The sequence below is a fragment of the Brachionichthys hirsutus genome, chromosome 18 (assembly GCF_040956055.1).
Source record: "Brachionichthys hirsutus isolate HB-005 chromosome 18, CSIRO-AGI_Bhir_v1, whole genome shotgun sequence".
In the NCBI taxonomy this organism is placed as follows: Eukaryota; Metazoa; Chordata; class Actinopteri; order Lophiiformes; family Brachionichthyidae; genus Brachionichthys; species Brachionichthys hirsutus.
The window spans coordinates 9,642,252-9,784,453 of NC_090914.1; the positions used below are offsets into that span (position 1 = coordinate 9,642,252).

The 142,202-nt window shown below is 46.5% G+C and overlaps 6 protein-coding genes across 6 annotated transcripts in view; 1 reads left to right on the forward strand and 5 right to left on the reverse strand.

Moving 5' to 3' along the window:
• Window positions 1-2,717: 2,717 nt before the first annotated feature.
• Window positions 2,718-50,383, reverse strand: atrn (attractin). Its single transcript, XM_068751559.1, has 29 exons — window positions 50,151-50,383; window positions 46,989-47,072; window positions 45,310-45,423; window positions 45,086-45,214; window positions 43,913-44,109; window positions 42,036-42,204; window positions 41,487-41,577; window positions 40,968-41,217; window positions 40,693-40,876; window positions 40,449-40,603; window positions 39,620-39,704; window positions 38,257-38,459; window positions 38,030-38,151; window positions 37,777-37,915; window positions 37,496-37,677; window positions 36,698-36,917; window positions 35,694-35,879; window positions 34,779-35,024; window positions 34,513-34,650; window positions 34,183-34,276; window positions 33,772-33,824; window positions 32,897-32,991; window positions 31,932-32,010; window positions 31,277-31,434; window positions 26,660-26,721; window positions 17,055-17,133; window positions 9,124-9,231; window positions 3,940-4,054; window positions 2,718-2,842 (listed from the first exon to the last, which is right to left on the reverse strand). The coding sequence occupies exons 1-29, from the start codon at window positions 50,381-50,383 to the stop codon at window positions 2,718-2,720; spliced, it is 4,095 nt and encodes a 1,364-aa protein (XP_068607660.1).
• A 2,485-nt stretch (window positions 50,384-52,868) lies between these two features.
• Window positions 52,869-68,681, reverse strand: eif2ak3 (eukaryotic translation initiation factor 2-alpha kinase 3). Its single transcript, XM_068751933.1, has 17 exons — window positions 68,374-68,681; window positions 62,211-62,340; window positions 58,606-58,800; window positions 58,388-58,518; window positions 57,854-58,115; window positions 57,549-57,714; window positions 57,314-57,439; window positions 57,083-57,205; window positions 56,755-56,984; window positions 56,556-56,668; window positions 55,853-55,975; window positions 55,605-55,754; window positions 54,715-55,438; window positions 54,457-54,630; window positions 54,277-54,378; window positions 53,710-53,772; window positions 52,869-53,057 (listed from the first exon to the last, which is right to left on the reverse strand). The coding sequence occupies exons 1-17, from the start codon at window positions 68,679-68,681 to the stop codon at window positions 52,869-52,871; spliced, it is 3,309 nt and encodes a 1,102-aa protein (XP_068608034.1).
• Window positions 68,682-70,474: 1,793 nt separating this feature from the next.
• rpia (ribose 5-phosphate isomerase A (ribose 5-phosphate epimerase)) lies at window positions 70,475-72,639 on the reverse strand. The gene is made up of 9 exons (XM_068752273.1): window positions 72,430-72,639; window positions 72,083-72,143; window positions 71,896-71,951; window positions 71,744-71,803; window positions 71,587-71,651; window positions 71,437-71,505; window positions 71,205-71,346; window positions 71,016-71,115; window positions 70,475-70,911 (listed from the first exon to the last, which is right to left on the reverse strand). Exons 1-9 carry the CDS (start codon window positions 72,610-72,612, stop codon window positions 70,814-70,816), a joined length of 834 nt encoding a protein of 277 aa, XP_068608374.1. The 5' UTR covers window positions 72,613-72,639; the 3' UTR covers window positions 70,475-70,813.
• Window positions 72,640-74,792: 2,153 nt separating this feature from the next.
• slc4a11 (solute carrier family 4 member 11) lies at window positions 74,793-119,359 on the reverse strand. Its single transcript, XM_068751611.1, has 21 exons — window positions 119,283-119,359; window positions 107,193-107,243; window positions 104,820-104,936; window positions 99,781-99,824; window positions 98,446-98,674; window positions 95,307-95,339; window positions 92,941-93,022; window positions 91,889-92,012; window positions 88,533-88,742; window positions 86,217-86,301; window positions 85,407-85,532; window positions 84,766-84,879; window positions 83,486-83,618; window positions 83,265-83,338; window positions 81,399-81,627; window positions 80,930-81,036; window positions 79,826-79,991; window positions 78,270-78,443; window positions 77,110-77,305; window positions 76,130-76,299; window positions 74,793-75,672 (listed from the first exon to the last, which is right to left on the reverse strand). The coding sequence occupies exons 1-21, from the start codon at window positions 119,317-119,319 to the stop codon at window positions 75,606-75,608; spliced, it is 2,568 nt and encodes an 855-aa protein (XP_068607712.1). The 5' UTR covers window positions 119,320-119,359; the 3' UTR covers window positions 74,793-75,605.
• Window positions 119,360-127,900: 8,541 nt separating this feature from the next.
• ky (kyphoscoliosis peptidase) lies at window positions 127,901-132,745 on the forward strand. The gene is made up of 7 exons (XM_068751976.1): window positions 127,901-127,964; window positions 128,756-129,339; window positions 129,617-129,731; window positions 129,800-129,917; window positions 130,482-130,673; window positions 130,842-131,032; window positions 131,176-132,745. The coding sequence occupies exons 2-7, from the start codon at window positions 128,776-128,778 to the stop codon at window positions 132,507-132,509; spliced, it is 2,514 nt and encodes an 837-aa protein (XP_068608077.1). The 5' UTR covers window positions 127,901-127,964; window positions 128,756-128,775; the 3' UTR covers window positions 132,510-132,745.
• A 4,636-nt stretch (window positions 132,746-137,381) lies between these two features.
• dnaaf9 (dynein axonemal assembly factor 9) overlaps window positions 137,382-142,202 on the reverse strand; it is a 10,498-nt gene continuing 5,677 nt past the window's right edge. The window contains exons 25-37 of the mRNA XM_068751993.1: window positions 141,876-141,993; window positions 141,705-141,793; window positions 141,502-141,636; window positions 141,297-141,422; window positions 140,147-140,184; window positions 139,603-139,738; window positions 139,392-139,478; window positions 138,618-138,724; window positions 138,341-138,415; window positions 138,059-138,240; window positions 137,890-137,955; window positions 137,597-137,690; window positions 137,382-137,488 (exon numbers count right to left, since the gene is read on the reverse strand). Of these exons, the coding sequence (XP_068608094.1) occupies window positions 137,382-137,488; window positions 137,597-137,690; window positions 137,890-137,955; window positions 138,059-138,240; window positions 138,341-138,415; window positions 138,618-138,724; window positions 139,392-139,478; window positions 139,603-139,738; window positions 140,147-140,184; window positions 141,297-141,422; window positions 141,502-141,636; window positions 141,705-141,793; window positions 141,876-141,993 (1,360 nt within the window). The remainder of the gene's footprint in view (window positions 137,489-137,596; window positions 137,691-137,889; window positions 137,956-138,058; window positions 138,241-138,340; window positions 138,416-138,617; window positions 138,725-139,391; window positions 139,479-139,602; window positions 139,739-140,146; window positions 140,185-141,296; window positions 141,423-141,501; window positions 141,637-141,704; window positions 141,794-141,875; window positions 141,994-142,202) is intronic.

Sequence of the window (142,202 nt, forward strand, 5' to 3'; positions counted from 1 at the left end):
CGCTGGTCATCATTGTGGATGGCTGCTGCAAGGAGGACAACAGACAAACTGGGCCAGAACTGGGCCCATTGAGGAAAAAAAAAAAAAGATCAAACCTAATAACATATCCTATTATTGAAAAAACAGATTTTGAATGTTTGTAAATCTCATAAAATAAAAATAAAAACAATTAGTAAATGATCAAGACTGAAATGTTCACATTCTAAGTTATCGTCAAAATCAGGGAGGATCGGACACGAGGAAGAGTTATCTCAAGCCTGATCGGACCTCTGCTAAATATTCCCGATCAATGTTTGATGCTTTGAGATGCCGAAGCCCGAAACAGGAAGTGTGAGTCTGCCGTCAACAGTTCGGAGTCACAAAGCCTTTACACAGAAGAGAGTTTGTTTGTTATTGCAATTTGAAAAGAGACTAGACACTAAATTTTAACCGTTTGTGAAAGAAACGTCAAATTAATCAGGATAGAAGTTCAACCAAAACTTGTGGACGCAAATTATTTTCATTTTACAATCACTTAATAAAGACAAACATTCTTTGTGAAACTATTACTACAGTACAATTGAATCATTGGTAGAGCAGATTCACGCATGAAGGGATCCTCAGCCTCAAAATAAAGTCCGCAGCACAAATCAAACCAACACGGTGGCGAAGTGATCAAATATACAAGCAGTCTGATCCCAGAGGTGCTGTTAACTGATGTTTTGGTTTCAGGGTTTAAAGATCACATGGAAATGCGAAGTCGTGTGAATTTTCTCAACTTCTCCGGAGCTCTAAAAAGGAAATTGTGTTTCAGAGGAAGATGGGGATGGAGAAGACGGCGTTTGTCACGTACAGCGGGCCGCTGCTCCACGTGCTACCGCAGAAGCAAAGGAACAAACATCAGAAGGCCGGGCGGCGAGTGAAAGGATTCTAGAAAGGCTAAATTAAAACCAGACTTCCTCTGCAACTACATGAAGCCGTGTGTAATTACAGAATGTCAGCTTTGTTCCTTTCCTGCTCTGACCTTTAGCCACTTCTGAAGGGAGCGGCCATCAACCAGACACCTTTGGCGCCTTTAATATGCCAAACACATGTAAGAGCCCAAAGACTAACGCGGCACATTCTGCAGGACTAAATGGGAGTCATTAAATTTGTTCCATCAGAGACGGAGGAAGTTCAGACCTCAGAGAGGCGCAGGGTGCTTTTTGTTTTTTCACATTTGTTTATGCCTCCGTCTGTAGTGGAGGAGCTGCAGGTGATTCGTTTCTCTTCTAAAAAGGTCGGACTAATTGAAGCACGCTCGGTTATTCGGAGGAGAAAAGTCAAAAAGGTAACGCAGACGTGACACGTCGAGGCCCGCAAATCCTCAGGAACAGAAATCGTTGAGACGTTTCAAATTAATAGCCTTTTTCTTTCCTTTTTTGTGTCTGTGGTTGAACATTTTACTCCAGCTGACAAATGCAAGTAGTGATTCTAAAAACAACAACAACAACAAAAAACAATAGAGCCGTGATTTCAGATAAGGACTGGAGGCAGAGCAGATATTACAGGAAAGACAAAGCTCGAGTACAACGGCACACATGGAGAAAGTCCGGGAGGATACGGGAGCGAAATAAAGTCCGGAGGTAATTGCAAGAAAAAGCATCTACTGGGTTTTTCTTGTCTCTTTGTAGAATCAACAACAAATGTCTTCCATGAAATGCAGTTGATTCATTAACAAATAGGTGCAAATTGCTGGTGTGTGTGTGTGTTGGGGGGGGGGGGGGGGTCTCGGGATTGATGGGAGAGCAACAATTAGCGGCTATGGATTTCTTAGCACTGATCACAGAGGATGCTGGACCGTTGCCCCGGCAGGTCGGTCTAATCGCTCTGGTCAATCAGGCGATCCACAGGAAGTCTGTTTGACGTGAGCTGGAAGCGCGCCGCTGACGAAAGGGACAGCCGGAGGGGTTCCTCGCCGGCGGCTGTTCTGCTGTGCGTGACAGCTAAGATTCAATCAGCCCTGGCTGACGATCCGGACCGCCAGGCGGCGTTTTGTTCTCGGACACAAAAGCCAGAGAGGCTGGAAAGTTGTTTTGGCCTGGCGGCCGTCTGGCTGGGAGAGACGGACGAGGACAAAGACTGACCACCGAGAGGAAAGCGGCTCGAGACAGAGCCGGTTAAAATTGGGCTTCAGTTGATCGGATAGACTCCCGCAGCGGATCCTTGTTACAGGAAGACCGAACGCCGTCAGCTTGTTCTGAAGCTGGACTCAGGTGAAGCAAGGCCTCAGTGCCGAGACGCGAACATGGCAGCAGGAGACGGAGGACTTTAAACGAAGTGTGTGTGTCTGACCGCGTCCGGTTTGTTCCCGTCTTTAAAATCAAACAATACAAATAACAATAAATTAAGCAAAATGAGATTATAGAGGGTTGAAAAGTCTTTTTCAAAAACTAGGAGGCGAGGATCTCTTCTAGCAGCAAGCCGAGGCCGACTCGAAAGAGGCCGTGTCGACAAATGGAAATGTTTTCATTTGGAGGGTCGGCACCCGCTTCGCCACCTCCCCCCCTGCCCCCCCCCCCCCGACTCCAGTCAGTGTCACTCAGGTGGAGGAGGAGAGTAAGGGGAGGTCATAGACAGACAGACGCACCAAAATGTTCCAGCTCAGCATCCCAGCATGCACCTCTCCCTGCCAGAGCGGAGGTGTTGGAGGGGGATGGTGTGACAGCATCAGGGGAGGGGTGGCGGAGGGGGCGTGGTCAGATACAAGTGGATGGCTGTGCGGTGGGCTGCTGTTTGCGATTCCTCAGGCCTCCAGACTTCTCCTTGTAGCCCAAAGACATCTGCTGAGAAACGTCCACCAACGCGCTGGCTACCGCTAGCCCTGCACAAACACACACATCCCATCATCATTGATTTAAACAAACATGTCTACATTTATTTGATCTCTATTTTTAGATTCCTGAACCATGAAAACAAACATTTAGTAATTTAATGTCTGTACACTTTGTTCTCTCTTCCTTTGTAAACAGCATCGATCTTGGTATTATTGTGTTTTTTAATGCATTCATTCATGAACCACCTCCAATTTCTTCTTCTTTTGCAGGGCATCGTAGGTCGCTGATGTCCGCCAACGCGTTAAGTTTTCATCTATAAACTCCAGCACAAAGAACTGGTGTGAAGTTTTAAACTGGGACGCAGCCAACGTCTCCCTTGCAGCCGGATGCTCAGGTGGTGAGTCACAGGCTGGCAGCGTGGGGGGATCATTAGCTTATAACACACTTCATTAACATTTATTAACACTCCCCGAGCCATGAAATTCCAATGAACTCCATTCGTGCAGATAAAACACACAGCCAGGAGCAAATCCGTGGCGAGGATGGCCTCATAGCTCCGATTCTGATCTTGTTTCTTCGTCTTTCTCAACAGTCCAAAGCGATTAACTGATGCTTGATACGAATCGCTGCGTCCCCATAACAACGGCGCAAACCGCCAAGAGTCCGTGTGGACTTTTCATTGGTTCGCGGGGAGTGATAGGCTCTCCAAGGCGTCCCTGAACACATCATGGGTGCATTTGTGTCCATGCTTAACATCCAGGCGCGATCCGATCTGCTGCTTTCACACGGCAACAGAAGAGGGAAATGAAGCCTCGCCATATGCAGCAACTAATGAATGGCGACCTGATTCTACAAGCCACAATCAAGACTCTTTGATTCTCATTAACAGATGTTTGTCAGACAGCAGAGACAGACGTGCATCTGGAAAGTAGAACCTGGTAGAATATCTCAGATCATGAGGGGTGGAAGGTGGTTTTAGTTTCCTCCACATCCCGCTGGCGTGGTGGAAAATACCGAACCAAGATTAACTCCAACAACAAAAGAGCAAGCGTGGGTTGGGAGGTTACGGAAGACGGAGGAAGTGGACAATCTTCAAATGAAGATAGATGTGGAAAGAAAACGGCAGGAGGATTCAACGTCTTACCAGACTGTCCCGGCGGAGGGATGCCGCCGGTGCCTCTGGGTAACCTCACGAAAATGGAGAGAACAGCGGCTTTGTTGCCAAAGCATGGCTCGAGGGCAATGGGCTTCGGGACGGACTGGGGGACAAAAAGATGAAAGGAAAAAGACATGATTAAAAAGCATCATTATTACACCTCTGAAGCCGACACGCCCTGCTGAACGCACCGCGTCCTGGAGGCAAGGATAACGGCGGCTTCGCAGCTTATGTTCCTGTTTGTGTCAGCAGCAGCAGCAGCGCAGCACCCCCCCCCCCCCCCCCCCCATCGGGATGCATGTTTTGATTCGCACCCTGTACAGGTTGTAACAACAACGGCGCCTGTGTGCAGAGGACCGGACACGGCTGGATCTCAAGTGGCGGCTGGCGGGAGGTTTGTGTCGACGGTACGGGCGGCGCACTCCAAGTCGCCGTTGATTCCCTAATGCCATCATCTCCTGCAGCTCATCCAACCGTTGGGATGAGTTCTCGGTCTCGTCACCGGGTTTACCTCGACCGGGGGAAACAGGGGACGCCACCGCCTCGCCGGCGGACGGATAAAGCCCCACCTCTCTCTCTCGCCATCTTTCCTGCTCTGTATTCTGAATTCTTAAGCTGAAACTGGGTGATGTTTGGTATACACCTGATTTGCTCGCTCGCACACACACGCACACACACACACACACGTATTTGTACCCTGGAGAGTTGAGCTTAATGCCCCAAGAGGAAAAGCTGCTGGAGCGCAACACACACACAGAAACAAATTCCACACAGAGAGAGGAGGTTGTGTACTCGCACACTTCTGCTGCTTTTTCACACACATTTACACACCTCCTCACACACACACACTCACTAAGCATACACATGGGGAGTAATGATATTCAGGCTCTGACCCATTTTACACAATTATTCTCTGCTCCATCTCTCGGAGGCTTACCTTTCATACCAGCAGGAAGCACAGGCTGTCGCACAGGTAGCCGGGGAGGCGGCAGAAAGACGCGCGTGTGTGTGTGTGTTCTCTATTTGTTTAAGCCCCTGTGGATGTGCATTTGCCTGTTTTCACCACTTCTTTTCCCTTGCTAGTGCAGATCTGGCTCAGATACACGTGTTTCTGGGACCGTCCCAGCTGAGGCCGCCTTAAAAAATGAATGAATTCATCACAGACCTTCATATTTGATATTTAGTGTTATTGCATTTCTGCGTTTGCGGTACTGTGTCGACAACGCATTAAACATAATCACATTGTGCTTTTTCAGACGTGTAGAGGAATCCCCTGAAGGATGGGATGAATCGGAGCTGGCTTCATCCAATTAAATGAGTGCAGGTGCATCATCTCCCGCGAGGCAAGGCATTATTTTGCACTTTTTATTTCTGCTTTTGCCAAAATATTGTTCAGTTTAACCTCCTTTGCAGTAGAATATTTTTAGACAAAAACCCCGTTCATATGTGGGAGAATATGAAAAACATTGTTGTGCTTTGTTCCAGCTCCAATCGGAAAACCTAAAAAAAAAATGGTTTGGGGGTTTAAATTCTTCAATCTTCAGGCCAATTATTATCCCTTGGTGCAAAAAAACACCGTTAATGAGGCAAATGTGAGTTTACGTTGCTCTTCCTCCCAAGTTGGAGCCACCTTTAAAGTGTTTCTTCTTCCTTTTCCTCTGGCATAGAGGAAAATAAATTAAATAAACCAAATTTTAAAAAGGAAAACAGCTTTAAATATGCAGTAAATATAATTTCAACCCATCAGCAGCAGCAAAAACATGGGAGGAAATCAAGAAATGAGGCTGGATCCTGTCAGGCTGCATTCAACAGGAAGCAGCGCTTTAGTTTTTTACATCTTAGTGTTTCACAATTGATGCGAATATTTAAGGCACACTTGAGGCTATCATTATAATAAAAACATTTAATAGATCCTATCACAGGAAACCAAAACAATTGAGGTTGTGGTCAGATAACATGAATTTATACTAATAAAATAGTCCATTACAAATATTTGCGGTAAGAGCAAATGTAAAATATTGGGGTTTTGTTTACTGCTAGAACTTGTGAGGTGTCTGAGCGAGCACAAATTAAACTAGAAAATCACTCAGAGTTCCTCCTAGTTTCATTTTCAACATGGAGAAGGTGGAATGGGAGAAGATATTTATATGCAGCTTACGAGAACAGCAATACTGAACACTAATGCAGTACGACATTAGGTGGTGCAATATCACACTTGGCTAATTTCGCTCTCGATCCCTCGGAACAAAAAAGAAAAGAAAAGAGATGAAACAATTATTTTGGGCCTTGCCAGGAGCCATCAGAGCAGACGCGGTCCGCTCCAATCCACAGGTCTGTTTTTGCCTCGGGCGAAAATGCATTTCTCATCCGCCGTATTTACAATTGGAAAAATGAGTGTTGCTCGCCTGAACACATCTGTAAAATAAATAAATAAAAGAGGAAGACTGGCAGCTTTTAATTTCAGAGCTTAAGGTTGTCAAAAGACTCGTCTGCCAAGTCCAATTTCCACCACAGCAGCTGCAGGCACCTCTTAAGTTCCCTCTTGTTTACGTGTTCATTTCTCACTTCTCAACTCCGGCGTCTCATATTCAAACTGGAACACATACATCGCTGTCAGACCGACATTGGATGCGACAGCGGGATCATTTTGGTTCCAACATTCCTCCCTTTCTTAATCGACGGGGCTCATCGGCGTAAAGAATCGGCGTGCAACCTCAATTTTAAGCGTTTGAACCGGCGTTCCAAAAAAAGCTAGAAATTTATCTTCTTTAAACACACACGTCCGCTTTATTTGGTTCCGAGGAGAAAATATGCAGGAAAAACAAACAAAAACTAATTGGAAAATTCAATTATCCTTTCTTTTAAACTCATGCATGTGAAGATGCTTCCCAGAGGTAGAGTATTTTTCCCGCGGCATTCTTCAGAGGATGAGTGTTAATAACTTCACCCCACACTAGATGCTTTTGTCTTACCGGGTTGAAGCCCACTCCCGCCTACCCAACCTGCAGAGTTATCGAAACCGGCCAGGCAGAGAAAGATTTGTTCAATTACCTCCAGTAATTAGCCCACACACACAAAGACACAGCGCACCGCCAATGTGGGCGTGCACAACAGCTTCTCGCCACGCCGTTTTCATCCGCTCAATTCATATCGACTTTAGCCACGTCCACTGAGCCCACTTTGGAGGGTTTTTATTCATTCCTGCTTCCGTTGAACTTTAGCGTTAGCCTCCACACAGGACACTAAATTGAACTCTATACTGTGAAGTTTCACACATTAAAGAAGATGCCAGCTGTCAGACGGAGCGCTGCTCATTAGCAGAGCTGATGCCGCTAACGCTTCATGGAACAAAAGGGGAGCTTACTTTGGTATGTGTTGAAATAATGTGTAATATTTAGACATGCAATGAGAGAAAAGTGAGACGCCTCACTCACAACTGCAGAAACAGAAAAATATCTCCTGGCACAGTCTCACCTCTTCTGTTTGTACTGTCGGTTCAAGTGAAAATCATCTGTGAAATACAGACACCGGTGGCTAGAGGCAGCTTTTTAAGCTCTCGTGCACACAATGCGAACATTTCCGAAAAGGCTCCATCATTAGAACAGCAAAAAAAACTTCTGTCATCATCACTTCTGCTCTGAAAGTGCGATAAACGTAAAAAAAAAAAACTTCACAGGCAACTTGCTCCTTAGATATAAAGAGAATTTCAGACATTTCATCAATTAAAATTTGAATAAGGGAGTTCTTCTAATCATAATATCCTCTTCTACATACGTGTCTTAATGAGACATGGATTTATCCGTGAGTAATGAAAAGAAACCAGCTTTCCTTTGGCGTCTTGACCTTTTTTTCCCCCTTTAAAACTGGAAATTGTGCAATTTAAAGTTTTACATTGGGATTACGGAGGAACGTTAGATAAACCGGAATGGTTTCTTTGCATGTCCCGATTTTTTTCCCCCCCGGATCCCACAATGTCTATAAATAAGAGCGGCGCAGGAGGCGTCACGAAGGTAATCATCTTCCCCTGGTGTCGGGGCCACAAGCGCCATTTGGCAGCGGTAGAGGGAATATATCTCATCTGTGGAGCAAGTTTGGGCTTCACACTGAGGCGATAAACAACTTCAATGATCTTCAGCGTACTGTGCTGCGTCCGACCCCCCATATACTCTGATCAGGGTCTTAATACACTACTGTAGCATCCGGATAAAACAGCACGGAAACAAGGGGAAGGAGCCACTACGAGATGCTCAATCTGAGTCGGGAGGAGATAGGATAGTGTGCGCTCGTTGTCTGAGCGGCCGAAAGCGGAGAAAGCTGAGGAAGAAGATCTAAATTGAATCTCTGCTCCTCGGCTGCTCCTCCACTGATGGAGAAGGGGGAGCTGAGGCCGGGAGGAATGGAAGAAAAGAGGAGGAGGAAGAGGGTCCAATTTCCACACCGAGCTGGATCGGATATTTCTAGACGGAAACACACATATCCCAAAAAACATGCACCGCACAAAAACACACACAAACAGGACAGGCAGAGAAGCCTGGGAGAAAAATCCCAGGTAGCCAGGAGGATCAGGGATACGCCGGGAAGTGTGAGGACGCCAGGCAGGGAAAGAGGGAGAAAGATGGCAAAAAGAAAAGAACATTCGATTGGAATCAAACAGTTTAACATTCAACACTGACAACACGACAGTGAACACTGTTGAGGACGCCGGGCGGCCATTCTCATCAATCATCTCCTATTAGAACGAATGTCTTTTCCAAATGAAGGGAAGAAATGTTGGGAGAGAAACGTTCTATTTTTTAGGGGTAGTGGAAATCCGCAATTCCTTCCTCTTATCGGCATGTATTTAACTCCAGGGTTAACTGAACTCCTCCTCATTAGTAGAGCCCACCCACCAAACCCGGTAGAGAGCCTGGTTACTAATCAGCAGTCCACATCCTCATCATCGTCTGGCCTTCGCTCTGTCTCTCATTAGGTGGACCCGCATTTGACTTCTTCCATTCTTCCACTTCTTCCAAGGTGAGCTAAAATGAGCCACCCCAGCTCATTTAAACTACAGAAATCACTCCCCCAAAAAATAAAAAGGTGTGAGGAATCCCTACAACTATGACATCATAATATACGGCCAGCGGTGGATCGCTGGGTTCTGGCAGCTCAAAGAGAAAAGGTGGGGCTCACCTTGACGTTTCCTCCTATCAGGTCGGGTGGCTCTTCATCCGTTTCCAAGGCAACGTTGATGGTGGCGAAAGGCCGGCTGGCCATCTGCTGCATCTCTCTCAGCAGTTGCTAGGGGAGAAGGAGGAAGAAGATGAGGAGCGCAAAAGTCAGCGACCGCTGGTAACAGACCTCTTTCCTGTTCTGGTGGCTGAACAGAAGCATCAAAGCACTTCAGTCGGCTTGGAAGGACCGGTTTGCATACAACCTGAAATGAAAGGGGGGGTTAGGGTGAACGTGTGGCGAGCTTTTACTCGAGTGGATAAACGTAGCGCTGCAATCCAGACGAGTCACGTGGCGAGATGCTTGTTGGACCAGTCTGGATTTGTTTTTGTGGAGCCTGATTGAAGTGCATTTTATGACCGGCTGCTCGGAAAAGCGTTTCAGTCAATACAACATCTGTTTGGGATGCGGCGGAGGTGTGGCCGAGGCCTTTAAGTCCAACTCCTTTTCATCACTGCGAGGCATACTTTCACTTTGCTCTGATTTATAACATGGACCTTGGCCGGAGGTGGGAGCTGATTACGAGGAGATAAACGGCGAGGGGGAAGGGAGGCGAAGGGAAAAAGAAGTGGTTGATGCCCGTATGTGAAAGATGTGTGGAAGGAGGAAAGAGCAAAAGGAGGCAAGATGGAGATAATAGAAAAGAGAAGAATTTGCCGTCTATTGTTAATAAAGCTTATTTTTAAAAAAAAACTATACCAAGAGAGAGAAAAAAAAAATTCAATGTTTCTTTGAGATTCATCTCCAGATGAAGCTGCTATGTTATTATTTTTTTGTCCTCCTTGGAGGCTGTCAGTGACAGTTATTGATACGTTAGCATTCAAATGCCACACCTCATTATCAGATCTTGGTGGGGTGTTCAAAAATAGTTCCAGCGACCGTCTCTGCCTGTCGACAGCTAAACATGAAAAGTTACCGAAGGAAAAAAAAAATCGACATTTAATGTCCCAGATTCTCTTTTTATGGCGCAAGTCAAGTAATTATTTTCCTGCATGTGCATCAAATCCGTCTCAGATGTCCTGCGTGGGAAGAACCGGGCTTCAGCATTTATGGGAATATAACGTGAACATTTTATCGGATGTGAGAATTATGTTTACCGCATTTTGGAATATTAGGGCATTTCATCTTACACCCATGGCAAATGTAATTCATATTACAGACACGGCACCTTTGGGTCAAATTGAAGCTTTCGCACTCTGGAAGTTTTCTATTTATGAGCGAGGCAGTAATATTCATCACAAAATATTAAGAATTAATCTTTTTTAATGAGAATTGAAACATAAAAACATTCCATTTGGAAGAGTTGTGGGCCACATTTTGAAATTGAATGGCATCAAGCCCCAGAATTGGATTTTCTCACTTCCACCTTTGTTGAAGATATTTTCCTGCTACATGTCTCGTTTGACAATTTCAACTGCAGTACCTGAATATTAGCATGTTTAAATAAAAAATTCCGCAAAAATGGGGGACCAGAGTGTCTGTTCTCAGCTTATAATTGCCATCTTCCCAGCTTCTGAGAAACGCCAGCGACGGAGAATCTGAAACCATTTAAACACTTGTGTTTTAAATAAAATTAAATCTAGGTGGGCAGTCTGGCTGGTTCGGGGGTAGGAAAGAGCATCCTCCAGCGAGGGGCGGTGTGTCAGAGAGATTGAGTGCATCATCAGAGCGAGGAGAAAAGAAAAAACTAAACGAGGTGGATGGAGAGAAACGGGGGAGAATGGAAATTAGACTAAAGAGAAATCTGGAAAGATTTTGGAGAGGGATTAATGGCAAGGAAAAAAAAAGCTTCGGAGAGCAGAGGGAAAGAAACGGGAGCAGAAATAAAGACAAAGGCATTCAAAGGGTTCACCTCCGGGAGAGGGGATGCAGAGCCAGACTGCCTGGGCGTGGAGAATACAAACACACACACGCCTGAGGATGGATGGACACACACACACAGACACACACAGTACATTCTCTACATCAAGACGCTTATTTATTGATGCGTCTGTTAGGAAATGCTGTCGTTGGGAGAGCTTTCAATCATCTTTCAGCATCACTGAAGGAAAACTCTGGAGTGAGTAGGGGAGGGGGAGGGGGGGGGTGTCTGTCTGTGAAGCAATGTTAGCTGCTTGCTGCTTCTAAATCGCTTCATCTTTCCATCTCGGAGGTGGATGTTGAGGACACACTGTGAATACTGACAACGGAGAAGGCTTTGATCCTCTTTCTCCCTCTCACTCTTTTCTTTCTCCATCACTCCTCGACTCCCCCCTCCCCTCCCTCTTCGCCAGTCTCCTCTGTCCGTGCATCTCTCCGCTCCCCCCGTCGATCTGAACACATTCATCTTCATCCTGCACATACTGTATGCTCTTAAAAACTGAGCCTCTTCTTCTATAATCAATACCCCATCAAAAAGGAGGTCGGGGGGGTGAAAGGAGGAATGAGAAATCAAACTATCACACGTCAAGAAACTTCACAGGAGTCTGTGATGTGATCAAGTAGAAACACAAAGTGAAGGTTAAAAAGGGTGGAAGCCCTTCAATTACCGGTAGGCAGCTGCTTTTAGCCAATCGACACAGCAAAGTGATCCTATTGGTTAAACAGTCTTGGAGGCATGATCTTGAAATGGATCCATGCTACTCGTTGCCCATGAGTCAGAGATCTTAGACTGAGAATATCAGCGTTTTTAGAGCAACAGAAGAAGTCGAAGTAGTTTAGATGTTACAGCAAAAGGTGGGGGGGAGATAAAACGGCCGTGAAAAAGTGAATAACATATATATATATATTTAAACACACAAAAAAGAAGACAGCCGGAGTCGAGATGAAACAGAATCGACAAGTACAGGAGCTCGCATTTGACAGCGGTTCTGAGCTCATGATAAGCCCTGAGGCGGCATCGTGTTGGATGGGGGGTGGTGCGAGGGGTTGGAGGCCTCCAAGCCAGGTGGGGGTCAGCGTAATTCATCCTGCACATTGCGAGCATTAAGACACTAGCGCTGACTCGGAGTCTAATTATTCCATCAACTCTGTGGAACTGGGATTAACCGGGTTCAGAAGCGTCTCGGGAACTCTGTGTTCGCACACAGAAAAAGCAAATGAACGAGCAACGCGGCAGGAACCCCCACCGATCCGTCCGCGTTCCCAGACCCCGTTCGTTCACGTGCATCCAAAAGCTGCGCTTGTTTGCAAACAGAGCGAACGGCCACAAAACAGTCTGCGCAAACACATCCCACAGGCATCAGCCTTCCTCCACACATACATACTAATATGGGATGGGCCGCATGGAGGAAACCATTAACAAAGGTCTCTCCCAACACGATGCACGTCCGAGATCCTTAGCTTCATGTCTGAGTGACCTTCAGGGCTTCCTGCTGCTCCTCTTCCCTCCCTCTCACTTCGGGATTGATCACCTCAGAACACCATTTGTTCTGAGCGGTGGTGCAGCAACCTCGGGGGGGGGAACAGAGATGGAGGCCAGCTCATAGAATCTTTAAGAATCGCTCCAGAGCGCTTTAAATAATACAGCTTGTGTCCCGGGCCTGAAACATATTTTCACATCCCTCGTAACCCGTAGAAACGGCCGTGTCACTAACTCACAACAACGAATTGCTCCGAACTAATTTTGTTTTGCATCACTGAAAAGCTGACTCAGACGTTTTCATTAAAACCGTTGTCCAAAGTGTAGAATTTACAGCTCACACTGTCAAGACTTCATTAGCACCGTTTCAAGGAGGTGTTTTACTGTTCAGCATTTCAGGCAATCAGTGTAGCTTTTAAAGTTATGAGCAAACGAAGCTCAGGATTTAATAAAAACAAAATCCCATTCTAAAAGGGCGGAAATGTAATAAAGCCAAACCCTGAGATAATACACTTTCTTATAAAGCATTACAGGGACGATGCCTTTAAATAGGATGAGACTGTCTGGGGGTGTTGCTGCATTCGTTTTCAAGTCAACGTATTAGTGCGGTTTATGGCTGGAGTTTTGACCCAGTTCAGCTGGGGGGGGCTCTGGCAGCGTAAGACCCGACAGAACGAAAACCAGCCATGTCATTGAAGGTGGGCGGGGCCGAGCAGAAACCACCGGCCGGGGTGACCTTGACCGATCCATCTCCCGCCTCGGCGGGGAGGGAGGCCGTTTGCTCCCGTTTAACAGAAGTTCTGCAGCGGCTGAGATAAAGCGAGCGCTCTCACCTCTCTGAATGGGCGGCGGCGTCCCGGCGTTCCCGACAGCTGAAACAAACGACAAACCCATCTAAGAGAGTCCGGCGGACTGATGGATTTTATCTCAACTAAGCGGAGATAGTTTGTTTTACTTTTTGCCAGAACAGGAACGGAGGGATACAGCCTTTGATTCCAGGCTTGGAGAGAGAAGCTAAAAGAACCGTAGAATAAGCTTTTAAATGAAAGTCACTTCATCACCTGCATATTTATCAATGCTTTAAGAGGGGGGGGGGGGTAAATCGTTCCTGGCGAGCTGTGTGTTCACCCCGTAGAGCAAGAAAACATGAATGAGCCAATAAGTGGCGGTTCTGAAGCTGTTGCTGAGGCGATGAGGGTGTCTGGAGCGCTTCTTTATTCCGTCTGATGATGCAGCTGCCTTCAAGGTCACAATTCCCCTCGCCGGATCCGGCCACGGCTGAATCCACTTTCAATGCCGTGGGAACAGAGCTTTCAAAATAACAGGGCGAGGTTTCTTTTGGGAATTTCATGTTTACTGAATAGACAGAGATCTTTTAGAGTTCTGTCACGAACCTTGAGACAAGCCAAAGGGGCTGACGCTCGCCTGCGCTGGGACATGCACCTTTTAACTTCCGAGGCCAGACAGATTCTGACGCCACTTATAAACAGAAGCATCTTAAGCTGAATTATTGAGCGGACCAATGAGATTAAAGTGGCAGCAGATATGTCTGCCTGCGCACATCTGGTATTTGTTCCTCTCTGCTGAAGACAGAAATCCCTTCAGCGATGCCACAGGAATACGTGAACGCATTTCTCAGAAGTCTTGGTTTTAAAGCTCCGGTCCTCTTTTCTCCCTCTCTCTCTGGGCTGACGATGAAAACAGAGCTTTGTTAAAAACCTCCGGATGTCCCCCAGGCTGTAAACGGAGCCGCAGATAGATAAAGCTTCAGCCGGATCAAGCTCCACCCTGTTCGGGGATGACGCCAACGTTATTTAACGTTACCTAAATTGCATAGATGTAGATATGGACCGTTTTCTCAAAGCTTTATCAAAAACAAATTGACTGGAGAGCATTCCCGACATTCCCAATCTTACAGAGCATCGCAGCAAAGTGCTACGTAAGCAGGCGGCGGCTCGCAAAGTAAAGCAGGGTAAAGCACAGCTTTTTAATCCAGTCTTTCCTGCTTATGTGTGAACCGCATTCACATCCAGCCATCTGCTTCTGGGACGGGAGCATCCAGGGTGGGAAGAGGCACGCCAGAGGACGCATTATGGATGATCTCGGATACTAATTTGATGCGGGGCTCTACGTGCTCGGTGATATCTTCATTGTATTCCAGGATGCTGCTTATTCATGGAATACCAATCTCTCCCACTCTACTGCGCTTTTACACGGAGCCATCTGCTGTGGAATTCGTTGCATGGGAGCCTGTGTAAACACGGCGAGGGATGGGGGGGGGGGCTCTGTCAGCAGGAGTGTAAGCAAAGTCGGCGAATATTTAATTGGGAGCGTGTGGTTGTGTTTATGAGAATAATTTGCGTGTGCTCTGAGAATGACTGATTAAGGAGGTCTTATTTATGGACATGCGTCTCCTCGATGCCGGCACAATTCCGGCATCGTGTTCCCAGTGATGGGCAGAATTCCAAAAAGTTGTTAAATCTTACATCTCATTTTCTATTCATTCAGAGTTCTCTTCATCAGCTGAGACTATACTCCGGCTTCAGCGATCGCTGCATAAGAACACGACTTTAAGCGTAACCGTGGAAGGCTCAAACATTACTGCTGTGTGTTAAATATATAAAAACACAGAGAAGGCGGCTGAACTTCCGGGTAAATAATGTTGCGTCCAGGAATGGCTTCCCAGCAGCTCTACGGGCTGACTGTACTCCGACAGGGTCATCAAAGGGAGACGGTTCATTCCCGGCAGTGAAATACTGTGTGTTCAGAGAGAGAGCCCTTTTTGGGCGAGCTGCAGCTCTGCTCATCACGTCATTAAAATCCCACAATCCGGATCGGCATAAAATTCGATGGGGAAGAAAAGAAGTTTACACATCGCGGGCCGTTGAGCAGCTTTCCACTCATTTTATGACATGATAGCAGGGATTTCTAACGGGGGCCCGGGCTGACATGAATATTTATGGCCGAGGGATGGTGAGCGAGGGCAAGGAGGGGGCAGCTTAATGGGATAATAAATATGTGAGGGGGTATCTGGTGTCATTTATGCCACTTCCTCTGTCTCCCTCCTCTTGGCGGCAACGCCTCTGGCGCGGTGTGAAGAATCTACAGCACAGTCAATCATGTCGGGACGCCATGGGAGCGTTTTTGTAATTCTGTCAATACCTCAGGGTGCCGTATGCGTCTAATATACGCCAAGTTACGGGAAATTTATGTTCCGTGCAGCGACGATGGATGTTGGATAAATACGTTGTCGTCACGGGGATATTTTTGGGTAGGTGCAACAAGGAATCAAGGGGAAGTGACGGGACAAAGAAAAGAGGATTCATATCGAAATTATTCATGAGTATCAAGTTATTAGAACAATATTGTGAATCACAGAGCCATTAAAAGACTTATGAGCCTCTTTATGAATCAATTCTTGCGTGTCTAGGTGGTAAAAATGAAAGCAATCTGGTTTCAAAATCTTAGTCGGTGCTGGAAGAGAGTAAAATGAGACAAAAAAAAGTGTGGAAAAGCAGTGGCGTTATTACAGTATTTTGCATCATGATATATCCCCCCCCCCCCCAAAGGCTTCAGTTGGATCTCTGTTCTAATTAACTAGCTGCCTCATCGCGATTAAAAAAACTTTTATCATCTGTGTCCGTTATCGGCCTCCTAGAGCTGCGCCCGGAACCCGTCTGCGTCGCTTTAATTGTTGGGTCCTGATGAAAGAGTGTTCCACTCCTCCTCCGGTGAGCTGGGCTCTCTTGAAAGATTAACTTCGCTTTAAGTGAAAACAGACGCCGCGCTACAACGACTTATTTCGGACCGCGTGATCTCCTGCACGCAAACGTTCCAGCAGGAATAATTAACCGCCGTCGACGGCGGTTCGCTCGAGTTGCGGCGGGACTCGTTCTGACAATAAGGCCGGAGCCTTCTGTGGCGGCGAGTCTGCGGTGGTTGGTTCTGTCTGTCGCCATCTGCCAGCTCCGGTCCCTTCAAAGAGAAGCCGCGGATCAAAGGCACGAGGGAAGAACACACACTGGAAGACTTGGAACAGCCCAACAGGTGGGATGTTCCGAGAACCCTCACCGGTGTCAGCAGGTGCAACGGAGAGAAGAACCTGTAACCAATAAAACTTATTCCTGATCGGTGATGGAATTTATTAACGCCAATATGACTATAATGAACCAGGTGACTATCAAGGCACCAACTAACACAAAGGAATCGTGGATGAACGTCTGAACGGCGCCCGGAGGGACAGGGCTGAAAAGAACAGCACGGTCCCGGTGTCAGAGAATCAGACGGCGAGCCGACCGCGTGGAGAACATGATTGGCTTTCTGTTTGCCCGAAATTACGTGTCACGTTGTGTTAGCGCAGCACAAAGGCAGGCCTGCTGTGTGGAACCGTGTGCATGTTTCTGCAGGAGTAGGACAAGGTAATTATTGCTAAAAACGAAAGGAGAAATGAAGTTCCTCCACGGATCTAACCTGGGCCATTTGGTGATTTGTAATATTGTTTGGGGTGAGGGCAAACGTGTCATCAAGAGGCATCATCATCATCATGACTTACTTCTCGTCGCCGCGACGCCCAGCAGCTTTGTTTGATCTTCCAGACGACGGCGGCCACCAGGAGGAGGGACAGGAAGCAGCTACGGACAAAGAAAGGCACGAGTCAAGAAAGCAAAAAGAATGAGAGAAATGACAAAGAACGAGTCCGTGACACGCATCAGTTCCCAGCCATGCATAAATTAATCAATTAGCGGCGCTCATGTATATTCAGAGTGTTCTGGTCGGACTCTTGCCAGATTTGGATTCACTTTAATGAGAGACAGGGACGAAGCTTCCAAACTTCACATTTCAGCCTCCCGAGTTGCTGTGAGCAAACTTCAAAGATTTGAGCCATCGCTGGAGTTCATGTCATCTTTATTATATAAGCTCCTCCTACAAGTTATCCCATGAGAATCATCCAATCACGGAGAACTCCTTAAAGACGCACAAAAGATTCCTGGTTCAAGATTAGCGATTTCCATTTAGCGGATATGAATCCATCAAATCCAGCCCCTCCAACTAGACAAAGACGTACCATGTGACCTTCGTCTAACTCAACCAAACAGCGGGGAGTCGAGCCACCGTCACACTTTTAAAACGAAACAAGTGAGGTAAATCGATGCCGTCCGAAACGGGAGATGCAAGTGGGAAAACTGTGTGAGACAGCAGAAATAGCTGCCAAGAGATTTCCAAGAGGTTTGGGAGAGTGGGAACACACGCCTCGTTTCTGGCTCACACATATTCTGTGCTAGCGCACGCCTCCGCTCGCTAACACGCTTTAACTGATTTTAAGGCATCTCATGACTCCTTTTTCTTCCGGGTTGATTCTCCTCCGAGTTCTATCACTGAGGAATCATCTTTGTCATCCTGATTTCTTTTTTCCTCCTCCTGTTCCTTCGACTGGAGACATTTTTTTTTTTTTGGCACTGCAGGGTTTTGGTTTTGTTTTTCTCCAGACGCTGGTTTATGATGTTTGTGCATGCATGGTCCGTCTCCACACACTTCCTCTGGATGCTTTCACACTTGCAATGATGAAGGCGAGGAAAACAACAAATAATAAAGGTTTTTTTGTTTTTGTTGTGTGTGTTTGTGCAACGCATCAGAGACAATCTGAGCTTCATCCCCAGACTGTCGGGTCTTTGCTGATTCTCTGTCACCGCTCCTGTGGCCCAGACAGTCTTTATTTCAGCTCACGTCATCTTTGGAATCTGTCTGCAGAGCATCAGGAGCATGACATCCAGATGCCGAAAACCTCTGTGATTCCAAAATCAACAAAGATTTTCCCCAAAAATCTCCATCTCATCTGGGAAACTCAAAAGGATTGCCAAAAAAATCCAATACCAGTTACAGAATTGTAAAAAGCCCGTATTAATAAAAAAGGCCTGAAATTAATTGTGATAAATAAATGTATTCCACTGTTAATTTTTCCATCTCATGCCATGCAGTAAAGTTATATGCAAGATGTCCTGCTCCCTAAAGACGGGCAGAAAACGGTTGATCGACAAAGCCAACAATGGATTCACGATGCTATGCCAACGTAGCATGATGGCATTCTGGAAACTGAATCCAACTTTTGATGTGACGCCTGTTCCTACGCCAGGAGTCGGCTCAGAGCTGGAGTTATAACCCAATCGGATCGGATCTCAAGTGGCCTAAACTCTGTCCGCCTGCGACGGCACCCGAGGCTAAATGAGGACACGCGGCAGTCTGATTGGTTCGCTGCAAACAAGAAGCCGCCACAGCAACAAGCATAATGGATTACTCGCCGTCTAATTTCCTTTTTGCGTTATGCAAATTGCATTTCTCACCTGCCGTGGTGAGAATACAACGTTTTTGATTATACCGTCAACAGAGTTTGCCGTTACGCTAGTCAACGCAATAAACCGGGCCCCTTAACACTCGCATCGTGTTGCAAGCCGTTAGTCGGGAGGAAACTCATCTCTGCCGAACATCGACGGCAAATTGAAAATTATTTGTGCCTTCTTGTGTAGCGAGCATAAAATACAATACAGTGCCAGTTTGATGCTCAGTCACCATACTGGTCTTTCTATAATAGAACAGCATGAGCTGCCTGCAAAAGTTGCTCATGTTTAAGCACAAATTTTCCAGAAGTTCTACCACCTTTATAATCAAAATGTCTTTGCCTATTTTAATACCGGTTGCGCTGCATCAGATCTTCCCACCCTTCGTGACTCTTTCAATTGTAACCCATTAAAAAAAAAAAAGAAATCTTTAAATCCCCTCCAAAGCTGAAGGGGACTCTTAAGCGATCCGTCTGCTTGAGCATCTTATCGATCCGGCTTCCTGCCTGCAGCTTAAAGAGCGGCATGGCGCTGACGAACAACCAGCGCCAATGGGTATCAGGGCCGAATCAAAGGCCTCGCCGCTCAGCGGGGTGGGAGGGACAAGAGAGATAGAAGGTGGGAGGGAAAGCAGGAGGAAAGACAAAAGGGACAGACGGAAAAGGTAATGGCGATAGAAGGAGAGATTAAATTTGGAATTATTTCATTTCATTTCATCTTCCCAGAGGGAATTTGGCCTCCCACCACCCACCACTCTCACAGTGAATAGAAATGAATGAACATCCCCAGGTAGACCCGCCTGCAGCAATCGCACCTCCACGTTCCAAGTGAAGATCTACAGTTGTCTTGTGAGATCTAATGCGAGTGTCAATAAACCCGTTTCACCAACAACAGGCTAACTATGGACGCCGTGTCCACTTCGGCGGCAGAGTATTCCCGAGGACAGACAGGTGAGCTTTGGCGTGTCTTTGGCTAACCTGACAGCAAGAGAGCAGCCCCGGGGCAAACACCAGCAGACCTTAAGCCACCTGAATACTAATCCTGCAGCCCGACTGCCGCTGTTGGCTTTTACTCCGAGGTGGGAAATTCCACCTGCTCCATTTCATTTTCGCTACGGCTGATAAGTCTGTCTACCAAACCACAGAAGAGTAAGCAGCCGGGCAAAGGTCCTTTCCTGCACTCGTCGTGACCAAAACAAAGAACACTGCAGGAGTCTGGGTGGCGCGAACAAAAAGCCGAAGCCGGCTGACATAGACGCAGGGTTCAGCATGTCGCGGAATACAAATTCCCATATAAGCTTTGCATTGTTTGCTTGCTCACTCCTGACACAAAAGGGCCCGTGAAGAGAGACTAAACTCTGCTTTGTGTTTGGCAAAGGAGGAGAAAAGGCTCAGTGAAATTTGGCTTGTTCTTTGCGGCAACGTTTGCAGCCATGAAAGAAGGCCAGCGTGGACAGGCTGCCGGGCCGGACTTTACAGGGAGCTCTATTCATTGCTCCCGATGCCAATTTGTGGATGTTAATTAGAAACAGATAATTAAATTTGCCCTTGGCGGCATCGCTTCACCTCTTAAAACATGAGACCCATTAGAACTAATTAGCAGCACTTGTTGAGAAAATGTTTTTCAAAATAGGAAGTCCAATTGAAGAGACCAAGAAGGTCCTGGGTTCTCTCCAGGACAGTTCTTTATAGAGTGTCCATGTTCTCCTGGGTTCTCTCCGTTTCCACCCACGACCAGAATCATGCATTATGCACAACCCAACCTGCAGGAAGATACTAAAAAGCATCTGACTTTTGTGTAAGTCGTCGTGTGTCTGAGGCTCCTAAGATGACGCCTCCTTTTTTTTGCAAGCGTTTAAATTCACTCGTGAACAAGCTAAGGCTCAATTCCACAGAAAAGTGCACCACCGCCCTTAAGAGACACGGTGAAAGCGAGGGAGTGGACACGAGACTGACTCCCTCTCGGGACTGCCTTGCAGCACTTTATGGCTCAGCTCACATTCCCTTTGCTCTCCCTGACTGATCATTACAGGTGAGGAAGAGGGGGAGCAGCAAAAAAAGTAAAGGCTCTGAAACAAATCACCTGATCGGAATCATTTATTAATCTGACGCAGGGCGGATTTCGGCTCCACGCGGACCTTCCAGTGGGAAACCGCTACCTGCAGTCTCTCTATCTGCTCTGTCTTTTTTCTTCCATCTCACTTTGCCGATGACCTGACAATGAGGTCAGATACACAAAAGAGATGGTTGAAGTATATAAGGGACAGGAGAGAAAGATAAAAGAAGAGGGGAGGGGGGAGTGAAGAGAGAAGAAAAGCATGAAGGAGGAGGCAGATAGGGAAGGGAGATGAAGAGGCGGCGACGAAGTGTGGAAAGAATAAGAAAGACAGGATGAAAATGGAGTAAAATTGGTAGAGGCAAAAAAGAAAAAGTAGGGAAGGGAGGTAAACCGACGGGAGGTGATGCGGCTGTTAGAGTTCAGATAAAGATGGAGAGAGAAAGAGACAGAGGAGCAGAAAGCCGGTGGTGAGGGGCTTCTTAAACACGACTGGTAGCAGCCCCTGCTGCATGCCCAGGGAGGCCCCTTAGGACAGACACGCCTCAGGTGTCTCGGGGGAGAAAGAAAGTGCTCGCTGTCAGTCATCGCAGCGAGGCGCGAGCGAAGGGCAAACACTAATCCGAGCGTTAGCGTGTGGCTGAAAGAAAGCGTGCACAAACAAGAAAGATGGCGGATTTCCATGCAAACATTGAGAAAGTTGGTAAAGGAAGGAAGTTGGAAGGGGCTGCGGCAAGCTGTGCTTTGCATCCTTCAAACCCAACGGAGCTCCGTGACAAGCAATTTCTCCTTCGCAGGAGCGCGGCAAAGCAAACACCTCCATCTACACCGACGTATGTTCCTGATGAATTCATGAATTACTTTGATTTGAGCGTCCGGCTCCTGATTTATATTGTGTGTATTTATTGCGTTGACTCCGATATGCAGTTTAACTGTCTCTCATAAAGGTAAAGTGTCGATGTCCGCTTTGTCCTGCTCCAAAATATATCCCCTCAACCTCTGACGATCAATCAACCTCTATCGATGACGTCACTCCGCTAGCCGCTAGCTACGGTGTCAATGTCAGTTATAAACTTATAACTACAGAAAACACAGCCTGACAGGTTTAATAAATTAAGTTCTTCTTTGGGGATCGGGTGAAAACAGCTAAAATCATAGCTATGGTTTCTGTTGTGCTGCACAGAGCTCCGCCCTCTGTCCCGCTGTCAATCACCCATCACCTCTGCTGTCACCGCCGCCACTGATGCCGGCAGACGTTTGTGTACAAACACGCCGGCTGGTAGCGCGGTTAGAGTCGGAGCCACTTTACTCCTCAACAGTCACGATGATGGATCTCTGCTGGCGATCTGGGAGACAGAAAAGGTCTCCACTCGATAATGAAGCCGCCGAGAACAAATACCACGGCAGAATAATTGGGAATGATCGGATGCTAATAAACACTTTTTTTTAAAGGACACTTTGAATCGACTGAATTAGGTTGGAGGACGACGTGTGCCTTCCTGCTTTAGAGATACAGAAGAGAAAATTGTACTTGCAGAGGCAAAAATATGCATGAGGGGCAACGACGTCACCTTCAAGAGCCCGGGTGCCGACAAACGGCGCACCAGATTGCAAACCCATCAAACTATTACTTCTACTCGTGTCTTCGTGGAAATAAAAAAAACATCAGCGAGTCGGGAAGGCCAAAGTAAAAGTCAGCGACCGTGCTCCTGAATCAAACATTCAGTTTGAGGCTAATTAGCCAGCTAGCTGGGGACAGTCGTGACAAAAAAACAAATATTTAAGTTTTTGACCGACCATGTAAATTTGCTAAATTGTTCTGCATGCATAATTTAAGACGTTTTGCTGTTTGATTGTGCGATGCTTTATTTAAAAAGCTGATTGATGCAGGCCCAGTTCGGCCCAGAAGAGGCTCAAACCCAGACCTGCTGGTTCAGGGTTTCACTGTATCGTCCTCAGAACATGGGCTCAAAGCCCCGACAGGGGGGGGGGGCTCGTGGTGACAACCCCATCACCTCTCTACTATAAGGAGATAAAGGCTTTAGAAGGAGGTCGCTGCATGCTGATGGGGGTCGGGGAACCGGTACCAGTGATGCAGACCGGTGAAACATAAATCAGTGGAGAAAGCCTCTCCTGATCAATCCCAACAGTTCCGGCGGGAGGAAACAGAACCTTCAGATTCAAACTCTGAACTACATCGGAGACTCATTTCTCAGAGGGGAGGGTTTTAATCTCCTCCAGGGTGAATCATTCATGTCATTAAATCCCAGCCACCCACACACACAACCCAGACTTGGCCCGGGAAAGCTTGCCTGCTGGTAGCCATTCTTTTAATGCCTCCACTCCAACCAAATTACATCTCCCCTCTGTTCAAACAGCCGGCAAAACAGTGTGAATCTCTAATTATTTTAAACGCACGGCGATGATAACGTGGCGAAAAGTAAGGAGAGTTATGGTATTTGAATGAGTTTTTAATTCTAACAAGTCATCTCAAAGAGGACGGCAGATTTTCAAGGGCGTCTGTTCACCAGAACTTAGAAGGCTAAGCAGGGCATGCCGGACATCCCTCACCCCGGCAACATGTTCCAGCTTCTCTTGTGCAATCCTGAGGCATCCCAGGCTATAAATGATCTGTTTGCACATCCTGGATCCAGCCCAGGATCTCCTTCCAGTAGCGTCATACCCGGGAGGAGTCCGAACCAGATGCTGACCCGCCTCAACAGGCTCCTTTCGACGTGAAAATTTAGGATTAAGACGCAACTCGAAACCTTTTCCTTTAACAGTCTGAATCAGATGAGAGTTTCTGACTCATGACACTTTCGGATGGAAAAAAAAGCTTCGCCAGCGCCGGGGCATCACGTCCCGCTGGGAACAGCCATGTATAAAGAAAAAGTTAATGACTCGCAGTGAATGAAGGAGCCCACCAGAACACATGATTTATTTTAATATTAGCTGTGGAGCAGCGCAGATGTTCAGTGAGGTGCGTTCTCAGGGGGGGGGGGCAGATTTTTCTGGGACATCACGCCGACTATTAGTGGCTTAAGTCAAGTTTTTTAGGAAGCAAACCTGAAGCGGGATAATTCAGGGTTATTGTTCTAGAACGGTTGAGCAAAAACATCTCCCTTCAGATTCCTTCCGTGGGACTCGTTTCCATTTTCCAGATACATCGAGTCAGAGCGATCCAGCCGGAGGTCAAAGGTCGCGAACGCCTCGACCTCGTTCTGCTGGATCATGACATCGCTCGTTTTTCGCCCGCGCCGCTGTAAACCGCCTTATTTTGCAGAGGAAGAAGATATACGGTGAATAAAACACAGAATAGTAATTTTGCATCATTAACTTAACGGTGAAGCACAAAGATGTGATTCTCTGCAGGATCAACTCGCTCTTAACGCAATCAATGAGCGAGCTTCTCACAAACAAACCAAGTTTACTTTTTTCCTTTTGAAGGAAGTTGTGAGGAGTTTGATGAGAGAAATGTAGGCTACACGATGCAGAGTGTCTGGCTTTAAATAGAGACGACTGTAATGCTCAATGTTAAAAAAATAAAATCCTGCCTTTTATCATAGCTCTTTTAGCGCCCGCCCATCCAGAAGTTTGGACTCATGCAGCCAAGAAATGCATCATTCAGGTCACTATTACTTCAAAAGCTACTTGCTTTAGCTGCGGCCAACTTTTAATTTAAAAACAAGCTTAATAATACATTTTCATTGCATTCCTTAAAATATTATTGGAAAAAATAATTGGCATTCTCCACAGGGATTTCCATCTCTGGGGCGGGGGGGGGGAAGAGCCTACAGATATTTGATTGATAAAAAATGCATTAAAAAAAAAGGTTTTCCAAAACTGTCAGGCAAAATAAATTTGGAAAGCCGCGACTCGATCCAGATCCAAGGTGAGAGGATGTTGCACGCGAGACATTTGAATGCATCTTCCTGGTGTTAGCTTTAATGTTTAATGCGGGCGTGTTTAGCGGCTGTAGGATGCCAGCGGGGGGGGGGGGGGTATCCAAACGTGGCTGATAACAAGATGAAGCCACCTTTATCTGTCCCCAAAGGGAACACGGCAGAGAGAGAGAAACCAAGAGCGAGAAAGAGAGAGCGATTAAGACTCAGAGAAAGTCAGAGAGGAGGAAAGCAAACATTAATTAGCATCCTTCTCGTCCCCCGTTACTCAAACAATGCGGCGCCCGCAAAGCGGGACGAGGCTGCGAGCTCGCTAACTTCAGGTCTCATCTGTGCTGAATCCACATCAAAAAAACAAACGGAGCTGTGGGATTAGGATCAAGTCGGAGGAAGAAAACAGGGAGGGGACGATGATAGGAGGAGAGAGAGGAAGGCAGAACAGGAGGGGATGGAGGGTTGGATGGAGGGGAGGATGGATGGTTGGGGATGAGAGCATGAAGGGTTTTCAGATGGAGGGTTTAGCGGAGGTGAATGTGAGGGAGAGCAAAGAAAGTAGGATTAAGAAACGGGAGAGGGAGAGGATGAAAGGAAAGATGGCAGCGATGGCTGCTACCTGCACGCTTGGAACGCTGACATAACATTGAAATGATGACGCATGTATAAACAGAGCATCACTGGGGGGGGCAGCTGCAGTCTCGACATCTGTATGCAGGGGGGGGCGTTGCTGACGTTCTAACACCGTCCGATATGTACCTGCAGGGGGCGACGTAGCCGACGCTGAAGCCTAAGGTCATTGAATGTCACCGTATCGGTTAGCGGTCGGCGGTCCCATCAAATATCTGCTTGTACGTGACTGATGGATCAATAAAAGCAGCACACGTGCATCGGAGCATGCAGGGAACACGCCGTTCTTCCCAATAGTCGGTGCAGTTTGCTAGAAATCGATAACGCATTACAGCCGCAGAAGTCAGGTGTGGGGATTCGTCACAGCTCAGCACATGCATGTTTGGTCAGAAGCGCTGTCTCCTCCGCTGCAAGGCGGCGTCCAGATCTCCCCCCCGAGGAGGAGCTTAGACGAGTTTCAGATTCTCATCCAAGGGTTTACAAAAGACACCAGGCGGTGTATAGCACAGCAACGCGCAAGAAAACTGTGTGTTCCGGTCTGCTCGGCAACCGGATCCTTGTCAGAAGCGACATTTCCAAATTAGACGGCAGTCGGCGTTCCGATTTTGCAACACGGTTAAATCCAGTAGGAGGAATGCTGATGGACTTTGGACAGGAAACTGCTTTGTAAAGCTGATACTTGCTTAGAGCCCAAATTGATAACTTGCACGCTGTTTCTGCATCTTCCGATTCTTGTGTATCCCTTTTGTAATCGTGTTCTGTAAAAGCATAAAGATTCCAATGCAGCAATACGGAATTATCGGACAGCACAGGTCCGTGCTGCAAACCTGGCGCTTTGCCCTCCATGGGAAAATAGGGCATTGTTAGGAAGATAATATAAAACTTTAATCTCATGGATCGCAGACTCAAATAAATCTTGCATGGCTGCCAGTTTTGCAGCGAGAAATGGAGGCAAGTTGCGTTCATCATTTCTGATGCTCTGTTTGCAACTTGGCACGGACGGCGCAGTTTGTCGACTCGGCTCGTGGCGTCGCTTCATCCGCGCGGAATCTTGACAGCAGCCGACCAAAGTTTCTGACGTGTCAGAAATTCCTCTTGCTGGTCAGCCGCCGGTCAGGACCATTAGATTGAGCCGTAGCCGCCGCCCCCGCTTCGATCAATGGCAACAGCTCATGCCACATCACAATAGCCGATGACGACAACGCGCATGTACATTGAAGAAGGGGAAGAGGAGAGCTGCTCACCTGAAGAACGTGACAAAGAACTGCACCAGATCCATGAAGTTACTGTGCTGGGAGAAGGCGATCTACAGGAAGGGGCAGGGGGGGGGACATCAGTCAGATATCTGCTTTAACAAAGGAGATGGTCAGCATTATGCAAGCATGAACACACAACTGGAGACTGAATAAAATGCACACGAAGACGACAGACCGTGCATGCGTGGTGTGTTGCGTGTGTATTAACGACGTTATTAAAGCCCGTCTTGTCACATCTCTACTGGTTTAAAATCCCAGCTTCCAGGTCTTCAGCTCTACTGCAGGATTCCCAGTCTCTCTATTTATCTGTGCTGCAGCCCGTCAGAGTGACAAAGCCCCAGCGCCCGGACCGCTCCGGGGGCCGGTCCCTGCCGGGCCGAGAATCAGTCCTGCACACGCGGGCAGACACGTTCGCTGTTTAATCATGACAAGAGCGACGGCGCTAACGGCATCTCTTCTCAATCAAGGTTGCCAGGGGGAACGTTGGCATGTATCGTACCAGCTCCCCTACGCCAACCCTCCTCCTCCATATAGTTACGCCTGCACCTTCTCTCATCCCCACCCGACCCTTGAAAATGCCTCACAATGATCCGATTCCTGCAACGACAACACTGCCTCTGTCTGGAGACATCAGGGTACTGCAGAAGAATTCACATCCGAGGTTTTCCGCTGCCGATTTTGCCTCAGCAAAGCGTGGATTGGCACAGAATTCCGGAGGACAAAAGGAGAAAAAGGAGGGAAGAGAATAAGGCGAAAGATGTCAGGCTAGACTTTTGATGCTTAATTCAAGAACTCACAGCCCATGCTGGAAACCCAGGAACGAAGACATTGACCTTTGTGTTGAGATGACAGGGGGGCGTGCGTTTGTTCAATCTAATTCACTTGTGTAGTCGGCACCATCTGGCGGGCTAATGCGCTGCTGTTGATTACTTTTGAACGCCCAATTCTCAGAGCGACGATTTTCCTCCAGACTGTCGAAGAGAAGTTCAGGCTGCAGACAGCGCGAGTAAACTTCTGAAAAGAGCGAGATCTCTGTGGGAAACCGAAACTGGAGTTGTGCGGCGTTTCATTTGTTTGGACGTCATAGCTGACGGAGCTTTTAAGTTCCTCTGGAGTTATTTAAGGTGCCGCTCCGACTGTGTTCAGGGCAAAATCTTAAGTATTAGAAATGTTATTCAAGGTTTTAGGATGACATTTCTGTTTTTCTGACTGTTTATTTTATTCATCTTGTCATTTATAACTCTTGGAAAAAAAGGTTTTAAACCTCAGTGGGTTGTTTGGTTAAATAAGCACACCAATTTTTAAGTGAAGGTCACTCTAACAAGTTCCATGAGTTTTTATGTCCAACTGAGAGTTCAGTCCTCAAAAATGTACAAATATTCTTAAGTGCCCACGGCGGAACTTGCCTGAGAATTTGGTTGCAAATTTACTGAAATGACTGATTGTAAAAGTTGCAAATGTTTTCATTGCTTTAGCATTTTTGTTTCTGTTGTGGCAGAGATTAGAGAAAGATTGAAATCTGTGTGATTTTATGCTTCATCTTTTAAAGAGCCATCAAGCATCAAAAGAAAATCAATTGGGGAGACATTTCTTTCAGTAAATGTACGACAAGGGAGGCCCCGAATGAAGGGATTAAAGAAGCAGAGTGTCAAAGCTTAGAATGATCAAAGAAGCCCTCATCAGGCGAGTGTACTGAAACTGGACGCTTTGTGACAACAAAGCAATTCCCTTCTGAAGGTGATCAGAGACACGCAATAGTCTCGTCTAATAACCTCCTCAAGAACAACGTTAACTTTAACTTGGGTTCCGTCTTTCCTGGCTTCTGAACAATATCAGAGATTTGAATGACTGGTAGAGCATGAGGGAAGACCGGACAGGCTCCACCAGAACGGACCGAGTCAAAGGAATAGCTAAAAGCGCATGAGAGGGATTTCTGTGTGGATGAAAATCTTCCCAGTTCGTCATGCCTGTTGAATTTGGCTGACAAGAAGGAATTTCAACTATCAGCCGCCACCACCACCCCCAGCAGCACCATCACGGGGAGGACTCATCTTGCTGCTGGTCAAGAGAGATCGCTCCGTGCAATCAGCATCAAGACAAACACATCAGGCAGCCCGTGCATATCCCAGATCAACACAAGTGCACACAGACGCACAAAGCAGCCCAGCCAGCTGATAGCTCCAGCTGCTCAACGGCGAGGCATTAAAGCGGAGGCTGTTCTAATCTCTACCACATCATAACATGTTCGCTACGGCACGGAACAGGCGATCACAGCTCCTTAACGCAATTAGTCTGGGATTTGTGTTTCATTACAGACATCATTAAATTCAGATCTGTTCTTGATCAGGAAAAGGGGGGGTAAAGAAAAAGAGTGGGAGAACTCCTCGCCGTCTAATCTCAGAGCGATTGATTTTGCTTTGATGATACGGGCCGCTCAACGATGACAAAGCCTTTCATGGCCGAAAGTGTTTTCCTGCACTGCGACATCTGTGTTCTTTGGTAATGCTGGATGTGCCGTCCAGTTCCAGGTCGTATAATACAGCCAAAGAGTCGCCGTTGCTCGGCTCTGAAGGTAAAACAATGTGCGCAGATTGGGCGATGAATGCAGCAAATGGATGAAAAGGAACTCGTCGAGCCGCGTGAAAGTGAATCGAGGATCCCTGGAGGTGATGTGTGGACCGATGAGCAGCGTTACAACGCTGCACTGAGGCCAAGCGAGACGGGGCTTAGCCTGAAAGCCTGCTCTGAATGCAGGGTGTGTTTAAACGTAACATTCTCCGTCGCCCTCGCTCCTTTCTCAGCTGTTGCATGTGAAGCATTTACCGCCACATCAAGCTCTGCCTGTGATTACGCAGTACCTTTTATACTTTTCAAAAACCACGCTGAGGTAGACCAGTGGAGGCGAGGAGGAAAAGGCAGCGGAAGAAAAACACTGAGGAAATAGATACAAGCGGAAGATTTTACCTCACCGATGAAGGCAAAGCTCCATGGTGTGCAAAGAGGGAAAAATGATGCCGGCATGCTTCGGCTTTCAAGGAAAGCGGAGATTTTCGAAATGATCCCGCCCACCAAGACAGAAGGTGGGGTGGGCCAGAGGAGGCTGAGGAGGTGAGCGGCTTTCAGTCTGGCTCAGCTCTTGGTTAGGTAGAGGAGCTGCAAACGGAGACCTCCTGAGGCTGGCTAGCAGCAGCTGCTCTGATGCCCAGAGAACTGAAAGCCTTCACAAGGCAGCATGTGAACAGCAAAGGCGGATTTTTTTCTCCCCTTCGAAATGGGGGGGGGGGGGGGTGCTCTTACCCAGGCAACCAGTCAAATGACTTCCAAAAGCTGCTCCGGGAGGGAGGCAGGCCATACGGAGCGTGCAGAAACCATGGCCCAGAGCTCGTAGCGCTCTGAAAGCACCACCAGCCAATCCTGACGGTGCATTCATTTGGTGCATCAAACTTACAATGGAGATTATTCAGTCCTTTTAACGTGCTGAAAAGACACCCGCATGCTAACTACGCTCACAAAACTGTGAAAACCTGGTAGGAAGTGAGCGGCTTGAACAGATGGACGCGTCTAAGAATTTACATAAAAAGCTCTACTTTGGGTTTTATATATTCTAATCCACCACGAAAACACCGACAAAGTATTTAGGTTTGGAAATGAAATGTGATCAGAGCGAAACCTGAATAAACGTTAAGAAATCTCATCTCTAATGTCATGTTTTTCCTGACCCATTAGGAAACCAAAGCTACTAAAGTAGCAGCAAATCCCCGTCTGAATCCGCTTCCGTCTACATGGGGACCGTAAAGAGAACGTCACCAGTCCACAGGAAACAGGAGTCAGTATTTAAAACTGCATCAAAAATTGTTTCATGGTGCACAAAAAAAAAAGCCAGCAGACCACTAGCGACCCCGGAGCTAGCACATTAAAACGCTTTCTTATCGGCCAACTGTCCCGGCATCCTGTTTGAAAAGCAATCATTTCACATTAAGGAATAATTACAACATTTAAAGCTTGTTTACTGTCCATTTAAAACCACTATAGTAAAGTTGCACCCCCCAAGGTAGGTGATGTCAGTTTACCAGGAAGAACAGCAGGAGAATAAATCCCGCCTGGCGCCTAATAAACGCCGACCGACTGATAATTACCGATGGAAAGCCTCCCATGTTGAATTTTGGGGATGTTGAATTTAGCAGATGAAATATTTTCAGTGGACACTGTTGCCATGGCAATGCAGGGAATTTCAAAGCAGTGGCTATAAAGAGGAAGTTGTTAAACCATCCTGTTCACGGTCTAATCCGCTCCAAGCTCGACACGCCGGATCAGAATCCTTCCCTGCAGACACCGGTACCGAGTCAGCGATAGCGCCATCTACCGGCAGCCTTAAACATCCCCATGTGCTCGCCATCAGAGCGCAGGACGCGGTTTTATAGCGTGCAATGAGCGCTGCTTCTTAGCTTCTTCGTGAAAATGTAAGCGTGTGCAATTATGTTGAGCGAAGCACAGCAAAACGTGCAGCATTCGCATCGTGCGCAGCTTCATAAAACTAACACCAAACCACACTTGCAGTCAAAGCTGCTGCGATCCCAACTGCGCATCGGTTCAGGTGAGGCTCACCTGAATCTTAATGGGCCAGGTGAAGTTGCTGACATAGACAAAGAACGTTATGTTTGGGTTGTTGCGGAAATCAAAGTTCTCATTGGAGAAGCTGTCTTTAAATTCCTTGATGCTGCTCCGCGAGACGATCGGGATCTCCTCTCCGGTCTGGGTGCCTGCTGGAGGACAGAGAGAGAGCAGGAAGGGAACATGTTGGGAAACGGGGAGAGAAAAGCCAGTAAGATCAAAGTAATCAAACGTGGCGGTACTTCTAACTTGACATTTTAAGACACGCATTGTAGAACAATTAAGATGAAGGAGATTCTGGATATAAACGATCCAATCAGCTCGTAATTAGAGAAGAATCCGATGTGGGAAGATAAACTGTCATCAATTTCAATTTGAGCAAACTGCTGTTCCAGATTTGTGCTGCAAGATGACCTTTATCCATCGTTTGAAGATGGAGAAACCGTTTTATTGTACGCCCCATCTATTGTGTTGTAAATAGTGAAGAATGGATGACAGGGAGCTCCAAGGAACGGCGTCTGATTAACGACAACGGCCGAGACTCAAAATCGTAAGATCTCCAAATAAGAGTGAGGTGAGAAGCTGGATCCGCGGCGTCTGACTGCTTTTGTGCGACGGGGGGGGGGGGGGGGGTTTCGCTGAGACGTACCCGAGAAGCTGGTGGCCCAGGTTATGTTCAGGTTGAAGTTCTTCGAGGCGTTTATGAACATGTCGAGATCCCGGTTCGGCTGAGGAGGAAGAGAGACATCATTACGACATCGTTCTAATGCTGAAGGAGGGACGCAGAAAACCGGTTTGCTGCATGAAGAGCTTGCGTGTCGTAGATCAGAGAAAAATGTGTACAGCGGAAGCAAAATCAGCAAAAAAAGAAAACAACATTTGAAGAAGATGAAGGAAGAGAGGAAGAAACCGTTCAGGCAGACAGTAAACAGCGCAGTAACAACACTATGCATCATTTATGGCCCGTTGTTCTCAGCCTATCCGGGCTGACGTCGCCAACGATCACCCATATTCTATTCCGTCGATCCTTGATCATTGTCACACTTTTAATTAAGCCATTAATGCAACCCCCTCTCCCCAGAAAACACAATCCCTGCCTCGGTGGAATTGTCTTAACTTAATAACCGTGATATGGTGATATAATAAAGCCCAACACTTCGCCGTTGCGCCGTCGCTCTCCCGGTAACTGGGCTGTAATGAAGCCAACGGGAGACGCTCGCCCAGCATCATGATTAGAGCTCGTTTCTCCTCCTGACATCAGGACCGCTTCTCATTACACTTGAGGATTATGAAACAATCGCTCAGCGTTTGGCGTTCCGCTGTCAATTGTTTTCCTTAATCTGGATCTAATGATTATTGTGCAGTAAACGTCTGTGCGTTTGTCTATTCTCGGGTCTGTCCGATGACATTATGATTCTTGGACTTTTCCAGAGGGTGAAGGGTTCCTTTAGAGATGAATAGAACCCATTTGCATGAGATTGGATCGCGTTGGATCGGGTCGATCCGTCCGTCTCAGGTTTTATCGTCACCGTCATAATCTGATCATTCAGTCTTTAATCTTAATAAAAGGTTACGGCCTCTGCGGTTGTGCGACGTTCACGGCGGGAGACGTACCTCCTCGGGCGTGGCCACGAAGTTGATGGCAGTGTAGTAGCGGTCGTCCTCCTGCGACAGGCTGAAGGTGAACTGGTAGTCGATGAGGAGTGTGTCTGCGTGATGCGATGAGCGGTTGTGGATGGGGGGGGGGGGGATTATAAAAGGAGAAGAAGGGCTCGATTAGTCTAGTTTGAAAGTCACACAGGAGTGTTCAGCCGCATCGCCCGCGGCGAGAAATTACACTGATTCCTATTCTTTTTCCATTTATCAACTCTATCGACTTTCCTGGATGGAGCCGGAGAGTTTCAGTGTGTGATGAAGGTCGTGATGAAGGTCGGGTTACACTATCAGAACTCCAAAATGATATCGTTCATAAGAAGTGTGCATTTGATTCCCTTTCTCCTTTCCAATCTGAACACGTCGGCTTCTCCTGCTGCAGGATTTTTGTTCATGCTCGCCGTGCGGGGAAAACAACGACCTGCCACTCGGAGACATTCGGCCCTTTCCTGCTGAAAATGTTCAGCCGGTGTCGGAGCTGCGGCTGGAGGTCCGAGTCCGACTTCATGTCTCATGACTGCAAAAGTGAAGTTTTCCACAAAAGGCCACTGAGGCATATGCAAATCATTTCAGGACCAGTTCACACCGGCAGCGGCATTGTTATCTGGAGCAGAGCCGCACCAACGTGTTATCGACACGCCGTAGTGCTAAGCTAGTCGGCTCCTGCTAACCACGGTGCTAGCCGTCTCAACAGCTGGCTCAGTCAAAGCTCCTGCGGTTCACCTCCATCAGCTTCCGCTTCTCACCTGTGACGATCTTTAAAATATGAAACGGTTTGCCCCCTCCCCTCCACACCAATACATTCACTGAAATCAGCTAATTGGAATCCCACTTACAGTAGCACGTTCCTTTGAGAGGGTTGCCTTGGTAACGATTCTCCACTTCACACCTGAAAGAGATACATGAAGGGATGTGAGGCGAAACGTACCACAAGGTGAAGACAAGAAGGCAGAGGGGAGGAACTCGGGGCAGTTTCATTTCCACTTAAGTACAAAGAATGCCACGACCGCCGGTCCCCCGGCAGCAACAAGGATGCTAACGACAGAAAAACGTGTGGCGATACCGACAACCACTAACAAACTGATGACGAATCACTTCTGAAATTGTGTCTCCGCTTTTAACGGGTTAAAGATAATGAACAGTTGAAAGAAAGAAGAAAAGATGCGGAGTCTTTTCTTCTTGCAGATCCGAGCGGGTCAACGAAGACAAAGACAGATCTGTAACAGGATGAGGATGAAGACACTCACAGGTGGCAGCGATCCCCTTTGATGCCCTTGGTGGTGCAGAAACATTTGCCGCTGTTGGGGTTGCACATGCTGGCGTGGCCGTTACACTTGCAGGCTGAAGGAGACACAACGGTACGAGGGGGGTTAGGGTTGAATCGAGGGCAAGAAAAAGGATCCAGACGCTCAGCCCGATTCCAGCCGATTCAATCTCCTTTAATATCCCACGGGGCCTCTTGACCATGCAACGGGCAATCGGGGAAAATGGCCGACATCAAAGTCGACTGTCAAACACTGACGAGCCAAATAAAGCCGTCGATTCGGCGCTGAACCGAGCGACCTGCGGATACTCACGCTGGCAGCTGCCGCCGTTGGTGGGGTCGCCGTAGAAACCGGAGATGCAGCTCTCGCAGTGCCGACCGGTCGTCAGGTTTTCGCACTTCTCGCACACGCTGTCGTTGACACACTGGCTGTGACCATTGCACTGACAGGCTGCCGAAGACGAAACAAAGCACCCTTTAGACCCTTTATAAATCAACCTTTACGTCTGATTTACATCTCGTCAGTACCCAACTGAAAACAGAGAAGCCGTTCGTAGATCCTGATGAATCCTTCCCTACCTGGGCAGTGGATGAAGGACCAGTTGTATTTGGCTTCGGAGGGACACATGCTGGCATTCAGGGACGGCAGGGGGTCGGCGAGCGGGCCAGGAAGTGTGGACGGTGCCGGGACGGAGGTCTGGAAGGGGCCCCGATAGGAGCCCTCGATGCACTGGCCTTTGCCTGTGTTACTCGGGTCGGTGCACCAACCGCATCCCGGCTGGTCCAGACACTGGCCACAGGTTCTGTACCCGGAGCAGTTCTCCGCTGCAGCAGAACAGAACACAGGACATGTAGGGAAAAACCGGGCACTCCTGCAGGGACGACATCTTCTTGCCCAACTAAAGTTAATGGTGAAATTTAACAGGTGGCAGTAAATGGGTTTGTGGATGCGAGCGGGTCGACTCCAGCCTTAGCACGTTTTAATTAACAAGACCCGCAGCTCCTCTACTGAACCTGCCCCTCTGGAGGCATCCGCAGTTATTTTTATTCCTAACCCGCTCCACCTCCAGGGATTTTCCAGGCCTCCGGATGTAAGCAACAACTCCTACTTAATTGGAATGCCAGGTTAAATAAATGAAGATTGTTTTCTGGCGCGGCGCAGGAAAACAAAGCACCAGCCATAGAGACCGAGCGATCAAAACCGCCAACTCGGATTAATAATCCTCATTTCAGATCCTGGAGGGTGCGCCGTTTAAAAAAACCAATCCGTTCTCTGCTCCAGAGAGACACAGCTACTTCAAATGTTGGCTTTCAGAGCCTTGAATGTTATCAACATGACAGGAAGTGCTTTTCTGCAGCAATTCATGCAGATCAGAGATTAGGTTTTAAGGATCATCGGTGGGAGGAGAGGCTACGTTAATAAAACCTCAATATTGCATCGGGTCATTAATAGATTATGGATCCAAACAAGCATCTAAACAGCAAGTCTCTTACGTGGACAAGTGTTCATGGTGAACCACTCCATGCACTGCCCGAAGGGGAAGGAGGCCACGTAGGCGTTGGAGTCCACGCACTGCCTCATGTTGCTGCACCACATGCACTCCGAGCTGCTGCTGGTGCACTCGCTGCAGGTGGGCCTCAGGGCGCACGGCGTCCGGCACTGCTTGGCGCTGTGGTTGGCTGGAGGGAACATTTTCAACAACGCCGTCAGAATGAAAATTAGCGTCAAGTTTCATGATATTTAACTGTCATCTGAAGAAGAGTTATGGAATGAGTCTCAAAGTCTGTTCAATGACTTCGCAGAGACGCATCGTCCGATACCGTCCCTGTCGGGCATACGACCCCCACGTCTTTGAAATGGGACCACAATGCAACAGAGCCTTTATAATGAACATCTCTGCAGAAAGGACAGGCTGATAAGATGACGCTTTCATTACGTGCCCCTCAGCACCGTCGAAAAGTACCACAAGTTTTCTTATTATGCCTAATGAAGGCGCACATTTTGAAAAGCACTGCATTTTATTTCTGCACCTGCCAGCGAGACATCACAGCGGGCAAAAGATAACAAGCGAATCCCACGACTGGAGGGATGGGATGTTCTCTGCAATTAGGCGGGAGAGGAACACGTGCACATACGAGTTGGAAATATTGTTCCTTGGGAAGTCGTCGTGATTGGTTTACTTTTTCCAAACCAGAACTAGACATCAAAAACCATCCTCCAGCGCTAACGGTCGAGTCAGACAGAGCTTAGGTGTCACATGCGCTTTGATCTGACAGCATGTCAGCCGTGCTCTGGTCTTGCTCGGTCTGGGCTTGTGTTCAAAGAGCAGCCTGACATTTCTCCTAATGAGTCATTACATGAGTGCATGATGAGCCAATCTGAGAGTGACCATCTTAAAATGTGTTCAGTTCCTGGGTTTAAATATTTGGAATAGAAATGCTTTCACGGGGAACGGCACAGGGAGTCAGGCGTGCTAATAGAGTTCCTGCAAACCCACCCGGCCTTTCACACAGGCTGCCGTTCACCGGGCTGATGCAGGTCTGTGCCTTCAGTCCGCTGGGCGCCGGCTCAGCCAGGTAGCCGCAGAACCCCGCGTCGCTCGGCTCACCCGGCAGCCACTGCAGGGAGGTGTTGGTGAAGGGCGACATGTCCTCCCAGCACCAGTACGACACATTGATTTTCCTAAGTCCCACCCAGGGCGTCACGGTGGCCTTGTACTGCAAACACACACAGCGGCACGCCAAAGTCAAAACAAGGATTTCACACACTCGTTTTAAAATTCATCACGCCTCCGATCTTGAATCTTACTGCTTTAGAGGGAAGGGACAAGAAAAAAACATAATGTTTCCGGTGATTGCCCTTCTAATGCGGATGTAAATGATTTCACTACTGTTATTGTACTTGGGAGTAGAAGGGGAAAAGGCTTCGCCTGGATAATCTCTCCGAATTACTTTTATTTTTGTCCAGTGAAGCATGAAAATGTGAAAACGGAATTTTACAGCTGTAAAAAAAATAAAGTGGCACAAGGGATAGAAGGGAACAAGCGAGTCAGACCATCAGCGGTGGCGGCGGCTGATGAAACCGTGCTCCAGCCTCAACGGAGAACTAAATCATCGGCCCCGGGGTTTTTACAGAATCATAAGTTCCTTATGTTTTCCTTATGTTGGATTGTTGGGGGCCAAGCACGTCTTCAAAATTCGGCACAATTTCCATCATGATCACAACTCCAAGGGGAGGTTCCAGGAACAGGATTATTGATTGCCTTGCGCTACGCTCCCGCTCGTGTCGTCCTTACCACCACGCTCATAATCTGCAGCTCCTTCAACACGAAGTCCACCTTCTTCTGTGTGGTCAGCGACGCCAGGACGGCGTTGTGGCTCCTGCAGGCCAGCTTGGCGTTGTCGTACGAGTCCTTCGCCGTGACGAACTTCAGACAGGAGTTCCCGACCAAGTGCCAACTTTCACCGCACACGTTATCTAAAATCAAAAAGGGGGGGGGGGGGGGGGGTCATCGTCACATCTACGACCTTCACGCGCAGCTGACTTCTTTCTGCGGCTCGTCGCTAGAACAGCTACCCGGCAGCGAGATGCACTCCTGGTTGCGAGGTTCCCACTGACAGTTCTGGTCCACAGCGCAGCTCTTGCAGCTGGTTTTCTTGTTGCAGACGTATAAGGGGTTGTCCTTGGGGCAAACGTCGTACTCCCCTATGGCCCCCTGGGGGACGAACGCAGACAATAATACAGGAAGAACCAAATGGCAACGTTGGATGATGTCATCATGCCAAAGAATACATGTTTGCTTATTGTCTCCGCGGGGAGGTTTTCCTACCGTGGAGGAGGTGCAGTTGCTTCCCAGAGACACGCACTGGCCGGAGCACCACTGGCAGCCGTTGGTGTTGGCGGTGCAGCTGTAGCAGTCGGTGTACTGGTCGCACCGCTCGTTGTCCGCATCTGCAAATTATGGGAGAAAGCGGCTTTAAAAAAAAAAAACAGTCGAATGGCGGAGGAAAATTTCCTGTGATTTCCCGTCGGGAGTTTGAAGGTGGCGCCACCTACATGAACGTGGGCTACAGGAGGCCGGGAGCTGGTTGCCCTCCCAGGGCAGGCAGGCGTCTTGGGCAACGTCCCAGACGCACTGGATCGCCGGCCAGGCTTGGCTGCAGGACGCCGGGTTGGAGAAGGCGGAGCAGCTGGGCGAGGTGTACATGAGGACGTCGCTGAGGAGCAGGCTGTTGAAGCCGCCGAACACGAACATCACACTGCAAAAAAATAACAAAAGAGACGGCGGAGGATTGAAGGCGCAGCCAGTTTCATCTCCAAGAGCTCGGTCCTGGCTTCAACAAGCGCGCTCAACCCTCCTCCTGTGCCGATGGACCCGGCGGAGCCCTCCCGCCGGGCGCGTTTGGACGCACAGCGCGTTGCCTCTGTTCTGGGATCAGCTTTCCTCTGTGTTTGTGCTGGCAGCAGCTTCTGTGAGGGTAGAGAGGTAAGCCTGACCGGTCAGACATGCAAGTCACCTCGGCTCACGGAGGGCCCGCTTCAAACCGATCCGCTCCGGACGCCGACTGAGGACACGGATCAGGAGGAGAATGTGAGACGTGGCCGAGAATGGAAGTCATTGTGGAGGCATTAAAAATAAAAAATAAAGAGACATTTTAGTGAAGCTATAATAGAAACCAATCAGGATTTTAAAAGGCATTCATGTTATTTCTTCAGTATTGAATCTAAAACTCAACGAAGGCTGTTTTTCCCCCCAGACTAATTTTGAAATAACTCCCTTCCTATTTCCATTAAGCATTAATTTAATCTCTGAATTAATTAACAATAATCTCGCTCGGCGAGAGCAGGAACCGTGAGGACGGAGTCAAATGTGGGAGCCGGTGAGTTGCGTCTGTTTGATGCCTTCCCAGACAGGATGAATAATTGAATATGGAACACCGCGTCTTGCTCTGCTGGCGGTGCCGATAATATTTACCGATGAGTCACCCCTACCGTTCACAGCGTCGTCCCCGTCAATCCATTCCATCGCTGACGAGCAGAGAGACGTCCCGGGTGAGCGCACAAACATTATTTTAAAGGTTACCACGTTTAGTTCGTTGTTTTTTTGTGCGTGGTTGCAGTCATTCGTGTTTAGCACAATGAAAGTTCCATGTAATTTTCCGGCAGCTCCACATGAGTGTCCAAGAGGAACAAGGATGTGATTAAAAGAACCGGGACAGGAAGTGAGGTCACTGATTTCCCCCCTGGAAAAGCCCCCAGAACATAAAACGCATGTTGAACATGTCCGTTTGTATAAAGGCCCCTCATCTGAACACATTTAAAATCCACCAACGCATAATTAAACAGGTGCGGGGGCCCCGGCAGAAACACAGCCTGTCGCCGGCGTTTGACATCAAATCGTGCTTGGTTAAACCCTTACCCGTCCGCGAAGACCGCCGAGTGTCCAAAGCGATTGACGTCACGGTGGAGATCCGGCCGAGGCAGCACCGTCCACTCGTCACACGCTGGAATGGAAGGAAGACGCGGAGGTCAATCAGTTGAGCCGCTTCCGCACGCTAAAAAACACACGTCTGCGCAGGCGGGAGATTCCGCCGACGCGCTACGGCTGGATGGCGAGACCTTTAACAACTCGTAACCTCACGTCAATCAAACGGACGGGCGGCGGCGTGTCCTTGACGGAGACGGACGCCCTAACAGCTGCAGAGGCATGGGGGGGGGGTCTACAAACAGCTTAAAGCAACAAGGAGGAGCAGGTACAAAAGTCGAAGCTACTGGAACACAGAACAGTGACTGCAGTGCAAGTCATCATCATCATCCTCCCCCAGAGGAGACTGAGGCTCAGAGAGCAGCACATTCACAGCTTGACGCTGCCATCTGGTGGCAGAGCGCAATACTGCAGCGAGGGAGGGGCTTTATTATGACCCCATCCACCAATGTCAGGACAGCGGACAGTCCCTCCACGCTCTAATTGTCTCCTGCTTGTTGAGACGGGGGCGATTAGTCCTCGAAGCACAGCCCATCATGACTGTAATTACAAGACAATTACAGAGATGCTGCCACCGACACGGACGCCGGCTTGATTTACAATTATAAAAATCATTCAGAGGTAGAGAGAGGTCGAAGAACTACAACACTCCAAGTTTTAACTTCTAAAGGTCAGACAAAATGCAAGCTCTCCGGGGGGGGGGGGGGTAAAAGATTAAAATTGTGTGTGTGTGTGTGTGTGTGTGTGTGTGTGTGTGACTGACCCAGGCTGTAGGCCAGGAAGTCGGAGGAGAAGCACTTGGCGCCGTGGCTCATGGACGTGTCGTTGTGCGTGTTCCCTCCGAACACCAGCATCGTCCCGCTCACGATGGCCGCGGCGTGGAGGTAACGGAAGAAGCCGCTGTCCTTCAGGATGGTCCTGATCAAACACACGGACACCAATCTTAAACGCAAACGACCGGCAGGCGCTCATCAAGCGGGACGCCGAACCTCAATGTCCCCCCTCACCATTTCCTCTTGTCCACGTCCAACTTGTACAGGTCCCCCGCCAGGCCGTACTTGTTGGCGCTGAAGGCCTTGTAGCCCCCGTGGATGTATATGGATCGGGTCCCGGGGTCAAAAACGCTGCTGTGGCCGTAGCCACCTTGTACCAGCGCACCTTCAATGGACGCCATGCGCCACGCGTTCTGAGCTGGAGGGACACAAAGAGAAACGCAGCTTGACATGAGACACAGAGATTATGCACCGGTCCAAAAGCACCAGAATCTTCACCTACGACTTACCGATGTTGTACTCCTGCACCTTGTTGATGTAACCGTAGAGAGGACAGTGTCCAAACAGAACCAGCATGATCGGACTGTCCCCCTCCTTAAGGGGAGGAACAACGTGGGCTGAGTGTCCCACCACGGCGTACTGATCCTTGGCCCGAGGGCTCAGGAGGACCCAGGTCTGGTTCTGAATGTGGAAAATCCACAGCTCGCTGGATACGTTCCCCGTGGAGTCAATTTTACCGCCATACATGTAGATCTTCCCCTAGAAAACAGGGAGACAAACGGTGGACGGTGATGCCACAAGGAGTGGCTCCATCTTTAGCGCTTTTACAAAGCGTTGTGCGCTCCAGGGCCTGAAGCGGCACGTTAGCCGTTTGGTGAGCCACGCACCCGTTCTTCCCGTTATCCTCCGAGCGCTCATTTATCATTCCGGCGCCGGCTCACGCCAGCATTTCCGACTAGGAAGCTACGGCTTCGCCGTTTTACTGCAGTACATCAAAATGGTAGATCTTTCCACCACCTTCCACGTACCTCATGCAGCGCCAGCGAGTGGCCATACCGAGGTGTGACAGTGTTGACGGAGGGTTCGAGGGTCAGCCAGCTCTTGCTACTGAGGTTATACCTGCAGATAAAAAAGCAGAGAGAGATCGCCGTGAGATGGAGAGTTCCGTTCCGTCTCCCTCTGTGCATGTCTAATTCTTTTTGGAAACTCTGCATTGCTTGAATGTGACAAGATGAGGAAAAAAACAAGTCGACTTCTGTCTTTTATGATGTTGGTAAGATACTGTAGCAGCTCCTATTGTCCAATCCAACCATGCTGAGGTGGCAAACACAAGAAGGCCGGAGGCTAATAAGTGAGACCTTCATGGGTGGAGTTCAGGATGAGGAGCATCAGCAAATCCTGTAATTCCATGTTAGTAATGTCTTCCTCATGTCTGAGCAGAGCTGGGCCGACGTCAGACGCCCCGAGGCTTTCTCCTCACCGCGCAAGAATCAGTAGCCGCCATTAGAGGTAAAAACATCTGAATTTTTCATTAAACATAATGTTTCACAAGAACATTCACGGGAGAGAGCACTTACGCTTTGACAGTGTGATAGTCGGAGGCGTTGAACACGTAGCCTCCGACAACCCACATGATGCCGTGGTCCACCACGGCCTTGTGGGAAGCCCTGGCCAGGCCCACCTGGGCGGACTCCTCCCTGCCCCAGAAGGAGGAGTTGGCAGGAACTGGAACGGAGCAGTCTGGACCTGAAGAGTGAAGGAAACCGGCTGAGTCAGGACTCTCGAGGAAGCTGATGACATAGGCATTGAAGAAGAGAAGAAGAAAAAACATGGACTTCTGCAGACGTCCTATTTAAGGTTTGAAAATCCATAACAACTAAAACTTCAGAGAGGGAAGCGGAACACCCCCCGCTCCACATAGGGGTGAGGCTGCTCCGGGTCAAGAACAATAATGGCAGCGCTGGCCGGAATCACTTCTGAATGATGGGAAAAGTTCTGGAGTTCTAACGGCAGCCAAGCCACAAATAGAAGCAACGTCTGGTCGTATCACCGCAAGCGTTTCATCCACGCTCAGTCCATCCCACCCGATGAAAGACAGTTCTGGAACACGGCCCCTCCTCATCCGACCAGCGTAATCCACATCAGAGGCAGGATGTTAACGTGCACTGATCCTTCTCTAACAAATCCAGGAAAGGCCGTGCGGCAGGAAAGGAAGCGTTGAATTTCATTGTTACAATCAAGGTCATTTTAACCTGTGGTTGCAAAAACAATGAAACTAAAAAATCCCAGCTGGCTTATAAACTTAAATCTGACTACAGTAAGGGCTAAAATAACAAATTACCTTTTCACCTTGCTGGCATTTCCAGAAATAAAACAAACAACTGCTTTATCCTCCATTAAAGAAGTAATTTGCCGAAGACTACGCATCTGTGAAACGGAGATTAAATGCGAGGCTGAAGCCAGCCTTGACTAAACGGGCATCTGTCTCTGCTCCTGCACTGGCTGCTGCACAAAATGAGTTCATTGTGGAAGCTGGCAGCACCGAGCGCTCTAAGTGAGCCATTCCTCGGCTAACGCGCCATGACAAGGTAATAAAGGCGAAAGAAAACGCCAGTCTGTTTCTCCACTCCCTCACTTTGGGTAATTAGATTGCGAACTCACCGAGCCGCTGCTATAACTGCAGAGAAATTAAGCCATTGTCTCCGCCTGTGCAGACCGGCGCGGCGGGGGCCGTTTAAGACCTGACACAGCGGTTAAAGACTCGCCCCCACGGTCCGACTCGAAAAAAGGATGGCCCGAGTGACGGGTCAGAAAATATGAGGAAGCTGCTCCGACGCTGTGAAATGTTCATTCAGCCGGACGTAAAATACAAGCTGACCTGAACGCCATAAAGCGTGCTTCCTGGGAGTCGCCTCAGCACCGGATGGAACTCATTCCTTCCTACCTAATGGGGGGGGGGGTTGGGTCGTTACGCTGCAGGACGCCGGGTCATCAGGCCTTTTTACAACCGCCTCATTATTCGAGCCGTATCCAACAGCAACATCAGATGTTTCTAAGCAGGCGGCGCGGCGGGAACGTGGCTCCCTCGTTTCTTTATTAACCTCACAGGAATACTGAATCTTACTAAACACACACACACACACACACACACCATCCGAAGTCAAGGACGGGGGCCGCCGAGGTTTCCAACGCTCCTTTCATCAGACGCGGGACGAAAGCGTCAGCGAGCAGGCGTGCAGATCCTGCGTTAATAATTCTGCGGCTCTCTGCAGCTGGATGATGATTTATCCGACTCCTGGGCCGAAGCCAGTGTTCCATTCATCCCTGTGATGGATGGGGGTTATTCAAGTCACGGGGGGCGCCTGGTGGGGAGCAAATGACGCCAACCTGATGACTTCATAGCCGTTCAAACCGTCGCAGCCCACGAGACACCGATGGCGGTAGCCATGCCAACCTTGCCATCCGGTCCTGCAGACGCAGGTCTTGCCCTGGCAGCGGCCTCTGTCGGGGTCGCCGCACTCGTCCGGGCAGGCGGGAACGTCACACGCTTGTCCCTTCCAGTTGTCGTCGCACTCGCAGTACACCGTGCCGCTGGCGTTCCCTGAACGGCACTCGCCCTGGCCGGAGCAGTTGTTGGGACACGTGTTCACCCTGCGGGGGGGGGGGAAAGGTTTGAGATCACGCCCGATAGACAGACGCTGAATAAAACATCAGGAACTCCTTTTGAGACGGCGCTCCATCTGCTTTTGTGTCTCAGGAGTCTCCGGCCTTCAGGATAAAATATGCAACATTTCCCCTTTCAGGTAGCGAGCGGCGTCGTTAGCGGCGGCGTCCTCCCTCATCAAGCAGTCGCGGGCACGCCCTCAGCACTTGTCATTCCTCTCGGGGGGGCCATCTGTTGAGGCTGAGGTAACCGGCAGACGTAGAGCCAGAACAGATGGAAAACACGCACGATCCGAAGCCGAGGCCGGGACCGCCGAGGCCCCGAACGCTCCTTCCTCCTGTGCTTTTAGCTTTTCTGTTAGCTCACACCTGCTTTTAAATGACGCTCACGGCTCCATGGGATTAGAACTAAAACGTCTCCAAGACGCGAACGTGTCCCTCGTGTTGTTTTATAACAAGAATAAACAAGTCGAGACGATTTTCTCTCCTGAAGTTCGGGACATTTCGGAGCGAGACAGTCGAGACAAAGTGCTGCCGCCGTCCTCCGACAGCCTGACGGTTTGATGTCTCGGCTCTAAGCCCGTCGCTATGGTGACAGAAAAACACAGAAATCCTTGTGTCCTTGGCTGATATTTCGGGAATGACAGACTCCCCGATGCTTTTTTGGAATACTTTTCCTTTTATGAGTCACAGAAAACAAACGGTGTCTGAGCTGAATCTATTTGTGGCTGCGGCGTCTCGCACTGAAAGGTGGATTCAATTCTGATATTATGGGAGACGCCGTCGCCCGTCGCCATGTCAACCTCTCTATTTACGGGTCTGCGGTCATTTTCCTTATTGATTCGTGAAAAAGCAGAGTGAAAATAAATAGCTACAAAGCGGCAACTACATTTGTCACCGGGTTAAAACGCCGGTGGACGCCGGTTTAATGACGCAACCAGAACCGCCATCGGGCTTCTCTCACCTGTAGGAAATGTTGAAGCCGGTCAGGTTGTAGGCGGCGTCGCTGAAGAAGTGCAGCAGCGCGTAGCTGGACTGAGACGCCACCTCGGGAACCGTCTCGTTTCCGTAGCGCTCGGGAACAATCAGACCACTGCAGGAAGAACACGGGTGAAGCTTAAGAGACGTTTACACCCGGAGGGAGGCAACACGTTGGATGAATCCAGTGATTTCCCCAGGCGGTCGGACCTGAACGCAGCGAGGAGGGGGGCGTAGATGGAGTCTCCGTCGTACACGTAAAGGTGGTCCCAGCTGCATTCGGTGGCAAAGTGGTTGAAGCGCAGTCGGAGCACGGAGTTGGGCCTGGAGAACACGAAGAAGACAAACAGAATCTTTGATGGGTCGTTCATTTTTTTGCAAAACCAAAGCGCAGCAGAATTAAAAGTTAGCCCTCGTGGACGCAGCGTGTCCCGCCAGTCTCACTGATTAGGGGGCAGATTGCATATTTTGACCTCGACTCGGGTCAGAGTCACTCGACCAGTCTCCTCTAATTTTGGCGTGTGTGTGAGAAACAGGATAAGACCCGCCCTGTTGAGGAAGGCTGATGCCAAAACGAAACACTCATTCACAAGAAGTGCAGAATAAATGGGATTCTAAGAAAATAAATTAACAAAGCGACGAGGCAGAAACCTTCTAACCAGATTAATCAATGAAAATATGTGATATTCAACCTGGTGTTCTCAGACTAAACTAAAAGGCAATAAAGTTGTTTTTGAATCATCTTAAAAATGTGTGGGCAAAATTTTAAACACCTGAATCAATAAATGAGTATTTCTAAAGCATCAAATGAATTTTTTTTATCCGCTTCCCTAAATCAGGATGTCGTCATGAAATAAGGTCATTAAAGAAAGAAGGGAGGAACACAAACGAGGGAACAAGATGTCCAGGAAGTATAGAACACTCACATTTAGCTCCAGATTTCATGACCCACGAGAGACTTTCCCTCCCTCCCTTAATAAATAAACTGAGGAATGGCGGCCGCCCCCCAGGTCCGATTAAAAAAGAAGACATGACCGGCAAATTAAAGATCACAACGGCTGAAAGTCCCTTCAGATGCTTGAGCACACTTTGACCTTTGACCTGGGGCGTACGGAGGCTCTTTAAAGTCATGTTGATGCAGGTTTCAGAGCACTAAGGAACCGGCCCGGGTCTCCAGGCGGATTATCAACGCACTATTACAATTTAATAAGAAACAACCTGGACGGCACGCCAGCCCTCTGATTGGACGAACCCATCCAGAGATCAAAAGGCCAGAAGTTAGAAATGTAAATGCTCATAGAGTTAAATTGTTCAAATGAACCGACGGCAAAAGAAGTGACGACTCATCACTCAGAATCGATCCTGCTCAGCACCGTTATGCCGACTATGACAATATGGAGGGAGTATTTAATTCCACTCCTCATCCTCATTCGTCTTCATCCATCACCTGCTGGATGCTGGAATACTGTAAATTCTGGCGGCTGGATGAACCTCAGGCTTTGTAGATATTTCAACACATGAAATATTGAGTTCAACTCGTAACCATGGAAACAAAAGTAATGCAAATGAAAAAAGTTCCCGAAATAGCAAAAGGCATCACATCAGTAGTCGGTTTTTGTGCAGAAAGTGTCATGAGGAAATACTGAACAGTCCTGCTCTGGAAAGAAAAAGCGAGATGGAATAAGGTAAATATAATTACAAATGAAACCGTAAATGTATTTACAAAATGTCGGAAAGCCCGTATCAGCCAATGACATAGTTCCATTCATTTGCATGGATTTATTTACTTATTTCTGAATGAATCAAGGCTCGTGTCGGTTAAGACAGGATAATTAAAGCGTCATCGTTGCAAAGGCAATTCCCCACCCTCAGGCGCTAGATGCACTTACTGCCCCTCGATCAGCCAGGTACACTTTGTCTTGTACTTGTAGTTTCCAGGACCGTCGGTCAGGAAGCCGGAGGAACCCGTCAACCTGAAAGAGAGGAAGAAGAGAGAAAAGACTTCCAAGGTGAGAAGAGAAGAGGTTTTATCCTGAACACAAGCAAAGTACAGATGACACGCCTGAATCTACCGCAACCCCAGCGAAGCTCAGTCTTTTGGCGAGTCTGTACCGGTCTGTGTCTCCAGCCTAGACGTCAAAAACAAAGCGGACTTCTAAAGTCAAATATAAGAAATGAAAGTCTGGAGCAAGAGAACTAGCATGATGAGAAACCGACAAGAGAGACCTCGGAAGGTCCTACCAAAACACAATCCTGGGACAACTGTTGATCGGCTTGCCTCTGAAAGAACTAATTTCATCACCGGACAAATTTAAAATCCACTTTTTCTCAGCTTAAGATTTAACAGCTGCAAGAAAATGCATTCAACGATTGGACAACAGCTTGAAGAGAAAAACAAAGCTGTTTCCAGTTTAGTGCACCATCATAGTGACACCTATAATTAACTAAAGCTGCAAAATAAGTCATCATTTCTAGTGTACTGCAGCAACGCCGGAGAAAAACACCACGTGCCGCTACGCAACAGCCAATCAGCAGCACAGAGACGGCAGGTAAACACTCGAGTTCATCCACAAACGCTCTAACGGTGCAGTAGGACGCCCGGCCTCGGCCGCTGTCCAATCAACTCCAGCTTGATGGCACAACGTATAAATCAAAAGAAGCACCAACTATTCTTCCACTGTCGCCTGTGAGAAAGTGATGTCACAGGATTACACCCAGAAGTCCCGCGGAGCTCCCTGCTGTGCATCCTGCACCCAGGCAACGGGTGTGCTTTGGCTTGTTGTTCCGCACGCCTGCAGCCATCGCTGTGGGCTGGGCGGCTCAAAGTCCAAGGCCACGGCTGTTTGAGATTGCACGACACCATTACAGTGCAACATTACGAGTCCATATGGGAGCAAAGTCAGATTTGCATTTGGGAAGTGAACTTTTGGGCGAGGACTTTTGCTGAACATGACTCACTGTTTCCACAGCAAGTGTCTCTCAGTGTCGATACAGCAAACGTCCACGGGGACGTCAGGTCTCCCAGCTTTCAGAATAACAGAGCGTCCTCAGAGGACGAGAGGCTCCAGCACGCCGTCTGTACGTGATGCTCCAAGCCGAGCCGTGCAGCGATTCAAAAGGCAGGCCTGCTCAGCGTCCCGGAGCGTGCCCAGACAGGAGCAGGAGAAGGAGGTGCAGAGGAGCGAGGGGGTTTTCCAAAAAGACCATCTGATCAGAGTTTTTCATTCAAAACAAAGAGGGGAATTACACTTTTACAGTAATGCTATAACTCATTATAGAGTGGTGGACTTTAATTTGATGAATTTTTGTGCATGTTAGCAGAAATTCTATTACCTAAAGGTTGTTAATTTTTATTTTTTAAAAGACTCATCCAGAGGGATGGGTTGAGGCTGGGAAAACGTGATGGCGTAACAAAACAATTCAAATGTGCTCCTCCCTTGTGAAAGACGTCGTAAGATAATATAAAGTTATTATCCATGTCCAAAACATGCTAATAAGCCTACGATGTAGTTCTGCTGCCCGCTAAAGTCATTTCCTCAAACATCCTGCATCGTAGACGAGCTACACGCTTTTTACGTCACAGTTTCTGTGGAGTATCAATGTAAATCCATTCACTTCCTGCACTCAGGACATTTCTGTACGTCGGCATCGGTGCAGCCGGCTGGCTGCTCGTCTGTAGTCAAGCAAGGTCAGCTTTCAGACAGGAAGAACTCGTGCGAATATAAAAACTGCACAAGAGACTGGAACAAAGGCACCGCTAAGCAGCCGGCGGCCAAACCGAGAACACCAAAAACCAAAGTCCCTCCCAGGACAGGACGCATCCGGAGACAGACAAGATGCGGTTTCATCCTAACCCGGTCCTGGATTTAACATTTTGAGCGTTTCAAAAATGGCTTTGCATAGAGACGAAGACGCAGAAGACAAGTATCCTCAAATGAGAAAAACTAAATCTAAAAACTACAATGAAATCAGACTCCTGTTTGTTTGTCCCTCCCCCCCTTCTTCCTGTTGATTTTGGCCTTCATCGCTTGATCAGAGTCCATCTTGGCACGAGTCTCCCTCAGAACGCCGCCGTTACCCGTGCTGAACCAGCGTTGTATGGCGGCATTGTCTGTATGCTAAACACAGCCTCAGAACACAAAACGAAAAATCTGTCGTCCCTTTGAAGGAACAAAACAAAACAACATCCCAGATTCAGGAATCTGGGATGACGGAGCAGAAGGCTCTACTGCCAGGACGGAACTCTGAAGTCTGGGCTGAACATTAAAGTGGCGAGTGAAGTCAGTGACCTGCCGTACGAGGGAACGCTTGGGGTCAAACTACCGGTCTTCTGCCGAGGAGGAAGAGGAAGAGGAGGAGGCCGGGCTCCGATGCTCGACAGCACAGAAAGAGAAAGAGAAAACCTCTCGCCGAGGTGAGGCAGCGAGACGGGGGAACATCACATTTTAAATAAAGATCTCCTGAGAAAGGCCTTTTAGCTGCCGTCTGACAAAGAGGGACGAACCTGGGGGGGGGGGGGGGGGTTCCGGCTCGCAACAACTCCGGAACCTTCGCCAAGTGTTCCAGGACGATTTCACTCATGAACACAAACTCACGTCGCTTTTCCTAGAAGGCTCAGGAGGAAACTTTCAGCAGGATTGTGTGCAAATATCTGATATTGTTGAGCTAAAAATCAGACATCAAAAAACCAGTCAGCCCTCCAGGTCAGCCTGTCATTGCCCGTGAAAACAACAGTCCGATGGGTTCCTTATAAAAACCTTCCAGAATGACCTCGGAATCGTCATCAGTGTCAAACGGAAATGTCATGTCTTCGGTTCTCTTCAGGCCTCAGCTCAGAAGCGTTTTACCAAATCCAGTTCAGGACTTCTGGAGGAAACGGAAGCTCCTCGGGGCGCCTGCAAACGCTCGTTTTGGACTGAACCTGCACCTGCGCTACCCTCCGTTCTTCTTCAAAAAAAAGACGGGCACACCGCCACCTCTCGAACAACAATCTACGCTGTCAATGACCGAACATTAACCGACACGGTCCTTAAGGCTTCTCTCCTCCGTACCTGAATCTCCCGCCGCAGTGCTGGCATTGGTCCCCGACCCAGCCGGGGAAGCACACGCAGCTTCCCGTGGCCGCGATGCACTGCCCGTTCACGCACGGTTTGTCGCACTCCTTCGCCTCGGTGAGGCCGGGCATCCCCGACAGGACGCCGACGACCGACAGCAGGAAGGCGGTCGTGAGCAGCAGCAGGCTCCGGCCGGAGCCCGAGCAGGCCCGCCGAGCCGTCCCGTACATTCTCTCACAAAAGATGGCTGCTGGGTGGCAAGAAGACCCGCCGCTCCTGGGGTAGCGAATAGACGAGCGGCCCGTCGGTGCGGCTCCGTTTACCGGACCGGACGTAGCGCGTCCCCCGGGGAGGCTTGCTCGGTGTGTTCGTTCGGGCTGCTGTTCGCTGGCTTACATCTTTCCCGTGGTTCCGTTTCCCAGCGCCGCACCAAGCCGCATATTGACATCCGGAAGTGACGTTGTGGCAGCGGATATGCGCAAACGGGGGGGAGGAGCCCTCCGCATGGGCTTTAAACTTTACCGCGAAAACCAACCCCGCCCCTTCAGGAACTAGTTTAGTAGCGTATAAGCTTAATATTTTATTATCTTAGTAGCTCATTTTAATCTCTAATTTAGCTTCTGTTTTTTCTGATTGTTTTTCATGTCTTTATGGCCCTATATTTCTTTATCATTATTATTAAGTTCAATGTTTTCCCTAACTGTGATCCACTGGTGAACGTGAGAAAGACACGACCTCGCAACAAGGACACAAAACTCAAAACTGTACCAACAGTATAGAACAGTTTATTAAATTTAGACTTGGAAGAAGTCATCATATTCCCACGCGCTCCATGGCATGAAGCACATTCGTAATAACAACCCAAAAAAGGATTGATCGCATCATCAAACCATAAATAAAAAGAAAGACATATTTACATTTCAACATGGAGACGTGAATTTTGTGCACGAGGACACGTTTTCATTTGAGGGACGAGGAAAAAAACCACGCAGCCTCCAACAGATTTTTTGCCGGTGATGCTTTTACCACTGTGAACAGTTTCAACCTGGGGGAGATATTTACAACAGGTTTGTTCTTCCCACCATCGAGTCTCCACTGCACAGATCACCCACTAATGATTTACATGAAATTTAAGATAGAAGGCGTGACTTTTCATTTTGTCCTAATGTAAAGGACACATGATGACGGAACAACACTCCCCACCTCCATTGTGGTGGGAATGATGCATGGGCGGACGGACATCAGTTTGACTTCCCGCGTTGGACACACAGAGACTTTACACAGGAATCAAAAGCCCTGCAGAATCAGCAGAAAACTGCAGGAGATCCTTAGAAAAAAGTACAATCATTGAAAGCACATTACAATTAGCAGTTTGTGTGTGAGTCGCTATAAACAGGTCATGTGACTGGCCACTGCGTTTTTTATTTTACATAAAACAATGCTTATGTAGATCACATGACCACAAAACAGGTCCGACTTCCCATGAAAAACAGAGGGCATCACTTCTTTTTTGCATCATAGGAAAGCTGCAGACCTCAGAATTCCTGCTTTTGCTGCTTCACGGGAAACACCAGCTGGACTGGCGTCGACAACTGAGACTCGGCCTATCGGTTCAAGAAAAAAGTACACTTAACTGACTCGCAAATGGCACTCTGGTCTTGCGGGTTCCTTTCTGATGCTCAAAGCAGAGCATAAGCCACGTTCCACACGGTACCCGAATTAAAACAAACACTGGAAATAATTTCAAACAGCAAGACGAGCTGACCACCATCATCCATCTCTGGAGGTCACGCCATGTAACATTCAGCCATCCGTTAATGGCAGACATCCTTCTCTTCATCGTCCCCTCCCCTAAAAGTATGTCACAATATCTTACAGTGGGAGAAAAAAAAAAGTCATTTACAAGAAATGTGGCCTTACAGTATGTACAGGTGAGATCGAACGCATCTGGAGTAAAGAAAACGGTTGATATGGACTTCACCTTCACCGTCTGTACAAAGAGGAGAAGCTGGAAGCAATCGAGCACCTCGGAGTCATGAGGGACGTTTACATTCACAAGTACTGGCTTTGAGATAACAAACCGATGCTCACTCTTTCATGCAAAAAGAATTATAAAAGACAGGAACCGGAAGCCCGGCATTCATTCAGAGGCGGCCTTCAGGCCCCTTTGTAAAGGCAAATCATCTTAACTGGAGTCGTAAACGTTCCTCAATGCCACGCATCACCGGACTAAAAAAAAAACCAACTGTTTTTTGGTCTCCCAAATCAGGCATACACCGGTTAGTGCTCATACCAGTGATCAATACTGGTCACCAGTAGGTAGGAGGCTATCAAAGGCCCCTTCGGAGTGTCCTCTTGGTTCTGATACCTGAGGTGTAATATGGATGAGGGAACACTGGCTCCATGTATGGAGCAAGCAGCGTGTTGTGATCAGATGGGGGATCAAAGCAGACCAAAACAATAGCTCCTAGAGGTCGAGCATTAGCTCAGAGCACCAGGTCAGAGGTTGTTGTTTAGGGCGATCACAGTCCAAAATCAGTTTGGTCTCTTCATCTACTCCCTAAATCCCTCTCATCTGGTCCTCGGAGCAGAGTCATCTGCAGGCGGCGATTGATCCCAGTGTGGTCGAGAACATCATGGAACAGCTGTAGCTTCGAGGCGTGAATAAAACTGGGGGGGCGCGTGGGGTCGGGTTGATATTGCGTCAAAGGGACTTCAGGTAGACGTCGACTGGCGCGAGGGGCGGCCCATGGAGGAGGCGCTGTAGGTGCGGGAGCGCTGCCTCATGGCCTGTCGGAAAGGCATCTCCAGCTGCAGCTCCTGGAGGAGCGGCGTTCCGATGATCTCGGCCACTTCGGGACGCTCGCCGGGGCTCCAGGACAGCATGCTGTGCACCATGCTGAGCTACGCGCAGAGAAAACACATCAGAGTGTCAGGCGGCTGCAGGGATTCTCACGCCAGCAGCAGTAAAAACACGCCAATACAGAGCGAGAGAGAGTTTAAAATAGAACACCAAACAGCTAGTAAAGCGGGATACTGGGATGACAGGGCAAGGGGGGAAATCGGAGATTATGCTATGGAATTATGTTAATCTCATTACAAACTAAACTGGTAAATAAGGTAGCGTAACCAGCCCATGCAGGCACTAAAACTACATATTTAGCCGTTTGTCTGAAAACATGGATCTTTATTGATTTACATTTCCTTACAAGTCATGATGAGTCAGCGGATACACGGATGAGATTTATAAAAATGTTTTCTTATACATATGTATATATATATATAATAAATCAGCCTACACCTCCTAACTGGATGAGTTCAGATGGTTTGACTGGTGACGATTAATAGTCTCGTATTAATAAAGCGCCTTTTGTACAATCCAAACGAGGATGTTTGCGCAGCTGAAACAATAAAGGGTGGATCTGACATATAAAGACAAATATTTATATGAAAACAAATTGTAATGACCTCCAGTAAAATGTTAAATAGATATAAACGCATTCTAAGGGTGTAGCTTGGCTTAACGGCCTCTAGGTGGGAGCAGCGGGCCACTCACCTCCTGAACGTTATTTTTGGAGAAGACTTCCGGGAAGCGAAGCGCTCTCACCTCCGTCAGGGTCTGGAAGGGAGGAGGTAAACACCTGTGAACGGAGCCCTGCTATTGGCTGAGACCCTTTGTTAATTAAAGAGACTGAACTAACAGTAAAACTGCCTAAACAAAGGCAAAGACTAAGTTTCAAAAGGTAGCGATGCTGATCGATCAATAATCACAAAGTTTTTAAATAGAAACAGTAGAATAATCCGCCGAACAAAAGACTGGATTGACAGATATACTGCCTCTATTAAAATTGTTCAATAAAAAATTTATAAAATTGAATTGCATTCCTTAATAATGCAGGTTGTGTAAATATTCATTAAAACAAATTGAGTCTGAAAACACACTCGCACATTTCTGCTCTTGTCTGAGGAATATTTATTCGCTCCCAGCCTCCCTTTTACGGTTTTTGCTTTGTTCGCGACGCCTCTCGTCTTTGACTTTAACGACAGCGAGCGCGGCGGCTTGAAAAGCTAAACTGTGGAGCAATTTATTTCTGTATCGCCATCTTTGCGCTTGTCGACTCACCCTCACTCTCTCCATCTGGGTCCTGAAGGGATACAGCAGCTCAAACAGGATCAGACCCAAGGAGTAGATGTCCACTTTGTGGGAGTAGGAGTTTCCGGACAGCTGTCGGGACAGACGGGGAGGTGTAAATGACTTACTGTCGACGTTTAGGAGTCTAATAGTTGCCCTGCGTCTCCTCACCTGTTCGGGGCTCATGTACAGCTTCGTGCCGACCTGGCCGGTGTGCCGGGTGAGGAGCGGGGCGGGCGTCAGGGCGCTCGGTGCCTCCTCATCCTCCTCCTGGTCCATGGCCGTGACCAGACCGAAGTCGCCCACCTTCACCACGTCGTCCATTGTGAAGAAGATGTTGGAGGGCTGAGGGACCAATGGGGACAGGGCACATTAAACTATGTAGCAGAGCTACTATTAGTGTGTGTGTGTGTGTGTGTGTGTGCTCACCTTGAGGTCCCTGTGCATCAGACCCTTGCTGTGCAGGAAGTCGACGGCCTCTGCGATCTGGAGGAAGATGTCCAGACACTGGTTGTGCTCCCTCTGCTCCGGGTGGCAGCGCTGAGCCATCCAGTCCTTCAGGTTCTCTTTCCGACAAAGCTGCATCTGGATGTAGAGGTAGACCTTGGGCGACGGCAGGACTCGCTGGGTTGGGGGAATTGCGGGTAGTGCCAGGCTCAGAGAGGTTGGCCGAGGGGGAGAGGAAGAGGAGGTAGAGACGGGCTCCTGCCGTCTGCTGTGAGAGGAAGAGGAGTTGTCCTTCTCTCTTCTCGAGCCCACGCTGACCACGCCAGAAGCAGAGTCCGTGTCTGCTTCGGCATCCCGGTCGCAGCCCGAGTCTTCGAAGACGATGTCGAAGGAGGAGGAGGTGCAGTCGCCGGGGCCACGAGGAGAGCAGAGCTCGAAGGAGTGGGGTGTGTCCGAGGCGTCGGGGTCGGCCTGGCTGTCCCGCTCGGACATCAGGCTGTCGTGGCCCAGCAGCGGATGAAAGGACAGGTCGACATCAAAGCCTACCGGACCGCCGGTGCTGCTGGAGAGGAGCGATCGGGCATTGACGGAGGACTCCAAAGGTCCCCCCCCGGGCTCAGAGGGACGGGACACGGAGCAGGACACTGGAACTTTGACTGACAGCACCTCCATGTGGTCGTGGAAGCTCAAAGGCCAGTCAGTGGTACTGGAAGAGAGAAAGGCGGGGAGGAGAACCGGTGACATCTGGAGGCTATAAACTATTCATGCGTCTTCATTTCTCCCGTGAGGCAACACGGTTGCCAACGTGAGTAACGTATCAACCGAAGCACGCCAATCCGCACACGACGGTGGTTTTAAAAGCGGCGGCTCACCTGGCGTCTTTCAGCCACCTCTGGTCCATCTCCTCCTGCCAGCCCTCGGGGGGGCTCTCCTGCCAGGCGTTGAAATAACGGATTATCCCCTGGTGCTCCAGTTTAGCCAGGGCTTTCACCTCCCGCATCACCTTCTCCCGGGCCAGCTCTCTGCAAAGACAGCGGCGTCACGGTTTGCATGCAGATCTCGAGGGAGGTACGACTTGCTAGAGCCAAAAGCGTGAGGCGTGACCAACGGGAGGCGCTACCTGTTTGGCAATCGAATCCTCTTGATGGCGTAGTTGCAGTCATCCACTTTGTTGCGGGCTTCAAACACAACGCCGAAGCCCCCGCGGCCGAGGCACTGCACCGGCTCAAAGTCAGTCAGGTACCTGGAGAGAAGGCGCTTCGGTTGGCATTATGCAAAGGCGATTGGCCAAAGCGCTCGCTGAGAGGAAGCTGCGCGTGACAAGCGTGTTAGACGGCCGGAGGTCAGCGGCAGCCATGCATCATGGCCACGGATCATATTTGGGATGGCCACCATCATAAAATAAAACTTCTGCCACAATGTGCTGACAGTGATGTAAAGTGACACCCCGACTCTCTGGCAGATGCTGCAAGGGGGGGGGGGGCAAGGTCATTTACATTTGAGGGCAAACAGCAGAGTTATCCAATCACGCACTTCGACCGCTCACATCTCCCATCGCTGCCTTGTCCTATCAAGGCAGACTGGAAGACCAGTGGTCACCATGGTAACAGTGCCAAATCTGGAGCTACACCTTGAAAGAGTGAGACAAGCGTGTGACTTTCAAGTGCGAGGAGAACAATCTGAAGGAGGAGTGGAGGGTCGTCCTCGGCTTAGCAAATCAAAAGGAGAGAACAAAAAGAAAAGACCACAGAGACACGGCCACGTTTAAAGAGTTCATGTCGTCGTCTGAGGCTCGAGTCTTAAGCCACAAATGAATGAAGTACCTGGACACATATTCACTGGACCGGCTCTCCGTGGCAACCGGCTCTTTGGATTCCACGACCTCGGGGTCAAACTTGGAGTCCGTCTGGCACTGCGTCTCCGACTCTTTGCGTTGCTTCGAGGGACAGAGGGAGGGACATTACTTTAAACTCTTTGCACGTGAACCAGGAACTCATTTCTTTGCCGTGTCTCTGTGCTTACCCTCACATAGGCCACGGGGGCCGGCGGGTGGAAGAACTTGCGTACGATGTAGGTGGTGGCGGCGATGCAGAAGATGATGGTGCCGATCATCTCTTTCCACCAGGGCAGCAGCAGCACGGGGTCCTTCTTCCTGCGGCGCTCCCCTCCAGCCCCATTCCCCTTCGTCAGGCTGACGGCGCCGTCCCGCTTCTCCCTGTAATGCTTGCTGTAGTGGAAGTAGTAGCCGTTGTCTACGGAGGAGGGGGGGGGGGGGGGACATAAATCAGGTGCCGGGTCGTTTTGTCACCCCCCCCCAGAAGTCCATAGTAGTTTACTGCTGCCTTGTTACCGTATGGATACTGGAGGACGGACAGCGGCCCGTTGCTGTATTCTTCATGGGAGAACTTGTCGTTGTTCAGACATTTGTCAAATTCGTCTGAGCCGACCAGGGCCGGTGTCCGAGACGGGGAATCTGTACCAGGGCAGGAGCGATCAATATACCCTGGTGGGCGTGGCCCGGGGTTTCTCGTGCACATTAATTGCAGTAATGGTACATAATGCTAAGAGGGCGCTGGCTTACGTATCAGAGGCTTCCATTTGACAGTGGGAAGTGGAATTATTTCCTTTTCCGATGTGATGGCTTTGGAAGGGAACTTTTCAGTGATCCTCACAGAGGACTGGAGGTAGAGCTGTCCCTGGAACATCCCTGAGAGGAAGGAAAAGGAGTTAGCCGTGCAGTAGCTTCCACCAGAACCCCCCGATCCAAACAGAATATACTCAATGAAACATCAGGGATCTGACTGTAACGGATCTACCGAGGTAAATGCTGGACTCCGCAGCTCCTCTGGCCTTCTTTGAAGTGTCGTCCTCCTCCTCCTCCTCAGCTTCCGCCTGGTCGCGGTAGGCGTTGTCATCGAATAGGGTGATTGGTGTGACCTTGCCCCCGCCCACCAGCCAAGCTGAAGCAATGGGGGTGCAGAACTACACAACACAGGTGGAACAAAATGAGCCCATCTGAGTGAAGCCGAGAAGAACCGTCCTTCTGAATTCAGCGCTGAAAAAAAAATGATATTACTGATTAAGGTGACTTTATTTTAGGATTTGTTTGCTCATGTCCCACCTGACGTTCCCACACCAGGTGTCCACCAGGCTCGGTACTGAAGGCCATGACCTTCCAGTCGGGTACAGACACTTTGATGATGAGGTCCAAGTTGTGGTTCTGGTTTTGCTGGTCCTCCGTTTGCTCGACGTCTTCGTCGACAATGACGCGCAGCCTGTCCTTCGAGGCTTCGCCATTTACAACTTCTCCCTCAAGGAAGTTCATTCCAGACTGCATCTCGGGAAGGAGCTTTAGCTCAAAGTGTCCAACGCTGAAGTTCCACCTAATACCAAGGACGAGGAGAAACAAGTCGGGAATTTTAGAATTGATAATCAGAATAAGTCTTTGCTTCATCTAAAACTTTATTCAACACGGGTCCACAGAACTAGAATGTCCATAAACGTACTCCTGGTGGCGGAAATGTTTCCCGACTTCATTCAAACATCACTGACAGAAAATCAATCAGATGATTGTGACATTTCTGAAACACCTCGCAAGATACAGGCTCAACCCGACTGACGTGCACAGATCGATGGAGCAATAAATGAAACGCACTTCTCCATCCCCGACCGGGGCCGGATGGCTCGAACGGTCTTCTGAGTCCTCTGCAGCAGGAGCATGTCTTCGGCCTCCTGCTTTTCTTCCCCCCAGCGCCTGCAGCCCACGCTGGAGCAGATGTACTGAATCTGAGACAAACGGCACCGATGGGGAAACATCACTTTAATCAAAAGAATAAAAACACGACAAGCTGCAACCGAAGGGATTTCACTTACCTTGCCGCTGTAAGCCCCCAGCCCGTAGGTAGTGAGGGATTTGCCCCCGACCAGGACCGTGTCCTCCCCGATTCGGTAGGACGACTCCAGCAGGGACTCCACGCTGAAAGGCACCGCCTCCATGCTCTCCCTGTCCCGGTTCCACTGAAACAAGGCACCGTCCAGCGAGGGGATGACCATCTTGTTGCCAAACACCTACAGGGATAAAGTGTTTGAAACTCACTCAGGACAAACGGGTTCTTATCTTGTTCGTGGAGGGATGGGTTCTGGATCGGGTTCTCCGTCCTGCCAGACTGACATCATCGTGCTGCGTTGGAATAAATAAACGCCTGGAGGTAAAAGTGTTTGGTTGAATGATTGACGAGAGAGCAGAGCCAGGAGCTGAGGTGATGTCATCTTTTTAGAGGGGGGGGGTCAATCAGCCTCACTGGACTTATGTTACCTGCTCGGCCAACGATTTATCAATCTTCCACTGCAGTTCATACATTTATCACTTTTATTACATTGCAGTAAATGATTACAACAAGTAATCCAGATGGAAGACCCGACAGTTTAGAGGCCGCACAGTCAGCAGGTCCGCCGATATGAAAAGCTCAAGACAATTAAGTTATTGCTAACTGTAAAATAATCAAACTCCATTGGAAATATTTGACAAAAGTTTTTTTTAGGGATCACAGGGAATTTTTACTTTTTTTGTTGAAAATATTCTGTTTCTGTATTTTACAATCAGGATGTTAGTCTGTCTCCGCTAATGGCTATCGTCAAATCCAGTATAATTAAATGTAGTCAAATAAAGACATGAATGCATGAAAGAGGCAGACGATCAATGAGATTGATTGATTTGTTCACGCAGCGATGCTTGTAACCGGATCACAGGGTTTGCATCGGCTAAATGTAGCTCTGATGCTAACCTCGGGGGGGAGATGTGGGGTTTAGAGAAGGGAAATTCCTTCCGGTATAGATCAAACCTGCTATTGATAGAATCAGTCCATTTTAATTGTGCTGCTCTACCAATCAGAATGAGGTTAATCAGACCGCATTAGAGAAAGAAAAAATGTTAGAGGAAAGGCTCTATATTTCCGAGTATGGTGGTAATTAGTTCTACCCCCCCCCCCTTTAGAAAATCAAAGGCTTCCTCTGATGAATTGAATGAAATTATCACAAAAGAGCGCCGTTCATTAAAAACACCTTTTTGTCTTTGAAACAATCTTCTGTTATGTTTGTATTGAAATTTGAATATTACAATTACAGATTCACTTACATGTTTTTGTTTATTTTTACAGCATTACTGCAATGAAATCTGAGCAGCCGGAAGAAAGATCGACTTTCTGACTAAATATTGCCGGTCCGGCCTTTGTCATTTCCATGGCGACGCTGGAAGAATCATCGGCCGTCACATTACTCACGGCGCGGTGATCCATTGGCGGTCGTCGTGTGATGATCAATCAAATTCTCTCCTTGTTCACACGTTCATTCGCATCGCACGCGGTGGACGTGCACGCCGGTGTGTGTGTGTGTGTGCGCATGTGCTTATTGTCTGTTCAGTGATGACATCATCTCTGGTCTGTGGCATTACCTCATCTCCCTGATCACCCCCCCACCCCCGTCACTTCTCCATTCCTTTAACCCCACCCCCACCAGTATGACTCATTCTATGTTGGCACTGACTTTCTGCATGTAGCCACCGACTCCACGCACACACACACGCACACACACACCCCGATCGACTGCTGGCTTTTTGAAGTGATGGCTTCTTTTTCTGCAGACAGAGCTGTTTGTGTCTCTGCTGTCCCTCATTCCAACAGAAGAAGAGGGGGGGAAAGACACACACACGCACGCGCACGCGCACACACACACACACACACACAGCAGGTGACTGGCTGATTCCTCCTCGGCATGTCGAGGCCAGCCAATGGCACAGCGGCAGGCCCCCCCAGTCTCTAATCACTGAGCAGACTGTTGTCTCAGGGACCAGAGGAGAGCCAATGAAACCATTGCTAAGCGCTCTGGAGGCATTAGGGTGGGTCGGGGGGGGGGGGCACCAACATCAAGGCATCCCAGGTTGTTGAGGGCAGAGAGGGCGAGGCTACACTTACATAATGGACACACACACTGGAGATCATTACAAATGACATCACAGTTATGTCAGGCGTCTCGCCACGATCCGCTCCGTCAGTCAAATGAAAACCAACAAGTGAACACACACACACACACACACACACACACACACACACGTGTCCGGATGTCTTTATAGTGAAGTGGAACCGTGCTGACGCTGGATCTAAGGCGATGACCAAAGTTTGACTCCGTTATCTTTATACACTTTTATTTCACATCTGGATAATGTTTTTTAGAAATTGCTGGAAACTTTCTCAAGTTTGCTAAAGCGACACGTTAACGAGTCGGAGGCGAGAATCTCGTTATTCTCACCGCAACCGAGGTTTCTTCCGACCGCAGCGAAATCTCCGTATGAAGCTCATTTATATTCAAGGTCAGCGGAGAAGCGCTGCTGGAGAAACACGACGGGTTCTTTGAGGAACCTAAAGGAGAACTCGGTCAAACCTCTGAGGGGGAAGAATAAAAACAGAGAATTCTTTAAATCTCAAACACAGAAATTCAAAACCACGTGAGATCAAGAGGCATAATTTAAATCGACTTCATTTACAACTTCTGGGGCTGAATGGCAGGTTCTCCAGGAGCGCTTCATCACTGAGGAGGCTCTGAATACATCAGGGACAGTATTCTGCAGGGAGGAACCTGGAAGCGAACGAGGATCTGGAAAGAACTCTGCGTGAAAGATCTGCCACTTTTGTTTTTAACCTATCCAGCCAATCACAGCGGAGGAAGGCGCGGCCAAAAAAACCAGAGTCGCTATTATACAAATCTAATAGCATAAATGCATTGATATGACAGAGTCGGAGTTCCCTCGGTGCAAAGCGCCTCATCAGCACCACGAGACCGACATTAAACAAACCCCAGACCCCCATTAGCATCACAGGCTTCTGCCCCCCCCCATGGGCAAATCTCCTCGCAGACACCAAGCGAGTACGCATCAAAGCAAAACACGCACACGCCTCTCGTATGTTTCTGGGAGCGCGGCGCTCTGGTCTCGCTCCGGGCCACATTTCACTTTCAGCGCGTGGGCGGTTTAAGCTTCTGTGTACATGAGCAGACGAGGGCCTGCGTGTGTGAAGCAACACACAGCCAACAAAGAGGCTCATCCTGCAGGCTACAGCTACGTTCAGATATAGGGGGGGTGTAGCGTGTCTGCATGGAGTATAAGCATGCAACCAACAGCAAAGCCTTGTTTGTCTGTTCAAAGTGCGCCGGGTTCAATCACCGGTGTCTGCAGGAAGAAAGGAAGAGGGACGGGGTTTGTTTAACGTCTCGGATGAGCGTCTTTACCCTCATCCTGGCGCGCCGACACAAAGGAAATGGACATTTTGAACAGTCGCTGAACCCGTCTGTGTGGCTTCGGTTGAATTTCCATCCTCCGTTTCTTCATGTGGAATCAAACCTTTGTCTCACACACATTGGTTTCCCCTGAACCCAAAGAATCTGGACTCTGAACATTGAGATTAAAAGCAGCAGAACTGCCGGTCTACCTCGGGTTTGCTAAGGCTGGAGGACAGCAGGCACCCTGAGCCGACATCCAGGTCCCACTGCTTCCTGCCCTGGTTGTGGGGATCCAGAGCCGAAATCCTCCCGTCCAGGGTACTGATGATGACGAGAGACCTGTGGACAGACCAGAAAGACCTCAGCGCCTCCACCTCCTCCAAACGTCCTCCAAACGATAAAAGTCCACTTTTGTCCTAAAAATGAAACTCATTTTCATGTAAAAACCTCACGTCACATTTCTGGATTTCCTAAATTGGCAAATTTGACCTCAAATCATTTAAAAATCGGTTTCCGGGCAACTAAAGGAACAAATATTTAAGTGCTGATTGCAGCTTTTATCATATTGGCTATATTTCATTCAGAAGCTTTGTTGGCAGAGACACAGTGGGCAGCTAAAAATAAGGGGGTGGGAGGGGCAAGAAGCAGGGGGTGGAAGTGCCTTTCCTGACATGATGTATGGGCTAATGATTTCTCACAGCACCGGTGCGCTTCACCTGAAATTTGGTTTTTTGGTTGTTTTTTTAAGATTGATTTTTACATTTCATCAAAGGTGAAGTTTTAATTCCCCAAATGACTAATATTTCTTAAATGCTCGGGATGTCCAGCCCCACCCTCGGCCCGGTGGCTCCAGAGTTCTGCCGCATTGCTCTCCAACACGAGCTCGTCTTCAGTATTGATTTGTGTCCGTCCAGAGGAGACATCAATTGAACGGCAGCTTTATTTAAACAGTCGGGCTCGGTTAAACACACAAGCCTCGCAGCCGCACACAGCTGGGGGCCCCACCCTACCCGCTGGCCACTTGGGCATATGGGCTATTAAGTGTCCCTCTTGAGGGCAAAAAGACAGCCGTCGCTGGGGGGAGGAGAGACAGTATGACAGTTCTTGGAAATAAATAAATAAAACAGAGGAAATAGATGCTGACTCGTCATCAGTCGTCGACTTTATTTACCCGCTGACAGCCGTCCAAGCGGACATCCATCATTCAGAGCGAGCTAAATCTCGATCAAGTCTCTATAATGCCTCATTGATTTCATCTATTGATCACCCCTCTGCCATGAAGCAGAGGGGTGGGGGTGCTCCAGGATGTTAAAGCTTTAGGACAAGTAAAAAAAAATGGATTGATTCAGGGAGTGGAAAGTTTCTCTCATGTTGCTGGGCGTCTGCATAAAAATGCAAATAGGATCGCTTAACTGTAATGAGCCATGTGTCTTTCAGCCCCATCAAAGCCAGGATCATCTCTCCACATCTCCTCTTAGCATTATCAGCAGCTGCAGCAGCGCCGGAGCGTCGAGCGCTAAGAAAAACGTGCCTTTCTATTCAGCCGCCAATGAAAACCGAGCGCCAAAGCTCGCCGTCGCCCTCGCCATTGGCTGCGAGGCTGCCAAAAAATGTTCGGCTGATTGGTTGTTGCTAAGCAGTGGGCTCTCTGAGAGGATGCGAGCTTCGGCGGCCTCCTCGCCAGCGGCCCCCACCTCCTCCAACTCATGCTGGGAATGTAGAAAAGTGAGGACGAAGTCACCGAGAGCATCGAGTTCAACTTCAGAGTGCGTGAGAGATACGGGAGAATTTCATTCGGAGGCAGGAGATCAAAGGCTTTTGTGAAGGAAAGGGAGGGGGGGGGGGTGTTTATGGATGTAGGGAGGGGGTGGCGGTGGCGGGGATTCATGGGTTCGGGTTCGGGCCGATAAACTGAACTGAAGTGAACAAAACCATTAAGGCAGACGAAACAAACATCCGTGTTTGACTTGGAGCTGCGGGTGATTTTATTTTCGGCGTCGAAGCCCCAAAGACACGGACGCTCGTCACCAAAGGGATAACATGAAGCCTGGGGCGGCCGCCGATGATGCTGATGATGCTGATGCGAGGGATGCAGGCAGTGAAGAAGACGTTGGGGGCCTGAGGGCCGTCGGCGACTCCTTGCCTGTAACGCTGTCAAAGTGTCACGACAGGGCGGTGGCAAACAACACCAGGAGAACAGGAGCAGAGGAGCAGGAAGGAGCAGGGAGGAGCAGGGAGCCAATTATCCTCAGCAGACTCCCCGCTCCTCGGAGACGCCCGGCCCGGCGTCAGTCTGCACACATTGCTGCTGGTAAACACACTCCAGCCGAAGAAGCAACCAGGATGTTTACACGAGCCGAGTCGCCAAGGAGGGGAGCCTCAGAAGCGGGCCAATCGCGACAGGCCCGTCGTTTCGCAGCATCCAATGGGAGCGGTGCGTTTTCTGCTCGCTCAGCCAATGCCAGGGCACCTCCGCAGACTCCGAGCAAATGGCGAGGCAGAACTACCTGTAACCATGCAACAAGCGGGGCTCTGCCGCCATCCGCCCGCCCGCCCGCCGCGCAGTCAGCAAGACGCAGAACAAACATACGGGAGCATGGGAAGCACGTGGGGGCGAAGTTAGGGATGCAGCACTTGGGCAGCCGCACCCCAGCGCCTCGGGGAGAGATCCCGGTGAAGCTGCGGGGAAATGAGGCAGAGAGACTCAAACTGGTCTTTGATAAGAGCGTCAGAGGAAAGCAGAAGAAGAAGAAATAACAGAAGCCTTAAAGGCTTTAGTGGTGAAAGCCTCCACAGCCTTTGTGTACTTTAAAAAGGTGCTGATCACACAAATCAATGCGCGACGTTCATAACTTCAGGACATGTAAAGAAGCTCCAGTATTCCTGCCGACATGAATTAACCACGGACAAATCCGGATTAATGCTAATCCACCTGCCTGAGGACGCCTCATTAATAAGCACGGCGCTTAATTCCACATTAACGTCACGTGGAGGTCGACGCGCTCGTTTCCCTGCGCCTCTTAAACACACAGGTGATCACTGACACTGGACAGATGTGTGTAAAACACACACACACACACACACACCATTTATAAGTGTTGTCATTAAGCTCTCTCTCTCTCTCTCCTCCATCCTCTCACACGTGGTGAAATCCAAACTCAATGGCGCCACACTCCCGACGCCCGATTGGCCGCGCTGCAGCTCCCTTCCGAGGATCTGATTTGTTGTTGCCAAGCAGTGAGGAGAGTGAAAACAAGACAGCGTGGTCCTGCTAGCCAGCTAGCGGCTGGGTTTTTTTTTTTGTTTGCCTCTGCCCCACCCATGCTGCAGTGCTGCAGGATGGGCCGGGCCGACTCACAGAAATAGCCACTGACCCAGTAAATCCACTCCTCCTGCTAATCACGCTGGAAGCCGGCGCTGTTGAGCATTCAGTCCTTGTTATGATCCCATAACAAGTAGCAAGCCCTTCCCTAACACACGGTGTTCCTCAAGGAAGGGAATGATCCCACTTCCCAGCGGGAGTCCTGTCATCTTGACCTGTTATTTTGGGGGGGGCAGCTTCTATTAATAAAACCCGCAGCATCTCCCCGGCTACAGAAACCACACGACGGAAACTAAGGAAGAGGAAAAGAAACATGGAAGTGAAGTCCACCTCTCCAAAAATCAGGTGAAAAAACACTCTCCTCTTCCTCCTTTACCCTACTATAGCAAGGCCCATGCGGCCGACTCAAATTCTGAGCACTGGCCTGTCTCTCAGATTCAATTGGCCAACAAGTTGCCCGGCTTGGCCGATTGGCTGTTGCTAAGCAGTAGGCTGGTGGGAAACAGGCAGCAAAGCGCGGCGGCCCAGAAGAGCTGTTGCTGCTCCAGGGCCCTGAGGGTATGTGGGGGGGGGGCAGGTTCGAACAGAGCTGCCGTCCTCTATGCTCTCACTTCCAAGTACCCCCTAAGGTGATGGGCCCCCCCTCCCGACGGAGCATCAAACCTGGCAGCGCAGTCACACAAAAAGCTTCAATCGTGAATGTACGAAGGCGCTAAAGCAAGACGTCAACACCCACCCGGGCGTCACCTGTAGATGGAGGCAGCCGTCAGCCCCCACCCTCAGCAGCTCCCATCACAACCTGAAGCCTGGATCAAAGCAAACACCTAGAATATTAATAGATTACAGGATGCAGGGCAGAGAAGGAGGGAACGGGAAAGTAAAAAAAAACAACAAACTGACAGACACTCAAGAGAAATAGACAATAAAAATAACGAGACCGCTTTTAAAGAGACTTTGTTTGAAGCGCTCCGCTCTAAAAAATCTGATTCAGACCCAGAAGTGAAAGACTTTTAGTTTTATTCTCTTTGAAACACAAAGAATTCAAGGGTGCTGCTTTTTAAGGCCTGACCTGGACTTGGACTGGGAAAAGGTCAGAGAAGGAAGCGGCGATGCGTCTTCAAGAAGCTGACCTAATTAACTCCGGACAGTGTTCAGTTTTCCTCTTCTAAGTTCACCATCATTGCTTTTGCGTCTTAATCAGCACAAGCCATTAGATTCCTACCAGCACCGACTTCATTGTTGTCGAACTCGCTTGATTATTTAAAGACATTTGTCTCCCTCGTCATCTGAAATGTTCTGTCAGACTTCCCATTTAAAAGGGAAACAATGACCTTTTAAAAAAATTAAAAACAAATTCGGCCTTTCTGAAGTTCGCTGACAATTCTCCCGACGAGTGGATGGAAATAGAGCACGGAGCGGAGTAAATACTCCAGGGGGGACATTAAAAAAAACAAAGGTGTAAAGTGTGAAGGTAAGGAGAGCGCCGGAAGATGAAAGAGAGGGTAAACACGAGAGCGAGAGACAAAGAGAATAACAGACTTCAGCAGAGATGTCATGCACAGATGGAGTTTTACTTTTTCATGAATGATTCACCCGTTTCCTATTTGCTGCATCGTTGTTAATCCTGTATCGCATCGACTTCGACACGGCCGTTGTCATTGTTACGGTGATGATGTGTAGCTTCTGAAACTTGATCTGACGTCATCTTTTTAGGGAATTTGCACAGTTAGTACTTCCACGATACACTTAAGGATATTTAAAAAAAACAAAAACAAACCCAAACAAAAGTCAGAGAGAAGACCTGAAACGTCCAACGGACAAATACGAAACAAAAGCTGATGAGATTGAGAATAAACGGAGCAGAATCGGATGCCTCAGGGGGGGGGGGGGGGGGGGGCTGTCTGCAAGCTTTTAAGAAGTTGACAGAAAAAACATCAAAAGAGAAAATATGCTGCATTTCAATCCGGTAAAAGTAAGTTTGAATGTTTTCGTAAAACCTCAAGATGACTCCAATAATTATTTAATCTTCATGACTGACTTTCTGCAGGAAGGCGGACGGCACATTTATAATACTACACACAGAATAATTTAGCGGAGGACCTGCCGAGCTCCAAATGCACTGAATTACAGATGATTTCCAGGAGCCGCTCCGCTCAGACGAATGTGTAATAAGACTTAGTAAAAAGAGATAACTGCACGACAGAGAGGAGGAAGATCACAAAGAACACACTGCGCCGAAACATCCGAGATGGACGTAAAAGCCACTGTTTACCAAGGAGGGCAAAGTCAATGCGCTTCCCTCTGCGCCAGGAGCTGCACTAAAGGGGTTCAGTAAATCAGGCAGGCAGGATTCCCCTCTGAAGAACGTCTGCAGTCATATTTCAGCTGTAAACTCAGAAGCACGTGGGTTGCTTCTGGTGTCGCTGAATACGAACAGATCCAGAGCAGCGTTTAAATCTTGTGAAAGATCTTTATCCTTCTGCTGCAGAGTTACTCTATCAGATTCCATTACTGCTAAATATTCAGTAAATTAAATTCTACTGATAAATTCCCAATTAACTGCAACCGAATTGATAAAAATTAAAAAAAAGAAGACATTTTCTTTCAACTTCAGCAGCTAAGAAGAAGTGTCCTATCTGATGAGAGGGAGGCAGAGATAAGCCTCTTTAAATGTGACTTGTTCTATTATAATTCATGATAAATTATTTTACAGAACATCTGACAATAAGAGCCTGAAATCAAAGCCCTGCACTGTCCAGTTCATCAGAGAAACAGAACCGACAGCTCCACTTTGGAAAGTTCACCAGGAGTCAAAAAAACAAAAACAGAAAACTCAAATAGTGACGAAAGTGTTCTGAATTATGACGTCACTACTTTCCCATCCCGGCTTTAAGTTGAATTTACCTCAAGTTAAACTTGAATTATTGTTCTTTGTCTCATTTTGTTACAGTACTTGAAAATGATAAGATTATAAACATTTTGCAGACGTCAAATGGCACGATGAATGTGTCCGATAACGGGTGTCTTAGCCGAAGATGCCACTTCGTTACCTCGTCGGTCGGACGTCTCCGCTGTTTTCTCCGTAAGAGTCTTCGGTCTCCCCCGCCGCGCCGTTGTCGTCGTCCTCCACCGTTCCGTCAGCTGCAATCACCGGGGCGCCCGAGTTCTCGAAGCCCAGCTCCATGACACTCGCACCGTCTCCATCCGCGGTCGACGCTGGACCCCAGGCAGCCGAATGCAGCTCCCTCCCAATGGCGGAGCTCGGAGTTTGCGAAGTTCCGAACCCGGTGATAGTTTTCAACAACAACAGGAGCACCAGGGAAATGCTCACGTTTCCAAAGTGAAGCCCCCTTTCCATTTGGAAGACTGGAACATTAGTGACATATGAGCTTTACATACCACTGGCCTTGTAAATCTTAACATAAAAAAATAAAAGTAAAAACAAAATACGCGTTTACAACGAAGGAAACTTCGTTGCGTCGTCCAAAACGCCCTTTCAATCCTAATCTTCAGGTAAACACAAACAGCCAGTGGGACACCACGTTATTCCCTTTATACTTGACTCAAGCCTTGACTTGGTAACGCTACGTCCCGCCTTGTTTCTACACTAGGATTGGACAATATATTCCCCACGCGCCTCAAACGTCATCAAACCGCGTCGCATTGAGCCATTTTCTGTCAATCATGCAAACTCTCATACTAAGCAGAATGCGATTGGTCTAGATAACTGTCAGGTTCGAGAAAGCCCCGCCCCATAAACAATGAATCTCATTGGTCCTTCCGATGTCAGTCGATATGACGCATGCGCACAAACAGGACGCGAAAAAGTCCCTCCGGCGGAAATGTGATTGGTAGCATGTGTCACAGTTCGTCCAATAGGAGAGACGAAGCAACCACGCTATTGGTCGTTTTCTTTCGTCTGAATAAGTAGAAGCATCCAATTCGATAGTTCAATTGTCATTCATGTTTAGTTGTCAAGACAGATGATCCAGGATCCTCAACGTGGCTTCGGAGTGAGAGGCGCTTCACTTCCTGATCACGAGTTTTGTTTACGTTTTTTTTTTTTTTTTAAGTTTTATTTCAAAACGAATAACATAATACAGAGCGTGTATAACAACTGTCAGGGAGTAATATGCGAAAACATTATATACATTCAATTAATTTGTGATACGTATATTTAAAGTTTTGTTTTTTTGAAGCCTTTTTGTTCAATTAACCACTAATTTATTTTATTTACACCGCCAAAATTATTTGAATGGAGTAAGATTAAACAGGTGTCTTTGGCATGACGTCATTGACGGAGCACAGAAGCGCAAATATAAAACAATTTGCATGAAACTCGATGTCTACTTATCAGGAGTCAACTCTTCAGATTCTTGTTGGGTTCTATTATGGTCGACGTTTGACAACTTTCATCTTGGAAAATAATGCAACTATTTCTGGCGTCTCCAAGCGGGCAGAAAAGAGAACTGCACCATCAAAGCTTCAACCAGACAAATCTGGAGCCAAAGAACACGGAGTACTTGTGTGTTCAGGACGAACAACTAAAATAACATGAATACAGTTATCAAATTCAACAGAAATAAGACAAGCAGAAATGTTTATTTTCATCCTGTATTGGTTGACAGTTTAGCATCTTGACAGCAAATATGTCCACAGTTGATAAGTAGAGAAAAAGAAAAAAAATATTGCTGGTGCAAAATAATCCCACCTTGGCATGCAAATTCAGAAAAGCCTGGGTCAAATATTCTCCTTTCAGTAAACTTCCAGCAGGTCTGTATTGTAGTTAACATAATGTTTATGGCACAAGACTTCCTGCAACCTCTCGGCTTGTGCAAAGAATAAGTTGCACAATTCACAGGCACAAAGGTAAGAATGGAAGGAGGTGATGCACGAGGCAGGCTTTGCTGCTCTACAGGAACTGCTGTTGAAATAGAGAGAGAGAACTATGTCCTACCTGGCAGTGAAATATACAGTTTAAAGTTTAAAGTGATGAGGCCGAGGCATAGGCCAAACAATGCATTTTAGGAATGTATAAACTGTGTGTAATTCATAAAACACCCCCCCCCCCCCACCCACCCACCCAATGTCATTAAATTAAATGATCTGCATCCTGACTGTCTTCACCAGGAGCGTGCAGATCTCCCCCCTTTGATGTACGACTATGACCTTTTTAAATCTATTTCCTTCAACAGAACTTAGGAGACAATGTCAAGGTACTCCAAGTATTTGTCTGCAGCGCTGCAGGGACTCTCGCTCACCAGCGGAAGGACCGCAGCGCCGCAGACGTTCAGTCAGACCCGCTAAATGCAGGAGCTGACATTCCCAGTCGGAATAAAAGCAGTGAGTGAGAGACGAGGTGGGGCGAAGCTGATCAGTCATGCGGGAGAATCTAAGGCACCATGTGCGTACAAAAATAAAAAAAGGTCTTCAGATACGGTTTGTAGATCAAGCTGCAACAGGAATGTCCGGTTTGAACCACGAACCCCCTCAGTTGACCAGAGGATCCCGAATCTTCATGCTTCCGTCCTCCATTCCGAAGTAGGCTCGTTCGGCCATGCCGACAAAGAGGCCCGTCTCCACCACGCCTGGGGGGGGGGGGGGGGGGGCAGGAAAAGACACGGCAGTCACGCTTAACGCGTCATTCAAGAGTCTGCCCGTGGAGACGGGCCGCACGCCGCCAGCGGCTCACCTGGAATCATCTTGAGCGCAGTGCTGACTTCCTTCCAGTTCTGCGGCCGCTCAAACTTCCAGTCCAGGATGAAGTTGCTGTTGTCGGTGATGACGGGACCCTGAGGGCCGGACACACGCGGGGTCACGGGGGGGGGGGGTCAAATGGCATTCCTGCCGACAGACCGACGAAGGCCAATCCCAAACTCACAGCTTTACTGACGGCCATCCGCAAGTTCGCCTCCCCTCCGAAGTGCTCCGTGATGGCCCTGGAGACGGGAACGTACGCCAAGGGGATCACCTCAACGGGAACGCCCTTCTTCCACTGCTCGCCGAGAGCTTTGGAGTCCTTCCTGGGGGGGGGGGGAACAGTAAGAGTCAGGCCGCTCGTATGCACACAGATTCGTGGTTCTTGTTCTCGAGGCGGATGAGCAGGAGCAAACCTGAAGTCGGCGATGATGATGAAATGTTTAGCACAGCTGGCGACGATCTTCTCCTGGGTCAGGCAGCCGCTGCGAGGGGGCGAGACCGAAATCAGACGGGAGGCTGCAAAAAGCCCCCCCCACACAACATCTTTGAGAACCTGCACTCACCCTCCGCCTTTTATCAAGGTGAGCTCTTCGTCCACTTCGTCCGCTCCGTCGATCGCCACATCCAGCTGCTCAGCAGGAGGGGACAAAAGACAAAGAGCGTCCCCAACCGTTTATTCGTACCCGTAAAAAACTTGCCGCCGCCCCCCCCCCTCCCTACCTCTGGGTGTCTGTCCAGGCTCGACAGCGTGAGGCCGTGCTGCAGAATCAGAAGACGGGACTGGAGGGGAGGGAAGGTGAGCCGTTAAAAATGGCACAAGAGAAACAAATGATCAAAGCACGCAGGTGAGAAAGAATGGATGAGTCACCAACCTGGAAGGAAGTCGGGACGCACACAAGGTTCAGTTTCTCTTGGCGGACTCTCTCCGCTGCAGGAAAACAAACAGATGAGCTCAGGTGTGACACCTCAGCAAATTCCACCCCCCCAACAAAGAAACTTCACACCCTGAAGGAAACTTATGGGGGGGCAAGAATGACGACACTAGTGGGTTCCACTCACCCAATCTGTCCACGGCGTAGACGATGGTCGATCCGCTGCCCACTCCCACCACCTGGTTGTTCTGCGACACAGACAAGCCACCAGGTTGCACGCATTCAAAGTGAACCTTTATTAACAACGGATGCATGCGCACTAGCAGCGCTGCGCTCCGTTAGCCCCGTGCTAGCTTATTAATTCAGGTCTCCCGTGAAAACAACGGAGCTAAAAAGGTGCTGTGATGCCATTAAGGGGATTTAGTACTTAGAACCGGACCAAGTTAGCCCGCTACGCCGGGACCAGCATTTACGTTAGCGGACAGGCTTCGGAAGCTAACTTTGCTAGCAGGCTAGCTAGCAGCGGTCCGCTACCTGGATGTGGTTGTCCACGGCGGCGTAGGCTGCCAGCTTCTTCGACTCCTCCGCCATGGCCGCTCCGGACAGAACCGACGCGTGCACGTGTCTGCCGCTGCGAAGAAGCGCCCGCCCCCGGGACGTGGAAGAGAACAGTCCACCGGCCGTGTCAGCAAATAAGACACACCCGTTGAGTCTCATGCCCCCCCGGCCCACGAGGCAGAGACATAAGACTCCCCCCCCCCCGCGTCTGATAGTGAAAGCGGCGAACAGGGACGAACTGCGCAGGTGCGGCGCAGAAGTGACGTCACAGAAAGTAGATCCTTTTGGGCCAATGTGAAAGCCATGAATAAATAATACAATTAATAAAAACACTATATCATAGAGTTGTTTATATTTAGTGTGTAAACATAGCAGCGTCCTTTAATGCATCACTAATATTACTGCTGCAGATGTTCATGTTGGAGCCAATTCACTTTATACAGCCCATAATGATCCCGATGGAAATTGAAGAAGACAGCAGCTTCAAAATGAAATACACAAACGAGTACTGGTTCATCCACTTGCCAAACTTCATACCAACCAATCCATCAATGTGATGCCAACCAATGAGCACGAGGACCCACAAATATTTACATCACTACTACTTTTTATTTGGCAAACAGCTTGAGATAGTCTCTTTTTTTCCCAATGTACAGTATACTGTATATATATATACTATAGTAAACCAACACATTCGGTTTGATAACATTTGTTTCTATTTATTTTTTTACATATTACAGCTTACAAATATAGCTGATCTTTTTGACAAAAATTACAGATTCTGTTTTGACACCCAAATTAGTATGCTATATAAAATTCCACACATCTTAGATTCATGAGTAGAAAAAAAGTAGGCTATATGAAATCAGGAAATGAAAGGAGGGGGGGGGGGGGGGGGGGCACCACAGCACGCAATTCCAGAGAAATCCAATTGGGAGGAGGGGAATCAAGGTTTCACGTAACAGATGTATTTGCTGCTTGTCCGAAATCATCAGTACAGAGAAGATATCAAGGAACAATAACAATACTGTCACATAAGAATTGTTAAATCTCTGTACTCGGTCCAAAGTTAGAAACTAATACCTCGCCATGGATTATAATGGATAATGTGTGATAGAAACTAATCTTTGCATTGTAAACTGTACATATTACTTCACACATCACAATCTCTCTTCTCCCACCCGTGCCATCGTTATTCTTACTTTGAGGATTATGTAAATGCACCAGAGCTTTCCCTCTCACACCTCGCTATGTCTGCACAAGACATCTGCTTAAATTGGACATCTTTCTCACATCTGCAAGACAAAGTCGAAGAAACGTGCACGAGGGAGCTGCCATTTAGACGACGAGGAAGCAAGAAAACCCACCGAGTGCCTCGTTGACAGGCAGGAATAATTAAATCAGCACTGAGAAGCTTTTGTACCATGAAGACGGGCTGAAAAGTTGCCATCTTAAAAACACAGCTGGTCCGTCTCTGCTTCACTGATGGGTCTGGATATTTTTTTTGGGGGGGGGGGTTGGCTTGAAAATGCAAATCACCAGTGAAGTCTAGTTTTTATACACAGTATTGCTAAATATTGAACATTGCATTCAGGTTAAGGATTTGGATTTTCTTCTTTTGTGTAGGATGCAGAAAAAAACCAAGCTGAGCCATGCTGTATGCAAACCGATGGCTAGTACTCTCTCTTTTATACTGTGGATAGGAAGTCAGTCTCTCCAGATGTCTGGATTATTACAGGACTACGTTGGCAAGCTTTGTTCTAATCATAACATCGAAAGAGAAAAAAAGACCTGATTGATTCTCTAACTCAGCTTTGAAGAATTGTTCACCAAAAGGACTAAAGAGGAATGCGTTGTGCTGAACCCAAAGCTCACAAATGTTTATTTACCGGCTGTTCACCTTTGACTTTTATCTTTGCCAGCGATGTGTTGGACTTTGACTTGAAGCTGGAAGGGACTTGGATATGTAAACACTGCAGCGCAAGCAAGGTGACCAAAACCCACTCAGTATACTAGAATCCACAACCAAGGAGTGATGAGGAGCAAACAAGACTTCCCAATTCACACACAAAATGATCACTCGGCAATTAAAAGTCATATAATGATAAATAAATATTCTCTTCCAATTTAACCTAAAATATTTTGTGTATATTCATACTTTGACAAAGATTTCACTAAATGTTTTGGTTTGTGCTGTCTCTCTAAATAATCACATAAAATATACCTGGAATGTATGCTTTTATTTGCTTGAATACTTGAATTCCAACTTCAAATGAGTTTTTTTAAAGAGCTGGCAGGAAGCTGGATGAGGCCCAAGCACACACACACACACACACACACAAACTCCCTCCCTCCCTCTCCTCTACGTAATGAACAGTGACATTTGTTGGAATGACTTAGAAGCTAAGCAGAATCAAGCACAAGTGTCCATAAAGAAAGAGGAATCACAGCTAAAGGTTGCAGGAACGTAAAGGTTTTAACACTGCACACCGTCAACAATACACAAAGGTACAGATCTAATATGCAGTGGGAAAAAATCAGCGTTCCTATTGGCTAATCTCCCTGTGGAAATGTATTTACCGGTAAGTACTTACAAATAGTGCACGTGTAGAATGTACCCGGATCACAGTGTAAAAACACAATGAGAGCAAAGTGCTGAGATACTAATCACACTTGCATTGTGCCGTTACACCATTCTAAGTAGAGTATTAGTGAGTACTTTCATCACTTATCCTTATCTTAACACTCGGACGAATCCACTGCAGCTAGGCTAAAATGCTACTATAGAATGTGAAGGTATGACAGGGCAGGGTGGTTTTATGGCGCTGAGCAATCTGACAGGGCCACAGAGGCGAAACACGGAGCTCTGGGTGGACCGGTTTCTCCAGAGAAAGACCGTCTGTCCATTTATGGAAAATATTTCCTCCTGCTCTCATCTTTCCTTGTCACACGACATCTCACATATCCAGTGTGTCACCTGTAAGAACGTTCCTATCGGATACAAAAATCTAAACACTCAGTATTTCCTACTTCCTTGTTTGCATCAATCCAGTTTTGCTTAAAAATATGACGATATATTTTTAAAATGTATTTTTCTTTTAATTGGAGGTGTCTTTTTTTTTTGTGGCTCCAGAAGTCGCATCCATCTGCGGCTACATGTGTTGGGCGTCCATTATGTCCAAGTATTTGGCCTCAATGATACGAGGAAGCACGTTGTTCCTAAACACAGAGCAGATTCATGTCAGCTGTTATTCTTACGGCCAGCGACAACAAAGAAATCAAACGCCATCGTGAGAACTTGTGTCAGCGAACAAGAATCAAGAATGCAGCAGATGACGTAAAAAAAAAAGTTTAATTTGAGCAGGAGTTCAACAGCAAACCGTTTATATTGGGGATATTCCTGCAGCTTTATGCAGAAGACTTTCCCGATCACAATCTCCATGTATAATAACACCAAACCCGTCTGTATGTCGTTACATTCAGTAAACTTGTGCATTAAAATGTGATGTGGTCCATGTCTCGTCTCTTTTAAACAGACAATGTGGCTGAAACGTGTCCCCAGCCTGAGGCAGATTAAGGTCAGACGCGGCGCTCGCTACCCGTGAGGCTGCTGAATGCCATCCTGGTTTAAAATACTTGAGGAAATTGTTTCCCAGAGACCAAACTGCTGTAGTACCTGATTGGAATGAGCAGGATCATGAGCAGAGGGAAGATCATCTTCATGTACGGTATCGGGTACATGCCAAACGTACACAGCACCAGCAGCTGCATCATCTGCAGGAAGGTGAAGTAGTGGATCTTTCTCTGGGGCACTTTGCGGATGTAGTGGGTCGGCGGGTAAGAGGTCTGCAGGAGGTGAGAGGATCGGGACGGATTAAAATACAATCTACCCCGGGGATATTTTCTTTACTGTCCCCAGATCTGCTGCAGTCTTAAAGAATTGGCAAAGGGAGGCGGATGACCTGAGAGAAATAAAATGTCATTTCTGAATTACTACTGGAAATGCTATGGTGGGGAATTATTATTATATATTGCGGAATCCACAAAAGGGACTCAACAAATCTTGACTCGCCACAGTCGAGGTGGAAGTCTGTTTATTAAATGCTCCAGAAAAGGTGAAGCTTCTCGTTCACAGATGGGGACCAACTCTCATCTTCGGTCCTAAATAGCCTTAAATAAACAGATAAACCTACACATTCAGAAGGCCTTCCTTGACTGAGCTTGTCCTCCATGTTGGATGTTGTAATGTCAAATGATAATGAAGGTCAAACCTCCAAATGAAGAAATAGAAGAAGTCGTTTCTCCAGACGTGGAGGTGGAAGTTACCTCTCAGGGCCATGTGGGGGCGCTAGTGCATGAAGTTACCAGGAGGAAAATGCCTCCAGTGGGAAGGTTAAATCGGACACGCAAGAGAAGAGACAAAAAAAAAGAAAAGGAAGTCCTGTGGATTCTGATTTCCTGTTTGAATCTGATCATGAATAAAGATGGTGTCAGAACAAAAAATTTGATTTGCAAATGTTATTTAACTCGGGTCTGGTGCCGCAGCACCGGACACCCGGCCAACCGTTTGATCCGAGTCCCGCACGCAACATATGGTCACACACACATTTACTCACCTGTCGACACACACACACACACACACACGCGCTCCCCCACCTGCTCCTTGAGGAGGAGAGCCATGCGGTCGCACATCTGGTTTCCGTCGATGGAGGTGAGGGCGATGTAGAGGAAGAGGCCGTACAGGACGGGTTTGGGGATCCACTGCAGTGGGAGGGGCAACAGCAGCACCGACACGCCAATGAAGATGTTGGCAGTCAGAGACGTCAGCCGGGTCTCCTTCACCTGGACAATACTGACACACACACACACACAATTACTGGACGGATGAATGGTCACTGGAAAGCACACAATCCGTTAATACAGTGCAACACATACTCTTCCAATATTTTTCATATCTCTATTTCTGCACATTTGAGAATTATTCACAACAATATTTTTTATATCACAAATCCTTATTTGTTGCTTATCCTTAATAAATAGTGTGTGTGTGTGCGCGTGTGTGTGCTGGCCTGGCCTCTTCCCTCTGCCTGTCACCAGACTAGGAGTGTTGTGGCTGACTGTCATCTGAGATGAATAAAAGTTGCATGCTTGAAGACTTTCTGCGACTTTTTCCAGCATTAAAAATAAAAAGCAGACGGTGTTTCTGAGGTCGAGGCTCGGAAACCTTCAAACTGTCTTCATTTGGAATTAAGATCTGTTGAAAGAGTGGGTGCAACTCAAAATCCACGTCTTTAGACAGTTTGTGTAAGGTTTATTTATACATCTTCGGCTGCCTTATTGCTTCATTTTTATTCTTGTAGGGTTCGTTCCTCCACCCAGCTCGGCTGAGCTTCACCTTTAGCTTGAAGACAATGACGGAGCTGCGACTCAGCGTTCGTGTCTTGGTCAGGATGGATAATGCCGATTTGAATCTGGTATAAATTCTGTAAGGATGCAGTTTGGTTCATTTACAAGCATGCAGCAAAGAACTGCGCCTCTATTTCTGGGAAGACGATACCAGTTAATGACTGTAAATCTACAACCACAAGTTTTACAGCGCACACTTTCAACATCCCTTTTATAGAACCCGCGCCACTAATTAGAGCCTTACGGAGGAGGGTCTCTTTGCCCTCTGACCTCTTCCACTCAGAGAGGAAATGGTTAGTAACACGGTAATCATGCAGGGCAGATACAGTAGCCTGTATCCACTACGCTCCGAAGACGACCTTTAATTGGGCGTCTGATTAGCACCGGCGATGAGAGGGCGGGTAACTCACGTCTCATAGAGGTGCCCCCCCTCCACGCGTTGCTCCACGAATGCCAGCTGGCGCACATGGAGGGTGGAGTGGGGAAAGGCAGCGTGCATCCAGGGCAACCCCAGCACCGACATCAGTACGTTAATGAGCCCAGACAGCATCAGGTCCCAGTGGTACGCCGTCCCCTTCAGCAACCTGAGGAGCAACGCAACCGTTAGGCGGCGCAGTCAACAACAACAACACAACCCACAGCAACTCACCCAAACACACAGGAAACGGATGAACACTTACAGACGCTAGTGCGTACAGAACATTACAGCTAGTATTATTTAAAAGTGAGCACACACGGAGTCAGTCGACCCACACACTCGTACAAAGGGCATCATTCTCCTCAGGTTAGTGGTGCCCTTCAACACAACACCAATAAAATCAGGCACGAGGCGAGCGTGACTTTACAGCAACTTTACATGAAGAGGAGGCTGACATGTGCACGTTAGTGAGGGATCACTACCGCGCACCTTCTCCGCCTCGCCATCTGTCTCTGTGGGAGGGCGCCGTGTGTGTGCGTGCGTGTCTCTTGGGGGGGGGGGGGTCACCCTAAACTGCAACAATCTTGTCTGAACTCTGACTCCCTTATCACACCAGAAGTGTCCTTGAGCATGACATTGAAAACAAGACCAAATAAAACTGGATCAGAAATAATCGAACAAACTGGGTGTCAAGTTTATTTTTCCTTCCTTCAAAACCCATCAGTAACGATTAGGTTGAAAGGTTTGTTCGTCTATTTTTATTCACGCAATGACGACAAGATTTTAAATAAATAACCAGTGTCAGAAATCAAACGCGAGACGCAATGAAAGATCTGTCCAGATGGGAAGAAAAAGAAGAGGTCCATCTTATTTTGGGACAAAAAAAGGATGAAAGGATAAAAGAAGGTGAAGAGAAAGCAGCATCAGAAATAGCAACTTCTTCCAGCTTTGTCATTTTGTTAGTGACACATGGAAGACAGAAGAACAGCAAATTGTATTTACCAGCCTTTTCATTGTAGTTCACTAAAACAAAAAAATACACAAACAAATATAAGTCTTGGAATGTTCATAACAGCTTGTTAATTATAACGAAATTAATGTTATAACAGGTCACCTCTTTTTCTGGACATTTAGATCCAATTGATTTCTTCCCAAGAAACGGAAAGCGTTGAAATTCCAACGTCTTAGATTTTCATTAGGAGCCGATCGACGGCTGCAACTTCAGCTCAGCCTCCTGTGTGGGCTCTGTTTGGGCTCTGAGGCTTCTTCCGAGCTCTCCGACTGCGACTACTTGACTCAGATGTCAAGTTTCCACCTCAGTTCATCTTGCCTCGCTGGCAAACTGGCTAACACGGTTTTTCAGCAGGTCCCAAAGAAGGGTCAGCGGAACCCCAAAGGTCCTCCACTGGCTTTTGGAAGGGCCGCAAAAAGAATTCAAGCCCGTCGACACACAATTAATATTCCAGACTCTCCCTCTCCCTTCCACCGGTTCAGTCGGTTTTCCTAACCGTGAATGAATCATCCGTCGCCGGCTATCTTTGCCTCTACCTGTTCTCTGGTGCGTTGGTCAGCGAGACAACAATGTTCTGGTCGATGAAGATGAGGAGGGCCAGGAGGAAGCCGAGGCCCATGGCGCTGAGGACGTTCATGGCCGACAGGCGCTCAAATGGAGCCACTTTGAAGATGGGCCGGTCATGAACTTTAAAGACTGGAACTGTTTAAAAAAGAAGAGAAGCGGTTGCAACCAAAGATGCAATAATTCACCAAGTAATTGATGACGACTAGTAACTTGGCAGATTGACCCATAAGAAGCATATTTATCAGTATTTTAAATGTGTGCTTCTAGTATTTCTTGGCGTGTTTGTTGTCAGGATAAAAACACAGGCAGACAGTCCATAACGGCTCTGATGACTTTTCACAGCTTTAATTGTTTTTATAAGTGGTTGAGTTTTCACTAATGCTGTACATCTCATTTAAAACTGCCCCCCCCCGGATTGCTACCGAATCAGGTGCAGCTGGTTAAATTGCATTGCATTGGAAGACATGACAATGCAATAATATGTCTATTGTCTTATGTCATATTGTCTGTGTGAAGGAACAGAAAATTGGCTGGCACTTAAATTTGAATTCACTTGAGGGCTTGGCGCTCGTCTGTTTTGCCGTGTCGACCCCAGGAGAACAGCTGCTGCCTTGGCAACGCTGAATGGAGACTCAAAACGCTGCTAAACAATAGCGGATAAAAACTGAATATCCAATGGGTCTATGTCTTGATTAAGAAACGTAAAGAGACATTTCAAGCAGTCAAATGTAAACCAGGATGAATTCGGACCAGAGTTCAAAACAAAGAAGTTAAATATACCTCAAACCTTTCCTGAAATCAAACACTCCACAGGACATCACTGAAATGCAGCTGCTAGTCAATTCATTTCAGCAGCTCTTTTTTAAGCCGTTTGGCTCTGTAGCTCTTTTGTGCGTTAATAAATCTCTCCTGACTTTTCCAGCTGCATGATTGCGAACAGATAATGAATGTGGGATTTTAAGTCGTTGGTCACAATTAGCACCCCCGACACTTGCATGCTTCAACTTGGATCAGCCCAACAGTGTAATTACCATCTGCAGTGAGAACAGAAAGAAGCGACAGATGATACTAACGTTCAATGTCACTGAAGAGGTAGGAGCCGATGAAGGAGAACAGCAGCACCGAGATCGGCAGGGCGCAGTCGGACAGCACCTCTCTGACTTTGGCATGCAGGAAGGGACTGAGAGAGAGACAGTTTGAGAGAGGTGGGAATGAGTGAGGAGAAACAAATACAAGAGGATTATCATTACTGTGGACAAGACAAGGACAACGGTTGCAATCCTGACACTGTTTGAGCACCTTGGTCCGCCTTTAGCGTACACAATTGAATCCGGCTTTGAGGGTGATTACTGGGAGCAATGCTTAATAACTCACCGGCTGGGACAGAAGCTTTTTAAAACCGGTCTAGTAAGTTACTCCCAGCTCTGTCACTCGTGAAAACATCCAGAGTCGAGGCCGAGCTCAGCAGTGTTCGCCCCGGTCGGCAGTGCTCCCCACCTTAATAGTTGAAACCAGTGATTTAATGCTGCACAATACACACACCTCCTTTTGAACTGGTAGAGGGTGTAGCCCATCCATAACGTCCCAAGCATCAGTAAGAGGCACAGGAGAGGCTGCTCTCTTGTGCAGTGGATGAATGACTCGGGGAGGCCGCTGAACGCCGAGCCGCCCGCCAGATCGCTCCCGTTTCTCTCCAGCAGGTCTCTGCGCTGAGGGAAGTCCTCGATGCTTCCGTTCGCCAGCGTCGGCGTGTGGTAGTACTTGTGAAAGACTGAAATCACATGCATGGAAATTGTGTCATGTTAGTTTTGATACAAAATCGAAGCGAAAGTGCACTGCCATCTTTTTGGTTTGAGCTCATTAGCATTACGAGCATGCTATCACGATGAGCCAATATTAGCCGGTTACCTGCTGTGCAAACACTCTCTCAGAGCTGCTGGCATGGCAATACTAATCATTTTGATCTGTGGAGCATTTTCAAAAACCCATGAGAGAAAATGTTTTACAAAGTAAGCAAACTTCAACAGAATTGATTTGATGCGAGCAATAAAATGTTTCCAAATAGATTCTGACAAAATAATTTTTTGGGAAGGAATTTGAGAACATCCCCGAACCAGCTGGCTGGAATTTAGAGGAGAGCTCAAACTGAAAGAAGGCCAGACTGAGCATTGGATTTCAAGTAAAATATCAGTTGGAGTGTCGTGGGAGAGGTGAAGGAGAGAACTAAGATAAACCTCAGTCATTATGAAGTCAGAGCAGCAGTTTGGCTGCTCTCCGCTCTCTGCAGAAGAGCATTTTTTTAAATAAACGACAACCTTGTCAATATCTAATAAATATATAATATATTCATCACGCAAGAAGGAATGATGTCCGTCATCACTTTCACAGGAGATTGTGTGAAGAGACCGGCGCTCTCGCTCTGCAGGACGTTTAGTCAAACAGGAGAAAGTTATGCAGCAAGAAAAGTTGCATTGGCAACTGGAAACGCACCCACAATGTATTCAACCATGTTACGGCAATATATGTTAGATGGAAAGTGTCAACACAACGGCACCGGCTAATGTTAGAGTAATGGCATACGGGCTCGGAGCGTATATTAGAAATGGTTTCTGAAATTGAACGACTGCACCGGCAGTCTCCAAATAGGGGTAACATCGCATTCCGAATAACACGGCGCCATCATCATCTCAGTTTGCAGAAATTAAATTGTGCGTCATATTTATGACACAGGATGAGATGCAGTAAATGTCATCTCCGGCCATAAGAATAACAGCCGACATGATTCTGCTCTGTGTTTAGGAACAACGTGCTTCCTCGTATCATTGAGGATTGATTCATTTAGCGCACAATCTCTCTCTCCCAGCGTCTCAACCTGAGCACAGAGCAGTGCGACTTCTTACCACGGTTAAATTCTACAGCACGAGGCCCGGTTCCCTCTGTCCAAGCCAGATGACATTATCAAGCGTGAGAATTTCATCTGGGGAGAAGTGCTCAACGCTTTATGTCGCTATGACACACATCACCATATAATAAGTTAAACAGTTGAGGAGATCCTGTGACAATCGGTCAACACGGGATTCTTCAGTCACACTAAAATGCGGCCGCCTCCTTCTTGACCCCACTGATCGTGTATAAGCCCTTAAAAAGCGTTAAGAAAACAAAGCACCTTGACACCCTCTGCATTTAAAATGGGAGCTAAGACAATCACCCACAACACCGTGCAAATTTTGATTCAATGGTGGGTTGGAGGATGACTCATCCCAGTCTAATGGCCTGGTTTAAAATTTGTTTCAGTTTGTGGCTGACAATTAGCAAAGACAGAACGTTAGCGTTAGCTTTTGGTTAGTCAGAGAAGAGGATGCCAGTCATGTGACGGAAACAAGAAAGCGTTTATCTGACGCGTCTTACTTTTGACTGTGCCTTTCACTGCATCCACCACAAAAGCAATGGAAATGAACAAGGCGATGACCTCCTCTGTTGACCTGGAAGAACAGACGCGTTGCACAAGTTAGGGTTACGGAGATGGAGAAACTATTCTCATCAGTCATCACAGGCTTTAGTTTTTGCTTTAGAACATAAATACACCTGGAAAAGAACAGATGGAGTCGAGTTCAGGTTAAAGGTTTCACCTTTTGAAGAGCTTCATGAGCAGGCTGACATTGAAGATCCCTCCGAGGATGAGGAAGAGACAGTTCCACAAGCCGATGCAGGCATAGAAAGCTGGGAAGTCGAGGTTGTAGTCGTCGCAGATTCCTCGGATCACTAAGGTTACACACACACACACACACAGAGTAAGAAGCAGTTCAGATCTTACAACATGACTCATCCTTATAGCCAGTGCACTCCAAAAAGGGGCTTCATATTAAAGGGTCTTTCATGTTGATTTGCTGTGGCAACCCCTGACGGACAAGCCGACAGAGGAAGAATGTACCAGCTGTACTTTTGGCATACGGGTACTTTTCCATATCATTTTTCTTGTGTTTCATCATCATTCAATCAGCAAACGAACAATGAGCTGATAGGAGACAGATTATATTGATTTGATTAATAAATTCATTAGCTAACAGGAACTGATTAATGTTTTGCACTGTAATTATAAAGACAACAGGAAATATTGTTTTGCTGCTGATACATGCAAACACAAAAACTCCAATGCATTTCATTCAAGGCTAAAAAAGACAAAATAATTGCAATGGCTTTGTTAATGTACAACAATGCAGTTGTGATTTTGAGGAGATTTGTAAGCAGATGAGTTGTAACTGCATAAACAAGCCATTGTTCTGTTCAGACGGCCGGCTGGAAATGCAGTATAATTGTCCCCACGAGAATCTGCTTAGCACAGTTCTAACCCAATTACTTCAAAGATCATCACAACACAAACCCGACCAGCGGCTCCGGTCTTAACACGACAACATCGGAATCATCGCTGGCGTTCTGCTGCTTCCAGCCATTGAATAGTTTTAAGTCCCTCCAATGAAATGTTTCTGCTGGGTTCGAAACTGAACGGTTTCTATTCCTCTGTCTCCCTGAACTCAATAAAAAGTTTACACGTCCGTGTGCAGCGTTGTTGACTTTCCCCTGAAACCCACCATTATGTAATATCAGCAATGAAATATAATTTATTTTCTTGGCTCCGGAAATCCTTGGAGAGGTGTGCTTTTTGCATCATTAGATGAGGAACACTAATTTGGGGCATATGTGCGAACAAACGGCTAAATCTCTCGTGCACTGGCGTTTTCTGGTAAAAGAGAGCAGATGAGGAAGGCTGCCGTTTCTGGCGGCCGTTCCACACGGACGCCTTTCCTCCTTTTGATTTTTGACGTAATCTTCTTAGCACTCAAGCCAAAAAGAAAAGAAAAGATAAGTATGTTTTGAATGAACTGAGCTGAATGAAAGAGGGGAAGCCTACCGCTAATGAAGATGGCGAGGGGAGCTGTGGTTAGAGGGATGACTAGAGGGGAGCCGGCGAATAACGAGTAGATAACCCCGCCGATGCTTTGGCCGATGATGGTCTTGCGAACATCTGGACGGAGAGGACACAAAGTCGCAGCGCATTAACGTGCATCACGAGGCTCTTCTGCAGAGGCGAACCTATTTATTTCACATCCTTCCTTTGACATCAGAAATCATTCACAAATATGTGATGCTAAATAAAATGACACTTTTAGCGCAATTAATTTTGTAGATACTACAGGCAAGTTTCAAACAGCAAGAAGCAACCGTTGTATGGAAATAATACTGCATAGAAACTCAGAAAGTTAGCAACTAGTTAATGAAAAAAGAGGGCCATCTCAAAACTACAGAGACACATTTGGTCAGAAGGAGAGTTGCCATTGAGCAAGACAATAACCCTATTGATATTTAATCAACCAATGCTAATATGGATATTCACAGCTTGAGAAGAGCCTCAACACGGGTCGATTTGTGAAACATTTACAGAAGGGAAATGATGATTGGCTTCGGTTTCCACTGAATGTAGCGTTAAAATCAAACCGATGTCCGAATATAAACATGGAATCAACGTTTTGTGAAGCGCCACGTATGTCATACCAATCTCCCCACGTGTGCTCTCGTCGTTGAGAGAGCCGAACGCGATGGCGGGGAGGAGTATGGCGATGTAGAGGAAGATGGCTGTGGTCATGTACTTCAGCAGGGTTTTATTACTGCCAACTATACCTGAGGGGAGACAAATATGAGTCGCAACACTCGAATTTCAAAACGACAGAAGCAAGTTCATCATCGGAGGCTTTAATACATGGAGCATCAGTAAACACATTCCTCCTGCTCTTTTTTTAAATATAAATAACTGGCTTCTGCGTGTGACGAGCGGCAGCGTTCCGTACGGCCCTGCACTTCCAAATGATGGATAACTTGTTTTGGAATGAAACACTTTCACTGAGCCCTAATGTGATTACAACGATGCTGGTCCGGTGACCTTCACGAGATGATCCTCATATGATGACACGAGACAGAAATACCTCGATCCCATTACAGCTCAATGAGCGTGTGTTTGGATGAGGAAGGACTGAAGGAGACTATCCGACAGAAATGTATTTTTCTATGCTCTAATTATTCAGGTCACCTGAGCGAGTTTATCCACTTCAACCGCGTCGTTGCAACGCTTTGAAAACCAAATCTCTGTGAAGGAATTCCCAGAATTTAGAGACACTTCTGTTATGTATGGAAAATATTTATTCATTTCAAGTAAGATATCGGACAGGCATTTTAGCATGAAGCAGATGCAGCACAGATGTATGAGGAAAAAAAGGTGAGAGACAAACGAGGAGCTGCCAGAAGCAACCTGGTGTGACACAGTCAAGAAGATGATTCACTTTCACCACAATTCCATGTCCAGCCTACCATCTGTGAAGTCAGAGGGGTAGAAAGGCAGCCTGCGGCACAAGTCCTCATAAATTCCCCGACCAGCTATGAAGAAGTCTTTACACTGTGGACAGAAGGGAAGAGGTTAGATTTTCACACAGCCCACTGACAGCAGCTACGGACAACTTGTAGTCCTGGAATGCTGTGACTGAGGGTTCTTTTTGTTGATACGGCGGCTTGACGTGTAGCAGAACTTTATTGATTTAGTTGAATGCGGTCAAAGTTACAGGTTTTAATTCTGAATGTCATTTATGATAATTGTCATAATTACCATTACCACTCAGAACTATGACAAGCTCATTCCCCTCCTAATTGGATTTACGCCGCCCACATGGTGATCTGGATCAGCACCAAAAGGTTATAAATTATTCTTGGTATCTTTATACACCAACCATGAAAAGTAAAAGTGAATCAGAGTTGATGTGTGTTTGCAACAGATTGTTGAATCCGTAAATGGGGTTAATGTTAAAATGTAATATTTTGTTACCAAACATTTCAAACTGATCCAGAATCCAGGATCTCTTCTGGATCATCACCAAAATGTAATCATCCGATCCTGGTAACACCCCCAACATTTCCTAGACATGTCATCAATATCCGTCCAGAACATCTCGATCACAATCACATAACCTCCGTCTCATTGGAGGTAATTCTTATTCTGATATGACCTGGATAAGGTCTCTTAGAGACCTCAGGAGGATATGATGGCTGGCGATGGATGGGATGGAGTAAATCGTACCATACTGATTCTCCGTTAAAGTGGAGTAAAATTAAAGAAATAAAAAAGAAAATCATATTTAACAAGCTCGTCTTCGATAAGCTTCTACTGCATAATCCAAAACAAAGTGAGCAGATCAGCAGGGCTGCATTTAGACAACATTTAATAAAGACCCCACTCTCACCGTAGTGATAGAGAATGACAGAAAGATGACAGAAGGTGGTTTTGGGTATTTTTAGAGAAGCAAGGGAGGAAAGAGGCACACGATTCAAAAGAAGAGAGCTTCTCAAAAGGATGAGCTTCCAGGCTCCAGGAGAAAAGAGCAAATGTGCAGGCCTGACTGAGCTCATTAAGTAAATTATCCAATTAGCCAATGTCTCATTTTCTTGTTGAACATAGCATTACATAATTAAGTGGGACGAGGGTGTGTGCGTGTGTGTGTGTGTGTGGTTGTAGGGAAAGCCCTTGAGAAAATCATTCCTCCCTCATTTGTCAGAACAAAGCCTTTATCCATCAACGTACACAACCTGAACACAAAGAACACCATCGGCTGGTTCCTCTCCCCGTTGCAAACGGCACGCACTTGTTCAATATAGCTGATACCTAAAATCCCGATACATCACAAACTGTGTGTGTGTGTGTGTGTGTGTAGGCTTTGAGTATCGTCTTTTGGCTCAGCTCTGATAAACAAAAGTCTCGGCGAGGAATTACCATCCACCCGTTTGTCATTTGTTGTGAACCGCCGATGGAGAGAGGCGAAGAAAACACAACAACGATTTAGTGGCATTTTTTTAGAGTATAGGAAAGTGGTGGGTTCTCGCAGGTGGTCCGATGTCAATTTCAAAAGTGGAAGGAAACGGAAAGGCAGGTGGTCTCTTCTTTTTCGCTCTCGTTTCATAGCGTTTCCTCTTGATTTCACCCGCTCTCTCCCTCCCCTCTTGGACAGTTTATTCTTCCATCTTTTTCAATATCCGTCTTTCACTGAGTGGCACTGAGCCTTTCAAGCCCGGGGATAAACGCCTCACAAAATCCTCCGCTATAGAAGAAGAAAAACACATACACATAAGGGGAACAGTCTGGGAGCTCCGGCCTGTCAACCACAACGTGAGGAGGAGACGTTGGGCCATGGCATTGGGTTCGTGTGTGTGTGTGTGGCTGAGGAGCTCTGACAGGACTGAAATATGTAAGGTCATTTACCCACTGAGGAGGACTGGCAGGAGTTGATGCTGATCGATTAGGGGGAGAGAAAAGATGGAGGAGTCAAGTCAGTCGAGCGAGAAGGAGGTGGTGGTGTCGGAAGGGAGACAGAAACTGAAGAAAAGAAAAGAAAGTTGAAATGTGCAAATGGCTGCGCGCCGCTCCATCCTCAACAGCGGCCGGTGAAGGAATGAGATCAGGAAAGACGAGGTGAAAGAGGGAGGACGAAGGGATGATTCGGAAAGCCTGATACCAGCAGGGATATTAATGCGTGTTTAAGAATCACAGGCTTCATTGATAATCACTGGAAATGATTGCACCCAATTGCCAGCGATGCGCTGCACACACACATCCACGCACACTCGAACGCCTCTGCACACCTTGAGGGGTTTGTGACTGCGGGGGTCAGTCTCCTCCTTCCCCAGAGCAGTGGGCTGCTGGTTTGTTGCCGTCAGCTGGTGCCTCTGGAACACCAACGCCTCCTTAAACTCCTCCTGCGTCTTTGTCTCCAGCAGCTTCTGCCTGAAGGAGATGTCGGAGAAGAGGGTGGCGAACGTCCGGCCCAGCTCCATCGCTGTTTTGGTGCTTTTCTATGGAATCAACACGTTATAAAAATGAAAGCAATGCCCTGTCTCCATTCAACCAGAGCAAACCAGCTGTAAACACAGCAGTAACATGTTAGCACCAGATGGATGTTAGCAAACAGTTCATTTGAACACACTGAGCAGGCACTGAGCAACACCAGCGTTCATTTAGAGTTATATTCCAAGCCTACTGATGAATATTCACTTTCCTTTCGACTGTTTTGTCATTTTCATTAACCCCTGAGAGAAATATCTGGCTCTTTAGCTGCTAAATAGCCGACATTCTTCACCCGCTAACCACCAGCTTTATATCTGGTGTGGGCCGAATGGTGCCCAGATTACTGCGGTGGGAAATGGAGCTGAGGAGAGCAACGAGAGCGAAACAGATGTGCAGCAAAGCAAAACAATTCACTGGAAGACGCCGGATAACGCCGAAGGGCACTGCAGATAGAGCTCTCACCACCGCTGCCCGTTCTACATTAGACTAAATCATTCATCTGTTGTTAATGGAAAATGTGGATTTATGCCGCTTTTACACAACATTAATGTATTCTATGCAATTATTTTCAGATCTATAGCGTTTTGCATCGTTTGATGTAACAATATTGTAAAAAGCAAGATTTTCCACTTTAAACTATATATCTTGATTCGGATTTTATTAGAATCAAATTGTCAATTTATGCATAAATTGCAACTCAAGTCAGTTTCTACAGAATGTATTGAAGTTAGAAGGCCAAAGTTGTAAAACTCCTTCTGTATTTAAGGTTTATTTGGAAAAACTACACTGATTATCAGCTGCCAGTAAATAAAACAAGACCTGGCTCAGTACCAAAGACACTAAAAGAGCTTTAGTTGCTATAAATGTGCCGCTTATCCAGACACAGCCTTCCACCAGTCATGCTGAGGAACTTTAGCCCATTCCTCGTGGGAAAGGCCCTTTAGATAAATTGTTCTTTACCATAGTCTTCAATCTTCCTCCTCCAGACTTACCAGTGATCCATAGGTCAGGTTTAATTTCTTTGCTCTGCAGAACAGCATCCTAATACTTCCATGGCTTATCTAAACAGTTCTGAGCTACTGAAGCAGACTTTTGTTGTGCTTTTGGGTCAGCGGCAGAGAACGAACGCATTTAGACACAGTCAGATGTCTTTAAAAGTTGGTTTAACGATTTGCATACTTATGCCCTAATGCGTGATATTGCTTTTACCTTGTGTCATTTAATTGGTTCTTGTTAGATTTATTTTGCCAAACAGCTGATAGATTCCAAAACCTACTAAGTGTCATTCTAGAGATACAGATCTGGTCTTCAAATACATGAACGCTTGTCTATACATCACAGCTTCAAAGGTGGGGCGGTGTCAGATATGTAGTCGAATCTTTTGGGGGGGGTTTCCCCCGTAATAATCCCACATCTGTCACAAGCAGCAGAGTGATGGTAACAGTAATGTACTGGCAGGCTGGGAGGCTCTGTGGTACCAGGGAAACTTTGTTAGCCAGGTGGTGCTGATGCTACCATAGCCAAGCTCAGCGCATGCAGCAGCAGATGCAGTAAACAGAATAACTGAAGCCTTTAAGCTGTTTCACACTGGTAACTGAATTTCAAGCAGAGCAGCAAAAGCTGAGGCAGTCGAGGGGTGTTCATCTGAAGGCAGTCTTTCTGCATGGAGAGGCAGAACACCCCTACCTTTAGTCAAACTCAACATTTGAGCCATTCAAATCTTACTCGTGAACATCAATCATCGCCCTCTGTATTCTGCTTGTAACTCGAGTCAGCAGCTATATCCACTGTGGGTTTACAGAACATTCCATGGATCCAGACACAAAGCAAAAAAAAAGCCTCTATCGTTTTCCTGCTCTATGGTGAACCTAAATCAGCCACCACCTTTTAATACTGTGCGTTTCATAACCCAAAGGCATCTATTCATCGAGGGATTCATACAAGTTTTGAAGGACACTTCTTTTATTCATCAGTTTGACTGGCGACAATGTGGGTGTAGAAAACGAGGAACAATGTTCCATCCAAATCAAAGACCAAGGATGGCTAGAGATTTCTTTGAGGTCGACAGTACATGAATGTGTTGACACACTTTCAGGTATGTGCTAAAACGAGGGCGAGACAGTGACGTTTTTGAAGAAAGGTCGTGCTGGTTCAGCATATTCATACTGGTCAATGACGTATCACTAAGCAACAAATCCTGACAAGCTCTCAAAATGGTGGGTGAATGAAACGATCCACCCTTAGAAATACTCATTACGCATGAGCCAACCAAAGGAATTCATATTGCCGTCATGCCCCTTTACACAAGCTTCATGCTGAAGCAGTCAGCATCCAGGATAATTGAGATATAACAGTGTCTTGTGTTTATTAGGGGCTTGGATTATCGTCTCCAGGAATGCCATGTGTGCCTGTGATTGTTGCCTGGAAGGAGGACATGGAGGCGATGGGGAGGGCACCGACACAAAGGAGGGTTTATGGGGAATAAAGATAGAAACCAAACACAAACACAAAATATGATGCATTCAGCCGAGGGCTGCTGCTCTCCCACCCTCACGCAGACGGTGGTTCGGGAAGGGCAATGAGCGCTATTGAAAGACAAGACGCTGACATGTGCACCAGCGCCCGTCTGAGCGCGTTGAAAGCTCAGGACAAAGTTGAGTTTGAGAAGCAAAAAGAGGAAACTTCAGTGCGAGTGCAGAGAAGCCCTCCGACTGAAGACTGGGAAGCTTTGCCGTTATGTCAGAAGCACTGCAGTGAATTTAAACACCACATCCAAGAGGAGCCAAAGAAATTGCCTTAATTACACTGGGCTGACACGAATACAAATAATCAATTACTCAAGCAGCAGATTCTTATAATTTAGCATTGGGCTATCACATAAAACCCTTTAGACAAGTGTGATTAGAAAAAAGAAATGCAGCAATATCCTCATGGCACACGTACGGTGAATAAATGATAAATGGCATTGAGGGAGACGGCTACTTAAAAGTCGGTTACGAGAGAAAATACAGCAAATCATATAAAGATCAGAGAAAAATGTAGCATTAATAAATCTATCACGATCAAATACGCGTGGGTGTATTAATGGGGGCTTATTACACCCCGGTCTAATAAAAACCCTCGTATCGTTTCCTTCCTCCGGGGTGGCAGTTACCATTTTGAGCGGGGCCAGTATCAGGATGACATAGCGGACCTCGCAGCAGTTCTCCCCCCAGTTTTGCGGCCTCTCCAGGCGGGAGATGCACACGTGACGCCTCTGGAGATGCTTCACGTTGCAGCTGGAGCAGAGAGGGAGAAGGAAGCGGCTTTTATAAATGTCAGTGCATCACCCTTCATCTCAATAGATCGACCTCTCTCTTCCTCCTCAGCAACAGGTAGACAGTATTCAAATGTGCTGGGTTTGCACACGCCAACATGTTCCATGTGATTGTTTAGCACTAATCACACGTTAACTGTCAAGTGTTTCACACAATATGCAAATAGAACAGTTTGAATGATTATTTCAAATCTCAGAATTTGGCATTTTTAAGAAAGTTATTTTATTTGTGCAAATAAAATACAGTTTCCAGATTAAATGAATGACACCACTTTCCACAGCTCGCTTCAACATCTGTGCATGTCTTCCTTTGAGCGAGTGACTGCTCCACCTTCGTGATAGCGCTGTGGTGAAGGTTTAGTTAGCACAACATGGCAATTTGGGTTAAAATTAGAGCTGAGCAAGCGCTCACATGGAATATATAGCCCATAATGATAATGCACTTTATTTATATCCAGATTACTACTACTACTGTACATTCAGCTTGTCCCGCGCATCCTCCTCCACAACAGCAGCCACTCACGTCCTCCTTCACTACGTCCATGATTAATTGATGTTAACAATTATAAGGATGCAGTTGAATAGACAGGGACATTCGGCTATGCTTTAGAGGCCATGGCTGATGGCATGAAACAAAGTGCTGTCTGTTCTAATTCACGACTTGGCTGATTTAAAAAAAAAAAACATCAGCTGACTTCCCGTCATGCTGATCGCTACAACCACGAGAGAGGTCTGCTCCTTAAAGTATAAATTAACCATACAAAAACCAGAAAACAAGTGTGACCACAAATAAGTCATCAAAGGTAACAAGGATAGAAATACATAAAGTTCAGCTGAACGTGCTTATTCTATTCTCATTTCATATTACAAGTGAGAGGATCATGGCTTACAGGATGCAGAGCCAGGACTGCTGGTACTGGATCCCAGTGGCGGTAGCAGTCACCCCCTGGATCGTCTCTGACAGCAGGTGGACTGCGGGGGGGGGGGGGGGGGGGAGATCAGAGGTCAAACACGAGTTTACTCAAGTCCAGATGGATCGTTACACACAACATTTATTAGTATTTCTAATGTTTAAAACTAAAATACTTCAGAATGAAGCTCGACTGATGCTTTTGTAACACCTAATGGTCATCCAAATGCCTAAAATGTTCAGAAGACTGGAGCCCTGTCTGCCTGCCAAGCCTCTCAATAGGATGTCAGCATTTTAAGCGTCTAACGAGCTCGCCTTCTGCTTTGCGCCGATGCCCGTCTGCACTGCACGTCCGTCCAACTGAAGAAAACACCAATGTTCATGTTTACAGATTAAGAAACCCACACATTTCATTATGCCGTCACGTTTACAAATCATTTAAAATGGGTGCCGACACCCGCTCAACGTTTCCAATGAGAGGAATCTCCTCTCAGGGACCTCATGCTGAGCGTGATGAATAATGGTGTTTTGGGGGATTTCTCCAGCAGCCTGGACTATTCCAAACCCCAGAAGACAATTCAGCACGCTTTGTTCGCAATGTCCTCCTTGATTCATCGTTACTGAGCAAATTATATGGTGGAAATGTTTTGTATCGTAAGCAGCAGGGATGATCATTTCCATATCATTCTGATTTTCCCTGCCAGCGGTTTCTTCCTTTCTTTCTGCCTGTCTTTGTATCCTTCTCTGTTTCCCATGCCATTTCATCAATAAAGTATCCTCCATTCATGCTAGAAAATTATGGGCGTCACCATGACAACAGTATCACAGTGTTCATGGAGTGAGAGAGTCAGGAAGTGAGGAGGGAGGGGGGGAGACTAAAGAGGCAGGGATAAGAGAGAAAAGAGTAAGATGGGAAGAGGGGACGAAAAGCAGTTTGTGGAGAAAGGGAATGACGAGGGAAAAATATATACATGTAGTGGATGTACTGTATCTGACATCACCAGCGGAGGTGAATAAACCTGACGCGGATGTTAGAGGAAGGTCCTTGATGTGATCAAGTGGAAGACTAATGAAGACATGCACCTTTGATATTTTGTCAGTTAGGAGAACATTTCTGTGTGGTTTCGTCAGCTTTTGCTATGCCAACACAACTGTTTCCAAAAAATAAACATATATATATATCAAAGATTCTCTCGCACACAGCGTATCAAATGTGACAAACTTCAATGGAAAGTAATGAAAAAAAATATGAGGAAGGCAAGCCTGCGTGGTTGGATTGTCCCCTTTGATCTTTCGGGTTTCTTCCTGAATTCTTTAACCGCATTATCCACACCGTTTCGTCGGTGAAAGAGAGAAACAGATTGCTAGTTCTGTAAATCACATGAGGATAATGCTGTCCGTCGCAAACAAGGCTGAGACGAATCAATAGAAATGCCAGTCAGGAAGCAGAGATTTCAAGCGACTGGGTATTTTATAAATGATGTGGCTAGGCTACAACAAACAGCAGTGACAAAGATGAAACGCACAGACAGACGATCACTGTTTCACTGCAAGTATGAAGGCATGAGGAGGAGACTCCTTACCTTACGCTCAGGGGTGACCTCAATAAAACCTTCCGATCTTATGCTACCGTATCAATTGTGTTCTCAACTATAGGTGGACCAGACAGTCGCACACACGCACACAAAAGGGATGTGATGGGTTGTGGAGGGCCCTTTGGATGGGCCCTGGACCACAGTGGCAGATGAAACATGTACCGGTACTGTATATGAGGTAACGTCGCACCCAATCACAATGCAGGACACAGATGCTATGATATGACGAGAGCCACAAGGACTGGGTCAACGGAGAAGCCGGCTATCGTGAAACCTTATCAGTCCTATTAGTCTTATTGATTGCATAGGAATCAATTAAATCAGTGGTCAATAATCTAACACCCTGCAAGGGCATCAAAGTCAATCATATCACCAACATGACATGATAAAGACAAATGTATGAAAATTACACCTTTTTTTGAAAACATCTTAATTTTGATCAAGCAGGTTCGTGGATCTCAGAGCCAGCCATATTTGTTTTTCACAGGCCTTAAAAAATTACAAATAGCTACACACGGGGTCGACTGGATGGCAAGAACGCCGATTTGAGGGGCAGCTGGAGAGGCATCGACAGCTGTGACATGGGGGAAGATTGCTGGTGTCTGTAATCATTTAATGACTCGACGGATCGACCCAGCCCTTGGAGTGGAACACAAATGGCATTCTGATGGTGATTGGTACAGAAGCACAGCACTGATTGCAGCCTCACGGCAGCAGATGCTGACATTTTCATCCGATTAGCACAGCTTACCGTCATCAAAGAAAACAAAACTTTGAGACTTGTCTGCATGGGGAGAAAGAGGGACAAAAACCAAGAAGCCAGAGAGTTAATGCACTCACCTTCTCTGATCAACAGGACAGCAGTTTTGGTTTTGGTTTTTACAGAGGCAAATACACATTCTGAAACCCCGCGAATATCGACACTGGCTGGTTAAGAAGCACACAATACCTCTGCTGAACAGAAGCTTCATTTCCTGCCCTCCCTTTACCTCATGCATATTAAGTATCATTTTCCAGAGAAAATCCCTCACTGTCTCATCTTCGTTGGGCACAGAGAGATCTCATCTTGATTACCGTCTACAGGCTATTACCAAAAATTTGATTTTATTGCTGATAACAGTTGTGCGTGGAAAGTGCAAAGAAACCCAATGACGTTGATGAAGAGACCAAGGAGAATACAATGACAATGTAGGGGCAACAGTTTCCATGTGGTAAAGAGCTTGAATTAATGGCTGTAATATAATATTCTGATCATTCCTGCAGAATGTTGCAGAGATATTTCAATGGAAAAAGATATTTGGTGATAATGGACAAGGGTAGCTGGTTGACTCGTAAACATACAGAACCTTTCCTGCCGAAGATAATTAATTATGTCCAGGATATTTATATAGCACCTGAACACCAAGCATGCTTGTACAGATGCAGTAATAATACTCAGGCTTTAACAGATCCTCATGTATTAAAAATACATGACGTTGCATGGGGTTTAAAAAGCCTGAGGGGCAAATCTCACAAACAATAAAAATGGTTGTGTGCATTTTAGGGAATTATTTCTCCAAACTGTAGCTTTGAACACGCATTAGCATTTTGTTTTTGTTGAGCCTCGTCTTTACAGTTTCAGACTCTGAATGTGGGACTGTTTGTCCGTCTGACTGGAGGCGGTAAATAAAAAAACTAAAATGGATAAATAACGAATGACACGGGAGGATTATGCAAATTGAGGTGAAATGGAGAGCCGGCGAGATAGATCAAAGGTGATGGCAATTATAAATTGAAATTATAGTGTAGTCATCACAAAGAGAACAAAACCAGCAGCACAGGTAGAACTGTAGCTTTGAACGGCATTAAAAACTCAGGAAGAGAACAAAAACAGTGTCAGCTGCTCGTCATAAATGTCATCATCCTCAGTATCTTTCTTCCTGTTATTTTCAATCAACAGAGATGGATACTATTTAGTATTTATGGAAGTGGCTCAAGTGATATTACCATCAATGCATTGCATCATCAGCAGTATACACAATGCACTCTCCATCGCTGAATCCCAAAAGAGACGGGAAGCAAAAAAAAAAGCGTCACGAGTCGGCCTCTAAAAATCCACTCCCCTGCGCAAGTTGGAGCCGGACTAATTATCTCTGCTGGCTTTCATCTTTTTCATTTCTGCAGTTCTGTTCTTTTTGTGCCCGTTATAATCTCATCCTGTTCTCTTTATCTCCCAACTGTACAGCATTACTCTCCGAATGAGTGGACGTTGATATGGAAGAAATGAATACCTGCAGAGATATATGTGTAATGTGGGAAGTCTTACTCAGGCCAAGTCCACACGTAGCCGGATACTTCAAATCTGTGTTGGCGTTGACAACTGTCCAGGTGCTTATTGCTTACTTTTACTTTATATTCCAAATCTACGTTTAGGAGTAATTCTGCCTCCTTGTCAGTCGACCTCGTCTTTTTTTTTAACTCCATGTACACCCTTTGAATGTTGAGATTGATTTTCGGCCCAGAGATGCGCAGGAAGCCTTTCGGTTAAAACGGCAGCAACAAAGAAAGAAGTATCTCGATCTTCGTGGGGTATTCTGAGAAAATCCGCCAAGTAGCAGCGGCTGCCACAGCGTGAGAGTCTCGGAGAGCCATCTGAAAAGCTACGCGAGTGATCGATGACAGAAGTCAATTATCACCTCTCGGATCTGTCAGAGGTGGCTGTGCAGGGCGAGCGTCACACACCACCCACCTCTGAGTGGCCATCAGCAACCGTGGACGCTGCCGTCGACAGACGGGGAAACGCCATGCTCGGGGGACGACAGACGGAGCCCTACGATACAATTACTACACATGCTTTAACAGTCATCAGAAAACCCCTCTCATGCCTCTCTTGCTTTGCACAACACCATCAAACATCATGCCAGGCAAAATTAATTTGCTAAAGAACAGTGTATGATTTGCCAAACAATTACTTATGCGAATTCAAGGCTGAGCACAGCTTGCAGCAAAAGGCAAGGCTCCAATAACGGCAACAAGCTATTATGCAGGAAAGAGAATTTCTCCTCCTAATGGGCTGCAGAGATGCACCTTACACAAGAGGCTTTGCTTTTCAAGCCAAAAGGACCTGTGCTGGAGCGACTTAATGTGACAGAAAAAAGTGTCCTTGGAAAACCGTAAAGCATTTCAGAACTGAATGTATGCATTAAAGGAGAGTAAGGTGAAATGCTTAGCATAGCTTAGCGTCCATCATGTACTGGTAGGCTATACAGTTCAGGTCCAAATATTACGATGGATACATGTACAAGAAATACACCAGATCAACAACATGAAACCTTCTGGCATATCAAATGTAAATGCTTATCTGATTTGACAGTGGCAGCATGTTTTAAAGAGTGGACATTTCAGTGGTGCAAAGACTAAACCAAAACATCCCACATACCTTAAAATACTACGACTACAAAGACATAAATGGACACAAGGCAGATTTTATTCCTCATTGCAGTTGTCAATCAATACATAAATAAAATGCCCAACCTATACTTGAGCTTTATTGGGTACGATCACCACCTGGCTGTTGTCCTGAGGAACGCTTGATGTTTGCACATGCAAATGGTTGCAAACACGATTCAGCACATTGAGTGCTATTCGTGTCCACCTGAAAAGCTGGGAGCCAAATGAACAGCCGTGATTCAGACATCACAAACTTTCCTCTGGGTCTTAAAAGCTTCTTGAACCATTCTCGATCCTGTCTGACAATTCACCTGAGGTGAACTGTTTCTCTAGAGAGTGTTGCCGTGTGCAGACGTCAGATGTTCTCAGGTCAGGTGTCAGGTGTTGTTCTGATCATGGGCAGGTATGGGTCCGGTGTGTTCTGTTGTCTTATTGTGCAAGCTGACAGAGTCTCTGCTTACCGTTGACCTCCTGAGCTCCTGCATCGGTGAAGAGCATGCTCATCACCTCCTCGAAGTTGCAGCCGGGCTCTGATGCATGGCTGTCCTGACCCACGTGATGCAACATTCTCTTCAGAACATCGTCCAGGGATGCGGCCGTCTCGTCCAGGAGGATAGTGGCCTTTGCCAGAAATCCATCCAGGTCCCGATGTGCCCGAACTTCTTCCTCAAAGTTCATTAGCTTCACATACTGCAAAAAATAAAGGATTTATTTTGTTTTCCTCCTCCAATAAACGGAGCAGACACTACAGATTAAATCTCATTATAACCTTACATATTCTGTTTAAATAAAATGTATTTTAACATGTACCTGAACACTTCCACTTTTGTTCTGGGCACTTTTCGGTTGTATTCACGCATGTATCGACTGTTTAAAGCTGTGCTGGAGGATTTAAACATTCCCAATTGCTTCTCAAAGCAGATTAAATGGCCACCACACCAATCCCACATTTATTATTTAGTCAACTGGAGAAAGGTGCAGATTTCAGGCTTCCAAATTTGCCAATGCAAGATTTTTTTTTTTTAATGTATTAGTATAAGATTGATTGGAACTGGATCTCTTTTCAGTCAACCACAGACTGAATTTGTCCCGAGACCTCAGGGTACGACATCTCCTGTGGGAAACTCCACCTCCGTTAAATTTGTCAGCATTGGACCAGTGGCATCTGTCAATGAGCTGAGAGGCAGATAAATGGACGGAAAGACAAGCACAGCTCGATTAAGAGCCCAGACACCCGTCAGTCCTCGACTTTATTAATGGTGTGATTGACTGAAAATCTGAAGATGAAAAGATTCCCTGCTGCTCTTTAGAAAATAAAACTACTGCAGAAAGTCCTCGTCTCAAGTCTTAGGAGTAATTTGTGTATGGAGCCCTATAAATATATTTGCTTTTGTTCGTTTGTTCAAACAAGTCAGGGTGTAGGTCTGAGGAGGATCGGGGAGATTAAAGGTTTAATATAATTTGATGTCATTTTTTATTGAATTTAATAACCTAGTTCATAAAGTGAAAACTGCAGAAGTAGCAATGGCAAAATTATATTCATAGACGATTTGTCTATTTGCAATAAACAACAACAAAAAGCCAGAATGGAACTTTGTGGAACCGATAGAAAAAGAGAGAAGAGAAAACAGATGGAAAACATAATACAAAATATGCAGATTAGCGTGCAGAAGCTGGAGAGCTGTTGGCAGGACAAACTGAAAAGTTTGCATTGAAAACCCTCTGGCTGCCTCTGTAAAATATTAATCTAAGGTGGGAGAGGCGGCTTTGATTACTATTGCATCACACATGCATACCTTTCTTGATGTGTTTAGTAACACACAACCAGAGTCGTCAGCATCTGAGGAAAAACGAAACAAGAGGTACGATTAGACATTCAAATGTTGCCGTTTAAAAACGGGCCACAAAAACAGAATGCAATCACATCGCCTAAACATGTTGCCTTGTTGGTGATCCCATGTGGTTCTCTTTATGCACACATGGTTTCACCCCCCCCCCCCCCCCCCCAACTGTGAATGGCTGAGCCTTTTAATACCTCACTATGACTGGGCTTTGATGGGATGTATTACTAAAAGATGAATGAAACGGGTGTGCACATATGTAGCTCTGTAATTACTACCGTGTCGTCACCTTTGGCAACCAGTTACATGGCATGTATTTAACACGACAGGAGATATATTGCAAGTTTCATAAGTGTATTTTAGAACTATTGAATATTCATTACGGAATTCTGAAATAAGGATCACAAGTAACAACCACTCGGCCTGCAAAGAAATAAAGCTTATTTTCTAATAATGCTGAAAATGTCAAGAGGCGAGTCTCTAAATGCTCTCATTGAACGGGGACTGGAAGTTCTCTGCTGATAAGGTTCTAATACACACGTCTGTGGAGCCGAGGCGAGTGCTCCGATAAAGTACAAAGGTTTGGATTTCAGCAATCTCGGGGGGAAAAAAGTGAAAAGGGGTAAAAAAAAAACACCTTTTATGTTAGGAAACAATACCAGGATTTCATCACGCTTCTATCCCTCAGCAGACTGTCAGTACCCTGCTGACGCCGCCATGGCGTTACATAATACGGTTAACGCAGTTTACAGTGGGGAGGATGTTATTAGTTTACCATGGGCTTTCCTCCTCTGCGCCGCGTGATACACTATTTCAGCTATATCTGGAAATTAATCAGCGCTTAACTCCTCCATCCAGCAACAGAAATGCAAGAAAACCCCCTTTAACAAGCCAATAAGCCTCAGGATAACAAAAGATCAATATCACAAGTGAGCATGTTTGAATGTCGGTCTGCAGGAAAGGAGAGTGCTTTGACTGCCCTGCCAAGCACCTTGCCATTCTCTAAAACCCTGCAGGCGATGGAGGAAGAAAGAGCCCCAGCACCCTGCTTCTGTGATTAGGCTATGGCGGGGTGGATTTGGTTCATCAAAGCCGAACAATCAAAAAGCACACGACCGGGATTATCCACTCCCACAGGAAAGTGGGAGTCGCGGCTCTAATTGCTGTCAGGCTGCAGCTGTAAAGAGATATTCATATATTCATATAAGATTACTTCTCCCCAATGATCACCTTCGTCTAGTGACCTCTGTATGTCTCAATATATTGTGTGTAATCCAGGAGAACTTTGGGGTTTAGGGAGATGATGTGTTAGAAAATGACACTAGCTTGTTTCCAGACTTGGTTTCTTGATCAATGTTGCACTACAGCTGTTAATTATATTCAGTCTGCTACAAGTATTATGTAATCTCAGGATGGGATATTGTATTATTTCAGTCATTAAGGATTGCAGGGCGGTGACTAAGAACGGAGAGATCTTGCCGCCATACAGGAAGAATGACCTTGGAACATGGTTGTGAGTCATTTGAAAATTCTGAATATCCAACGGTTCTACGTTTTCACTTTTAGAATATGAGGAACACGTTTACAGCAATTTTCTAAAATTTAGGTGGTAGAAAACATTGTGGACACAAGAATCAGGTCTTCATCTGACCTTGAAGAGGTAGGTAGGATGTGGATCTGCATAAAAAAGCAAGACAAATATACAAATAAATAAGCATTTTACCTCTCATTATTCAAGCATATTCTATGCATTAAATCAGGTTTTACTGTAGAAATTTAGCAAAAATGTACATTTAATCCCAAAATTTAATGTTTAAAATACATGCTCACAATTTCAAGAAAGATTTTTAGAGGAAACATCCAGTCTTCTTCCTTGGACCAAGAGGGAATAAGATAAGAGAGCATCATGTCCCTGACGGTGATGAGGTACACCAAAGTCAAAGCTGTTCTCCTGATCAGGGTCATTGTACCAATGGAGGAAAGGTTGAGGTAGTCTTAGTGGTACCCCTGCCCACCCGGTGGATTTGGGATGCAGAGGTTTGAAAGATGTGGAAGAGGACGTGGAGAACGGCTAAGGAGAAGGGACACAAGTTAGGGGAAGTGGAAGAGGGACAACTCTATCCTTAGTCGACTACTAATGTATGACCCAGGATTTAAAGCGCAAAACCCAAATAATGGTTCCCGGTCACTGACCCTGAAGTCGACCCGCGGGCACCAAAAGAGGTGGAAGAGGCAGTAATACCCAACAGGGAATATCAGAAACCTGTAGATTTACCACACATTATATCATTCTGCACACACACAAAATGTAATCAGAGTGACGCCAGCGCTTCTTCCTGACTTCCCTTCTTTCCAATAGCCAGACAAATTGATTGAACTGAGACGAAACGGAGTTCAGCAGTGAGAGAAATCTAATCCTGAAATCAATGCTACTCATGTAGAGCATTTGACAAGTACCGAGAACATTTTTCTCAAGAACTGATGGTGTATTGTCAAAACGGTGTGAAACACGTCAACATCCATGTGTTGCCAGCTGACGGCGTATTTAGTCAACTCGCCAACCGCTGATTCTCAACAAACACAAGCTTTCGTGAGTTTTCTGAGCTGTGTGTACGTAGAAAAGAGCGCAATGCACCAAGTTCACTCAGTGCCTAACAAGACAAATATTTATCTCTTCTGTCAACAGCTAGGATTGGAAGACTAACATTTGATAAATAGAGCAAACTCTGAACACTAGTTCAACCCACCTGATGGCACGCATCCATACTGCTGCCCTCATGGCTCCGCTTGGAGGGGCAAGTCAGAAAGCGAGGGGCACTGGAAAATGAGGGGATTGGCTAAACAGGGAAATTGGGATTGGGCCTGAGTCTCCTGTGTTTATAACTTCAGAGCAAGTGAGCACAAAGGATTTGTCATGATCTTGTTTTGAAGTTGTGTAAGTAAGTTATGCAACATTGCAGTCATGTTCTTTCTTGTGACTGGAGATATATTTTAATCAGTGATAATCTCCGTTAGCCTATTCTATATGACGGTAAAGTTACACAACACCACTGACACAGGACACATACATTGTGCTTCTTGTGAAAGCTTTTTTTTTTTTATAAAAGATAAATAAGTGATGCTTTGTTTGTGATGACAGCTTGCACCTAATCAGTTTTGGCAGTTTTGCTGCCATCCGTGACTTTTACTCTTCCCCTAAAACAACACCCTCTCTGTGTTCCAGGACCTTGTGATTAACAAATTAGGCACAGATTATAGGCCCGAAGTGTAAAGGCATCCAAGATGGGTTACGTCTTCTCATGAAAGAAGCCACTGTTGAATATAGGGAGAGAAATTAATTGTAACGGACAGATGCCTTTATAATTACATTTAGGCGGGATCTTCAGTCTCAGTCTGATGAAATCACAAAGCTATTTGCTTTTCAGACAGGATTTGATTAAAAATCCAGTTCAGTGCCTTACATCGATTTGACATGGAGAACATATTCCAGCAGTGGCCTGCTGATGTAGAATAATATAATAATGTAATAATTAGTGGCATAAATTAAAAGCAGTTTTGGGGATGTAACAGCTAATGACGCTGTGATCTAATGGAAGTGAAAATCTGACCAGGAGAAAGGGCTGGGAGGAAAACAAAAAACACACTAATCAACATTGTGCTGCACTGTTGATGAATAATGCACTGTAATATGGCAACAGACATAAATTATATATATTAGTGCATTGCGGTGTCTAATGTTTATCTGAGCACAGTGTCTGAAATGCAAAGTATTCGTGTTTAGAAATGAGATAACAGCAGTCGAAGTTACTGAAATCATTTCATTAACCAGATTATATTTTGTTCACATCTTAGGGGTGTGTAGATTTATCAGTGTTGTTACAACAGTTAAACTCCCACACACCTCTGAATATCTTTTTTATATATATACATACACAGGTTTTTTTTTATTATACACAGGTATGGGGAATGGACAGCATAACCTGTTCTGCTGCGATGGTTTGGGCTCTGCCTCTCTCTGGTATTTTACACTCCTTTTTTTTTTTTTTTTAGACCTGACATTCATTCACCTGTCCAACTTGAGCTTTTCTGTTGTGTTCTTCAAACTTGTTCCCAGCCTGCACCACTCCAGCTTTTATTTTTGTCAGATGCCTTAAGTGTTACTATATAGGGAATCGGCCCAAGTGACATGGTCACCTGTCACATCGCCCTCTCTTTCCATCGCTCCCTCTGGTGCACCTGTGACTGTTACCATGGCAACAGTAACCTGTTGACTTGTGGGGCTTCCGGCGATGGGGTCAAAATCATCTGCACCTGCAGCTGAGGAGCTGTCCGTCAAATCAACAACTGCCATCGGGCTTTGGACGGACTCTGATCCCGCCAGGCTGCCGACTACATTCCACATGTTACGAGGACTTTCTGAGCGCCGTCTTCATCTTTTTTCTAGAAGGACGCTTTACGGAGACATGAGCTGCCTTTGAAGAAGGTGCCTCATCTTATGTTTTAAAACAACCACAGAAAAAAACGAGCTGAAGTGAAGGGAGCACAGCTGATGTTGACAGCAGAGGAAATTTACTGTCTGAAAGAAGTTTTGTCTCCAATATATCTGGGCAAGCTGTCATTTTTCCACTAGAAATATCGCTTGACTCCTAAACTAACTATGATCATTTTTATTTAAGTAAAACTTTACCTTAGGGGGCTTAAACTCTGATTGCGCTTCATAAAGTCACTAATTACACTCCAGAAAAGCTTTAAACGTGAACTTCTGAGGTATTTAGACATTTTCAAGCCTTCACATTTTCTCACTTTCCTCTAGATTTTGTTTGCTTAACCTCATTTTTATTGACGTATTTAGAGGTCCATGGCATTTAATGAGTTAAATGACCCTCTACTTCTTCCTACGTTATCCCGACTGGACACTCGAACCCCGACAGTCCTCCCCCTCCTTGACTCCCTCCCTCACGTTAAACTCTCCAACTCCCAGTATGTATACTGACCGAGCCCAGGGCTGATTTGGTTGTCATAGAGGTGGATGTCATCTCCGCAGGTGATTGGAGAGTCCTGTCCCTCCTCTCGGCCCTCGCTGGCCTCCTCCTGCTCCACCTCCCGCTGTTCTGGGGACACAACAACACAGGGTCACCTCCAGAACCTCAGCCCTCATCTTCAGTGGAGGATGGCAAGTCTTACAAGATGCTCGAAAGGCTTTCCTCAAAGAGAACCTGTAAATGTAGTTTCATAGTCGTTTCGTTTTCTTGTTCTTAAACAGAACAACATTGTGACAAGCAGTAACTTCCACTATGGGAATTCAAACTAAACCATCCTGACAAATTTAACACTTGAAAAAGAAATCCTTCAAATTATATGTTCATACAAATGTTTCACTGTCAAAAAGCAGGTTTTATCCCTCAAATTCACACTTAGCATTATTGTTCTTCAGAATACAGTTTAGTGCCTGCAGTTCACAGTAAAAATATTTTTTTATTGCACACCGTAGTTCAATTCAAGCTTTATCGTAGGTTGATTATGTTGTTGTTACTTGAAAAAGCAGCAAAACTGTCCATCACTTACCGGCGCTTCAGGTTTCATATTCAGATTTTAATAAATTAGGATCTTCAGTGCCATAAATTAGCTTTCAATTATTTAACAATACAATAAATGTCAACAACAAAATGTCACAAATCAAAATGTTGAGCAATTGTTTTGATATGAAGACAAATATCTGATGATTCAGCAGGTAGACAGGCTCTTAGGCATGCTTTTTTTAAAGGGATGTAATGGAAAAGATTTTGTTTGGTAGAAAGCATCACAGGACTCTAGCCTGGAGCTTGTTGTATGACTCATCCCATTCTCTCTTCCTGACACAGCAGCCCCTTAAATCCAATCCTACAGTCAGCGGCGGGTTACAAAACATCATCCAGTGATCAGCGACGAGAACAATATCTCATCCTCGTGCTCTTAATCTGCCGGCCTTATCTGTGAGGGGGGGCCCAATTTCAGTTGATTCGGTCTGTCCCGCATCAAGATCATCCCTTGATGCACTTGACATTGTTTGAACATTGCTGTGTCGTCGCCTCGCCTGCATCCCTCTGCGCCTCAGACGCATTGAAAGGGCTTTGACTTTCAAATCACCTTGGGAGAAAATGGGGACTGCAGAGGAGGAGGAGCACATCAAAACATTTACAGCTAAAATGCATAAAGGCATTATTTGGAGGAAAAGTTCATTCCTTTCCTGTATGTTCATTTATTTATTTTTATATGGACAACTCCAGATTTAAATTAACTAATGTACCTTATGAATATAAAATTGTCCAGTCAAAGCAAACATGATGTTTATTATGGAAACTGACTGTTTGATCAACAGGGCATGCAGTGTTCTGCACGAGCCTTTGAAACAGACATGCCGAGACAAACAACAACACGAGGTGATGCTTGCATCATTAAACATTTTTTAACATTTTATGTCTCGTTTTCTAAGCTTGAAGAGGAAACAACTGCTGTAATTGTAATGTAAAGGAACAACAAAGCTGGATATGAATTCAGATTCATCTCATGACAATGCATCATTTTATTTTGCAGTGTTTTGGGTAGACCAAAGAAATTAAAGGTAACATTTGTCACAATTTAATAATTTTAACCATGTTCCTCACAAGTTTGTTCTAGAGTTCTTGGAATGGACGGACTGATGAACAGTCTTACGTACAGTGGTCGACATGTTTCGCTCACACGTTACCAAAGAGGTGACAAACATTTCTCATGTTGACCGGTTCTCACCATGTGGTAACTAGGTGCATTTAGAGAGCAGTCGACCTCTCGACCAACCTTTACTAACATCTCTGACATGACAATGGCAGGAAATGCTTACTTGCAAGTAATAAATTGATTGCATTTATATCCTGATAAAAGGTTTCCTAATAAAGATGGCTTCGTTCATCAGCAGCAGGGGACCTTCTGCGATTCTGCTGAGTGGGTCAGTGTGTTGCAGGAGGGGGAATAATTGGCTGGGGGAGACAGGGAAACCCAATGCAAGCATATTCTGTCCCGACTGCTTGTGCTGCACATACTAATTGGGTTCCTCTCCTTGGCTTTGTCGGTAATGAAACTGCAGTTATCATAACAGCCGGTGAAAAGTTCATTATTTATATCCAAGCGCAGTGGAGCGTCAGAGCCGGGGGAATTTTATGTGTCTGACCTGCAGCTGCAAACTTTGATTCACAACCTTATTATTGCACGAAGCACATTATTGGCAGCATCATGATGAGACAATCAAACCCCAACTCCTTGTTAATGGTTGTTTTGTTTAGGAAGAGTTGATCATGTTGAAGATGTGATGTACTGCGCCTTCATTGATCCTTGTGGGAGCTCAGACTCACCCATTTCTTGAAAGAAGTACCCATTCTTGGACATCCCAGAGAGAGGCACCTCTGCAGGAAAGAGCCAGACAGAAAAAGACGGAGATCACTGAGGTGAAACGCAACGGCTCCTGCTGGGAGACATTTTAATTTTGAAATGGGACCTTTTGAGAGTAATTTTTGGCATGAGAGATGATTACAAATACAAATATAAATACGAGCCAACCTGAGAGCCCCGTTAGTCATTTATGTTCAAGAAGGAAAGACTTTGGAATTTAAATAGAAAGCATGTAATAGGGGCGAGATTAAAGTTTAAACACATTTATTCATATATTCATTCACTTGTGATTAAAGTATCTGCCCCCAAATGGCTATTACATGACAATGCCTGCTAATGACATTTTTCATTATGCTAACGTGTGCTCCTTGGCGTCCCCTCTCCTTCAGTGACCCAGAAATCATTTCTATTCTGCAATCATGACGGATCATATAATGCCTCAAATACACCCCGAGAAGAACTGCAGGAGACGAGGTGAGGAGGAGACAGGGAGTTAGACTCCTCGCTCCCCTGACTCCTTTCCTTCAACTTGCATCCCTCTCTCAGCTGCTAGTGAAGGAGCTCACAACCAAGGAGGAGTTGTGAGGAGCCGTGTTAGCATAATGCAGAACACCTACTGAAAATTGTGAAACTCTGTTTTGCACGTTTTGAGACTCAGACTTTTCTTGAGGTTCTTTTTTCGCAAGATATATCATAACCTTTGCTCCAGAACACACTTCCCATTGGCAACACATCGTCATCTGTCATCACCCACTATTACAGAGTTGAAGCTTTTTAATGGTTTAGGTTCGGGCTAGAAAAAAGTAGGTGAGTGTATATGTTGCGATTCTGGAGCTTCGTTCCTGCCACATACTGAACCTGTTGCATGTAATAATGTGGTTTGATCGACAGCGCATGCCGTGTTCTGCAGCAAAAACCGCTGCAGGATGTGACGTTGCGATTTACGCTTAATTATCTTAATTATGAGAGCTGCAAACATTGATCACAGTTTGATCACCTTGACGGAGATTTGTAAAGATTTGAGAGAAATAAAGCCAGCTAGTAAATAGCAGACTATTTAGAGTGTTTAACACAGGCTTGTTAATTAAAATGGACCCTCCTAATTGAGTCATGGCTGTCAAAGATAGTGACCACAAAATGGAGTTCAACCAGATGAAAAGACAAATGATTCCATTTGAAGAAATTCAAGAAACACCATGTCTTCATTCCTGCCATGCTCATTATGTGGAGGAAATGTTAAGTCAGTGACTGTAAGCAATACACACACTCTTTTCACCAGCAAAGGTCTCGACTTTGCTCGTACGCTCAGCTATAATCCACAGTGATCTTTTGCTCCCAGGCAAGAAATCGATTTGCCATGGCAGGGTACAGCTTTTTTATTTTTTTATTGTGGATATCTCACTTTGGAATTAAGCTTAATCTAAAGAAGAGCTCAGCTGAAAATACACAGAGAGGGAATTTAGAGTAGAACATTTCACAGAGCTTGTCACATGGCTGTCTGGATGTGTGCAGCATGTGGATGGACCAAAGAGACGAGACGGATATGGAGAGAAGATACCTTGAAGGTTATTGAGACATTGTGGGCTGGAGGAAGAGGGTTTAACGCTCTTCTCAAGAACTAAACCGGTATCTTTACACATTTGCTCTATAGCCCAAAATCATCAGAATGTATGGCAGGTATTTCCCTGAAAAGACTGTTTGAAACACAGCAATGAAAGACAACGGGACAAAGACAGGATAAAAGAAATGATGAAATGCCTCGCTAGGCTGTGCCATTCTTACGTTTGTGTCGTGAATATGAAGATGCCGTCAGCTGCCAGGAAATAGTCCTTGATAAAACCCTTAAATGATTTGCAACTTAAACAAATTAACAGAGCCATCTCTTAGCTCCAGCTTCATTTTTATTAAACAGGTATATTTAAAAGTACTAAACTACATTGCTTTGGTTGTATGATAAACAGTTTTTCAACATTACCTTATCCTTGTAAGCAGAGAAGAAACACTTTTGAAATCAAATGTTCTGAAAGCACAAAGCAGCAGCCTCGAAAAGCGCTCAGCCCGGAAACCTTTAGTAAAAATATTTCAATGTCAGTGGCCTTTTTTGCATGAGGCCCTCGACTCGGAGTAGAATAGATATAAGGAAATCTAACTATTTTACAGGTTTATTTTACCTCACCAACAACTCTATTTTGCTATTTGCTTTCTATCCAAGTACAAGTACAGTACAAGTTACCACTAGCTCGGACCTGGAAGGGTTTCCATGACACTGAAAAAGACTGTACGCCGTCACATTCAGGTCAACACTGCTGTGGCTCTAAACCAAGACATCAAACGCACTCATTCAGTACTGATTAATGCATTAACTGTTAGTTACTGAGCCAATTGTCAGGAAAATAAAGATTTGTTTTCTGATTCCTTCTCTGTAGATAGCGCCTCGCTCTTCCAGTGGGTTAAAAGCGGTGCGTGAAAGGTGATGCTTAAGCTATTCATGTACGTATTTTGTCATGCCCGAGTAAAGTGGTCTCCAAGTGCTCCTCTAGTTGGATGTGTGTTATAGAGCTGTGCACCTATGCTGCCCACTAATGAGGGAAGCAGAGTGCGTAATGATGCATGGTCATGGTGCATCACCGATTAAATACAAACATGCAATATTCTTCCTGCTTTATCACAATACCCATCTCATTGCACACATACAAGTTATCTCACAACTACAATCGAATGCAAAGATGTACGATAGCTCTGTAGGAAGAAGGAAGTGTCTACTTTCTGCAGGAAATCAGAACCAGTAAGAGTATCTGACAAACATCTCACTTCAGTAATGCGCTGTGTGCATGTGTGGGTGCAGCGTCGCCTACTTAGAATCAGTCCTTTCATCGTTGCCTTAATATACATTAAGGAAATATCTGCCAGTCAGCAGAGTTTACACGTCACAAATCCACAATAGAATAGAATAGAATAGAAAGCCTTTATTGTCTTTGCATAGAGATTAGGAGCGCTGCTCCGTCCGGTGCGTAGTACAACATAATAATAATAATATCAATACAAGCGAGGCAACAGCTGCTCTGCTCATCACTTGATGCAGTGTTAGTACGTCCCACATGACAAACTCTTTCCCAAAACCTTTATCTGATATGACGCATCTGGAAAAGAAATGGCAGGCAACCGCTTGTAGCAATTGTGGGTTTTGTGTCAGTTCAACAAACGGCGAGGAGCAACGCAGCAGACAGAAACCCGTTTGACATCCACAGAGGGCAATTTCAGCGGTGAAAATACACCTTTCTTTGATTTATTAAACCACAAATACCTCTGTGGGCTACGACTCCAACACCATCAGATTGTTCCATTTGTTTTGTGTCGCACTTTTGATCCTCGTGTAAATAATAAACGGAACACGACCACATTCACTCAGAAGAAAATGATATTTTTACAAAGCCTCCAGCCTTCAGTTATTTCAATCTAGATAAATGATGTTGAGTGGATGGAAAATTGCTTTTTATTTCATTTATTTTTTGTTTATGCAGTTTCGGTCACTTGCAAAACCTGATGTAGCGTGACCGATTCATGAAGATGCTAGCAAGAAATACTGATTTTAGAACATGAACAGAAACAGCAGGATGATGGAAAAATGTCCATCACCTCTAATCCTCTTTAAAAGCAGAGATGGGATGGGACTAATTGCGACCCTATGTCAACCTGCCATGCTTCTCCATGCGAGTGACCTTCAAGGTGACCTTTATTTTACATACTGTAACTTTAATACATATTGTATTTTATATGATCTTATTGGGGCATCACTGTAAACCACTGCTTGCTCTCAGTAGCCTTCTCAGTTTGTTAAAGTGAGAAATAAATACATATATAATGCTTTCCATCTTCAACACTCTATGGCACTCCTACTGAAGATGTAAAGCTTTAAAAGCAGGTCACGAATACAAGCTTTCATTTTCTAATATGGCTAAATAATAAATCAGCTGCATGCCGTTATTCAAAGAAAAGTAAGAAGTGCATTTGTTGGCATCTATTTTCAGCCCAGAACTGTAAGGAGAATATAGAACATTAAGGTATCCATTGTTAAGTTTTTTTTAATGGCACTCAAAGGGCATATTATAGAAATGCCTGCCATTGTAGTAAGTACTTTAGGAAAATGATGTATACAACAGTACATAAAGCTATGTACCTATTGTGCTAGCACAGAATAAATAAAAGGGTTACACTAACAGATGGGCACCGCCACGGTTTGACCTTTGTTTAATCATGTGTTGTGCTGCCGTTTGATCATTTATGGTATTTTAATCAACTTGGAGGGAAGAGGCTGTGGATAACTTTAATAGTAAGTATTACTCATTAACCCAGACTATGCCCTAATTGTATTAAAACATGTTTTGGCATGCATTTAAGTGCTCCAAGACAACTCATTAATAACTAAAACTGAGTACCTGGTCTACTGCAGGGCAGGTACATGCCAAACAGATGCCACCAACTCCAGCAGGGACAACCCCCGGAATTTAAGGAAGAGGTGAGGCGGAGAAGTTAAGAGGGCAAGAGATTAGAAGGTGGCCCTGCCGCGTTTGTAGGGGATTCTACGAGCACTAGGCCGGGACCGAGGAGGAGTCTGTGCCTTTTGTTGGCTAATTATGCCCACAGGCTTTCTTGGCGCTCGTCCTCTGTGGAGCTGTGGTCGCTGAGAAAGCGCAGGTGGATTGGGAACTTCTTCCTGATCTGCTCTGGGAAGGGCTGCTTGCTCAAAGCACACACTTTAAAGCGCAGGTCCACATTTGGCATTTATATTTCTTCATGTTATTTCGCAGGAATTTTAAAAAGGACTTCAGTCGGCAGGCTAATTACACAAACATTGTAAAGTGCGGTTTACAGGGTGTTTTTACATGGCATTTCCCAGGAGGCATAGGGGCATGCTGGAGAATAAAGTTAGATGAGAAAACATGTTTTGAGGTTGAGAAAAATAAAATAAAATACTTTGATGCATTTCTACCATTCATGCTTTCAGGCTCACTGTAAATTAAACCTGATGGTATTCACGCAGGCTTGTTTATAAGACAAGAGGTTTGGCAAATTATCATTGCATGAAAACAAAAACGCAACGTATTTTCTTTACCAAGATGTAGAAATGTACCAACAAAGAAGAAAAAAAATCTGCAGCAACAAATATTACACCTCACCCTAACATCCTGGGTGAGCACCAAGCTCTTCAAAATATCTCTGATCATATCCTATGGGTAGGGGAACTCCCGGAGATGCTGTGCAGCTGCTTGTATTTCTAACTTATCCTTTGCATTACTGGGTGAGGGTGGTCAGCGAAAGCCTCTCGAGGAGCTGGAGGTGAGGGGATTCCTCTAATCTTGTTCCAGACAAGCAGCCAACACTTGCCGGATTGATTGCCTGGGCTTCTAGGGAGACTAATCGGGCAATGACTACGGAGCTGTTGAAAGGCAGCCACTCCGAGGAGGTTCCGATAAATCCGGTATCAATGATACATGTGAGAAAACAAGAAAAGGCATGATTCCTACACTGATCTTAGCCTCACAAGGTCACAGTCACTTTCATCAGCACAAGTCTCAGCTCGTCGACGCAACACTTTGGCACTCTCACTATTTCACAGAAATTTGAACAGGATTTCTCAGTGTCGCTTGATACCAAACGCCTTACACTTGTGTTCTTACTATCTTATGTCGCATTCTTTTCTTTAAAAGATATTAGGCTGACAGTTATTCACTAGATTTAGTCTAATGTAAATATATGAGTATAGTATTTTGACACACGTAGCTCTGCATGTGAACACCCATCAGTTGTGGCATTACTGTAATGCACTCCAGACAGGAATCTGAGGTAAACACCAAATTATGTGATGGATGCTTTTACCCAAATAGCCTTGAAGTACATAGAATCACATCAACAGCAAAAATAAATGTGTTATTCAAACTCAGTGGAGCCACATGTTTGCCACACAGCTACGCCTTTGACAAGTGTGTGGCAAAAAAATGATCATTAAAACTATTAATGTGAAAATATTCAAATGGAAATGTCTCCAGGATACACTCCTCCAGCACAATTATTTTCCCTTCTAAATCTTTTATCCGTGACATTCATTTCAGATGCTGCAACAATGTTGGGAAATGTTCCCTACATTATTATCCATATTTACTGGCTGTGCTTCTTTAATAAATGTTGGAAAATTAACTAGGACTTTGTCCACTGAAGAGCTGCTGGCTCGACTCTGGCAATATCACAGTCGAGCCTTGACCACAAGGCTGGCCATGAGCAGGCAGCCTGGCAAGCAACCGAACTCGAAGGCATTTCATGCTCACAGAGTGCCGATCTGGTTCTGCACCTTTATTTAACAGTGTGCATAATGCGTGTGTGCATATGCAAAATACGCAGACTTGTCTTTAGAAAATATGACAGAAAGCGGTGTTTGCTCAGGCTTTTGTGTTCAAACCTGTTTGAACACTAACCGCAACCCCAATTTATGTGATATGCGACACTCAACCTGAGAACAACATTTAATACCTCAGGTTTGCTCTCAACGTCACTCATGAAGAACTGTCCAATTTGCAAACACCTATTCTGCAGCATTCTGTTTCCCAGAATGTCTTTTGTGTGAACGCCAGCGCTGTCCTTGGTGCCATGTCCGTGGATGGAGCAGCTCTGCAGTAATCCTCTGTTCTTTTCACCTGAGAGGGATTGATAGTTATACTGCGAGTTCACCGATGAATCCGGCCCCATCTGCAGCGCGGTGAGACAGATTTAAACTCCTCCACCCTTATCGTTTGCCGTCTGTCCTCCCTCCACCTATTTACATCTTATTTTCCATTTTCCACACACAGTTCAGTCATCTTTCTTCCTCTTCCCTGCTTCTCAGGTATGGGATGCTGCTCAGGTGCTGCAGCGGCGATGCCCCGCCTGTTTGTGTGGATGCCAAGGGTGCAAGGCAGGCTGTGGATGACTTGGTGAGTGAGTGAATGGCTGAACACACACAAGCCAACCACTCGCTGAGGAAATTGGCTGCCTCGATTTTTGTAAAGGGAGGAGGGGGCCAAACAGTGCAAGGGGATTCCTGCTAATTACTGGCACATTCCCTCTTCCTCGAGCCCGATTGAAGCCAGGCCACCGTCTCTCTTTCAAGTCTGCTGTTCCACACACAGCAGTCTACTGTATGCAGCTCAAGCCCGTCTGCCATCCGACAGCACATCTCTCAGCTTTTAATTTGTGGTGCCCCCCCCACCAGAGAACTGCACAGACAGTTTCATCTGAATTCGATGCAGAGCAGCAGGAGTAGAAATGCCGCTCATGTCTCACTTTCTGTGTATCCACTTCCAACTCATGTTAGGTCTACGGTGTATAATGAGCCGACAGTATTTGTACCGTGTTGAATCTACAACACTGTCCCGTGAAAACGTAGGTCATGTACTCTAGGATTACTGCTAATACTTCAAGATAAGTATCCTTTTCAAACCTCTTATCTGAGCATATTCAGTGTCCCACCTTGTCCAGCGGCTGTCATAACTTGCATTAAGGAACCTTGGCTTCCTATTATTTTCCATTTTATCCTATAGTAGTATAACCTCTTCCTTAATCCTTCCACTGACAGGGTATATAGTCGCTGTGTGATCTCCCCTCTGTACTGTCGGACGTTTCTTTTTGCCCTTGTACGCCAATCAGTGCGACCCACATTAGCGCTCCCTCCTTACTGGTTCTGACTTGCACAGTCTGTTCAATAAATAGAAACACGGGTGCTATTGTTGGTGTAGCACATGGATGCTATGAATAACAGTCACGGAAGAGGATAGTAGGCGCACAGTAAAGGAACATCCGATTTTGAAGTAAAGGAAATATCTGTCGGGGTAGTTTGAACTGAATTCTGCAGTTCCAAACTTGAATTGCTTGGGGGATACTTAAGGACGTGTCTTTATGCTAATTGTGTGCAGTTAGTGACAATACGGTAAAGAGGGTTCATTAAGCCCACGCGGGTCTGCATCAAACCTGGAATACACAATGATGTTTCTGTTCAGTCAGTTCGAAGCAGCACAATCAAGGTTTGTGAATTGAAACGTCACACATGTTGGAATAATTATATGTTGTGAACAGGGGCATCCATGCCAAGTGGAGGGGTGCCACATACCGCCCGTCTCTACTGCGGTCGTGCTCGGTTTGGTTTTAAATACATTTCAGTGCAAAAGAAGAAGCCATTCTGCCCTGTTGTGTGCTACAGAGGAGGTGCAAGCTTAGCAGACCATACAAGAGCAATATTTAATAGGAACTGAAACACTCTTCTGGGCACAGGGCTGCTTCCTGCGCTGTAACCTGTAGAATACAATATATGTGAAGCAACAAATGCGTAATAGCAGGATCTAAGCATGTTGTCTGAGTAATAAGGATAGATTAATCAATGTTGGAGCTCATTTTCTGACAGCGCTCAAGCTTGTGACCGATTTAATCTGAGATTCATTTAATGCTGAACCGAATACAGCAGAGGTTGTGTTATTACATTTCCATCCTGCATTAAACATTGATTTAGACAAATTATATATCACTTTAAGGAGTTAACTTTGTTGTGTGACAAACAAAGAGAGACTATTACATTCTAAAAATACCAATTTAAATTGGTCAAACAAACAGAAGGAATTTGGCTGGTTTCTCATCTATTATTCTTTTATTAATATAAATATCTCTAAAAATGCATTTAGAAATGTATTTATAAATAATAAAGTGCAATAAAAATATAACTTATTTGACTGAATGCTTGCTGCAGCAATGGCAACTTCTTGAAACTCTTCTAAGGGGAATTTTTTTATACGCATTTGCTGCGTATGGTAGAAAAACTCAGGAGTTCATAACACAGAGGGTTTCTTCTTTACCCTCAAATGACTTCTCCATGAAATCCAATAAATGAACGGGCTGTGTGGTTTCTCTCAGGGGGTTTCAAAGTGTGACACTGTGGGCCTCCCGTCAGAAAAAGGTAACCTCTCACCCAACCCTTCCTTTATTTACTGATTTTCCTGGATGCATATTTTATCAGTATTATGTCATCTGACCTCGCAGTCACTAGACAACTGTTCCATGATAGTCTAATATTGCTGTTTGATAAAAGGTATGAATATTTAATATATAATATCAAAATTATAGTTGTGTTATCACAAGTAATATAAAATGTGATGGCCTTTGCCATCCCTCGGCATTAGAAAGATGAGAACAGAGCAGACTCTTAATACCATTTAAGATGAGAAATATGTCCACAACAAGAACATTCAAGCACTAAATAACAGTCTCCACTCAATTTTAACTCACTACTCTCAACTTCATGACACTCAAGATTGTAATTGTGATCATTCATAGAGTGTCTATGAATAAAGCAGGAACCACAGGCCTCGCACTGACTCGACGGCGCCTCCTAACTGACAGGAAGTGTTTTCATCACTCTTAAAGCACTGCAGGGCTGTACGCGGAAAAAAACATTTTACTTCAGATGCTTCAAACATTACCTCTGGCCTGCTTTTCCATAAATACACACCTTTACATGGCGCAGCTGTGTGTGTGTGTGTTTTGGATTCTAGTATCCAGATAAAAGGCAGTGTTGGTTCTGTATGTAAATGTGTGTGTGGGAGATGGACAAGGGGAAAAAAAACACTAAAAATGGAATAAGATGTGTGTGTGTGTGTTTTAATTGTAGCGAATGTGTGCGCTCCATCCCGTGTTCCTTGAACTGTGCATGACGAGTGTGTCTGTTGACACATCTATATACTTGTTTCGTGTGCATCAACCAACGAGTGAGTTTCAAATAGAATGAACTGTGTGTATAATTATGTGCAGTGTGTAGATGCATCCTCCGTGAAGCCGTCTCATCATGTCTTGGATGTACGTGTTTTTGTGATATTTCAGTACTAGTGGTGTGTATTGTGTATAATAATTTGTGTGTGTGTTTCTCCTCTACCCAGATGGCTGTGCTCAGAGGCTGGAGCGTCTGAAATCTATTGCCAGCGGTGAATACTGATCAGAGATCAGCGTCACATCCACAGGACACACAAAACGCACATCTGCACAAGCTCACGTCACACAGCTTTCCTCACACACCTCCGCTTCCACATGGCCCAACTACTAATTTACACAGCCACTATGCGTCCTCCATGCTGATACTTCCTGGCTGTGCACGCCATGGCTGCAACACTGATTACCAGGCTGTCCGTCACACCTAAACGATCGACACCTTGCTCTGCGCGGCGCTGGGGGATCTCATTCCTACGTAGTGATTAAACTTTCTAATCAAAACCGTTTAAAGAACTGTGGATTTTACTTGAGTGGCTGATGGAGTGTTATTTTTGTACTTTCAGTGAAAATAAGAATGCCATTAGCATGTGCTACCAAAGAATCTCTTGGCAGTACAAAGTAAATAAATAGATCTGAAATTCACGGCGGCGTCATTATACCGTGTGATCGCGTGGTGACAAACGTCACATCTTCTGACTTCCTCACACAAGACCAGCTGCTCCTTCACCTTTCGGATGGTCGTCACTGATTTGGAAGACTATTCACAATATGTTAAATTAGGATTTGCTGACGATCACTGATGATGATACCAATAAGACCATTTCCTGTTGTATATACAGGCAGTTAGGGTTGAACCCTGTCATGGCCGACACAATCCGGCTATGGCTGCTGAACAGCACTACGCATAAAAGCCTGCTCCCCTTCATTTGGAAATCCAGAGGGCAGTAAAGTGAGTGTTCAAACAAAGAAATCTAATCTTGTAGCAAAGTAATTGTCGATTCACTGATCAATACGAAAAACTGAAAAAAATCCTGCAGAGATCGTTTCATGGCTGCATTCTCCTGAAAAGTAAAACATTAAGGTGTAAATTTAAAGTGAGGGTTAAATTATACAAAACATAAATAAATATTTGACAGGACTGGATCAGAACCTTTACTTTTGAATCACAGATCACAACTGTTCTACCATCCTTTCATCAACAATAAGAAAATTAATACTAATTAGTGTTCAGGGGTCGAGACACAGCAGCAACCATCACTATGGAAAAAACAAATATAGTTCGCATCACACACGCTCTTTCAGAGCTCACGACAACGCAATCCAACTACACATTCATATACACAGTTATGTATATTCCCCCATCAGTATTATTTATTAGAAATGATTGTGAAAAGCATGCGCACACACACCGTTACATGATAGTCCCGCACTGACATTATCCTGCTTAACATCCTCATCTCACATTCACACACACGCACACACGGATGCAATATCCCGCTCTTCCTTCTGAGACAAAATTAAAGTGAAGCGGCAGCCGCATCACACCTTCAAATGGGCTCTGGTCTCTCAGGGGACTTTCACCGAGAGGGGAACCCACTGGTCTCCCATGGATGTTACCAACATTAATCTAGCGATCTGATCGAACACACACACACACAGCTTTTACACAGGCACAAACACCCATAGATGTCCACACAGATGCATGTGCACGTTCACACAATGTCTCATTGTGTCGTCAGTCTAGAAAGTGCACTCATACAACCCCGTTACCGCAGCATTCCAGCTGTGCCTGTTGAACAGGTATACTGGGTTTCTCTGGTGGGGTTTGCAACCCAAGTGTTTCAGAACGTTTAGTTTCTCAACTGAAGAAATGCAATGCAGGAACCTCTCGGGTCAAATACCAGACATTAACAAGAGAAGGGAGGAAAGAAAATGGCAATCGCGTCCTCATGGAGAAATGAGGAGAAAACAAACAAACAAACGACTGTAAGCACAACACGGCTTTTGGAACCACACCTCTGAAAAAGAATATAAAAAACAGGATTTCTGCCACAAACGGAACATTCCCCAAGTCAACAGGAAGAGCGAAGCAAAGTATGTACAGTAGGACGCATGCACGCCCAAACATCTGTCGTCCCCACGAGTGGAGGTGGAGGTGTTTTTTTCACAGGGGGGTTCTCAGGTTTCACTAGGTAGGGAACCCCGAGGTTCTCCCAGTGCATGCTGTGTCGTGCACAGCTGAGGAGCAGCCCGAGGAGCTTTGATTGACTTACCCAAAGGCACAAAATGAAGAACTTTGTTGGTCTCCATAGCGAATGCACACTTCCTCTCTCCAACCGCCTCCCCCCCCCCCCCCCCAAGTCAACCCATCATGGTTGTGTTATCCTGTGCTGATGAGTGAGAGATCACCTCTGCTCTGCTCTGTTTCTGACTGCCTCTCAGACACATGCAGTGACTCAGCCCCGCTCTGCCTGCCCGTTCGCCGTCAGCACTGGGTCCTAGTGCCTTCCTATTTCCCCTTCTGCTTCGCCATCCCAGCTCAGTCAGGAGCCTATGGCAGGCCAGCAAGCAGGGAGGCAAGCCCTACATCAAGACACACCTCCTCAACACACTCCTCCACACAGCAAAAGCAACATCTTGTTGTCAGCCACGTCAACTAGCTCGCCTCCATTGCTTCCGTACTACGGTTCAGAGTGACTAAACTCGTTTCACCGTGAGAACCACTAGCTCCCTCTGAAATACGTCTGAACTTGTACACGTACACACTCCTCCTGTTTGCGCAATGTCAAACAAAGAATTTAGTGGCGCTTAAATAGAAGCCTACCGTCTAATTATCTCATTTTGGAAAACAAAATCCTCTGGCCTGGTCGAACTGTAGCTCAAATGTGAGGATTTGCGATATTTTTTATATAGTTAATCTATTTATATATTCGTTTATATAGTACATGTATGAAAGCAACAGTCACGAGGTGTTAAACACATGTAAGAAAAAAAGGGAACAAGTAAGTTCAGCAACAAACAAGACACAGAGAACCACTGGACAAAATTTAGAGCCCTCAAGGACGTACGCACAAATAAAATCAAACTGACAAATGCACAACCAGAAATGCGCTCGCAAGCACGCACATGCTGCATACTGTATCGTTGAGGCTACGCAATGCTTCCCTATGGAAAAGAGATCTTAAAAGCCACTTTCATCTGTCAGATTTCATCACATCTGACAGACTGGGGAGGATGGTTTCAAAGCAGTGGCACAAACATAGTCTGTTATGCAATTAGAATGATGAATGGATAACAATGTTGTGCAGTTCCTTAAATGTAAATGAAACTAACAGGGTTTTGGATTTACTTCTCAGTTCTCGACTAACTGAGGCAGGTGTAAAGACAGTTTCAATAGTCTTATCTGGGAAAAATTTAAATGTGATAGAGTTTGAGCGATGATGTAAAAATATGCCTCAGATCTTTGTGATAGTTCTAAGATGAAGGAAATAGTATTGGACAAATCTACTTTACATAACAGTCAAAGATGGTATCGTGGTTATTCGCGTTATGATTTCACGTTGATCTGTGGCTCTGTCAAATACAATTAATCTGGATTTGGATATGTGTTTTTTCCCAAGCTGTGTGAGACAGACAGACTTCAAAAATCCCGAGTTGATTAACTAAAATCTCTAAGACATAAATCCATAATTAAAATAGTTGATGAAATAGACGGCATAAGGCTGCTTCATCAAAACAGCAGTTCACATTTCTTTCTCCCTCCCCATTTCATGTGCACATACACAATATGCTTTTAGAACATACAATGACAAAACATGGCATTAGCTAATTTATTTCAACCACTGCAGAACATGATGGGGAATACATGTTGACAGCGCCTGACAGCCAGAGAAAGCCAGCAAAGGAGCAAATGTGCATGTTTTTCCTGGCACCAGAGAATGTAAACAACATCAAATAACACAGACAAGTCAATCATGCCAAGCTCAGGTGACACGGCCTCGGATCAGATTTGTGTTGACACCTCCACCTTCAGTTACCAAAATCCACAGCCATGCACAACGACAGATAATCTCAAATATGTCAAGAACATGCTACTGCTATGAGATAACATGATATTATGAACACCAAAACACCAGAAACATCGAACTGCTAACCTTCTCAGCATCATAACATGGTGGTAAAGCTTTGTTCATCTCCTTTTCAACAAACACTGACTACTTTGGTTGGACGTATAAATCTACCAGACTCACAGGACGCAGCATCAAAATGTCCATTTCCCATCCTGATGAAAATGTGCTACGAAAAGGTCAGTCATTTGCATAAGACAGCATATATAACATCACTGTGTGTGGTATGGCCGGTGGGGCTGCTTTGCATAAGAACAGTTGGGCACTGCAAGGGTAAATGCGTCACTCAGTGAGCCAGGGCGCCTTCTCCCCCCGGAGTGCAATTCAAATCTCACCCCCTACAAACGACCATCCCAGGTGGCATGATGGGTGCGTTGCAGTTCAACACTGAGCACATGGCTACTTTACCAACCACATCTTGGTAAGTAAATCACGGAACAACCGAGTTGACAAGCTTGAGAGAAACATGGTGGTACTGTCTGTCACCCTGCAGGCACCTGAAGTGATGCACTGAAGCCTCAGTAATGTACCAGAGCCAGAGAACTCGTACCTTATTAACATGGTGTCGAAGTCAACAGAGTGGAAAAATAAAAAAATCTGCAAAAGAAAATTAACTGTATAGAAAACAGAAAAAAAACAAAAAAAAACAGCTTCATTAAAAGGTGGGCCGATGTTTTTCCAAGCCGTGTTGTCTGACAAATAAACTTTAAGCTCAATTATTACTTCTGGTTACACAAACAAAAAAACGTTGACGGTGGTCGCTTAATCATAATTTTGGTTTTATAAGTTCTGTCACTGCTTTCTGTGTTCACTTGGGGGCAGTGTAAGCAATATCCAAACTCAAAGAAAACGAGTTAGTTACTAACTTGAGTTAGTACCCAGCAGTTAAAGAGCAGCATTATCATTCACGAGTCATGTTCCGGTCCCCTAATGACTATTCAGTCTGCACCATCGCTCGCTGTCTGTTTGCAGTCTGCTGTGTCTATTTGCTGTTTGGGGATGGGCAGGAAATTTACCCTGAGAAAACGAGCTAGACCTCATTTTAAGGTTCTGTTAGACCAAGGGAGCTACAGGACTGGTAATAACTCTGTCTATTGTTTTACTTCTCTTATGCATTTTAACATTTTTGACTTGGTGAGATTAGTTATACATTGTCTGGATGCATATAATCAAAATAATATTGCACTGCATTTCATATGCATGCATTGCTATCCAATCTTGCCTTAAAGTCCAGATGAGGGCTTGAAGATGGTTTCTGCTCACAGAAACAGCTTTATCAAACAGTTCCTTTCTTGGTGCCACAACGTAGTTCATCCTTGGAATGCTAGGTGTGTGAACAGTTTCTGTTCCTACTCGGTGCACAGCGAGGCATCTGGAATGACCCTGCAGCGTCTCTCCAGCTCGTCATAAGTGGATGCTATGAGGCTGGGGGTGGGAATGGCCTCCAGGAAGATCACAGCTTGGTATGTGTGTGTTACAGAGTGATGAATCATCACTTGTGAACTGCTCCACTAAAAAGTAATAAAAGGTGCACGGCGAGACTTAACAGTTAGGACCCCAGTCTCTGGAACAGCCCAGTGCCGGCCGGGGATTCAAGTCTGCCAGAAATGTATGCACTTGCCTCAGCCTGCCTACTGTTTGGATAAAAAGCCACAATGAAACACAGCATCTGGAGCCAAGCTAAAATGGAGACCTGTGGAAATTAAGAGTTATTTGTAGTCTGGTATTGTACAGGGCTGTGCTGCTGTTCTTTTGTCCTCATGCCAGATGTCAGAATGAGGCGTACAGCTCATTCAGAAGCCAGCATGGCTCTACAAAGTGTTGCCACTCTGTTGAGTCTGTTTTGTGAAGCCATGAGACTCATAAGGTGGCTGCTGTAGTGTAGCATTAACGGTAATACAGCATAGAAAGTAACGACGCACAAACGACGACAGCTATTGCCTGAATGAGTCATCAATCAGTGAGGGAATCCTGCTCCCTCCTTTTGACTGGAAACATCCTTCATTAGCGGCCAAGTGTGTGTATGTGTGTGTGTGTGTGTGTGTGTGTGTATGTGAACATGCTTGTCAATTTTGGACGTGCTCTTGTGTGTGTGTGTGAGAGAGGGAGAGAGAGAGCACATCATTAGAAAAGGTCTGTCTTCTTTTATTATACATTCTGCGTCGTCTTTGTTGTTGCTCACGCTCTCGTCTGGCACAGGAAGAGACAGGGGCTCAGTTCTAATCACAAAAACACCAAGGAATAGAGAAGAAAAGGGAGATGATGGAAATGGAGGAGGAAGATGAAGAAGAGGAGGAGAATGAGGGAGAGAGGGAAGATGAGGGGACCAGCTGGTTTTGGTTACTCTGCTGCCCCCACACATCATTGCAGGAGTGATCAGAATACAGCGTCCCACAATTCCCTCTGCATTGGTATGTGCGTGTGTGTGTGCGTGTGTGTGTGCGTGTGCGTGTGCGTGTGCGTGTGTGTGTAGCAGTGTTGAGTACAGAGCTGTAAGCATTGCCAAAGGGACGAGGGCATATTTCAGGTCACAAACTAGCTACAGATTTAATTTGGAGAAGAACAACTTGATTACGTTCTCTAAAGCAAAAGCAGCTCAGGAAAATGTAACTGAGAGGAAAGGCACGCACGCACACACACACACACACACACACACACAATATGAGATGCAAGTCATAATCTAAGGGCACAGTTTGAACCCCGGTTCAAAACAAAATGCAGTATATACACAATTTCTCCCTCCTGACTGGTGGAATGACATGTGAAACCTCTAAGAATTCATTCAGGATGCTTGAACCTGCTAAAGAAAACTATCCTGTTAGTATTATTAAAATGATAATAACTGGGTAGGAAAAATACTGATTCTTTTTCACCCAAGCTCTGAGATTTGAAACGATCACAAACACACATCTTAAACCTCTCAGGTCAAACGAACCCCATAAACAGTCTTCCAAATACCCCAATAAAAGGGCTGATTTTAATACTCCTCAAGGGCAAACAAAGTAATCAGCGGTGAAAGGGGCAATAAATGACAAGAAAGGACATTATAGGATAGATGCTTCTTTGATGGAAACGTTTCTACAGGATAATTTTATTTGGATAATCGTTATTTGGAATTTTTAGGGTTAGGGTTAAGTCCCAGTAGTCGCCTTGCATCTGCCCGTCTCCCTGCCTGCTTTCACTGCACGCATCCAGCCGCTGTCGCTCCAACCCTTGGCCCCACTATTGTACCACCATCTCCATCCATCCTGAGCTCCCGACGGCCCTCATCTCCTTCACCTCCATTCCCCTGTATCTTACCACCGTGTCCACTTCAGGTACTTCAGTTTAACTCAGAATATCACAACACGAAAACGGCTATATTCCTCCGGAAGTACTGATGCATACGATCTTAAGGCTCATTTCAGCATACACAAAACGTTTAAATGGATTGCACCCCTCTGCTGGAAAACACACAGGCCTGAAAAATAACTCCAATTCTGTAATTTCCTCATAAATTTGCATGATAAGACGTGGGTTTGCTAAAATAATAAATGACTGTCTGAGAGATTATAATTAGGAGAACTAATGATTACTATAACCACAATTCATGCATCCATCTATTCTAATCTTCTGGGTCACAGTGGCAGCAGGTTAAGGGTATTCCAGATGTCCCTCTCCCTAGAAGCCGTTCCCGGTCTGAGGGATTTTCCCCATTTTTCTTTTTTATTATTAATCATTCTATGCAAGTCATATGTTAAAAACAAAATCAGGGTCACAGAAATACAGCTCTCTTTTTCTCTTTTTTTTTTTAACAAGGCGATTAACTTTTCAAGAATTCAAGACTATAAAGCCAACGAGATAAGGTAAACGAAAGTTCAAAAGGCAAATAGTGCTTTCTAAATATTAATTCTAATCAGCTGCGTCATCACCACAACGTACCTCTCGTTAACGAAGGCAGGGTCCGCGCCTTCACCTCTTCTTTGTCTGTTCCAGCTTTCATTATGTTCCAGGTTCCAGAGAATTACGGAAAGACTTATCTTGTTCAAAAGGGGAAAAAATGTTTTATCTTGTGTTGTCCGGTCGCGAAATGTGGGAAAAAGTGAAGTCCCAGGTAATTAAGTCATCGGCGGTGGGCCCCCCCCCCCGCGCTGTTGTGATTGTCATTCCTGGAGAAGGATGACCGACAACAAATAAGGTAACTTTAATTTTTGGACAATTCTGCAATTGCTATCTGATATTTTATTCTTTAGGTAGGTGAAGAAGTATTTTGTTCTTAAAAACGTTTTTGAAAAAATCATTTTTTTCGGGGGGTGGGGGGTGAAATTTACTGTACCTGCGAAACCCTTCTTACCTGTTATGGGTCGCTACCTTTTTTTTTGTACTGAATAATTTTATATTAAAACGTCTGATCCCAGCAGTCAAGCTGCAACTCTTTCTTATTTCTTCTGCTCTTTGCTATAAAAGCCAAAGTCCTATTTAAAAACCTTTTTTTTTGCTTAACAGGCTCACACTGTCGCTCCGGCTGGTGCACCGACACAGAACAGCCAAAGTGATGACTAAATCAGCTATTTATCATCTAAAACAAGAGTAGGAATCGGAGCTCCGATGTGTGTGTGGCATCCTGATCGGAGCCATCGTCTCCAGCAGGGTGCAACAAACTCTTGCTCTTGATCTTCTCCAAAAGACAACTGCAACACATTTTGACTGCTGCAAAGTGAGACATAGATTTCAAAGCCATACTGTTGCTTTATAAACAACAAAATAGCCCAAGGCCGAAATATTGTTCTGATGTGTTTGAGGAATATCAACCCAGTAGGTTTCTTGGATCTCAAGGAAACAGGTTTTGTGCCTCCGGTCAAAAGTAAACACAGTAAAGATACAGTTAGGTGCTCCCTTGTAAAGTCAGGACCACCTCGCTTCAACTTCTTTCATGTCCAAATGTCAAATGAGCCACTCCGAGAGGACGCACGCTTCCATTGAAGCTTATTTAAAGCAAAAGGAAACAAAATCATTCTTAGTTGCAGGTGATTATAAACTAAAGACATGATGAGAATTGATACAATAGTCCATTCAACTCATGCAAAGTTTGTATTTCTCAAGCCTGTAAAACCTCCACGCTGGTACTTTAGATTAAACTTTGCCTGATAGTTAATTAGAAATAATGGCTGCTGAAAATGGCTCATGAATAAAAAATGCACATTAATCCATGTTATTTTCTCACAGAAAAAAAAGTCACTGGTGCCTGGAAGCAGATTAACATGCCTCTTCCTCACCTGCGGTGATTCTCACCTTAGTCCTCTCTGCTTTCCATAATAAGCTCAGAGCCAGAAGCCTCGGCTGACAGCAGTTCCAGATGGCATTATTACTCTATGGTTTCACAGTCAGTTGGCTCAGGATGCACCACCAGCGGAGGTGGCCGTCTCTCTCTCATCTGCATCAACATCAACACCACCATATGGCGGAGTTATGTAATCCTGTATCCGGGGGGGGGGGGGGGGGTTGTGTGATATGATCGCCCCAACAAGTTTCCACATTTTTGTGGAGGTTCAGCTTGACGAAAGCTGTGGCCGGGGACTGCTTTCCGCTCTGTAGTGTTTACAAATGCACATTATGGAGGCGATGGTTAAGCGGCCCTGCGTAACGTTTCTTACAGCCCGGATTCACACATGACTCAGGCGTGTTTGCGCCATTCCCATTTTTGTGGCAAGTTTGTTGGACGGTGGTGAAACGGATGTGGAAACAATCCATCCAGGTGTGTCTGTGTTTAATGGAGCCGTCGGCAACCGGCCTCAGGTAGAGGCGAGGACGGGCTTAAAGAGGTTTGGTGGAGTCTTCAGCTTCAGCAGACTTTGAACTCCTTTAAGAGTTTGGAAATGTTCCTCAGGAGTTGGTGGAGAGGCAAAGCAGCGCCGACAGGAGTCCGACAAGGGGAAACCTCAATGTAGCATGAAGGGGCTCTCCTCTTTCCTGCTCCCATGAAGGACCGGTGACACAACAGGAGCAGTCCACACAGAATGATTTATTGAGTACCCAAACGGTGAGCCAAAGCCTCAGGGCAAGCGTGGTCGGAAATAATAAACAAAACAAGCTTAAATAATTCCATTTAATTTAGTTCAGCAAATTAAAACTAAATGCATGCAACTTACTCAACTTGGTAATAATCAGCACACACAAAACTTCACGATTACCCTCAAACGGAGACGCTGACGCAAAGTCCCATCGGCAGCCGGCCATTAATTTTGCATCATCTGGTTTGCGTGGGTTTAGGAAAACTGAAGAGAACGAAGCACATTTATCATATTTATACTTTTTCCATTTTCACAAATAAAAGTGAAATAAGCCTGAAGACCAGGACAAAGACAATGCTGCATGATGGTGCATTATCTAAATGATGTCTTGTCTTTGATTTCCCCAAACAGAACTTCATGGTTTAAGTTTTCTGTAGATTCGAGAGTAGGTCTCGACCTGCTCTTCCTGCTCAGTGCAATTTATATTGTGATTTAATTCACTTTAAGCAAATTGAAAGGAACTGAATAGAGTGCCGACGGACCGGTCGGAAAATACACACAAATACATCCGGACAACCATTTGTAAGTCACGCACACTCACTCACAGATACACAAACGCAGACGTCACACTCCTGAGTTGGGGCTTACTCTATTGGCTGGTCTTAACTGCTTTGTATTATTTTTAGGCCTGTTATTCTGGGGCCGGTCTTGGCAGCCACAGTGAGGGTATATAAGCCTCCCCCCCTGCAACTGGGGACCACTGAGAACGCACGGTGGAAACATCTCTGCGGAGATCAACTCCAGCGAACATCCAGCAGGCATTTTAATTCCTCTCAGGGTGAGTAAAAGCCTCCACGAGTTTTAGGGAATGTAGCAACAAACGGGACTAAACGGGGCTTAGGAACCATCGCTTTCATGAGCATGACATAAAATCTGACCTTCTCAACATTACCAAGAAAGAAGCATCAGTGGCGCTTGAAATGCTGTGCGATTCGTTTGGGGAATATATAATTCAGAAGAAAAAAAAAAAAAAGATGACGATTTTATCGGATTAAGATGAATTCCGCCGCGAGGTGCGACAGTTTAAGATTTTCCTCTGGGGACCTTTGCTTTAGTCGCGCTCCAAGTAGGCAGGAGGTCGGGGTCAGCTTTTCAGCACTGTGCCCCGCAGCGCTGATAGGACTTAGTGGCTTGCTGAAGGACACTTGAGCCGGGCAGATATTTGCCCACCCGGGGCATTCAGCCCAGGTCAACTGGTTGAAGGGCGGTCAGCGTCTGCGCTGTGCCAATCTGCTGCCTCTTCCAGAGGAAGTTCTAAGCTCTCACCAGGCTGGCGAAGGTTCCTGCCTTTCCTTCTGCAGTCTGCTGTGACAGTGACGAATGTGTCCAACCTTTGTGTTAATTTCTGGTCATGAATAGACACGGTATAATTGCCAATTCATCACTGTCTTATGCGGAACATAGTGTAGTATATACCTTCCGTTCAGCGCAGTGCTATGAATCTTTGGTGAAGGGTTTTGAGCTATTGAATAAGACTCCGTCTGCCCGTCGGTTTCAAAATATTAGCTAATAATAGCTCCACAAATAACTATTGTGTTTTGAACATCATCCTACTTTCTCTCTGGTTAGGATGCCATGCTTCCAGCACAATGTTGGCTAAAGTTGTAATTCAGAAGTTCTCCTTCCCCTTCTCCTGCGGTGCAAGACTTACTGAGCAGGAGTTGACACAGCAGGGACACATCCATGTGAAGGCCGCGACGCCCCACGACCATCAGGAGGATCCGATCTTAAGCGAGCCGAGCCGCGCTAAAGCGCCAGAACCGCCGGTGCGTAATGAGAACCAGGCCCAGGAAAGCCTGAAGCCTCCTCCTGGGCCGGACGCGACGGCTGTCCAGGTCAAAGCTTGTCAGAATGTGGTGCTGTCCAGGCAGAGCATGTTTGAGAAACTCACAGCCGAAAGTGAAGATCAGCGCCCGGCGGCGAAGAGGCAGCTGTCGTCCGAGAGCGCAGCCAGGACCATCACAGTGGTGAAGAAGAGCACAGTGAGGAAGGAGGCCGAGGAGCAGAGGCACCTGAGACCCAGAGCACAGCTCGGACAGAGGGCGCCGCCGTACGGGGCGACGGCGGGGAAGAGGAGGCGGCGGAAAGACCTCTTCACCAACTCTGACGTCTTCCACAGGGTCGATTCGCATGTCATCAGAGCAGGAGCTGAGGTGAAGGAAACTTTACAGAATGCTCCAGCAGACATGATAGAAGAAGCGCCTCTAAATGTTCTTAGTTATTACCTCAAAGGGGGGGGGGGCAGCATCAGTCCGGGCTTACGCTGTAAAGCTGCACAGAGTCACCACAGATAGATGCTGGCAAATAGCATCAGGCTTTAAGATGATATATATATACATGAACAATGTGGATGCTGGTTGAATTTCAGAATAAGATTATAAAATATTTTGTGTGTGCGTGTGTGTGTGTGTGTGTGTGTGTGTGTTACAGCTAAATGAAAAGTGTGTGTATGATGTAAAGGTGATAGCGCAGAGGATTACACAAGGAGCCAGGAATGAGCTGGAGAGGCTTCGTGCCATCTGGGTCTGGCTGTGCCACAACATCGGTGAGTATTTTAGTATAAATATAAATACACGCACGCGTTCTTTACGGTGCTGCATCGTGTGTTAACAGAGTACGATGTGAGCGGCTACCTCGGCCACACGGAGAAGCTGATCTCTCCCGAGGAGGTGATAGCAGCCGGTCGAGGGGTGTGCTGCAGCTACTCCAACCTCTGTACAGAGATGTGCAGGTAAACACGCAAACACAACTAACTGTACACGGCAAATTAATAAAAAAAATACATTGGTGACACAGTTGATGGATCGAGGGGTTTGTGTGTCCAGAAAACCAAAACGAGCTAACCCTTAAATCTGTGATGACAAGTATGTCAGAAAGTTTTTGGGGTCAGATGGTCTTTCCGGTGTGACGTTAAAAACACGTCTTAAACAGGCGAAAAGGAAAGAAACCAGTCGAAAGCAGCAAGATAATCGGCTGACTGGATAGTTATGACTGGTTTATGCTCGTACTTAAGGTCTCCAGAATATTGATAGCGGAAAAAATGCGAGCTAGTCTTTGAATGAAAGAAATAAAAGCATCACATTGTACACTCAAAAATGCTTTTCACACGCGTTTGCCCCAATGCCGTCATTCCAGCACCTCGATCCCGTCTGAGTCCACAGCCTTGTATTTTTAAAGTCTGAATCTTTGCTCTGAATCTGATTAATTTCGACAACATTCATGATCTTGAGGACGAGGACACCGAATGAAAACCGACAGCAAGTGAGAATGATCGGTTTTGCTTTTGTGTCTCCAGGCAGATGGGTATCGAGTGCCACGAAGTGCCGGGCTACAGTAAGGGCATTGGCTACCGTCAGGGCCAGAGCCTCAACAATGTGAAATCTGATCATTTGTGGAACGCTGTGCTCCTGGGAGGACAGTGGTTCCTTTTGGACGCGTGTTGGGGAGCAGGACGAGTAGATATGGAGCACGAAAGCTTCGTCAAAAGGTTTGAAAAGGAAAGAGGGATTCAAGAGTAAAGAATGCCAGATTCATCATTCAGCGGAGATGCTGATGTAGATAAGTTTGAGTTTTGACTTGTGTTTACTTCCATACGCTGAAAGCAAGCGGCGAGTCGAGTCTCAAACCGGTCCTGCTGTCTGCTTCCTTTGCCAAGGTTCGACGATTTCTATTTCCTAACGGACCCGGAGGAGTTCATAGACTCGCACTTCCCAGATGAGGAGAAATGGCAGCTCCTGGACCTGCCCATCACTCGGGAGGAGTTTGAGAGAAGGGTCTTCAAGACCTCGGCCTTCTTCGCCATGGGGCTCAGGCTGATCCAGCCTCACCACTCTCACATCGTTACAGGTCGACCCTCGGCTTTTGTTTGCATTTGCTTCTTTAAAAATCAGTTCAGTAACTTTTGAATTTTGCCAACCAGCGTTCTCTTTTCCAAATGAGAAACGATCACGAATGTCTTTAGCAAATCTCCCTCCTGATCTGCTCTTCAGATGACGGAGAGGCAAACGTTTCCCTGGGTTTCTCCCGGCCGGTAACATTTACCTACGAGATCACACAGCACCGGGGCCTTCTACATTCTGGGGCGTCTGAGCAGAAGGAGTCCTGCAACTCATCCCACGGCCTCCTCACCGTCTCCCATCGAAGCATGAAGTTGCAGCTCCTGCCCCCTGCGAGCGGCGTGTACGACGTGAAGGTGTTTGCCAGATCTGAATCAGCCGCCACGCCGCTGGTGTGGGTCTGCTCCTTCACAGTTGAATGTCCGACCCCGCGGGCCATGGAGGAGATCCCAGAGAACCCCTTCTTGTCTTGGGGCCTCCAGCCTACGGCAGGTTCTCTGGGCATTGCGGGCATCGCGGGCATTGCGGGCAGCGAGGTCACCGAGGTGGAAGACGGCGCCTTCGAATTGGTGCTGAAGACATTAAGACCTCTGATGGTGCTTTGCGAACTTGTCCACCCGGAGATGGAGGCTGCCGTAGCCAAGCGGTGCCTGGCTACCCAGATTCAACCGAACTCCCTCACATGCCACGCCCTCTGCCCCTCGCGTGGCTTCTACAGGCTGTCGGTATTCGTGCGGGACTACGAGAAAACAGAAGTCAAGTTCCAGAACGCTGCAAACTTCCTGTTGCACTGCAAAGGGAAAGTGATCGGCCAGGATGAGCTCTTCCCTCCGAGCCTGTGCTCTGCATGTGGGCCGGGGACTCGCACGTCAGAGGCGGGGCTGTCCAAATTTAGCCACGTGACAGCTGTGGTGAGCACCCAGCACGGCAAGTGTAACATCACCTTCCACAACCAGCGGGACCTTGAGCTTCACACTGTGCTCAGCAGAGAAGAGAATAAAACAGCTGCCATCCCTCCTTCGCGCTACCTCTTCTGCACATACACAGACTCCAAGGTGACGGTGAGCGTCAGCCTACCCGACGCCGGGGTGTACCGGCTGGGCCTGTATGCTAGGACCACCCCCGGACAAGATTTCAACCCCATGTGTGACTTTGTTCTGAGGAACAGCTGCGACCAGCCGGGGCTTCCCTTCCCGTGTGTCTACTCCGCCTGGAGAAAAGGCTGCGTGCTCTTTGAGCCCCGCGCGGGCCTTCTGGAGCCCCTCACATGGGTCCGCTTCAGGGTGAGGGTCCCCGGGGCCAAGAAGGTGAGCGTGGTGGGCGAGACAAGAACTGATCTGAAACTGAACAAGAGCAGAGTCTGGGAGGGCGAGGTTTCCAGCGGAAACAGTCTACAGCAACTGAAACTGGCCGCCGCCTTGGGGGAGTCCAACGACATGGCTGTTTTGCTGACCTTTGACCTCAAGCAGCCGGAGGGAGACGTGTGAAGTCCAAACACCGCGAGAGACCAGTAATCTTTCAGGTTTAACAATGAAGTGAATAAAATTCAATTTGAAACACAATCCCGTGAATGTGTAAACTTTAAAGCACTGAAGGGATTAAAAATAGTGCTCGGATACGGTGCTCAATCACGGTGTGATTCTGATCGAGAGTGTGTGCTTTTGTGCATCATAAACTGGTGGTTGTCACAAGGTGTGAAATAAAAATAGTCTGAATCTGAAAACCTGTGTGCCTCTATGTTGTCGTTTTTTAAAGTCACTGCAAAAATACATTTATCTTCTAGAATTATTGCATTGATGATCGGCAAACGGATTTGGAAACGTGTCGACTCTTACAACATACTCTGCACTTTTCATGAAATCAACGAACTTTTCCATTTTAAATGGGGAACTCAAGATCCATCCATCCATCCAAGCTGCACACAGTTCAACCCAGGGAAGTTGAAAGCAGAGATCAAAGCTGCCGTGGTGACGTTTCGCCTCAATAGCGTCTGAGTTTGAAAGTAAATGACCTTCCCTGCAATCACACTCAAAAAAAGTGAAGAAATCCAGCTCCGTCTATTCTGCCATTGTTCCAGTGACCTGGGCGCACTCAGCGGCTTTGGCAGACGCCAATGAGAGCGATGGTGTTTACACGCGCTGTCATAATAGGCCACAAATAGCTCACTGCCTCAGTAAAAATACAACAATAGTGGGGCGAGATGGGGAATAAAGCCGTTTAGTGGGGGAGGCAATATGGCAAGTGTGTTGTAAGTGAGCTAAGTGTGTATGAGTGTGTGAGTGTGCGTGTGTGTGTGGGGGGGGGTCCTGCCTTGAGTCGCTGGGGAGAAACTAGCGAGCAGGAGGGAGGTGAGGAAATGCTGATATCAGAGGTTAGCCATGTGGAGGCCTCTATCTGCCTGGCAACAATAAAGGACACACACAGGGGCTGTTTTCCTGTCTTTCAAACAGACACACACACACACACATCAGGAAATGGAGTGCTAAAACCGTGACATGTGGGGTGGGATTCCTCGCATTCCCACAGCTCTATTTCAGCTGCCATTTCTCCTCCACCGACAGTCTAAATAAGAGTCGCACGCACGCACGTGTTTTCTGCACACGCCGTCTGAAGACAACTTCTACCCAGCGCCCCGGCACGTTTCCGACACGAAGACCGGATGCACAGAGGGGATCCACGTTGTGTCCACCGAGTGGCGAATCCACAGCTATGCTGATTCGGCTGCGCCATGTGTGACCGCTGACAAAGCTGTCATCAGGATTTATGAAAGGGAGACCTTTATAAATGACTAAATGCTGCATCAAGTGACAAAAAGGCCATGGATTTATCAGCCATATTAATATTTAATGGTTTACTTGGTGCAATAAAAACAACAGTTACAATATAAAAGCATCGGTCACAGGAAAAAAACACAAGTTACAGTAGTTTTGCGCAAATGCAATTCGGTTTTCTTCACCGTGCTGCCAAAACACTCAAAAGTGAATTTGGAGGTCATTTTGGCACCGTTCTTCTCGCTTCTCATCACAATAGAGACGCTAAGTTACCGTTTTTCCTTTTCTTTGGACGGCCTGCAGATAGAAGAAATGAGCCCTTTTGCTTTAACCCCCCCACCCCCCTCCCTAAAGATCTAATTTTGCCTTGATGTCAAACATTCCTAAATTGAATCTTTACAGCTGGTTTGTGGCTACAGACAGAGGAGATTTCATTTTCACCCCATCTGCTTCCGATGGCATTTGGGTTTGATAGGACGAATGTGCAATCTCAGGTATTGGAAATAAACACCTGAAGACATCGTTCACGGCCTCTGCGAGGACAGCGGGTTTCCCGTTTTCACCCAAATTGGACGGAACCATTAGGAACCAATAGGAGAAAGAAATGTTTTGAAGTTTAATTTCCAGCGGCCTCTCCGCTATAAGCACAAAAACAGGAATCATTTTGTTCGAGAGGCGCTTGCATACGTGCCACACTTTCGACCCTTTTTTGACGGTGGGAGCCCAACCCAAGCGCTCACACTGCGCCGCAGCGCAGCACAAGAACGCCACAAATTGTCCCCATTAATACAAAATCGATTGAACGCCGAACTTTGTTTTTGTCCTATAACTTCAGCTACAAAACGGCTAGCCTCCACACACAGGAAGAAGACAGAAAAGGGAGCCGAGTCTGCCAGAGAGCTGCGTAGCGGCCCCACAGAGGGACCCTGTGGAGGGCTCGTCGGGCCCCCAAAGGGCAATATATATAGAAATTCAGGGCTGTAAATGGTATATATGCAGATTCCATATATTTAGTTGACCGGCTCGTAATTTAACACCTTTATTTTTTTGGCGAGTCTGTAAAAATACCTGAATTTTCCGGAGCCCTCCAGCAGCCGCCGCCCTCCCTGCGTGACCTCACCTACTTGACCCTCTGGCTTAGTAAAAAAAAAAAACACGTTGCTATAAAGAATGGCTCCCTAGATTCCTTTCACCAACACTGTTGCCGGACGGATCCTTGCCTGACGACGCCCTCCGTTTTGAAAGCAGCATTAATCTCTGCTTTTCTTAGCCGCAGCCAATCAATCCTGCTGGATCAGAGGATCCCGACAGCTCACAACACATCTGATTCCCTAAACAAATAAATAAACATCTGCTTCTTCTGAGATGCTTTGCTTGCAAAGCTTTTAATTCGCTCTAATAAAAATATAATTTTGTCATTTCAAGGCAATGCAAATTCAAATGCGTTTCTTTTTTCCCTCGTTGTTTTGTACCAGTTTGGTGAAAGGCGATTCTGTCTGAATATATGGCATCGCAACGCATGCAAAATAGTGATCGTTGTGTACGCGTGTGTTTAAATATCACAGACATGAAACCTACGTGGCAGTCTGGGGTGTTGAGGCACCTTCAGGCTGCCGTACATCGGCCTCAGAACGCTCTACCGCCAATCGATGGAACTCTCTCCCCGGTATCACGTAATGACAGCGCTGAAAAACAGACGGCTGGGGGCTGCATCGCTGAGATGCTGAACAGAGCAAGAGTTTTCATTTCATCAACAAAGGATTTATGTTACATATTATCCTGCGGCGCTTTAAAACAATAATCTGTTCTCTCAGTCATTAGCAAATGGAGGGGGGGGGGGGGGGGGGGGGTCCTTGTTATGCATTAAAACAATTTGCTTGGTGAGAGTATATAAAAACACAAAGTACAGCTGCACTGCTTTCATACAGTAAAATAGACTGTAAGCGAGGAGTGGACAGGCTAACTTGGGGCAGCTCCTCCTCTCCGTGTTCACCCCCCCCAGGCCAGATCATCTATTCTAAAACACAGCGGCGCATCTAGAATAAGACGTTATGGCTTGATCAGATCAAACTGGACTCTGCCCAGCGGACGGATGGGGGGCCAGGTATGGGATAATCTGTTTGGATTATTCCAATCCAAACAGATAACTCTCGGGTCACGTGAGGAAAATGACTTTGGGAATGATGTCGTCGCTCGCTGTTGAATCTTTTGATTTTACCGGCTGTCGACGGTGCCGACAGAGACGTGGTCACCGCTGATCTAAAAATATCTCCGTCTCGCAACGGTGAGCGAATCACCTCACTAACAAGCGCTCCCCTCGCCTGCTGAGGGATGGGACTCACAACGTGATCGGAGCTGAAACGCCCCTTTCTCTCCTCAGCGACGCAGGTAAAAAAAATCTCACTGCACTCATTAGTTGAGCACAGGCATTTGTTTTTGGTACATCATACAAAGGTTAACGCAATATATCACAGTAGTAGCAGCAGCATCGATTCACGCAAGACAAATTTAGCAACCTTTAACCCCAAAGAGTGTTAATCGGTCAGCTTGGTGCGCTGCTGGCCCCGTCATGGATGAATTCAAAATGATAGTTTTTTTTAAGATCATTACGTCAGTAGTACGCCTGTAGAATCGCTGATCAGAGGAGGACATGCATAGAACACCGGTGTGACGCCTATCAGAGAGCAAACCGCAGCAAAACTACCCATCTAAACGGGATCTAAACAAACTGGACCGCATGATTATACCTCATTTACCCTCAACAAGAGACTGAAGAAAATTTAAACGAGTAATCCACACCCGGCAAACGGCGCAAAGCGCCTTATGGAGAGGTTCCTGTGTCTGTACGGCTTCGGCTGTTGTATAATTACAAGGCTGTGCTGCAGGGACTTATTCCATTTTTTTTTTCATTAGATTCACTTTAGGAGTCTTAAAATAAAGCAGTGGGCTGGCGATTAGCTCCGTGATTAATGGCATCATTCATCAGTTGTCTGCAGCCAAAAGGCTGTCCAATGTTTACAGCTCTATGGCCCGAAGATCCCTCTGCTGCAGCGCGGCACGCAGACAAGATAACAGGTGGGCCGCGGATCGGGTGACAACAGAGGAGCAATTCTTGAGAAACCCCACCATAGAGCTCCACCAGAATCACACGGCCATCCGTATGCCTGTCCAGAAATAGAGGCTTTAATTTGCCAACTGTGATAAACAGAAACACGCGAGCTGTAGGTGTGTGCGCGCGGCGGTTGGAAATTCCCTCAGATTGCGAGTGTCATAGCTCCGCTTGGCTTAGCGGCGTAATCGCAACGGTTTAACGACAGCCTCTCGCGTTGCGCGATGTTTCACATTTGTCTGCAGTTGTGAAAGTTGTCTTGATTTGAACCGACACGAGTGCTAAACGAGCAGTTAGCGCTAGCGTTAGAAACCACGTGATACACGAATGATGCACAGAGAGCGGCGGCTTCTGCAGACGCGTGAGGGGTGAACAGACAGTAACGGTTGTGGTAAGTCGGTATAGAACGCCTGTGCCCAAATCCTCTGCTAAAATGAAAAAAGACAGATGATGGGAAAGTAACATGCAAACAGGCGTTATCAGGGGTCAAACAGGTCAGGCTCTGCCTGCAGCTCCAGCTGCCGGTTGAACAGCTCGATGTCTCTGTTGGCCTCGGTGACGTAGTCTCCGATAAAGTCCTCCATGTCTGCAGAGACAGCGATGTAAAGGAAACAGCAGACACAAGCGAGAGCCGCGCAATTACCGACTGGATCCAAGGATCCACGACAGATAAGACCGGCGGTGAAAAGGATACTGGGATGGAGGTTCCTTTTCTCACCGAAGATGTCGACGTATTGATAACCGTTGTAGAAGTAGCCCGCTGGTAATGGATCCAAGTGTCTGGCAATCTGAACAGAAACATACATAACATACGCGTGTTGAAGTGCACACGTGCACCGCGTGAATCCTCAGTAATTCAATATCGGAACGAACAAAGCAGGTGCCGGCCTTGTTCCCGGTAGACGCTGCGGCGCGGCTTAGTCCACGCAAAATGACTCGGATGAGCGTTAAATGTATTTATATAGTCGCCGATGCAAACGCACTCACGTGTATGAGCTTGATTTCTTGTAGTGAGAGGCTGTTTTTAGTCTTCCTGGGTTTCTTGGTCTGCCTCTGTAAAAAGCCATGCATAAAACACAACCTTAAAACAACTTGTCTCTTCATTTCCTGTGAGATCTGGATGTTACAGTGTGGACGGGGACGCCCAAAGGTCTACCTGCTTGACACACAGTCTGAGCCAGTCCTTCAGTCCGTCCTCCGTGACGTCGACGCCATCAAAGATCAGGAAGCAGGCAGTCTCCTTGGAGACCGGCTCCAAACGGGCCGCGTTGGGGTCTGGGACGATGCTCAGGCTCCCGCTCGCGGTGTTATGGCTCACCTCCATCAGCTGCTCCGAGTCTGGAGGTTGTAGAGACGAAGGCGCTCACGTCACGTGCACTTTGTGTAACTCCTGCTGTAACGGCGTCATACGGTAGCCGCGGCAATTTATCATCCCTACCAGAAAACCGGACTTTCCCCCAAAGGTTGTAGACGTTTCCTCGGAAAGGGCTTGGCCTTAATGACGACTTCAGCGCTGCGGAAACATCGCATTATAAAACATTATAAAACTGGAAGATGGCGTAGTTTTTGGTTAAATGTCATCCGTGCATCCTTCCTTAGACGTGCACTTTATTAACTGCATGTCTCCATGTTTTTCCAGCTCATATCCGGAGCTTCCGTCACGTGTAACAGTTTAAAAAGGGGGGGGGGGGGGGGGGAGTTCTTTTCCGTCTCACCTTGACAGCGGGCGATGAAAAGAGGCCTCTCCAGGGGGCGGTTGAACGCCACGCAGCGCTGAGACAGGACCAGAGTCCCCGATCCAGAGGCAAACCGGCCTTCGCACCTGAAACGCGGAACATGTGCGCATTACACAAATGGTGAGAAAGTCGAGCCGAGAGCAAGCCAAGTGTCTTTGGCTGCAGAGTTGTGTGCTCCACCAGCTGCCCCCCCCCAGGGGAGAGGCTGGTGTGAGTGATCCACCTGGGAAGTTGATGATAGATCTGAAAATACTCATCCTCATATCAAACACAACCAAAGTGTGAAAATCAGTGATTTAAAGGTCCAGTTTCTGGCTTGATATCCAGGGGATGATCCAATGGGGGGGGGGGTTAAGCAGAAGTTGATATTAGGCTGACCACTGTGGCACAAAGTCTGACTGGACCGGCTCCAAAGGGAAGAGACCCGCTCTGTGTACGCGGCAACTGCATGGACAACAGCTTGCTACGGCGCTGCCAGAAGGCAGCTGGTGATAGAACACAAGATGCCCTGGGGGGGGGGGGGGGGGGGCTTTACAGCTTTACAGCAATCAGCAGCCGATACCCCGACTACCACGGCGGAGTGACAATTAAACCGAACCGCAGGGGGGGGGGGGGAGGCAAGGCCGGACGGAGGAACGCGGAGGCGAGAATCAACAGCAATCCATCGCTCGGCAGCTGAGAGGTTGAGCGGGGGGGTGCGGGAGGACGCGGGGGTCACGACCGGGAGCGTGGGCCGCGGGACGAGACACGTACCATCCCGGGTAGAGAATGTAACGGGCTCTCAGCATCTGAGGCTCAACGAAGCCGCTGTCAGAAAGTATCAGGCTGGCATCTTCAGTCCTAAAAAACAACAACAAAAACAGATCGACTACAAGAACAATTTAGAGTCTTAATTTCAACTCAAATCAGTCTGACGTGCAGCACGCATTGGAAAAAAAAGAGGTCGACTCAGAAATTAAAATACCTGGTGACGGCTCCTTCCTCTGCCAGCGTGAAGGCAGCGGTGGGGTTGGCAGAGCGTACCATCTGCTGAACACGCTGCATGAGAGGGTGCTTCTGTTCCGCTGTCAGCCCGGTGAACACCACCGTACTCACAATACCTGACACCGAGCCAGACACAGAACGGGAATATGAATTCCAGAAAGAGAGGGGGGGGAAGACAAGTGCCTCGCTTTGCTTAAAGTATGAAGCATCCGTGAATAGACTGTTTTACTCCGCCACGGCTTCTCAGGCATTGCTGCTGATTATTTTTTTTTTTTTTTATTGACATTTTGATTCTTGTATAATGGTCGGTAAGAAATGAAACTGAGCTTCACCCCCCCCCAGACTTCCTCCAATGGTAAAACTGGAAGTTTCTGTCATATGCTTGTAAGCTTCCAAAAATAAAATCAATATCGGTGACAATATTGGTGAATATTAATGCACAAATGCAAATGACTGATGATACACTTCAATGGATTTCACTATTGAAAGGAGGGTAAAATAAAAAAAGGAGGGGTAGGATTTACCTTGACTGCACTGCTCCAGCAGCTTAGGGAATGTAAACCTAACAAACAAACAGAAGAATTAATTAAACACTCAATCCACAACCATGAAAACCTGCCCCGTCACATTGGTATCTTCATTCCTCTTTCACTGTTTGAAAAAAGAGAATTAAAAAAGTCCAGACTCCACCCACTTCTCTAATCCTTCCATCTGGCACAAAAGCAGCCAAACAGCGACAGAAATTAAAAGCAGATCTATTTCTGACTAATGGGTGTCGTTGACGGGTTAAATTCCGTGTTGTGGCCCCGTCGCTGCCGAGGCAGGATGACATCAGGACTATGAATTGCAACCGACCAATGTAAAAAGCTTTTCTGTAATTGAATTCAATCTCCATATAATTTATCCAGAGTTTTCAGATGGATCAATGTTTTCTGAAACGACCGTTCCGGGCCGGGTCGTCCTCCAGCCGCCGCCGGCCCTCCCTCTTCCCGCTCTGCAAGCTGGATCCGCCCGGTAATTTGAAAGGCATTTATCTTTCCTCGCCCTGATGTAATGAACCGTCTACATTCATGAGGAAGAATGGATCACGACTGACTGATCGGCTTCACCGAGGAGGTGCGTTTGGGCTGTACGCGTGGACCCGGGGGATTAGAGGGCTGTGCTGATGGGGTTGACAGGCGGGTCAGGCCTAAACTGGGCTAACCGCACACAATTAGCACCGCAGAGCGCCACAAAATGTATGGAAGAAGCGGTGATGGGGGGTAAAAAGTCAATGTGAACTTTGCTGATTAATGCTCTTATTGAGCCCAAGTTGGGTTAGGCGGACTCCGTATAATACTTTTCAAATAAATTGCCGGTAAAGGACGGGCGGTGGCAGCAGTCCTGAAAATTAAACCCCCCCTGACTGACTTCATCTGGACGTAAGTATCGCTGTGGAGCAGCTCGGTCAATTCATGACAGTGAGAAGCTCCGTAAGCTACATCTAAAGCCCGTAACAAAAGGAGAGTGAGATTAAATGTAGGACTGATCCCCGATATAAAAGCCGCGCCGCCTCGACCTTGTCCTGGAAACCTCCGGCGCTTCGACAATTTATCAACATCCGGCCCGGGGCCTGTCGTCGTCGGCTCCGGCCGGTCACTTCTGGTTTTATTTATTTAAGCAAACACTTTTCACCTGTGCTCCATACAGGAGGTGAGGGGGTCCACGCAAGCCGTCACAGCGCCGATGGTGAAACCCGCCCGGACGACTGGATCAGGATGGGAAAGCACAGACTGGACCACGTCCAGAACATCCGTGTATCTGTGTAACGTCGAGACATTTAATGCGAGTTGAGTCATCGGCTCCCGGCTTTACGAGGCCGATCGGCCGGCTTTCTTACCCGGGGGTGAGCACCAGCAGGCGGGTTTTGCCTCCCCGGTCTCTCTGGCTCTGCAGGAAGCTGGACAAATACTGCTGCAGGTGAGAGGCTGAGAAGCTGGAGAGGCTGCAGGGGTCCGACTCGTACAGCAGCATCCTAAAGGGATGATTGTGCGTGTTGCTTTTGTTTCTTATTATTATCATCATAACTAATATTATGATTACCTTCCACGTGTCTTGTTCAACTTGAGCAGGGAGTTACAGAGTCTCCTCTTGTGGCTGCCGGGCAATCCGGTGATAATGGTAACGACGACCTTCAGAAACGATAAGGACGGTCTACAACTCACGACGCGTTCGCCGGAGGAACCTGCAAACGCTGACTGGAACTGCGCTCACCTTTTCTCCCGGACCGTTGGTCGAATTCCGCCACTCTGCAGAGGGGAAGAGCGCCCCCAGGTGGTCGTAGGCAATTGGCTCCTGACTGATGCTGCTCAAAGCAAAGTGCTGAAGAAACCTGGACCGACACAGGAATTAAACTGTCAGTGGAAAAGAAGACAATCTCTGTCCCTCCGGGAAACAGATCCAGGAATATCAAAAAGGTTGAAGCTGCAAAAAAAAAGAGGCAGAGCTATCCTTGTGTCCTTCATGCAGCGTATCTGGCTATTTTGGGCAGATGCATCCCTGACGTAGCAACACCCAGCATACATAGATACTGGTACATAG

What these genes read in the sequence shown, in the direction of transcription:
- atrn (XM_068751559.1), bottom strand. Translation starts at nt 50,383, where the DNA reads ATGTACGGGACGGCTCGGCGGGCCTGCTCGGGCTCCGGCCGGAGCCTG. An exon ending in CCCCTCCTCGCTGCGTTCAG is followed by an intron (nt 45,215 to 45,309) that starts GTCCGACCGCCT and finishes TTCTTCCTGCAG; the next exon opens with TGGTCTGATTGTTCCCGAGC. An exon ending in CCTGGCCCATTAAGATTCAG is followed by an intron (nt 26,722 to 31,276) that starts GTGAGCCTCACC and finishes CCCTTCCTGTAG; the next exon opens with ATCGCCTTCTCCCAGCACAG.
- eif2ak3 (XM_068751933.1), bottom strand. Translation starts at nt 68,681, where the DNA reads ATGGAAAGGGGGCTTCACTTTGGAAACGTGAGCATTTCCCTGGTGCTC. An exon ending in TCCAGTGAATATGTGTCCAG is followed by an intron (nt 55,976 to 56,555) that starts GTACTTCATTCA and finishes CCTTCTCTCCAG; the next exon opens with GTACCTGACTGACTTTGAGC. An exon ending in CCAAAAATAACGTTCAGGAG is followed by an intron (nt 53,058 to 53,709) that starts GTGAGTGGCCCG and finishes CTCTGCGCGTAG; the next exon opens with CTCAGCATGGTGCACAGCAT.
- rpia (XM_068752273.1), bottom strand. Translation starts at nt 72,612, where the DNA reads ATGAGACTCAACGGGTGTGTCTTATTTGCTGACACGGCCGGTGGACTG. An exon ending in GCCTGGACAGACACCCAGAG is followed by an intron (nt 71,652 to 71,743) that starts GTAGGGAGGGGG and finishes CCTGCTGAGCAG; the next exon opens with CTGGATGTGGCGATCGACGG. An exon ending in TGCGCTCAAGATGATTCCAG is followed by an intron (nt 70,912 to 71,015) that starts GTGAGCCGCTGG and finishes CCCCCCCCCCAG; the next exon opens with GCGTGGTGGAGACGGGCCTC.
- slc4a11 (XM_068751611.1), bottom strand. Translation starts at nt 119,319, where the DNA reads ATGGAGACCAACAAAGTTCTTCATTTTGTGCCTTTGG. An exon ending in TCTTCATTTTGTGCCTTTGG is followed by an intron (nt 107,244 to 119,282) that starts GTAAGTCAATCA and finishes TCTTTCCTGCAG; the next exon opens with AGGTGCCTCTCTCTGGGATG. An exon ending in CCTCTTCAGTGACATTGAAC is followed by an intron (nt 79,992 to 80,929) that starts GTTAGTATCATC and finishes TTTTTTAAACAG; the next exon opens with TTCCAGTCTTTAAAGTTCAT.
- ky (XM_068751976.1), top strand. Translation starts at nt 128,776, where the DNA reads ATGTTGGCTAAAGTTGTAATTCAGAAGTTCTCCTTCCCCTTCTCCTGC. An exon ending in CTGGCTGTGCCACAACATCG is followed by an intron (nt 129,732 to 129,799) that starts GTGAGTATTTTA and finishes GTGTGTTAACAG; the next exon opens with AGTACGATGTGAGCGGCTAC. An exon ending in CACGAAAGCTTCGTCAAAAG is followed by an intron (nt 130,674 to 130,841) that starts GTTTGAAAAGGA and finishes TCCTTTGCCAAG; the next exon opens with GTTCGACGATTTCTATTTCC.